The sequence below is a fragment of the Schistocerca serialis genome, chromosome 10, assembly GCF_023864345.2.
Source record: "Schistocerca serialis cubense isolate TAMUIC-IGC-003099 chromosome 10, iqSchSeri2.2, whole genome shotgun sequence".
In the NCBI taxonomy this organism is placed as follows: Eukaryota; Metazoa; Arthropoda; class Insecta; order Orthoptera; family Acrididae; genus Schistocerca; species Schistocerca serialis.
In genome coordinates, this window is record NC_064647.1 from 177,795,819 (window position 1) to 177,917,714 (window position 121,896).

At 44.7% G+C, this 121,896-nt stretch overlaps 1 long non-coding RNA gene across 1 annotated transcript; it reads left to right on the forward strand.

Moving 5' to 3' along the window:
* Window positions 1-31,182: 31,182 nt before the first annotated feature.
* On the forward strand, window positions 31,183-120,907 carry LOC126425271 (uncharacterized). Its single transcript, XR_007576275.1, has 3 exons — window positions 31,183-31,282; window positions 95,517-95,613; window positions 120,797-120,907. It is a non-coding gene; the product is annotated as an uncharacterized LOC126425271 (long non-coding RNA).
* The last annotated feature ends 989 nt before the right edge of the window (window positions 120,908-121,896 follow it).

A 121,896-nucleotide genomic window follows, 5' to 3' on the forward strand; every position in this document is an offset into this window, starting at 1 on the left:
TGTAACACATTTCAGGTTTACTTAGCAGTTAATTGAAAGGTAGTCGGTGAGTGGAAAGTTAGGTGTACTGTCAGTTCCTTTATGCAAAACTACACCAAGTCCATGCTAAAATTAAGTTACAATTTCGACACTTAAATGCAATCACAGTCACTCGTACTAGCCAGCTTATGGCACATAACCGCACGTATTACCGCAAAGATTATGAAACGAATTGTCCTGTGGGATGGAGTGGGGGCGCTAGTGATCGATTTTCTGAAAAATTCTTTGAATAAATAAATGGAAAACTGCATTAATCCACCCTATCTTCAAGAAAGGGGATAAGACCGATGCAAATAACTACAGAGGGATATCTTTACTTCCGGTAACGTATAAAATTCTATCTAAGGCCCTACAAAACAGATTGGAGAAACAACTTGATCAAGAAATTGGTGAGTACCAAGCAGGCTTTAGGAAGGGAAGATCTTGTGTGGAGCAAATTTTAAACTTGAAGTTAATTATTAAATATAGACGATTAAGAGGAAAAGACATCTTTATCACGTTTGTTGACTTCAAGAAGGCGTACGACTCCGTTGACAGAACAACCTTGGTTAACATCCTTAGGGAGTTTGGAGCAGACAAGAAAACAGTCGCAATCGTCAAAGAAACGCTTACGGATACCTATGCAAAAGTAAAGTTCCGTGGTGAGGTATCCAGACCATTCAAAATCAGAACAGGATTAAGACAAGGAGATGGGTTGTCACCTACCCTATTCAACTGTGTGTTAGAAAAAGTTATTAGAGAGTGGAGGAAGAAAACGACTGAAGAAGGAATACAAAAAATCAGATTAGGAAGAATAAAGGATGGATTAGAAGTAGATTGCCTCGCTTTTGCGGATGACTTAGCGATTCTGGCAGGAAGTTTGGAAGAAGCAGTCAAACAGATCAATATTCTGAATGAAACAGCAGAAAAAGCAGGACTGAAAATCTCCTTTGAAAAGACAGAGTACCTAACCAATGTAAAAGAGGCACCGAACAATATGATTACAAAGTATGGCCAGATAAAGAAGGTTTCTAATTTCAAATATTTAGGGGAAATCATCCAGCCCAATGCTTCAGATAAAGAAGGAAATAAAACAAGAACAAGAAAAATGGAAATGGCATTCCAGCTAACAAAGAATGTGTACAACAAGAAGTCAGTATCAATTAACGCAAAAATAAGGCACTACAACACTGTGATTAAGCCAGAGTGTCTGTATGCATCTGAATGTTTAGCAATGAACACTAACAAGGAAATGGAAGCTATAGCAAAAAAGGAGCGAAAAATCATTAGAAGAGTACTTGGGCCAAGGTTTGAGAATGGGACTTGGAAGCTTAGAAGTAATAGAGAAGTGTATGACAAAATTGAGAAAGTGGGAGATACTATGAGGAAGAGAAGAGTAAGCTTTTACGCCCATTTGAAAAGAATGAATGATGAAAGGCTGACAAAGAAAATATTCATGTTTTTTGACAAGAACCCCAGAACCCAAATTACCTGGTTCAAAGAAGTCAAAGCAGAATTAGAGGAGATGGGTATAGGAGAAGATGATATAACCAACAGAGACTTAATGAGAGACAAAATTCAACATTTTGAAGGATTTGAAGTGAAGAAGAGAAGAACTGGAGGAACAGTGTGGACAGAAGACCGAAGGGAGCAGCACAGAGAGAGGATGAAGACATATTGGCAGAAGAGAAAAGAGGAGGAGCGCAATAGGAGAAATGTACATTGAAAAATAGTTGTTTAACGCGGTCCCTAGACGGCCAAAATCGGAATTAAAAAAAAAACTATACTTTATACACTGCCTTGAATCCCCTAAACTGTTTAAATAAACAATATTCCACACATTGTTTAAATTATTTAAACAATATTCAATGTAAAGCAATCGATTTACAGACAAATTCCTTAACTAAATAAATAAACTATATTCGAGACACTGCCATAAAAAGCTAATCAATAAACTATACATTGTCTAATCTGTTTAAACAATATTTCATACACTACAATCGAATTCCCTCCAAATGACCCAGGCGCTAAAGGCTACACTGTTGAGTGCCCATAACACCATATCCATCCATCCATCCAAATGACCGATCGATGGAGTCTTTTTCCTGCCAATAACCGGGAGGGAGGGTGGGAGGAGAGAGAGTTTACCAGAGGGCGAGAGGTTAATTAATTGAGCAATTTAATTAAGTGGTCAATCAAATTGATAGGAGTGAGAGGGGCTGTCCAACAATTCAGACCTGAAAGTGTACCTTTAGCAGCGAGGGGGGCAGATTTCCTGAGTGGGGGGTGAGTGGGGGTGTGGGGTGAGGGCAATAGGTTAAGTGCCTGTCAATCAAAAGGATGGATCCTTTTAGCAGAACAATAGGTTTAGGACCTCTCAATCAAAAGAGAACTATAGATTGACATGTCAATCAAAGGAGAACAATATTTTTGCCCCTAAGTGCATGCCTGCCCCTGATGTAGGCAAGTCGCACTAACAAAATGTGCTGGCGTCCTTGTTGCCCTACTACTCACGTACTCAAGCAGTCCAACATCGGGCCATTGTCACATCTGAATACCTCATACGTCTGGATATTGCACGATTCGACCAGCTGACCAAATGAGGACCCACAATGAACCACCATTCAAATTTTGTCATGTTCTGATAACGCTATCACACACGCGGCGTCTCTGTGTCACTCTACTTCTGACGATGTTCTCCCCTCCTGGTAACAACAATAAACATTAGCGACAGTAATGGACTATTGTGGCTGTTATACACGCCGCAGAAAATTGTAACTCTAAACATGTACCAAACCGCCAGTCGTGCATATGTGTATGAAACTACATTGACACTGACCATGTGTTCTGGGGGCTTCACTGGGGCGACAAAAGTCATTGGGTAGCTTTATCCACATTTACAGATGGCGGTAGTAACGCGTACTCAATGTCCAAAAGGGCAGCGCATTCGCAAAGCTGTCATTTCCACTGAAGCGGTTCATGTGGAAAAGTTGCCAACGTGGTTACGGCACCATGAGGGGAATTAACAAACTGTCAACGCGGAGTGGTAATTGGAGCTAGACGCATGGAGGATTCCATTTCGGACATCATTACGAAATTCAATATTCCGAGATCCACAGTGTCAAGTGTGTGCCGAGAACACTAAATTTAAGGCATTACCTCTCACCATGGGGAACGCAGTGGCCGACGGCCTTCACTTAACGACCGAGAGCAGCGGCGTTTGCGTAGTTGTGTCCTAAAGTCAGGCAAGAACGCGTGAAATAACCGCACAAATCAATGTGGTATGTACGACGAACGGATCCGTTAGGATAGTGCGGCACCCTTCTGCGTTAATGGACTGTGTCAGCAGACGACCGACGCGAGTGCCTTTTCTCACAGCACCACATCACCCGTAGCGCGTCTCCTGTGCGATCGGTTGGATCTTAGACGTCTGGAAAACCTTGGTCTGATCAGATGAGTCCCGAAGTCAGTTGGTAAGCGCTGATGGTAGGGTTCGAGTGCGGCTCAGACCCCACGAAGCTGTGGACACAAACTATCAACAAGGCACTCTGCAAGCTGGTGGTGGCTCCTTAATGCTGAGAATGTGTTTACGTGGAATGGACTGGGTCTTCTGGTATAGTTGAACCCGTCATCGACTGGAAATGGTTACGTTCGACTGATGGAGAACATATGTAGCTATTCGTGCACTTCAGGTTCCAAACAACGTTGGCATTTTTACGGATGACAATGCACCATGTCGCTGGGCCACAATCGTTCGCGAGTGGACTGAAGGACATTCTGTACAATTTGAGCGAACGATGTGGCCTCCCAGATCACCCGACATGAATCCCATCGAACATTTATGCAGTATAATCAAGATATCAGTTCATAAGAAATCCTGCACTGGCAACATTTTCGCAATAATGGGCGGCGAAAGAGACTGCATGACTCAGTATCTCCGCATGGGACATCCAGCGACGTCTCGAGTCCCTTCTATGTCGAGTTGCTGCGCTAGGCCGGGGAAAATTAGGTCCGACTCGATATTAGCAGGTGTTTCATAACTTTTGTCAAATGGTTCAAATGGCTCTGAGCACTATGGGACTTAACATCTGTGGTCATCAGTCCCCTAGAACTTAGAACTACTTAAACCTAACTAACCTAACGACATCACACACATCCATGCCCGAGGCAGGATTCGAACCTGCGACCGTAGCAGTCACGCGGTTCCGGACTGACCGCCTAGAACCGCGAGACCACCGCGGCCGGCCTAACTTTTTTGTCACCTCAGTATGTATCTGCAACTCTGTACTCCTCTTCATCTAGCAGAGATAAAATTGCTTGGTTTCAAAGAAATAAAATAAATGAAAAATTGATGATCAGTCTTTCCGTTTACTCCACACATGATCACTTGGTACACATTAATCAGTATTTTAGAAAGCAAAGTGCATCCTGGAAATCTAGTCGCGACTCAAATGCAGCACAGCATTTATATGGAACGAAAGTCGTTTGTGGGAGATGAATTCCACCAAAGACCTCTCACTTCCGAATGAATATTGCAATGTTTATCGTACTATCCGCAAGCGGTGTTGGGAACTGAGTTTGTGGAAAAATTCCAATTGTGAGTCAACGCTAACTTAATGAAGATGACAGAGGAAAGGCCAAAAAATCGACCTGAGTTCTCTGAAAATATGGGCTGTAGATGACCGTAACGCAATTCCTCGTTTCATGCGTCGAGCCAGCGTTGCAACGACAGATATTGAGATGAGCCAAGTGACAAAGGTAAGTCGACTGCAGATAAGTGAGGTGACTGAAAAAAGTGGTGAAATTTTGCTATTTCTGCAGCAAAACAAGAGACAATGGAAGACGTTAAGAAGATATAAAATGTAGCAACGAAAGCCCAAAAAGTTTTGAGGCTGGTGTAATAAAAAAGATTAGTAAAGTTAAGATGGTGAACTTTTCATATGTTCTACGTAGTCTCTACCCAACTGAGTTGAACGCACAGAGCGTTCACATAGCCATGTGAAATAGCCAAAAATATACTTCTTTGGGATGTTGTTCAACTGACGCGTCACACTGGCGATGAAGGGTTGACCCTTCATGTGCATTTCTGCACTTTGTCGTCTGCGGTTGATTCCTAATGATAACATCAAGCCTCGTCGCTCTTAATGATTTTTTCCGGAAAAGAACTGACCGCAATCACTTCGCGACACGTGTCGAAAATTCGGTGTTTGTATGTGGGAGTCGAGTTGTGCGGGACAATCGTTGCACACACTTTTCTTCTCTCCAAAAAATTGTGGAGAATGTTTGGAACGCAAAAGTTTGGGATGCTGCTTCATTGCTATTTGTGATACAACAACGTGGACACGCTACGGACGCACATCTAGAATAGGGGATGGAAAAAGTGAAACATGAAGTCCGAGTGATGTGATGACAATGACATTTATTCCACTGTTTAGGGATATGACATTACACCTCTACATGCACTGTGACTGTGGAAATGTACGCAGTAGCGCCACCATGTGGTGCAACCAGAGCCACAGAATGTTGTGGCGTGGAATCAAGGATCGTCTGAATGTGGCGCTGGGGAATACTCTGACACGCCGATTGCAGGCGCGTCCACAAAGCATCAAGTGTGGCTACAGGATGACGTAAACGAACCAGTTGCCGACCGACCATAACCCAGAAATATTCGTTGGACGAAACGTCAGGTGAACGGACACACCAGGGAAGCAGCGGCATCTGTCGTTCTTCTAAAAAAGCTCGCACATTCGTCGCCACTTGCAGCCGGGCGTTGTCCTATTGAAATATGACATGTGGAAAGGCATGCAGGAGGGGCAGCGCCTCGCGCAGTAAGACCTCCCTGATGCAAAAGGAGTTGTCCAGATTGCCCTCAAGACGTAGGAGGCGAAATCACGTGTTATACGCAATGGTGTCCATGACACTGGGCGTTCGTCCGCTATGCCGCTCAGCAGCAGAGTCCGCCCGACTGCGTTCACGACGGCGGCGTCGAACGCTCATGCGACCTCAAGCGGGACTCGTCCTAAAACACTACATTTTTCCACTCAGCACTTCACTGTCGACGTTCACGTGCCCATTGCAGTCTGCGACGTTTGTGGGTAGCGGTCAATGGCAGCCGACGAAATGGTGTGTATGCTTGCCACCAGTCCAGCCAACAGAAGACGGTGTCAAATCGACGACGCAGACGTGTCCACACCCGTTTCAGTGCCCCAACGTCGCGTTAACACTCTGGAAGAAGCTAGTCTGTCTATTATGCCAAGTGGACAAGATGAGTGTCATCTCGCGCTTTGATCACGTTGTGTCGTCCAGTACCCTGTCAGCGCTCAGTACTGCCCTATTCTGTCCACAGGCTCCACATGCGCCTCACTGTTGAAGTATCATGCCTCGCGCAAGCCGCAATGGCACGGAACGGCAGACTGCGTCCTGGAGTCCAATCATTCTGACGTGCCGATGCCACACGCCGTTATGATAGCGAGACATAGTGCCACTTTGTTACACGTAGCCGCTTCGTATGACAGCACCGCACTTACTGAGCGTTGGTTAAAACTGACCTGTCCGGTCACACAAAATAGGACACTGTTGGGACCACGTGCACGCCATTTAAATCACTTATTATGGTTCCGCTGTTCTGCGTGTCTTCTTATTGTGGCGCGTCGCAGACCATTGCTTCTGAGTCTACTTAACACTGCCCGCTCACGACTGTACACCTGTTGTTTACAGTTGTTAGCCCAAGCTGCCGCCCTAGTTACTGTGGTGATATCACTTACATGCCGAGACATATTGATGACGCTATGAGTGGTAGAATACTAGGGCGACTGGAGGCTGGTCAAACACAGCAGGTCGTAGCACGGGCCCTCCGTGTGCCACAAAGTGTGATCTCAAGATTATGGCAACGATTCCAGCAGACAGGAAACGTGTCCAGGCGCTACAGTACGGGACGTCCACAGTGTACAACACCACAAGAAGACCGATATCTCACCATCAGTGCCCGCAGACGGCCACGGAGTACTGCAGGTAGCCTTGCTCGGGACCTTACCGCAGCCACTGGAACAGTTGTCTCCAGACACACAGTCCACAGACGACTGAACAGACATGGCTTATTCGTCCAGAGACAAGCAAGGTGCATTCCACTGACCCCTTGTCACAGGAGAGCCCGTAAAGTCCGGTGTCAAGAACGCAGTACATGGTCATTGGAACAGTGGTCTCAAGTTGTTTTCACGAATGAGTCCAGGTATAGTCTGAACAGCGATTCTCGTCGGGTTTTCATCTGGCATGAACCAGGAACAACATATCGACCTCTTAATGTCCTTGAAAGGGACCTGTATGGAGGTTGTGGTTTGATGGTATGGGTTGGGATTATGATTGGTGCACGTACACCCCTGCATGTCTTTGACAGAGGAACTGTAACAGGTCGGGTGTATCGTGACGTCATTTTGCACCAACACGTCCGCCTTTTCAGGGGTGCAGTGGGTCCCACCTTCCCCCTGATGGATGATAACGTACGGCCCCACCGAGCTGCCATCGTGGAGGAGTACCTTGAAACAGGAGATATCAGGTGAATGGAGTGCCGTGCCTGTTCTCCAGACCTAAACTCCATCGAGCACGGCTGGAATACTCTAGGTCGACGTATCGTTGCACGTATTCAAACCGCTACTACACTTCAGGAGCTCCGACAGGCACTGGTGCAAGAATGGGAGGCTATACCCCAGCAGCTGCTCGACCACCTGATTCAGAGTATGCCAACAGGTTGTGCGGCCTGTGTACGTGTGTATGGTGATCATATCCCAAATTGATGTCGGGGTACATGCGCAGGAAACAGTGGCGTTTTGTAGCACATGTGTTTCGGGATTTATCACCAGTACCGTGGACATCTGTGTTGTGCGTGTTCCCTATGTGCCTCTGCTATTGGCGCCAGTTTTGTGTAGTGCCACGTTGTGTGGCACCACATTCTGCAATTATCCCTAATTTATGAGCATGAGTGTATTTATCTCAAATGAAGCATCACGTGCGACTGAAACGTGAGGGATAAAAAGTTCAGACAAGAAGCGACTAGGCACTTTTCAAATGGCCTACTAGAGAAAGATGTTGAAGGTTAGCTGGGTAGATGGTATAATTAATGAACAGGTATTGAGTAAATAATAGCTTCATGACACACGTTAACTATAAGAAGTGATAGGCGCACAGAAGCATCGTGAGGCGTCAAGCGATAGTTTATTTTCGATCTTCCCGGCAGATTAAAACTGTGTGCCAGACCAGGAGTCGAACCCAGGATGTTTGCCCTTTGCGGGTAAGTGTTCTACCGACTGAGCAACCCCTACACGATTCGCGATCCGTCCTCACTGTTTTACCTCTGCCAGTACCTCATCTCCTACCATCCACAGTAGTTGCAGTGGGTTCTTACAGAAGTGCTAGTCCTACAAGTTAGGAAGGAGAGCTCCTGTGAAGTTTCGAAGGTACGAGACGAAGTACTGGCGGAAATAAAGCTGTGAGGACGGGTCGCGGGTCTTGCTCGGGTAGCCCATTTGGTAGAGCACTTGCCTGTGGAGAACAAAGGTTTTGGCTTCGTGACCCACTCCGGCACAAAGTTTTAATTTGCCAGGATGCTTTTCATATCAGCGTACAGTCTGTCGCAGAGTGAACATTTCGTTCTGCAACAGTTTATTCTGTTATGTAGGGATTTGTTTGGGGTAGATACTGTAGGGGGAAATCACGGTTCAAAATCAGCCGTGTAGTTGCTCAGTGATCGTCCTTGCGGGAAAAAAGTGCCATAACCTCTATACACAGGGCGTTTCCGTAAGAGCGTGCAAAAATGTAGCAGGACATAGAGAATGCTCCACTTAACAATCTGAAGTAGGGAACCTGAGGTCGGAGAAGCCAGCTTGACGAGATATGGAAGTAAACTCGCCTACCTCTTTATATAGCTTTACCAGTCCGCCGCGATAGCTGAAAGGTCAGCGTGACGGACTGCCGTCCTAAGGGGCAGGGGTTCGATTCCCAGCTGGGTCGGGGATTTTCTCTCAGGGACTGGGTGTTGTCTTCATAATCATTTCATCCCCATCCGACGCGCAGGTCGCCGAATGTGGCGTCGAGTGTAATAAGACCTGCACCAAGGTGGCCGGACATGCCCGTAAGAGGCCTCCCGGCCAACGACGCCAAACGCTGATTTCCATTTTTCCATCGCTTTACTGACTTCCAGCTCATTTACAACTAACATGCGTACAAGTTTACACATACAGCGCTGTTTACTTACATATACATTCTTTATTTCCTGTTAGGAATCGAGAACGAGCCTGATTGTAGGAAGTATTTCCTGGTCGCTGGACTGGAAGGGGAGGTCCTATTTCATGACCTGCGATGTCACCTGACGTGAATCCCCTTTATTATTTCTTATAAAGATATCTAAAGTCACTGGTGCATGAGACCTCAGTGGATACGGATATGGAATTAGTTGCAGAATTGTAGCTGCCTGTGATAAGATTCGAGAGACACCAGCGATAATCGTTATGGTGCGTCAGAATCTTGTTCACCGATGTCATGCTTAGGTTTAGGTTGACGACCGTTAGTTTCGAAATATTTTGTTAGATACAGTACAAATAGTACGTTAATTGTGTCTGTGATTGTATTTACAGTTATCTGTAACTAATTCAAATGGCTCTGAGCACTATAGGACTTAACATCTGAGGTCATCAGTGCTCTAGACTTAGAACTACTTAAACCTAACTAACCTTATGACACCACACTCATCCATGCCCGAGGCAGGATTCGAACCTGCGACAGTAGCAGTTGCGCGGTTCCGGACTGAAGCACCTGGAACCTCTCGGCCACAACTACCGGCTAACTGTAACTAATGTTAATAAAAAAAGTACACATTAATGTGACTTTATACCATTTATCTCTTTGAGCTGGCTTCTCCGCCCCCAGGTTCCCTACCTCAAACTGTTCAATTGAGCATCGTGTATGTCCTGCTAAATTTTTGCACGCTCTTACGCAGACAGCCTGTATACAGTAATCAGGTAGGAGTAGTTGTGGAGATATCAAAATACTTGCACAATATCGACGAACGCAAAAAACTGACTACAACCGTAACATTTTAATACAGACAAATTTTCTGTAAGATATGGTTCAATAATCAATATGAAATTAAGTTTCGGAACATCCCCCAGGCTGTGGCTAAGTCATGTCTCCGCAACATCCTTTCTTCCTGGATTGCTAGTACTACAAGGTTTCGCAGAAGAGATTCTGCCAAGTTTGGAAGGTAGTAGACGAGGTACTGTCAGAATTGAAGCGGTGAGGACGGGTCGTGAGTCGAGTTTGGGTAGCTCAGTTTGTAGAGCACTTGGCCGCGAAAGGCAAAGGTCTCCGGTTCGAGTCTCGGTCCAACACGCAGCTAGTATTAAACGAGACCTACACATGTCATATATGGGTACGTGATAAAGCACATAATTACTCCACGTAATTACTCAGAAAACGGCCAGCTGTGTAAAGCTATCGCGGTACAATTGAGATTGTGAGAGTCTTTGTGGTGTGGACACTTTCGTTTTGTCGCTTCAGCGGTTTATGCGCTCTCACAAAGGCCAAAGTCACGACCGCCGTATCCGCCCGCACTGCGGAACAATGCGGACCGCCTCCCAATGGTGTATGACGCGATGTGAGAGTATTGTCAGCGAGCGCGGTGCTTCGGTAACGGGCCACGTGGGCAGATAACACGGCCGTCACCGCCTGCTGTCGCACGGACCGTAACCTGCCGCCGGGGGCTGTAAAATCCGGCACTGCCGCCAAAATCGCAGACAAAGAGGCTGGCGTGACTCACAGCCGCTTTCTTCTAGCGAAACTGCGGGGTTAACTGCATCTTAACTCCCAAACGCAAAAACGAGTGGTACAAAGAATGAAAAAAAACTGCTCGAACACTGTGCTATAGTTAGACTAACGAAACTGGAAAGCTTTGCGCCATGAACACTGTGAGAGAAAGCTACCGAACCGATATTCCATTTTTTACGAGGGGCGTTCAGTAAGTACATCTGCATCTACATCTACATCTACATGGATGCTCTGCAACTCACGTTTAAGTGCCTGGCAGAGGGTTCACCGAACCACGTTCACAGTTCTCTATTATTGCAATCTCGTATAGCGCGCGGAAAGAATGAACACCTATATCTTCCCGTACGAGCTCTTATTTCCCTTATTTTATCTTGGTAATCATTCCTCCCTATGTAGGTCGGTCCCAACAAAATACACTCCTGGAAATGGAAAAAAGAACACATTGATACCGGTGTGTCAGACCCACCATACTTGCTCCGGACACTGCGAGAGGGCTGTACAAGCAATGATCACACGCACGGCACAGCGGACACACCAGGAACCGCGGTGTTGGCCGTCGAATGGCGCTAGCTGCGCAGCATTTGTGCACCGCCGCCGTCAGTGTCAGCCAGTTTGCCGTGGCATACGGAGCTCCATCGCAGTCTTTAACACTGGTAGCATGCCGCGACAGCGTGGACGTGAACCGTATGTGCAGTTGACGGACTTTGAGCGAGGGCGTATAGTGGACATGCGGGAGGCCGGGTGGACGTACCGCCGAATTGCTCAACACGTGGGGCGTGAGGTCTCCACAGTACATCGATGTTGTCGCCAGTGGTCGGCGGAAGGTGCACGTGCCCGTCGACCTGGGACCGGACCGCAGCGACGCACGGATGCACGCCAAGACCGTAGGATCCTACGCAGTGCCATAGGGGACCGCACCGCCACTTCCCAGCAAATTAGGGACACTGTTGCTCCTGGGGTATCGGCGAGGACCATTCGCAACCGTCTCCATGAAGCTGGGCTACGGTCCCGCACACCGTTAGGCCGTCTTCCGCTCACGCCCCAACATCGTGCAGCCCGCCTCCAGTGGTGTCGCGACAGGCGTGAATGGAGGGACGAATGGAGACGTGTCGTCTTCAGCGATGAGAGTCGCTTCTGCCTTGGTGCCAATGATGGTCGTATGCGTGTTTGGCGCCGTGCAGGTGAGCGCCACAATCAGGACTGCATACGACCGAGGCACACAGGGCCAACACCCGGCATCATGGTGTGGGGAGCGATCTCCTACACTGGCCGTACACCACTGGTGATCGTCGAGGGGACACTGAATAGTGCACGGTACATCCAAACCGTCATCGAACCCATCGTTCTACCATTCCTAGACCGGCAAGGAAACTTGCTGTTCCAACAGGACAATGCACGTCCGCATGTATCCCGTGCCACCCAACGTGCTCTAGAAGGTGTAGGTCAACTACCCTGGCCAGCAAGATCTCCGGATCTGTCCCCCATTGAGCATGTTTGGGACTGGATGAAGCGTCGTCTCACGCAGTCTGCACGTCCAGCACGAACGCTGGTCCAACTGAAGCGCCAGGTGGAAATGGCATGGCAAGCCGTTCCGCAGGACTACATCCAGCATCTCTACGATCGTCTCCATGGGAGAATAGCAGCCTGCATTGCTGCGAAAGGTGGATATACACTGTACTAGTGCCGACATTGTGCATGCTCTGTTGCCTGTGTCTATGTGCCTGTGGTTCTGTCAGTGTGATCATGTGATGTATCTGACCCCAGGAATGTGTCAATAAAGTTTCCCCTTCGTGGGACAATGAATTCACGGTGTTCTTATTTCAATTTCCAGGAGTGTATTTTCGCATTCGGAGGAGGAAGCTGGTGATTGGAATTTCGTGAGAAGATTCCGTCGCAACGAAAAGCGCCTTTCTTTCAATAATGTCCAGCCCAAACCCTGTACCATTTCTGTTACACTCTCTCCCATATTTCGCGATAATACAAAACGTGCTGCCTTTTTTTGAACTTTTTCGATGTACTCCGTCAGTCCTATGTGGTAAGGATCCCACACCGCGCAGCAATATTCTAAAAGAGGACGGACAAGCGTAGATGTGTTACGTTTTCTAAGTGTCCTGCCAATCAAACGCAGTCTTGGGTTAGCTTTCCCCACAACATTTTCTGTGTATTCCTTCCAATTTAAGTTGTTCGTAATTGTAATACCTAGGTATTTAGTTGAATTTCCGGCTTTTAGATTAGACTGATTTATCGTGTAACCGAAGTTTAACGAGTTCCTTTCAGAACTCATGTAGATGACCTCACACTTTTCGTTATTTAGGGTCAACTTCCACTTTTCGCACCATTCAGATATTTTTTCTAAATCATTTTTCAGTTTCTTTTGGTCTTCTGATGACTTTATTAGTCGATAAACGAGAGCGTCATCTGCGAGCAACCTAAGACGGCTGCTCAGATTCTCTCCAAAACCGTTTATACAGATAAGGAAAAGCAAAGGGCCTATAACACTACCTTGGGGAACGCCTGAAATCACTTCTGCTGTACTCGATCACTTTCCGTCAGTTACTACGAACTGTGACCCCTCTGACAGGAAATCACAAATCCAGTAACATTACTGAGATGATATTCCGTAATCACGCAATATCACTACGAGCCGCTTGTGTGGTACAGTGCCAAAAGCCTTCCGGAAATCCAGAAATACGGAATCGATCTGAAATCTCTTGTCAATAGCACTCAACTATTCATGTGAGTAAAGCGCTCGCTGTGTTTCACAGGAACGGTGTTTTCTAAACCCATGTTGACCCATGTTGACTGTGTGTAAATAGACCGTTTCCTTCGAGGTAATTCATACTGTTCGAACACAATATATGTTCTAAAATTCTGCTGCATATCTACGTTAACGATATGGGCCTGTAATTTAGTGGATTACTCCTACTACCTTTCTTGAATATTGGTGTGACCTGTGAGACTTTCCAGTCTTTGGTTACGGATCTGTCGTTGAGCGAACGGTTGTATATGATTGATAAGTACGGAGCTAATGCATGAGCATACTCGGAAAGGAACCTAATTGGTATACATTCTGGACCAGAAGACTTGCTTTTATTAAGTGATTTGAGTTGTTTCACTACGCCGAGGATATTTACTTCCACGTTACTCATGTTGGCAGCTGTTCTCGATCCGAATTCTGGAATATTTAGTTCGTCTTCCTTTGTGAGGGCATTTCGGAAGGCTCTGTTTAGTAACTCTGCTTTGGCAGCACTGTCTTCGATAGTATCTCCATTGCTATCGTGCAGAGAAGGCATTGATTTTTTCTTGCCGCTAACATAGTTCACATACGAGCAGAATCTCTTTGGATTTTCTGCCAGGTTTCGAGACAGACTTTCGTTGTAGTAACTGTTATAGGCATCTCGCATTGAAGTCCGCGCTAAATTTCGAGCTTCTGTAAAAGATCGCCAATCTTGGGGATTTGGCGTCTGTTTAAATTTGGCATTTTTGTTTCGTTATTTCTGCAACAGTATTGTAACCCGTTTTGTGTACCAAGGAGGATCAGCTCCGTCGTTTGTTATTTTATTTGGTATAAATCTGTCAATTGTTGCCGATACTATTTCTTTCAATTCAAGCCACATCTGATCTACACTTATATTATTAATTTGGAAGGAGTGAAGATTGTCTCTCAGGAAGGCGTCAAGTGAATTATTATATGTTTTTTTGAATATGTATATTATTCGTTTATTTTTGGAGGATTTGTGAGTTACAATATTCAGTCTCGCTACGACAGCCCTGTGTTCACGAATCCCTGTATCCGTCTTGATGCTCGTTATTAACTCAGGATTATTTGTTACTAAGAGGTCAAGTGTGTTTTCACAATGATTTACAATTCGCGTGGGCTCATGAACTAACTGCTCGAAACAATTTTCAGAGAATGCGTTTAGCACAATTTCGGATGATATTTTGTGCGTACTTCCGGAATTAAACATGTATTTTCGCCAACATATCGAAGTTAAACTAAAGTCAGCAGCAACTATTATAGTATGAGTCGGGTACCTGTTTGAAATCAAATTCAAGTTTTCTTTGAACCTTTCAGCAACTGTATCATCTGAATTGGGAGGTCGGTAAAAGGATCCAATTATTATTTTATTCCGGTTGCCAACAATGACCTCTGCCCATACTAACTCACAGGAAGTATGTACTTCAATTTCGCGACGAGTTAAACTACTTCTGACAGCAACAAACACGCCACCGCCAACCGTGTTTAGCCTATCCTTTCGGAACACCGTTAGGTTCTTCGCAAAAGTTTTGGCTGAGCTTATATCCGGCTTTAGCCAGCTTTCAGTGGCTATAACGATGTGAGCGTAAGTGCTTTCTAATGCAACATATACTTTTTTTCTCTGCCAGTTTCGATTGCAAAAATGCGAAATTGGTTGTGGTACGTGGTGGAATATTCCAGCTTGAGCCCCTGCGGTTTGATGAATTTCCGGTAGGTGGCAGCTTCATAATAGCATCTGTAATGGAGGTGCTTTCCAAACAGAGAGCTATCACTGAGTTTCTTTCTGCGAAAAAATCAGAGCACCGTAGAATGTCTATGGAGACCTGGCAGTGAACGAAAGCACGGTGAGCCTTTGGTCGAGGCGTTTGTCGACATCGCAACAAAGTCGCGCAGACCTGGTCGATCTCCAGCGTGCCGGCCGACCGCACACAGCTGTGACGCCTCCAACGTTGGAACGTGCGGCCACTCTCATTCGAGGTGATCGACGGATCACAACCAGACACCTCGCTGCTCAACTGGATGTCGCTGTTAGGGCTGCAGACACACTCGTCCACCAATGCCCGCTGCGTTCCTCGCTACCTAACAGAATACCATAAAGACCAACCAAGGACCATCTGTGCGGAATTGCTTGCGCATTACGAGGTCGATCGTGACAATTTTTGTCGAAGATCGTCACAAGCGACGAAAAGTGGATCCTTCACTTCGAACCGGAAACAAAACGGCCATCCACGCAGTGGCGACACATGACCTCTCCTCGGAAGAAAAAGTTCAAAGCCGCACCCTCCGTCGGTAAAGTCATGAGGACAATCTTCTGCTGCAACGAAATCCACTCTGAAATGTACTGTGCTAAATACGGGATACTGAAGAAACGACTTCAGCGTGTTCGTCGTCACAAAAGTGCAAACCGAAGTGTTCCATCTCCATGACAGCGCAAAGCGTAACAAGAGAGGAGCTCACAAAACTTCATTGGACTTTTGTTCCTCAGCCACACTACAGCCTGGACTCGTGCCTACCGACTTCCATCTGTTCGGTACAGTGGTATGCACTGTGGGAAGCACTACGTGGATGATGGGCGGGGGGGGGGGGGGGGGGTTATTAATGTACCAAGACGTTGGCTCCGACGGGCAAAAGTGGAGTGGTACCATGCGGGCACGAAGGCCTCGCCAGTAAGGTGGCGTAAGGCCGTGCCACTGGACGGAGATTATGTTGAAAAATAGGGTCAAAAGTGGGCAATAACATGGAGTATAGGAATCCTCAATAAAACCAATCTGCTTTCACAAAAAATGTGATTCATCACTCATCAAATGTTTTTTATTCTAGTCTTTCATCACAATATCATTTCTTTTGACGATGACCGGTTTCAGTCAGTAGTGACCATCCTCAGAACTTTTCTACACCATGTCCGAAAGTGATAAGGCCGTAATGGCATCGTCAAAACATATAAATGTATTCAGCACAGAATCGTCACATAGATCTAAAATAAGGTGTAGAATATGCCACATCGTCCACACAGTATAGTCCACAGTTGCGACGTGGTCAGCCCACTGCCATTTCAAGGAACCTACTGTCTCTAAGATGTCGTTAACCTTCGTCACAGACCGGGTGTCATCTGCCCTTTTCCTACCCTTTCTTGTGTAGCCCAGCATTGATCTCTCCATGGCTCTCTGTGCTGTCCTAAGTTTCCCTTTTGTAAATGAGTTGAGTGTCCATGTCTCACAGCCATACGTCATCACAGGAAGAATGCATTGATCAAATACTGCTTTCTTCAGATTTACTGGCATTTTTGATCTGAATACTGTTGAATTCCTTCCAAATGCTTGCCAGCCAAACTTTATGCGTCGATAGATTTCTGGCCTTATGTCTCCCTTCATATTTATAATATGACCAAGATAGACATATTCACTGACCTAATAGACTGTCCTTGACTTTCACGTCTCCAGATGGGACCCTTTTGTTGGACATTACTTTTGTTTTTGAAAGGTTCATGTTCAAGCCAACCAGCTGACATTCCGATGCAATATCTGTAACTAAGTTTTGGAGCTCTGCGAAGTCTTTGGCCAGTAAGGCAATATCGTCAGCGGATCTCAAGTTGGTAAGCCTTCTTCCATTAATTCTAATCCCCTTACCTTCACAACTCAGCTCTGACATAGCCATTTTCGATACAGCTTGTGCACGCATTAGTTTGTAACTAATGTACCTTTCTTTCATATAGTTCAACAATTGTTACCATGTAAATGTTCTGCATAACGTAACTTCCGTGTCACGGAAGATTATAAAAGAATAGAGCATAAGATATTCTCTTAGGGAAGCAGAGACTGGAGTTCAGAGAGTAGCTCGATCTACGCAAGTGCTTCAGCATTATCTCGTTGCAAAGTGCTGTGTTTATATTGCAAGACTTGTTCAGGACACTTTCATAATGTGGTATACAGGATCTCCCATTTATCTTGACTACCGCAAACAACTTTTTGTCCAGAAGGAAAATAAAACATTGTATCAAGGAAGAAGGTAACTCCTGCGCCTTACAGATAAGTCGGACAACATGCTCCAGAAAAACTTTACACCGACGGAAAAAGAAGACGTTCACCAAGAAGTATCTGTCCGATATTTATTAAACTCGTGGAGATGTTCGTCACGCGTATAACACGATATAATATTCTTTCCAACCGAAACTGACGTCCCTCACGATCACACTCTTTTATTCGTTGTGACAAGAAAGTTAACAGCCGCAAAATGTCATCTTCAGGAACTGTTTGCTCTGCATGAAACACGTGCTTTGTCAGTTCATGAAAACTGCTGGATGGAAGCTCGTATGAAAGTATGCGTCTTCCCATCGCGTCCCATACATGCTGTATTGGTGACACTCGAGGATGCGTACATTCACCAGGACGATTGTAGTGCTAACCAAAGTGTAAGCCATTTCGTACCTTGGGTCATAACGGGTTGTTCACCGCTCTTTGTACCGCAAAGGCTCCAGTAAAGTTAGATGCAATAGTAATCATCGCGTGCTGACACCATCTGCAGGAACTGCTTCTCTCTCTTCTGAAAGTAAGGAATATAAAACCGCATAAGGATAAAATTTTATTCGTCATGTCCCAGAAGCATATACGGGGGGTATTCAGTAAGTAATGAATCACCAGCTGCGACATAGTGGCGTATATGAACAGTGATCCAATACTGTCAAATGTTTTTTATTCCAGTCTTTGATCACAATATTAATTCTTTTGACGATGGCCGGTTTCAGTCAGTAATGACCATTCTCAGATCTTTCCTACACCATGTCCGAAAGTGATAAGGCTGTAATGGCATCGTCAAAACATATAAATACACTCCTGGAAATTGAAATAAGAACACCGTGAATTCATTGTCCCAGGAAGGGGAAACTTTATTGACACATTCCTGGGGTCAGATACATCACATGATCACACTGACAGACCCACAGGCACATAGACACAGGCAACAGAGCATGCACAATGTCGGCACTAGTACAGTGTATATCCACCTTTCGCAGCAATGCAGGCTGCTATTCTCCCATGGAGACGATCGTAGAGATGCTGGATGTAGTCCTGTGGAACGGCTTGCCATGCCATTTCCACCTGGCGCCTCAGTTGGACCAGCGTTCGTGCTGGACGTACAGACCGCGTGAGACGACGCTTCATCCAGTCCCAAACATGCTCAATGGGGGACAGATCCGGAGATCTTGCTGGCCAGGGTAGTTGACTTACACCTTCTAGAGCACGTTGGGTGACACGGGATACATGCGGACGTGCATTGTCCTGTTGGAACAGCAAGTTCCCTTGCCGGTCTAGGAATGGTAGAACGATGGGTTCGATGACGGTTTGGATGTACCGTGCACTATTCAGTGTCCCCTCGACGATCACCAGTGGTGTACGGCCAGTGTAGGAGATCGCTCCCCACACCATGATGCCGGGTGTTGGCCCTGTGTGCCTCGGTCGTATGCAGTCCTGATTGTGGCGCTCACCTGCACGGCGCCAAACACGCATACGACCATCATTGGCACCAAGGCAGAAGCGACTCTCATCGCTGAAGACGACACGTCTCCATTCGTCCCTCCATTCACGCCTGTCGCGACACCACTGGAGGCGGGCTGCACGATGTTGGGGCGTGAGCGGAAGACGGCCTAACGGTGTGCGGGACCGTAGCCCAGCTTCATGGAGACGGTTGCGAATGGTCCTCGCCGATACCCCAGGAGCAACAGTGTCCCTAATTTGCTGGGAAGTGGCGGTGCGGTCCCCTACGGCACTGCGTAGGATCCTACGGTCTTGGCGTGCATCCGTGCGTCGCTGCGGTCCGGTCCCAGGTCGACGGGCACGTGCACCTTCCGCCGACCACTGGCGACAACATCGATGTACTGTGGAGACCTCACGCCCCACGTGTTGAGCAATTCGGCGGTACGTCCACCCGGCCTTCCGCATGCCCACTATACGCCCTCGCTCAAAGTCCGTCAGCTGCACATACGGTTCACGTCCACGCTGTCGCGGCATGCTACCAGTGTTAAAGACTGCGATGGAGCTCCGTATGCCACGGCAAACTGGCTGACACTGACGGCGGCGGTGCACAAATGCTGCGCAGCTAGCGCCATTCGACGGCCAACACTGCGGTTCCTGGTGTGTCCGCTATGCCGTGCGTGTGATCATTGCTTGTACAGCCCTCTCGCAGTGTCCGGAGCAAGTATGGTGGGTCTGACACACCGGTGTCAATGTGTTCTTTTTTCCATTTCCAGGAGTGTATTTATATGTTTTGACGATGCCATTACGGCCTTATCACTTTCGGACATGGTGTAGGAAAGATCTGAGAATGGTCATTACTGACTGAAACCGGTCATCGTCAAAAGAAATGATATTGTGATGAAACACTAGAATAAAAAACATTTGATGAGTGATGAATCACATTTTTTGTGAAAGCAGATTGGTTTTATTGAGGATTCCTATACTCTATGTTATTGCCAACTTTTGACCCCATTTTTCAACATAACCTCCGTTCAGTGGCACCTTACTGGCGAGGCCTTCGTGCCCGCATGGTACCACTCCACTTTCCCCCGTCGGAGCCAACGTGTTCGTACATCAATAACCTCCGCATCATCCACGTAGTGCTTCCCACAGTGCATACCATTGTACCGAACAGATGGAAGTCGGAAGGCGCGAGTCCAGGCTGTAGTGTGACTGAGGAACAGCAGTCCAGTGAAGTTTTGTGATCTCCTCTCTTGTTAGGCTTTGCGCTGTCATGGAGATGGAACACTTCGGTTTGCGCTTTTGTGACCACGAACACGCTGAAGTCGTTTCTTCAGTATCCCGTATTTAGCACAGTACATTTCAGAGTTGATTTCGTTGCACCAGAAGATTGTGAAACACAACTAGCTCTTGCGTTTCACGAAGTAATGACAGCTATCGACAGGGATGTCAACTTGATTCCACAATTTTTATATTTCCAGAAGGCTTTTGACACAATTTCTCACAAGAGGCTTCCATTCAAGTTACATGCCTGTGGAGTATCGTCTAAGTTGCGTGACTGGATTCTTGATATCCTATTAGAAAGGCCACAGTTCTTAATAACTGACGGAAAGTCATCGAATAAAACAGAAATAATATGTAGCGTTCCCCAAGGAAGTGTTATAGGACCTCTGCTGTTCCTGATCTACATGAAAAGATTTAGGAGACAGTCTAAGCTCACCTCTTTGATTGTTTGCAGATGAAGCTGTCATTTTTTTTTTTTTTTTTTTTTTGTGTCATCAGCCTCCTGACTGGTTTGATGCGACCCGCCACGAGTTCCTCTCCTGTACCAACCACTTCATCTCAGAGTAGCACTTGCAACCTACATCATCAACTATTTGCTTTATGTATTCCAATCTCTGTCTTCCTCTACAGTTTTTGACCTCAATATCTCCCTCCAGTACGATGGATGTCAGCACGTGATGTCTTAACATATGTCTTATCGCCCTGTCCCTTCCCCTTGAAAGTGTTTTCGACATATTTCTTTTCAATTCTGTACATAATCTCCTCTTTCCTTACCTTACCAAACCATCTAATTTTCAACATTCGCCTGTAGCACCACATTTCAAATGCTTCGATTCTCTGCTGTTCCGGTTTTCCCACAGTCCATTTTTCATACCATACAAAGCTGTACTCCAGACGTACATTCTCAGAAATTTCTTCCTCAAATGAAGGCCGATATTTGATATTAGTAGACGTCTCATTACCAGGAATTATCTTTTTGCCATTGCTAATCTGGTTTTGATGTCCTCCTTGCTCCGTCCGTGATTGGTTATTTTACGGCCTAGCTAGCAAAATTCCTTAACTTCCTCTACTTCGTGCCCATCAATCCTGATGTTAAGTTTATGGCTGTTCGCATTTCAGCTACTTCTCATTACTTTCCTGTTTCTCCGATTTACTCTCAATCTGTATTCTATACTCACTAGACAGTTCGTTCCACTCAGCAACTTATGTAATTCCCCTTTAACCCAGGATAGCAATGTCATCAGCGAAGACGGCCGGAGTGGCCGTGCGGTTCTAGGCGCTACAGTCTGGAGCCGAGCGACCGCTACGGTCGCAGGTTCGAATCCTGCCTCGGGCATGGATGTGTGTGATGTCCTTAGGTTAGTTAGGTTTAATTAGTTCTAAGTTCTAGGCGACTGATGACCTCAGAAGTTAAGTCGCATAGTGCTCAGACCCATTTTCTTCATCAGCGAATCGTATCGTTGATATCCTTTCACCTTGAATTTTAATCCCACTCCTCAACATTTCTTTTATTTCCATCATCGCTTCTTCGATGTACAGATTGAACAGAATGGTCGAAAGACTGCATCCCTGTCTTACATCCTTTTTAATCCGAGCACTTCGTTCTTGGTCGTCACTCTAATTATTCCCTCTTGGCTCTTGTACGCATTGTATATGACTGTCTCTCCCTATAGCTTACCCCTATTTTTCTCAGAATTTCGAATATCTTACTTCATTTGACACTGTCGAACGCATTTTTCCGGGCGACAAATGCTAGAACGTGTTTTCTTTAGTCTAGCTTCCATTATCAACCGCAACGTCAGAATTGCCTCTTTGGTGCCTTTACCTTTTATAGAGCCAAACTGATCGTCATCTGACACATCGTCTTTTCCCTGAAGCTGTCATTTACCGTCTTGTAAAGATTGTCAACTCAACTAAATACTTAATGATTATAGTTACGAAAAACTTAAACTGGAACGATCACATAGATAATGTTGTGGGGAAAGCAAATCAAAGACTACCATTTATTGGCAGACTATTTAGAAAAAGCAACAGGTATACTAAAGAGACTGAATACGCTACACTTGTCCACCCACTTCTGCAGTGCGGGATCCGCTTCAGATGGGACTGAGCGATGCGTAGGGGATTGTAATATATTCCTAGGATCATTTACCCCTATGGTATATAGTCACTGTAATGAAACTTCTAAAGAAATAGGGACTAGTGCATAATATCTATAAAACAAAGCATGTGGCTATAGACAGAGAGATGCTGAATGAAACGCGTTTGGCTGTGAAGAGAGTAGTGTGTGACACCTTCAAGGACTGCCGTTGCACAATATTGTCAAATGACATTTCACGGAACCCAAAGAAATTCTGGTGGTGTGTAAAGGCTGTTAGTGGCTCGAAAGTAAGTGTCCAGTCCCTAGAGAATGGGACAGGAACTGAAATTGCGGGTAGCACAGCAAAAGCTGAAACGCTTAACTTCATTTGCGAACGTTCGTTTACAAAGGAAAACCCAGGAGAACAGCCCCAGTTTAATCCTCGTACCACTGAAAAGATTAATAAACAACACTTAACTGTGAATTGTAGAGTAATTATTTAGATGTAGATGTAGATATAAAAGCTTGCTGCAGAATTAGGCCTAGACGTAGGGACTGAAATCAGTGTTACGAAAGCGAAATCGGAAATGCTGAACTTCACTTAGAGGTGTCCTTGTACAAAGAAAAATCCATGGATATTATAGCAGTTAAATTCTCATGGCTCTCTGAAGATGAGAGTTGTAGATACCAGTTTGTTACGCTGAAGAATGGGGGGGAATTGCTGAAGCTGAACAAATCTTCAAGACCCAATGGAATCCCTATAAGATTGCATACAGGATTTCCATCTGACTTCTCATATACCAAAGATCACTAGAGTAAAACAAAAATGTGTGACCTTTGTTTGGAAGAAGCACACGTCGCAGCACACGTCACACAAATCTACAAAGAGGGTAACGGAAGTGTGTTTGACATCCACTTGTTGCAGAGTTTTGGAACGTATTGTGAGCTCAAACATACCTAGATATCTCTAACAGATGACTTTCCCCATGTTAACGGGCACGAATTCCGAGAACATCGATCATGGGAAACCCAAGTGATAATTTTCTCACATGACACTCTGAAAGGCAGTTGTCAGTGCAGTTAGGCAGACACAGTATTTCTTTACCTCAGACTCAGTACTACGGCAGTGCTTATTAACAAAAGTAAAATCAAACGAAACCTGTGACTCGATCAAGGATGTCTTTATATGCCCTCTTGGATGGAGAGACAAAGGCACATGCAGAAATAACTTCAGGTGTGCCCCAGCGAAGTTTGTTTTGATTCTTGCTGTTTATGTTTTGTACTAGCTGGAGGCCTGGCATTGCCTGGGTTATCTCCTCTCTCTCTCTGTCCATGTCCTCCTTACCCCTCTCACTGTCCATTACTCCCTTCCTCCACCATCATCCACTGCTCCCTCTGTCTATTCACATCCTCCTTCCTCTCATCTCTCCATCTTCTCCTTCCCCTCTCTGACCATATCCTCCCTCACTCTCTTTCCATGTCTTCGTATATCTCCACCCTCTGTCTACTCCTGCACCATGTCTGTCCGTCCATTTCCGACGCCCCCATGTTCCTCTTCCACCTTTTCCCTGTCTTCCAGAAAGGCACTGTTTTCCAACGCTGTTTTAGTTACTAAGTTCCAATCATGTCACATCACCGAAGTCATCTCTGAAGGATCTTTCCAACGCGATAGCAAATGTGTATAGCTCCATTTTAAATTAAAGTCATTGTCATGACTCGATAGCTATTGACGATAAAAATTATCGTGTAGCTCAAAACAGTTCGCCACGTCTGCTACAACTTACAGAAAATGTTCAACAAAAAAGTGAAGCGCTCGGGAAGGGGGAAGGAAACGAACTGAAACTTTACAGGTTGCGATTTTATGTGATGTTGTTTCATTGATTACAAAATAGAGTAACAGTATGAGCCCAATTATCAACATGACGTTGTACCCCGTCTTATTTGTACGCATGCATTGGGACTGCGTCACGAATCCGTTATATCTCCACATGCAACTGTCGTAACCGGTCTTTAATATTCTGGATACCCACCATGGGATAGAGTTGACGTCCAGGGTGGGTCGAAAGATGTCCTACCTGGGAAAGATTTGTGGTTATTGCTGGCTATGAGAGTACCTCAGCATCACGCAGACAGTTGACAGAGGCACGTCAAATGCGTAGGCGAGCACTGTCTTGTCGAAAAATGCCATCACTATACTGTCAAATGAGACGTAACAGACGAGGATGCAGAACGTCCGTGGCGAGCCGTTGTGCTGCCAGAGTCCCCTGAAACACTACCAGCCATGAGCTGAAGTCATGTCCGGTGGCTTCTCACAACACAATGCCAAGAGTAACCACAAGGTGATTGGAAGAACGGGACCTCTCACCAGGTCGCCGCCTACTCGCTGACAGTCGTCATCTGGGACGGTGCAGCAGCGCGGTTCATCGCTGAACGTAATCTGGGACCAGTGATCAGTAATCCTTGCTTCGTGGTCACACACTGCTCCAAACACAACAGTACGTAGGATTTCACGGCAGGTGCGTGATATTGCTGATATTTGTCTTACGTGCATAAGGTTGTGGCCCAAGCTTTCTGAGTCATTAAAGCCTCTGATGAACTCTCCAGACCCGGAAGACGAAGCGTTAGGCAGAGAATTATGCCCATAAATCAAATATCAAGAATACATCCATACGTGTTGCGGCTTTAACGGCCGCCTACACCTGGGGTGGTAATTAACAAGTTCGACTATGGCTATGGTGCGAGATAATACAGAACGTTTCAGGGAGTCCATTACTCGTTGTTGGATGCCAGATGCAGTTGTGACAGGGTTAGAATGCACTTAGCGGACAAGACGGCGGTCCTTAAACTACTGGTGGTAAGACATGCTTGACCTTCACTTTTGAACCACGATGAGTATGTCTGCCCTAACTTTCCCATGCAGTCCAACAACGTGCCACTGTCACATACGAAAGCCCCACGAATGTAGTGTTGCGACGCAGCTGCATTTGACTCGGGGTGTCCGAGTTAATATGAGACATCGTCACGACTTGACGTAAGAAGCGTCAGGCAAGCAGGGTCGCCAAACCGTTCAGTGTCAAGAATGGCCAGATCTGATGTAGGAAATATCGCTGCTCAGGCCATACAATATACGGACATCACATCTAGGTCTCACCACTGCTGGCAGGGCCGTGTATCGGAGACAAATCAGAAACACCGATAGGGGCTGGACTAAAGCCAACTGGGTGTACCAAAGGGACTACCCTGGCACAGATCCCACCCAATCTCTTATGTGAAAGCCGGTGGAGGTGGCCAAGCGATTCTAGGCGCTTCAGTCCGGAACTGTGCGACTACTACGGTCGCAGGTACGAATCCTGCCTCGGGCATGGATGTGTGTGATGTCCTTAGGTTAGTTAGGTTTACATAGTTCTAAGTCTAGGGGACTGATGTCCTCAGATGTTAAGACCCATAGTGCTCAGAGCCATTTGAACCACTTTTTTCTTATGTGAAAAGGATTACTAACCTGTCAAACCACTGTGGGTCAAGCCCCCATGAAAACTACCCATTTTAGCTAAGCAGTATCAGATACTTCCTGCAGCCAGACACGAGATAAAGTCTGCAACAGTCTTCGTCCTGAAATGCGCCATCTGCGAGCAGCTGCTCCTGCTAGACATTGTCTTAAGTATGCTACAGGACTGGGCGTCTCCAGACAGGTATTCAACCTGAAAACTGACTGACTGAGTAGAACTGTCTTGGTCCCGCTTCCAGGTGAGGCCTGATGATCACTGAAGACTGTCTGTAGCCAGCCTAGACAGTGGTGGGACATCAGCCTGAATATCGCCCACCATACAGCCCAACAACCAGGAATGATGGTCTGGGGTGTAATTTCTTTTACATAGCAGCACCCCTTTGGTTGTTATCTACGGCACCGTTACACCACAGTGTTGTGCCGACAATATTCTACCCCCATTTTGTTCCCTTTCATGTCAAGCCATCCTCGGCTTACATTTGAGCAAGATTATAACCGCCCGCACACGGCGAGAGTTTCTGCTGCTTGTCTTCGCGATTGGCAACCCTACCTTGGCCAGAAATATCGCCGGATCTGTTCCAACTGAGAACGTCTGGAGCGCTATGGGCAGGACCCACCAACCACCTCAGGATTTTATCTACTGCGCCAACCGGACAGAATTTCGCATGATTCTTCAGGAAGACATCCAGTAGCTCTACCCATCAATGCCAAGCCGAATAACTGCTTACGTAAGGGCCAGAGATGGACCGACGAGTTACTGCCTTGCTCAATTTGTGAAGCTCTTTCACTTGAGTAAATCAGCCAATTTTTCTGAAATTATAAAGAATGTAGCAACCAGTCGAGTCGCTGAAACACAATTTATTTATCTTGTTGCAAATCGATTTCGACTGATATGAGTCATCAACGATACATGCCACAAGTAGAAGTACTGTCCTTCGCGGATTCCTATCGTGATAGGGAACGTGTGCCTTCTCTTTTCTTTCTTTTCTATTTATGCGGTCTGAGCTACTGCAAAGCCTGGCCACGTACAGCTAGTACCTCATATTAATGTCCACTAATAGGAGTTGAGATACTTTTGGACAGAAAAAAATGGTTCAAATGGCTCTGAGCACTATGGGACTTAACATCTGAGGTCATCAGTCCCCTAGAACTTAGAACTACTTAAACCTAACTAACGTAAGGACATCACACACATCCATGCCCGAGGCAGGATTCGAACCTGCGACCGTAGCAGCCGCGTGGTTCCGGATTGAAGCGCCTAGAGCCGCTCGGCCGCAACCTCCGGCTTTGAGCAGACAAGTGCCCTGTAACACTTCCTCGGGGTACATCTAACATGGGAGACTCTCCATCGTATGCCCCTCAGAATTAGTGGTAAGAGAGCCCATTGTACAGCACTTCAAAAACTAAACACAGATGAAGCCTGACAGCAAGAAGAAGGTTTACTGAACTGTGAAGAAAAGCAATATAGAAACAGTGAACAGTCCAAGGACAATAAGTTCAATATGGAGCAGTTGGAAGAAGCGAAGGTATCGTGGTTAAGTCCAGTCAGCGGGTTAGCTGCCCTCTGTAATAAAATAAAAAAAAAAACTGAGTCAATGGATCAGCGATGAACGGGTGTCATGGCATGTTTGCCCCGAAGAAATGCGACGAACAAAATGAGACCAACAAAAAAAAAGAAAAAAAGAAGTGGTTACTGTGCAGGACTGCCTAGAGGGCGAGCCCTGTTCAAACCTCCCTCGTAACAATTCTTTTTTCCTCTGTTCGCTTTATTCAAATTTGTGTCTGTGTCGTGGTGTAACGTTCGTTTGCAACAACGAGGTGTAAGGTATAAGGACAGTTGATTTTGCACATTACTCTATTAGCAGCCGAAAGGAAGTGGCTTTCGAATGGGAACCGAAAACCTTTGATGACAAGGCGACAAGTGAACCGAATTCTTCGCCAAAAACAGGTTGGGTGTGTCATACACCGCATTAGCCGGCCGGAGTGACCGAGCGGCTAAAGGCGCTACAGTCTGGAACCGCACGACCGCTACGGTCGGAGGTTCGAATCCTGCCTCGGGCATTGATGTGTGTGATGTTCTTAGGTTAGTTAGGTTTAAGTAGTTTTAAGTTCTAGGGGACTTATGACCACAGCAGTTGAGTCCCATAGTGCTCAGAGGCATTTGAACCATTTTGAACACCGCGTTAGTGACAGTATGTGTGTCATATGATAGGAATCTCTTATCGACGCACCTAATTTGTACGACTGGTGAGTGACAAATGCCTCCTCACCCGATTTCGGTGTTCGTATGGATATGAATGTGATCACCCTCAAGGAAATGATGAAAATGTAAATAGTTTGTCACATAAGCTGCAACAAAACACTTTGTCCGCCCGGTTAGCCGTGCGGTCTAACGCACAGCTTTCCGGATTGGGAAGGAGCGCCTGGTCCCCGACACGAATCCGCCCGGCGGACTTGCGTCGAGGACCGGTAAGCCGGCGAGTCTGTGGACGGTTTTTAGGCGGTTTTCCATCTGCCTCGGCGAATGCAGGCAGGTTCCACTTTCTCCGCCTCAGCTACACTATGTCGGCGACTGCTGCGCAAACAAGTTCACCACGTACGCGTGCAGCACCATTACTCCACCACGCAAACGTAGAGGTTACACTCGTCTCGTGTGAGACGTTCCCTGCGGGGGGGGGGGGGGGGGGGAGGGGAGGGGATCGACTGGGGATCGAACCGCACAATAACCCTGAAACAGTGGTAGGGTGTGGGGCGGCGGAGGGGTGAAGTGGACCGCAGTGGTCGTCGTGGGGTTGTGGACCACTGCGGCAGCAGCGGGGACGGAGCCTCTCCGTCGTTTCTAGGCCTCCGGCTAACATACAATACAACAGTTTCATTATCACGCAGTTTCTCTGTGCTCTGTCAAAACATATGTTTTTAACGTTTTTGAAGCTTAGTTCCTTTTTGGAACACTTAACTAGCGAATTTCTTTGTTGTAACATGTAATCAAAAGTATCCAGACACCCCCAAAAACATATGTTTTTCATATTAGGTGCATTGTACTGCCACCTACTGCCAGGTATTCCATATCAGCGACCTCAGTAGTCATTAGACATCGTGAGAGAGCAGAATGGGGCGCTCCCCGAAACTCACGGACTCTGAACGTGGTCAGGTGATTGGGTTTCACTTGTGTGATACGTCTGCACGCGGAATTTCCACAGTCCTAAACATCCCGAGGTCCACTGTTTTCCGATGTGATAGTGAAGTGGAAACGTGAAGGAACACGTACAGCACAAAAGCGTACAGGCCGGCGTCGTCTGTTGACAGACAGAGCCGCACAGGATTAGCCGAGCGGTCTTAGGCGCTGCAGTCGTGGACTGTGCGGTTGGTCCCGGCGAAGGTTCGAGTCCTCCCTCGGGCATGGGTGTGTGTGTTTGTCCTTAGGATAATTTAGGTTAAGTAGTGTGTAAGCTTAGGGACTGATGACCTTAGCAGTTAAGATTTCACACACATTTGAACATTTGACAGACAGAGACCTCCGACAATTGAAGAGGGTCATAATGTGTAATAGGCAGACATCTATCCTGACCATCCAAACTGCATCAGGATCCACTGCAAGTACTCTGGAATGTTCAAATGTGTGTGAAATCTTATGGGACTTAACTGCTAAGGTCATCAGTCCCTAAGCTTATACACTACTTAACCTAAATTATCCTAAGGACAAACACACACACCCATGCTGGAGGGATGACTCGAACCTCCGCCGGAATCAGCCGCACAGTCCATGACTGCAGCGCCTAAGACCGCTCGGCTAATCCCGTGCGGCACAAGTACTCTGACAGTTTGTCGGGAGGTGAGAAAACTTGGATTTTACGGTCGAGCGGCTGCTCGTAAGCCACACAACACGCCGGCAAGTGCCAAACGCCGCTTCGCTCGGTATAAGGATCGTAAACTTTGAGCGACTGAACAGTCGAAAAACGTTGTGTAGAGTGACGAATCAAAGTATACAATGTGGCGATCCGATGGCAGAGTGTAGGTATGGCAATCGTCCGGTGGACGTCATCTGCCAGCGTGTGTAGCGTCAACAGTAAAATTCGGAGACGGTGGTGTTATGGTGTGGTCGTGTTTTCCACGGAGGGGGTTTGCACCCCTTGTTGTTTGGGTCGCACTATCACAGCGCAGGCCTCCGCTGCTTCACACTGTTGAAGAGCAATTCGGGGATGGCGATTGTATCTTTCAACACGATCGAGCACCTGTTAATAATTCATGGCCTATAGGGGAGTGGTTACACGACAATGATATCCCTCTAATGGACTGGCCTGCGCAGAGTCCTGACCTGAATCCTATAGAACACCTTCGGGATGTTTTGAAACGCCGACTTCGTGCCAGGCCTCATGGACCGACATCGCTACCTCTCCTGAGTGCAGCACTCCGTGACGAATGGGCTGCCATTCCCGAAGAAACCTTCCAGCACCTGATTGAAAGTATGCCTCCGAGAGTGGAAGCTGTAATCAAGGCTAAGGGTGGGCCAATACCGTACTGAATTCCAGCATTACCGATGGAGGGTGCCACGAACTTGTCATTTTCAGCGAGATGTCCGGATGCTTTTGATCACATAGTGTGGTTCACACCAGTTCATTTGTTGTTTTCACCTGTTTGAGGTGTCTATATGGTATCTCGACTGCTCTCACTATTCACCGCATTTACGGTACTTGCGACGGTACCATATGACTCATATTCTGAAGTCAGTGTAAAGAACTGACAAGACTACAGATAGAGAACAAACATTTCAGTGACTGCACGGACAGTTCATAATGTTGTGAAAAACAGAATAAAAAGATTAATGGTACGTGGAAACTCTGGACACCGTTCACCCGCATGTCAGTCCAACACCATGACCCCTTACCCATGACGCTGTTCCAGGCTGCTCTTTATTGCATTTACTGTGCTTGGATCGTTCCCTGCTTCTATTTTGCTTTTTTTTTCGCAGTTCAGTACACTTTCTTCCTGTTTTGATGCTTGATCTGTGTTCAGTTTTTGACGGGCTACCCACTGGGGCAACTTACCACTAACTCTGAGTTGGGTGACTCAAGTCTCCTCTGTTTTTTGGAGGGCCACACAGGTCGCCTTGCAGAACCTGACAGCCACATTAAGACTGGTGGTGACGGAAGGGTTCCACGTGCAGTCGCCGGCCGCAAGACGTGCGCAGTGGCGATAAGTAGAGGCGGCGGTGGCGCTGGCTGTGGCGGCGACAGCCAATGGCGAGGTCCGTCCTTGCCTGGGCCGGCTGCAAGCTGCTGGCTGCTAGCAGGGCTCCAGACTACCTGTCAGTGGGTGGCGGGCAGCGAGCGCGGGTGCACCACACACACTGCCGGGTGAGTACTCGAGTACCTGCACTAGTTGCACCGCCATGACTAGCGATGGCAGGTTGGTTACACCCTGGAGTAGTTTTCCTTTTGAAATTTATCGTCATCTCTTAGGTTACCATGCTTTAGGTTAAAGTTTGGTTTGGGGAAAGATAGTTGAACTTTTCCAGTATTAAAATTCACGCATTTAGCATAGCATTATAAGTGAGGTCGCCACAGACGTGTGAAACAGACGCCTGTTGCAGCCGCGCGCTGTGCCAGCAGACGCCACGGTCTTTTGCTTTTATCCAGTTGCCTGCCTCTTCCGCCACTTCTGCCGCTCCCTTGATCTTCATCTCCGCCTTCACTGACGTTGAGGTCTTCACCGTCGTCCTGGCAGGAAACCCTTACAAGGTACTGCCACCCAGGTCAGGTTAACCGAGGTTTTCTGACGAGGTCTTACTCCACGCCCTCCTCCTTTTTCGAGTCACTACATGGAAACGTTTTTATTTTTTATTTCCAGTTTTTACGTTACCGGCACTGCAAATAAACATAAATAATGCTCAATATACCGCTTTTTCATAAAAGGCATGAAAAGGAAGCTCAAAGGAGAATTTAGGAGATCACATAAATATCCAGGAAAGAATTGTACGAACGGCGTCGACGAGAGCTCTGACAAGAACTACCCGGGGAGGTATTGTAATTAAAGAGAACAGGAATTTTTACACCTACAAGAGAGTACTGGCTGTTTCGGACCGAGGATACAAAAAAACGTGTATCACTACGCTGAAAATGTAGATATACATGAAATGTATTCCCAGTTGCGATATGGACAGCCATCAGCCGTATAATAGGAGGACGACAGTCAAAATTTGTGCCAGACAGAGACGAGAACTCTGATTTCCCACTTATAGGGAATGGATGCCGTACCACTGGGCTATCATAGCACGATCCGAGGCCGGACGCAAACTTCCATATGTTGTCGACAACGTGTCTACAACCTGTGCTCGTACATCCATTATGTATGTTCCCGTGCAGTGGAGACATTTTTATTTGGAAGTCGCTTACCCGCTTTGCGCAGACACAGACGATACTGCAGTGCCCGTCTTGTTCAGAAATACGATGTGCAGTTCCTGCATGTCCGAAGAAGGATTTCCATCATACGGGATTTGATTCCCCCGTGATCGTCAGATAAATAATATATCCTCAGATAAATAATTTGATCAAGACAGCTCTTATCTCATCGACATAGAAAAAGAAATCGCGTCCCTAGAAGTCTGCCACCACCCATTCTCGTCAATATTTGACTAAAATGTGCGGTACGCCTGGCTTGCGGCAAACTGTGCTACAAAACAGAAGCTTCTATGAGTGTAAGGCAAGTATGCTCTCCTACAAAAAATGTAAAGCAACCACATAACAGTAAAAGTGGGCGGTCATGAGATCTCCAGAAAATTACAGCTATTCCCTCATTTTACAATCAATATCACCCGAGCATGTGTGAATCGTGCATGGTAAAATAATAAAAGTATCTAATTTTGTATTCGAAGTTCACCTGTACGCAGTACAATGCCTTCCTGGAAATTTATCCGCAGTCTCAAATTTGCCTTTCCTTTCCATACCTTTAATGAAAATGTTAGTAAGTACAATATATTGAGCATTATTTCGATTAATTTGTAATGTTTGTAACATAAAAATCTGAAAATTAAAAAAAATGTTTTTGCGTACGGGCTCGATCCTACGACCCTCGGAGTATCGTTCTGTACTCCTTCCACTGACCTAGCCACCGTCTGAAAACTGTACCGCCCTACAGTAATGTCCATTATATACCGGGATATAAATTGCTTTTTTGTGAAATAATCTTCCTTTGTTTATAAAAATTGAGAATCAAATCGGTGTACATATCGCCCGTCATCCATACTTTTCTGTTTACCGTGCATTCGACGGGTAATATTTTTAAGACACGGCGATTTTAATTTATTCATGAGAATAATTTAATTTATTCATGAGAAATAAGCTGAATTTATTACGCAAAGGTCGCGGCTAATTATTACCAAAATTCTCATTATAGTTTCTGGAATATTAACTGCGAAATTCAGATGTGACGGTAATCCACAAACAATTTTCTTATATCAACGCTTGTTATGAGTCTACCGACCATCAAGAAAAACTGTAAAAAATACGTCAGCAAAATACGCGTTCATCTTGCCTCCATTTGGTAACAGAGACCTTGTCTATTTCGTTAGAATTTTTGTACCTTTTTCATGCAACTCATTCGGAATGTAACTAGTATTTGTAGATTATGATGGATTTTTTTTGGGGGGGGGGGGGGGGGGTAGGTGGGGTTACTGTCTCATATGAAGATGGCAGGTAATGGTAATGTGAATGTTTATAAGAATCAATGACGATATTGATGGAATAAACTATTGTCTGATTATTAAGATATCTTATATCCAGTTTGACAACAGCGTCAAAAGAACGGTATGTTTTTTTTCCAAATCCATCGGAATTTCATCTTAGCAGAACAGTAACCATTTCGTCGGGGGCCTCACCACTTTCCTCGCTCCCGCTAAACAGTGACTTAGGACGTAATTGCGCTAACACAGATCTATTGCCGGCCGGGGTGGCCGAGCGGTTCTAGACGCTTCAGTCTGGAACCGCACGACCGCTACGGTCGCAGGTTCGAATCCTGCCTCGGGTATCGATGTGTGTGATGTCCTTAGGTTAGTTAGGTTTAAGTAGTTCTAAGTTCTAGGGAACTGATGACCTCAGATGTTAAGCCCCATAGTGCTCAGAGCCATTTGAACCAATTGTTGAACCGATCTTTTGTTATTTTCTAGATCTACATCTTCATCTGCATCGCCATTTCACAATTCACACTTCAGTCCTTGGCAGAGAGTGCATCGAACCATTTCGGGCTACTTCTCTACCGTTCCACTCTCGACTAGCGAGTGTGAAATACTTTACATGCTGAGAAGAATGTTGGTGACTGAAATTTCGTGAAAAGGTCTCACCGGAATGACAGACGCCTTTGTTCCAATGGCTGACACCCGAACTTGCGTATCATCTCTCCATTTTACGACAGCAGAAAACGAGCTGCTCTTCTTTGAACTTTTTAGATTTTCTCCGTCAGCTGTATTTGGTTAGGAGCCCATACTACCTGTAATGTAGACAGTCTACTTAGTAGAAATGTTTCACCTTCTTTCTACCAATGAAACACAGTCTTTGGTTCACTTTCTCCACAGCATTCTCTATGTGATGATTCGAGTTTGTCGTTCATAATTGCAATCCCTACGTATTTTGTTCAATCCACAGCCTTTAAAGTTTTGTAATTAGGGTGTGACCGAAATTTAACGGCTTTTTTTGGTGCTCATGTAGAGGAAAACAGACTTTTTATTTTTTTTTAGAGTCAATCAGCAACCACCCACCACGATGCTTTAAACAGTGGAAGTCCCGCGTACAGAAACCCCTTCAAACGTCTAATTACTTTACAAATGAGTTAATATGTTAAATATTTGATGTTAAGCGTGAAAGCAAGAAAAAGTTTAGAAGGGGTTCGAAATTACGTTTCAGGTCTGTTGGAAGTCACTAAGTGTTCTCACTATGAAACACTGGGTCAATATTGTCTGGGTTATTCGCTCTCCGTTGTAAGCAAAAGCTCGGTGGTTTTGACGTCATATCTCCTGAACTGTGTGTAGGAAAAAAATAGCATTTTCCCTGTACAATTCAGAGGTCTATGCGGTTACTGTCTGGCAATATGTTTTGCGTGAAGAGTTAGTAATAAAGAAGTAATAAATCAAAACACCATGCGTAAGTTTAACTGCATGAACAACGAAAACGTAGTAAATGCCAAAATACTTCCAATTACTGTTTTGTGGCTGGGTGTGAACGAGAAGAAGTTCCGTGAGGGTTTTACATTTTGTGTAATGTTTGTTGAAAGCTGCTATCATTCTCATGCAAGGTTGAATATAGTCTCGATAATTTGCGCGCCGCGAGTTAGGCTGTCTGAAGAGATACACACGACTGCAAACTGTAATATTTATCCCATTTTGTTAAACGTTTAACATAAGGCTATACACCTTAATCAGTAGATTGTGATAGCATTTTAAATTTCCAAATTAGATCAATAATTGCGATATAGCAGTGCCTGTGTTATTCCGAATTACGATGCAACGTACCTTCGGACATGCATACATATGGAAGATCGGGTGTGGTCGTGAGGAGTGATCGGATAGCCTAATGGCAAAGTTGGCACGGTAGCTCAGCTTGTTCCGTCAGAGGATTAGCTGCCCTCTGTAACAAAAAAAAAAACTGAGTGAATGGATCAACGAAGAACTTGATCGGGTGTCACGGGACGTCCACTCTGAAAAAACTCAACGATCAATAATGAATAAAATGACATGGTAAGGTAGCCGCTCGCGATAAGCGGGAATTCCAGGTTCGAGTCCCTGTCAGACAAAAATTTTCATTGTCGTCATTCCGTTATACAGATGATGGTTGTCCATATTGGCAACTGCGAATACATTTCATGTAGGTCAATAATTATACGAAATATCACAATGACTGTACTAAACGACAGCGTCGTCTGCAAACCATGTACAAGGGCTGACGAGATTGCCTCGTAAATCGGTTATACAGGTTAGGAACAGCAGACGGCATACAGCACTTTCTTGGGGAACACCAGATACTTCCGATTCATTCGATGAGTTTTCATCAGTACTAATATTTACCTCTTACACGCCAGAAAAAATTGAAGAAATAAAAGTCCATGATGATATCGGGTCACTATTTAACTAGTTGGGTTTAATAGCATGTTTGTATCTGCGCGGCCCCAAGAATCGCACTCTCTTTTCCGGCAGAACCAGAACAATCAGGATAGGAGCTTAAGTGTACACTGAAAACATATATTCTGTGCTGAAATCAAGACATTTGAAGAAACTGCGTTTTCTGTTCATTTACTGTTAGCGGTTATGAGCGCCAGAACAGTCGAATATCTGGACAGCACCTTTGTGGCCGCGCAAGCAAAATATATCGAGACATGAACTGTGCGCTATATTTCTAGCGAGTAATCGTCTTCACTCACACGAACACCCTGACAGAAGTACATACCAAGACTCAGCTGCCAAATATTTGTTTAGGACATTTTACCTGGAGATTGGTTTGAGTGTCATGTGTGTGTGTGTGTATTGTGTATTGCCGGCCGGGGTGACCGAGCGGTTCTAGGCGCTACAGTCTGGAACCGCGCGACCGCTACGGTCGCCGCAGGTTAGAATCCTGCCTCGGGCATGAGTGTGTGTCATGTCCTTAGGTTAATTAGGTTTAAGTAGTTCTAAGTTCTAGGGAACTGATGACCTCAGAAGTTAAGTCCCATAGTGCTCAGAGCCATTTGAGCCATTTTGTATTGTGTATTGAACCGGGGACCTATAAACGAGGAAGAGGCTTCGTTCCGCTGTAGCCCTCAGTGGTTCACAACCTCACAACAGGCCACAGCAGTCCACCCGCCCCATCGCCGCCCCACACCGAACCCAGGCCCAGGATTATTGGGCGGTTCGGCCTTCGGCCCCAGCGGACAACCCCCTGACCCCTCCTCCCTCCCGCGGGAATGTCTCATACCAGACGAGTGTAACCCCTATGTTTGCGTGGTACAGTAACTATGGTATACGCGTACGTGGAGACAGTGTTTGCGCAGCAATCGCCGACATAGTGTAACTGAGGCGGAATAAGGGGAACCAGCACGTATTCGCCGAGGCAGATGGAAAACTGCCTTAAAAACCATCCACAGACTGGCCGGCGCACCGGACCTCGACACTGCTCCGCCGGGCGGTAAGCAGCGCTTAGGCAGCGTGGCAAGCCAGGCGGGCCTAGCCACACAGTACTAGGCACGATTCTGTTGGAGGTGCAATGCCCTTGAATTCCAGCGATCTCCGAATTCACAAATGCAGCCGGTTATAGCGCGCAGTTTCGTTTGCACGTCGGTTCACAGCCTCGATATATTATTCAAATGAAAACATTGTCCACAATTTTCTTCTTTAGGGCCAGCAGCGTAATATATGCCTGATAACGACATGATCATTATAGTAGACAGAGCAAATAGCTGCTTATAATACGTAATACTTATTTACGATAAAGTGTTTCGGCTTAATCGGCATTTTCAGGTACGTGCAATTACAATTTTGGTGAGAACAGGTATGGATGCCAATATCATTCATATTAAAGTATCTGTCTTGTACTCACGTCTAGATTGATGCCACGTCCATATTTCGTCGTAAGTGGGCTCTTTGTAACTATCACTGCTTTAATAACATCGTAAATGATGTCAAGATGTTGAAAATCAACTGTTAATCACGACATGACAGCAGTTTGACAGTTCCACTCTTACGATTCTAAATGTTTACAAAGATTTTGCAGATGATCAGTGATATTATTTTATTTACTAAAATTTGTTGCGATTATCTTTGGTTGTTGCGTATGTCACTTCCGATTTATCCATATTCGTGTTCTAGAAGTTCAATAGTTTTTAAGGTAATACTTGTGTCTACAACCTGTATGTTCGTTAAATATTTTCAGTGTACATACAAATTTCTAATTCCAGAAAGATGTTCATTGCAAAACATTTTGGTAGGCCTATTCTATGCAGAATCTGTAGTGAATTTTCGACCGTATCAGCAGTGTGATTTTGATTTTTCAAGTGTAGATAGAAGATCGACTGATTATATTAGCTCTTTCTAATGAGTTCTTTATACGTTAAAATTTCTTCCTGTTTGGCCAATTTAGAAGCTATTACAGCCCCCCCCCACCCCACCCATGTGATTCTATACGTGCCAGTGGTGTATTTCGATGTCCTAGTGGTGGCGGAACGTAATTTTATTGAAAGGTTGCTATTGGTTCGAAAGGCTAGTTGAATATTCGTGGCTTTAAAAAATCCATTAATTCTGTTGGAGATTCCACAAAGGTATTCTGCTACGTATCTTATTTTCTGTGTCAGTGATGTTTCTGGAGGTAGGTATATCTCGCTGTGTATTGTGTTCCGCTTTGGTATTTTACATTTGTAATATAACTTTGTGGTTATGTTTGGATCAAAATCATTTATGTAGGCTATATAACCAACGAACGAATTTTTGGATTTTATAATGGGAGGTTATTTAATCTATTAATCAATGAATGGAAAAATGATAGTTTATGAGCCATTAGATGACAGCAATTGGCGCGTGTAATATTGTCAGTAGTGATGTTCTTTCTAAAGACATCAAATGCGTGGCGATTATTATTTTTGCCAACTGTGAGGTCTAGATAGTTAATGGTATTGTCTTTCTCAGTTTCCTTGGTCAATTTAATTCTAGGGTGCAGTTGGTTGAGTTTGTGGTGGATATTTTCAATATCTGCGTGGCTGCGATCTACCAACACGAGGGTATCATCTACAAACCTAAAATAGTATACAATTTGGTTGAGAGTAGGCCAATCTGAGTTAAAGAATTTCTCTTGCAGAGAATTTAGAAAAATATCGGTTAATGTGCCTGCTACATTATCAGCCGTGGGTACTCCATCTACTTGGGTATACATTTTGTTGTTACATTCAAAATAATATTGTGCAAATACTATTTCCAAAAGATTTATAAATTCAAGACTTCCAGTCATGGATATTTCCCTATGTTTTGACAGGCTATACGTTATTATTTGGATTGTTTCCTGTACTGGCACATTGGTGTATAGATTAGAGACATCAAATGAAGTTAATTTACCATTAGGTGGTATGTCTTTTATCTATCTTGCCAGAGTATGCGAATTTTTGATTATATACTTTTTGTTGAAAGTATAAAGTATTGTTATTAGTGTGTTTAGTTTTTTGCTTATCAAAATGATGGGCTATTTATGCATTTAATTATGGGCCGAATCGGAACCGTCCGTTTATGTGTCTTTGGATAGGCTCGTAATTTTGGTGTAGTTGAATTCATTACCGTGTATGTTCTTTTTTCATGTTAAGTGAGAATGGTATTACAGTTTTTAATGGCTTTGTTTATTTTAGCTGCAAACTTATTGGTAGGGTTGTGTGGCAATTCTGTGATATTGTACACGAGAAAATACAAAAAATATTAAACGAACATACAGAATTTAGACACAAGTACTACCTTAAAAACTTTATTGAACTTTTAGAACACGAAAATGGATAAATCGGAAGTAACATACGCAACAACCAAAGATAATCGTAACAAATTTTGGTTAATAAAATAATATCGCTGTTCAGATGCACAATCTTTGTAAACATATAGCGTCGTAAGAGTGGAACTGTCAAACTGCTGTCACGTCGTAATTAACATCTTATTTTCAACATCTTGACATCATTTACGATCTTCTTACAGCAGTGACAATTACAAAACAGTCCACTAACGACGCAGTATGGACATCAATCTAGGCGTGAGTACAAGACAGCTACTTTAAAATGAATGACATTGGCATCCACACCTGTTCTCACCAAAATCTTAATTGCAGGTACTTGAAAATGGCGATAAAGCCGAAAGAGTCTGTCATAAATAAAGATTACTTATTATTAGCAGCTGTTTGGTGTATATACTCTCACAAAACATTATCCCTTATGAGCTATATAGTTTCGAGATTTATTTCGAAACATGTAAAATAAACTTAGAAAGTGTGCAACAAAATTATCTGGACAGCCCTGTGTAATACGGTACTGATCGATGGATATCACGAGAGGCGGTCCCTCCAGTATAAAAGGTGGTGGAGAGTGTTGTGTTGTTAGTAGATGAACGGTAACAAGAGCGGGTACTTGAGGAGAGCTCAGTGAATTTGAAAGTGAGTGGGTGTCATCTGAGTGACAAATCCATCAGCGACATTTCAATACTTCTAAAACTGCCCAAGTCGGCTGTTGATGATGGGACTGTGAAATACAAACGTGACGGCACTACCGAAAATGAACAAAAACCAGAGAGATCTCATATACCAACGGAAAGGGACCGTCGAGCATTGCAGCGGGTGGTCGTACAAAATTGCACGAAATCGCCGAAAGGAACCACTCGTGATTTCCAAAGTGCTAGCAGCAGTCCAGCTAACATGGTGATTGTGTGTAGAGAGTTAAAAATAATGGAATACAGTGGCCGATCTGCTTCTCATGAGCCACGCATTCCTGTGGTCGGTGTTAAGCGACGCTTGAGGTGGAGTACAGAGTGACGTCACTGAACAGTGGGTACCGGAGACGAGTTCCAATCTGATGGAAGGGTTGCGTTAGGCTGAACGTTGCCTGCCATCTTGGGTAGTGTCAACAGTGAAGTTTGGACGAGGAGGTGTTTTTCCTTGTAAGGATGTGGTCCCCTCACTGACTAATGGAAACGCTAAATTCGAAAGGATACGAACGCACAGGGTGATTTTTTCCACAGTGTACATACTCCAGGCACTGATCGACGAGAGGATACGGAATAAAAAAGGTCTAGTGAACTTAAGTCCGTAAATGCATGGTTTCCATGCTAGAGACCATTTATTCAGACATTCATACAGAGACTGTGGTCTAATACGCGCTGTACCATGCTGCTAGAGTTAATGTATGGTTTCCATGTGCCTCAAAGCATGGGGGTATGCACCGTAGCGTGTTCTGTCTCACTCATTCACGTCGGCCAGGCCGCATCCAGTGTCAAAGGCAGCATGAATATGCCGTTCCAGTGTCTCAACATCTGGAATGGGCTCTGCATACACGATACTTTCGAGATGGTCCCATAACAGAAATGCCACGGATTGAGAGCCGGTGAACGAGCAGGCCACGAATTTGGACACCCTCGTCCGACCCGACAAGGGAAGACACGATTCAGATGAGTGCGGGCGTTAACGGCGAAGTGGGCCGGAACACCATCGTGTAACAGCCACATAATCCTTCGAATCGTCAATGGCACTTCTTCCAGCACGGGAGCCAAAGTCACCTGCAAGAAACGCAGATGGTTCGAGCCTGTTTGGCGACGTTGAAGGAAGATTGGTCTCAAAATACTGCCAACAATTATCCCGGCCCACACATTCCGGCTGCAACGACGCTCACGATTCGCTGTCACCATACCATGGGGGTTCTGCACACTATCCCACATGTGACGGTTATGTAAGCTGACGATACCACTTCGCTTAAAGATGACCTCATCTGTGAATGGGATGGATGACACGAATTCCGGAACCGTGGTTGCCTGATGAAGAAATCAGTGGCAAAACAGTTCATGATGTGGAAAGTCTGTCGCTAGTAAGCCCTGCGACGCTGTAAGTGATAAGGATAATAGCAACTGTTATGGAGAATGTTCCACACGGTCGTCTCGCTTATACTGTACACGGGCCAACTGCTTGGGCCGCGCGACGTAGCCGTGCGGTCTACGGCGCCTTGACACGGTTCGTGCGGCTGCCGCCGTCGGAGGTTCGAGTCCTCCCTCGGACATGGGCGCGTGTGTTGTCCTTAGCGTAAATTAGTTTAACTTAGATTAAGTAGGGGCTTAGGGACCGATGTCCTTAGCAGCTTGGTCCCATAGGAACTAACCACAAATTTCAAAAAAAAAAAAAATCTCTCGATACTGACACAGTATTAATCACATTTTCCTGCAAGTAGGGTGTCCGAACATTTCGGGTACGTCCTTAATGATATCCTGCTTCCTGAAACGACCCTGTACGGCATGATGTATGAGGAACACTACCACCCTGTAGCAGGTAATCACGCATACTGTAACTGTGGCTGCATGGTACAGCGCGTATCAAACCGCACTCTCTGTAACAAAGTATGACTGAATGAATGGTCTCTAGCATGGAAACCATACATTTCGGAACATAAGTTCATTAGACATTTCCTTTTTTGTTCCCTGGAGTTTTTACACGGTGGAAAAAATCACCCTGTATATTACAGCTTCGTGTACTGCGGACTGTAGAGGAACTGTTCGCAGCTGATGATTTTCATGTCATTGCGCCCCGTCATATCGCAGCAACTATGGGGCAATGATCTGTGGACAATATCATTCCTGAAATGAGCCGACCTGTACCTGATGGACGACGTTTGGAGTGAGTTACAACGTCGACTCCGTTACAGACCCCGACGTCCAACATCGCTACCTTCCCTAGTTTCAGCTCTTGAGGAAGGATGGGCTACATTCCCTACACAGACATTCAGACGGTCCTTTCGAAGTGTTCCTAGCAGCGTTCAGGCCAGTCATAAAGGTGAAGGGTTGATGCACCCAGCGTTAATACCCACTAATAGGTGTTCGGATCAGATAGTGTGCAATCCCTAACACACCATGTTTTCCTATTAGGAGGACCTACAGTTTGGAATGGTAACAAGTCACGGTATTACACCGCTTTTCAGCATTTCTTCAAATACGTGATTAGTATCGGTTGAAAATCCTAGCACTGACCTGAGGATCGAACCCCATACCGTTGCATACGTACGCTGGCAGTGAACCACGCGAGACCAACTATAAATATTTGCAATCACTTGATTCGTGCCGAAGTTTTCGGGAAACAACCTCTGGTTGTAAAGTAAGTGTCGGAACATGAAACTGTCGAGAATCCCTTTGTGACACTCGCAACTCATAGACTTTGACCTGAAAACTACCGAGCCACGGGCCCGCTATCAAATGATAAATGAAAGGGTAAGCAACCAACAGCAACTAGCGGGCAGCGCACAATTAACTGACGACATCTAGGGTGCCTGCAGAAGCTGCAGCCGTGTTTTGAATGCGAGAAACTACGGCACGGAAAAGTTTCACGTCGTGAGCCTCGCCATGTGTAAACACGGTCCACACTGCGAAACGTACGGCGCGAAGCAGTTTTCGTCATTCAGTAGGTTTTCGGGCGCCCATCAAAGAATTTTGCTTCTCTAGTTTCAGGAAGTTGACAGGTCGCAATTTGTTGAGCAGAGCACCTGTATGTAGCATTCAAAATTACGCTCGTGAAACGGGCTTCGGGTCGAGAATTCTTGTGTGATCTATTTCAACCTAGCACTCACCATAGCTCCTAGTAGTGACTGCACAAGGCACATTGCTCAGAAAAGGCCTTAGTACATGTTTGAGGTAGATACACAGGGTCCATCAAAGAGACCTGCCGCATTTCATAAAATATTTACAAACAGACAAACAAGATAAAGAGAAAATACTTTTACTTGTGAACAAAAAATAGTATGACATTTTGCTGGTTTTAAAAAGGATTCCCGGTAAATGGCGTCATCCATTGTTGGCACACTGATGGAAGTGTTTCCGGAAGTTGTCCATAGTTCTTCACGCCATTTCTGTGGAACGCAGCAGCCACATCTTGGAAGAGAAACTTGAAGTGTCCCCAGAGGAAGAGGTGATAAATCGGGTGACTTTTGGCGCAAGACAATGAGTCCACGTGAAGAGAGAAGACGTCATGGAAACAACTCTCTCAAAATTCCTAGGGAACGCCGAGAAATGAAAGCTGTGGATCTCTCTTGTTGGAAACAAACTTCTCCCTCTTCATGTTCGATAACAAATTGATTTAACTTAGGTCAGCAGAAGCTATCCATCATGAGACAGTAACGATTTGAATTAACCATTATAGTTACGCCATCTTCTTCGAAAAAGGTCTTCGGAACTGTGCACAAAATTTAACAATGGTGCACGTAACTTTCGCATGGCTGTGAAGTGTTCGTTGGTGAAGTTTCTGAGGATTTTCTGCTGCCCAGTAGCGGAAATTTTGTTTATTTGCGGTGACTGACGGATAGAAGTGAGCCTCATCAAAAGAAATTTAAAAAAAGCGCAGGGAAACGGTTCTGAAGAATTTCGTCAAACACAGCTCTGCGAGTTTCAAAATCTCTCTCACTTAATTCTTGGGTAACAACACTTAATATGATGCATGTGAAGATGTCTGTGCAAGAGTCTTCTCACAATCCCAGGGCAGTTTCACGTTTGAGTCTGAATACTTTGGAGATTGCTGGACCGACTCTTCCAGTTTCCTGCAGAACCTGACGAGGTAAAGTTTGATACCCCAGCTCGAATAGTTTTTCTATCAGGAAGAGAATCATGCAGACCAAGTTCGAAGCGAATTCGAAATGCACGCCGAGTAATAATCAAAGAGCCAAAATTAAGAATATACTCCTGCGCAACTAACGCACGATCGTCATCTAGTCAAGTCATCGCTCCTACTGAAAGCGGCAGGTATACCGCTATCGATCGATACATGCTTCCCACCACAGTTCACTGACGTCTCCAAATACTGGATGTCTTATACGACCTGAGACTTCCCCGGCGTATATGACGTTTCCAAGTTTCTCGGGTGTACTGCCGGATGCAATCGTCGAAGGTCCACGATATTTCGGTGAACAACTGTTCAGGTGCACTAACGGATCTATCAGTACCTCCTGATGATGGTGGAACGGTTGCTCGCCGAAATGTGGACCTTCGACCATTGCATCCCGCAGTACACCCGAGAACGAAATTCTTTCTTGAAATATGGCAGAAAATCCGAAGAGATTCTGGCCATACATAAAGCACACCAGTGGGAAGACGCAATCAGTACCTTCACTGCGTGATAACAACGATGAAGTCACTGATGACAGTGCCACTAAAGCAGAGTTATTAAACACGGTTTCCCGAAACTTCTTCACCAAAGAAGACGAAATAAATACTCCTGAATACCAATCAAGAACAACTGCCAAGATGAAAAACGTAGAAGTAGATATCAAAAAAATGGTTCAAATAGATCTGAGCACTATGGGACTTAATTGCTAAGGTCATCAGTCCCCTATAACTTAGAACTACTTAAACCTAACTAACCTAAGGACATCACACACATCCATGCCCGAGGCAGGATTCGAACCTGCGACTGTAGCGCCTAAAACCGCACGGCCACTCCGGCCGGCAAGTAGATATCCTCAGTGTAACAAAGCAGTTTAAATCACTTAATAAAGGCAAGGCCTCCGGTCCAGATGGTATAATAGTCAGATTCCTCTCAGAGTATGCTGACAAAATAGCTCCATATTTATCAGTTATTTACAACCACTCGCTCGCAGAGAGATCCGTACTCAAAGACTGGAAAATTGCTCAAGTCACACCAATACCCAAAAAGGGAGGTAGGAGTAATCCACTGAATTACAGGCCTATAACACTAACGACGATTTGCAGTAGGGTTTTGGAACATATACTGTATTCGAACATTATGAAGTACCTCGAAGAAAACGATTTATTGACACAGTCAGCACGGATTAAAAAAATATCGTTCTTGTGAAACACAACTAGCGCTTTATACTCATGAAGTAATGAGTGCTATCGATAGGGGATGTCAAATTGATACCATATGTTTAGATTTCCAGAAGGTTTTCGACACCGTTCCTCACAAGCGTCTTCTAACCAAACTGCGTGCCTGCTGAGTATCGCCTCAGCTGTGCGACTGGATTCGTGATTTCCTGTCAGAAAGGTCATAGTTCGTTGTAATAGACGGAAAGTCATCGAGTAAACCAGAAGTAATACCCGGCGTTCCCCAAGGAAGTGTTATAGGCCCTCTATTGTTCATGATCTATATTAACGACACAGGAGACAATCTGAGTGGCCGTCTTAGATTGTTTGCAGATGATGCTGTCATTTAGCATCTTGTAAAGTCATCAGATGATCAAAACGACTTGTAAAATGATTTAGATAAGATATCTGTATGGTGCGAAAAGTGTCAATTGACCCTAAATAAAGAAAAAATGGTTCAAATGGTTATGAGCACTATGGGACTTAACTTCTGAGGTCATCAGTCCCCTAGAACTTAGTACTTAAACGTAACTAACCTATGGATATCACATACATCCATGCCCGAGGCCGGATTCGAACCTGCGACCGTAGCGGTCGCGTGGTTCCAGACCCCCAGAACCGCTCGCCCACCGCGGCCGGCTAAATAAAGAAAAGTGTGAAGTTATTCACATGAGTACTGAAAGAAATCTGCTAAATTTCGATTGCGCGATAAGTCACACAAATCTGAAGGCTGTGAATTCAGCTAAATACTTAGGGATTACAATTACAAATAACATAAATTGGAAGGATCACATAGATAATATTGTGGGTAGAGCAAACCAAAGACTGCGATTGATTGGCAGAACACTTGGAAGGTGCAACATGTCTACTAAAGAGACTGCTTACACCACGCTTGTCCGCCGTACTCTGGAGTACTGCTGTCGCCCGCATCTCGTGGTCGTGTGGTAGCGTTCTCGCTTCCCACGCCCGGGTTCCCGGGTTCGATTCCCGGCGGGGTCAGGGATTTTCTCTGCCTCGTGATGGCTGGGTGTTGTGTGCTGTCCTTAGGTTAGTCAGGTTTAAGTAGTTCTAAGTTCTAGGGGACTGATGACCGTAGATGTTAAGTCCCATAGTGCTCAGAGCCATTTGAACCATTTAGTACTGCTGTGCGGTGTGGGATCCGTATCAGGTGGGACTGACGGATGAGATCGAAAAAGAATAAAGAAGTGCAGCTCGTTTCGTACTATCGCGGAATAGGGGAGATTGTGCCACGGAAATGATACGCTATTTGGAGTGGCAATCATTAAACTAAGGGCGTTTTTCGTAGCGACGGGATCTTCTCATGAAATTTCAATCACGTTTTCTCCTCCGATCGCGAAAACATTCTGTTGTCACTTACCTACATAGGGAAAAATGATCACGATAAAATAAGAGAAATCAGGGCTCACGCAGAAAAATTTAAGTGCTCGTTTTTCCCGCGTGCCGTTCGAGAGTGGAACGGCAGAGAGACAGGTTGAAGATGGTTTATTGAACGCTCTACCAGGCACTTTATTGTGAATAGCAGAGTAATCACGTAGATGTAGATGTAGAGGACCTTGCAAATGGAAGGTCATTTTTCCGTAAACTGTATTTTTTCGAACATGACAGAATTGTTTGTTCTCGTTAGTTACTGTAAAGAAGTTTTTAAAAATTTTAACTTACTATTTTTATTCAGCTTCCATTTATTTGAAAAAATTTCCTTTTTGTTTTAACCAGATACAATTATGTCTTCTCTCTTTATGTGATACAGGCAGTGAAGGTCCTGCGGGTAGAGGACATTGCAGGCTCTGGAGGCTCCAGATTCAAAGCGAGGTAGGAGTGGATAATTCTCTCGTTCCAGTGCGCAGGTCCACTCAACATGCTGCCAAACTGGGTACTGGGGGTCTTTCCTGGGGGTAAGAAACACACAGGGCGCTGGAGTCGCCGAATACCTCTTCCCCTCCCCATCCAAGCGACGCTGCGATCGAAAGGCTCCTCTCTGCCAGCTGTAAGGCCTGAAGCACGGTCACGGGCGCTGCGCCACAGATATTACCTTCCTTTTTTTTCCTTTGCGTGGGATACACTGTCTCCAAAGACCGTGGATGAGTCACTGGATACGACGTGTCGGTCGTTGCTACTAAAGGCTACGCGGTGCATTTGCCTCCGTTCAGTCCTAGTAGAGACGGCTTCCAGAAGGCCCACGTTGAACGCAGCGGTCTGTCCCGCAGTCGACCGCCGGCCGCACAAGTGGAACGCGGAAGAAAATGCCCAGCGGCGGTAGGCACAGCCTTGAACCATACATGTGCTTGCTGAGTATGTGCAGTGAAAGGTCAAGCAAACTGGTACACCTGCCTAATATCATTCAGGTCTCCCGTGAGCACGCAGAAATGCCGCAATACGACATGGGATGGACTCGACTGATGTCTGAAGTAGTGCTGGAGGGAACTGACACCATGACTCCTCCAGGGCTGTCCACAGATCAATAAGAGTAGGACGGGGTGGAGACCTTTTCTGAACAGCACGTAGCTGGTCTACAGTCGGAGCCATCGGGGAGTTTGGGGTGGAATCTGGAGAGGGAGCTGGAAGTAGGCAGGCCGTGTTTGGAGGCGGTTGGCATGGGGCAAGCCTGGCTGCTCGACAAACGGTCACCTGAGTGGACCGGCAGGGGTTTTGGTGGATGGTCGCGGGCAGGCTGTGAGACCGCCCTGTCGTGGTCGCCAAAGCAGTCAATTGCTGTCGGAGCAGAATGCAAGAGCAGGCAGATGCAGCGTACGCCCGAACTGGAGTTCGCGACATGTATATCGCGGAAATGCTATCGGCGTGGTCCATGTGAGCTGCCGCCTCGCTTGAATTTGGTTTGCCGACCTGCTGGCTGCCACTGTTTACTGTTGTCTGCTCAACTCCAACCTTACTGGTTCATTAGTGATTACCGTTCAAGTTCCCATGCCGGCAGCGTACTGTATTCTTCCGTATGACGTCTGTGTATTTGTTACTTGGTTTGGATTCGCTGTGTCCAGGTCCTTCAGTCCCCTCCAGCGTGTTACGTTCTACGGGACGTCTTGTTTATTCAGGGTTGGCATCAGTACTTCAAAAACTTGTGCCCCTCAGTTGATGGCGATTGTTTCGAGAATTTTTATTCACATATTAAACGTAGCGCAGTATAATTTTTTCCTATTGTAAACATCTGATTTAAAGTTGAGATTTAAACTTTACTTTGCAGCTCTTTGTAGCGATTGTTTTATATACCGTCGTTGCCTGCTGAGGGGCTGAGTTGTCACTGTTGTTACGATAGGCTGAGTATGTGAGCTCGTGAAACGGCTTCTGGTGCAGTGCACCGGTAAGACAATTTCTCCGTGCTACTATTTCACAGCTGCGTCCCAGCTTAGGTAACAAAATATCAGAACGAAGGTTCTACAACACCACAACTAATTAGTAACAAAGTGACGCTGATGCGTTAAAAAGTGTTAGATATCTCTACGACTTGTCGAATAATGTAATCTGCAACACTGCATGTAATACACTCCTGGAAATGGAAAAAAGAACACATTGACACCGGTGTGTCAGACCCACCATACTTGCTCCGGACACTGAGAGAGGGCTGTACAAGCAATGATCACACGCACGGCACAGCGGACACACCAGGAACCGCGGTGCTAGCCGTCGAATGGCGCTAGCTGCGCAGCATTTGTGCACCGCCGCCGTCAGTGTCAGCCAGTTTGCCGTGGCATACGGAGCTCCATCGCAGTCTTTAACACTGGTAGCATGCCGCGACAGCGTGGACGTGAACCGTATGTGCAGTTGACGGACTTTGAGCGAGGGCGTATAGTGGGCATGCGGGAGGCCGGGTGGACGTACCGCCGAATTTCGCAACACGTGGGGCGTGAGGTCTCCACAGTACATCGATGTTGTCGCCAGTGGTCGGCGGAAGGTGCACGTGCCCGTCGACCTGGGACCGGACCGCAGCGACGCACGGATGCACGCCAAGACCGTAGGATCCTACGCAGTGCCGTAGGGGACCGCACCGCCACTTCCCAGCAAATTAGGGACACTGTTGCTCCTGGGGTATCGGCGAGGACCATTCGCAACCGTCTCCATGAAGCTGGGCTACGGTCCCGCACACCGTTAGGCCGTCTTCCGCTCACGCCCCAACATCGTGCAGCCCGCCTCCAGTGGTGTCGCGACAGGCGTGAATGGAGGGACGAATGGAGACGTGTCGTCTTCAGCGATGAGAGTCGCTTCTGCCTTGGTGCCAATGATGGTCGTATGCGTGTTTGGCGCCGTGCAGGTGAGCGCCACAATCAGGATTGCATACGACCGAGGCACACAGGGCCAACACCCGGCATCATGGTGTGGGGAGCGATCTCCTACACTGGCCGTACACCACTGGTGATCGTCGAGGGGACACTGAATAGTGCACGGTACATCCAAACCGTCATCGAACCCATCGTTCTACCATTCCTAGACCGGCAAGGGAACTTGCTGTTCCAACAGGACAATGCACGTCCGCATGTATCCCGTGCCACCCAACGTGCTCTAGAAGGTGTAAGTCAACTACCCTGGCCAGCAAGATCTCCGGATCTGTCCCCCATTGAGCATGTTTGGGACTTGATGAAGCGTCGTCTCACGCGGTCTGCACGTCCAGCACGAACGCTGGTCCAACTGAGGCGCCAGGTGGAAATGGCATGGCAAGCCGTTCCACAGGACTACATCCAGCATCTCTACGATCGTCTCCATGGGAGAATAGCAGCCTGCATTGCTGCGAAAGGTGGATATACACTGTACTAGTGCCGACATTGTGCATGCTCTGTTGCCTGTGTCTATGTGCCTGTGGTTCTGTCAGTGTGATCATGTGATGTATCTGACCCCAGGAATGTGTCAATAAAGTTTCCCCTTCCTGGGACAATGAATTCACGGTGTTCTTATTTCAATTTCCAGGAGTGTATAACACAAAAAGGCCCCCAATGGCTAAGGGCAAATAATCGTAGGTAAACTTCACAGTACATAGCAAATGCAATTAACAATAGCTGTCTGTTCACTAAACGACGTTCGCTAAGTCAGCAGTGGACAATGATATGTAGCCAAGTGGGCGAGAGCTGCTCCCCTATCTTCCGAGTAGACCTGTGTCCGTTTTCGTCCGGTGATTGGCGGCTTGCACTCGGCCGGCAACTGGCCGAGGCGAAGTTGATATCTTCATCCTCAGCTCGCATCTTTGCGCTTTGGTGCTTTCGCCCTGGCTGTGTCTTGTTCGGACGACACAGCAGACTGTGTTAAAATTACGCACAACGATTTGCTCGGCAGAGCGTCTACTTAAGTTTAAAATATAAGGTCTGATCTGTACTTCCCTTTAAGCTTAAAGTGTCAAATCTCAAGTTATTTTGCTCTAAAGAGCTGTAGGCTCAGGTCAAGTTCAAACTCTGACTACTTAGTTCACACTAAACTTGTTGGTTGACGGTAAAGGTACAAGTAAGAAGATAATGTATAATCTAATTTGGCATGTTTGCGTTAGTTTAATCTCTTTCTGAAATATTATATTGTCACGTGTCCAGACCCATTAAGAAGCTCTGCGTCGGATGGCAATGTTACGCATTGTTCCTGAGGCGTCAGTCTTTAATACTGTACGGAAATTTCATTTCATCTAATCGTTAAATCATTCCACGGCAGGTCGAGTCGCGTGTCTTACGAAAGATTAGTTTTGGAAAAAAAGTGGGGGTGAGGAGGCGCAGGTTTCATAGCTTAAAGTAAATTTGTTGATCTCGTGTGCAGGTACATTTTTAAGTATCAAATTTCTTTTGAAAGTTTTCATTAGACTGGAAAATTTTGCCATTTTAGAATTTAAGTCGAGTCGATTTTGGTTTTTATTAAAATCTGCCTAAGCATTTATTCTGGTTCTGTGCATATTTTTAAACGATGCCTGATGGTTGTTTATCTGGTAGTGACTTAGATTATTGAGTTTGTTCTGTACGACGTTTCTAACTTAATAGTTGTGTGCATGCTACCAGTACATGTTGTTCGGAATATTTTGACAAAAATGATAATTATAGCTTTTCTGTATCCTCTGCTTGGGTTCAGCCCCTCCATACCCACAGCCCGTCCCCTACCAGCAGTCCTATATATACGCAGTTCTCCTGCACGACTTAAAATACTTTCCTAGAAATTTATTTCCAATCCCAGATTTTCTTCGACTTTTCTTTTCATGCCCTTTATGAGCATGACAATTAAGACAGTATATGTAACACCACTTCGGTTTATCTGCAGTGCAAGCAACGTAAAAACTGAAGATAAGAAAAAGGTTTCTTCATACGGACTCGAGCCGATGACCCGCGATTTACCGTTTTGCACTCCTTCCGCTGCCGCCAACCGCTACGTGGGAACTACGCTACGGTAAATGGCTGATGCCTCGTCCGACCCGCACCAAAAATGCTATGTTTTCCTAATCGCTATGGCATCTGGAGCACCCACTTTCATCGCTTTCATTTTTGGCCAAGCTCTGCGTATACCATAAATTTCGGCGCTGTCGGTGATGACAAGTAGGCGGGGTCGCCTTGTAAGAAACGGAAGTGCGGGAGCGCCGTGCTGTGCATGGCAATTGGTTGCGAACTGTGCATTGTCTGCACATTCCAACGACCGTGCTGTCACATACATCCGATTTACGACAGTTAAGATCCTAGGTTACCGTGAAACGTCATTGGAAAAACGAATGCTTTCGTAAAGACACATTAATCAGTCAATACGTATCTTATTTTTATACACAGCTTTTATACGAGATAGTCTTTTTGTCAGATTATATCACAGCAGAATTAATTTGAAGTTGAAGTCTTTTTGCCCTGAAACACGTACTGTTGTTGCATGTGTAATCTTCTTAACTTTTAGTCGTAAAACTGCGGCACGAACCAAATGTTCTTAAGCGTGTTGAACAATACGCTTGTAGCCGCTAAGAGCAGAATCAAAAATTTCAGCTCTCGTCAAGACTTCAAAGAGAGCGTAGTTTCCTTGCTCAGTAACAAACAAAAGCACTTACAGAGACAGTGATACTTTATATGTTCTTAATTTTAATTGACGTTGACCAGCTCGGCCGTGAACTATGTGAATGGCGCTTATATCGGAGTACAGGGTGCAGCGCTTAAATCTGGTTAAATTTCGATTTGAATTTACCGCTATATCATAGTTCTGCCGGAGATCGCGATTGGCATTCTTGAAAACTACAGTCATCTAGTAAACAGTCAAAGCCCGAAAATGGCCGAGATGTTACGGACAAGAGCGGAGTGCAACCCAAGTCCAATATTGTGCCATCTGGATATTGCTACCCATACTGTTATTTTTCTGATCCTGCAATGAAGAAATTTCAAGCACTGCACAAGAATTCTCCGCTGACCATTTTCATGTGTTTTGTATTATAACATGACCAGAGACGGGGAACTAGGCTTCTATATGCAAGGTGACATCAAGAATATCGATGGTATTGCCCTCAACAAAAGATGTGACCCTTTTGCAGTGACGGATTCGCTTTCAGTCATCCGCGCCTTTCAGTTCTTGCACTGCTGTCGCTTTATACCAGAACACTTTCAATGTTTGCCTAATCGCTGTATGCGCAGTTGCAAGCCCATTATCTTTTTATTGCGCCAGTTTGTGGAATGATTTTGGATCTGCTGCATAGAGCAATAAATATCCAACAATTTCTGTTCGTTTAGCTTACATGCTCTGCAGTTCGTTCGGCATCGAACGTCCAGCATGCCTCTCGAAATTTCTCAATAAGTCGACGAATCGCATTACTATGTGGTACAGCTGTTTCCGGTAATTTATCAGGAAGTACCATCTCCACTTTATCCGTGTTTTATCGTCTTCTCGAGCACATGTTCAACAAGAAAAATAAGTTCCTCAGTGAAAAGCAACATAATTTTTCAAAACAAAATCAATATCTAAATATAACACAACACATTCAACAGCTTTCATCAACTGAACGAAACAGATGAATATTACACAACAGTAGAACAAATTAAAAAACAGTCGTATAGCTATGAAAAAACAATTCTGATGATTTGATTTGTGTTCTGCAACTTTGGTTCGAACTTGCAACGTGATCTACATCCGTAGTGCGCCGTCCATTGCACAGCGACTTTGTCAACGCAGAGTATCTGTTTACAAAAGAATTGAACAGTTTTCGGAACTCACTTCATTATTATCCAGATTTTCAAAATACTGCCGAGTTTCACGTTTGGTAGACCGCATTCTAGTTGTTAATTCGGTAATACTATTTTAAACAACAATACAACAACAAGCAAGTAAGACGAATCGTGAAAACAAGCGGATTCCGAGTGAAGGACCAGCGAACATAACGTCGCCAAGGCTGGAAAAGTGTCGCGGGTGTTTTCGTACTCTGCTCCTTCGGTGGTTGTTCTGTTAGCGCTCGCGCGTTCATCTGTTGAAACTGATGCAACTGAATCGCGCGGCCAATATTTTGGATAGGCAATATAAATGCAATAAATTATTGCAAGGACCGTTCGATACGATACTTGCTTTGAAACGCCAGTAGGAGTAAAAGAAGTCCTTTGGAAAGGGTCGAGAATTGGTATCGCTAAGGAAGTAGTCGATAACAGGACGCTCACTTTTTCCGTGTTCCTACATGCATTTATAATGCCAAATCAGCATTTTTTTATCAAAAAAGTTGACTGGTTTTGAGATTTTGCAGGTCTGAATTCATAGAGGGCACTTGCACTCTTCCAAACGTCAAAATTAGAAGATGTTCGTTCGCACGGTCATGTTTCGCAGCAGCTGTTACACATCAGCTATCACCGCATTTTCTGTCCTAAGCCTAATATTCATAAAACATCTTCAGTGGAAATGGAGCGTGTATAATATGTCCCTACATTTAGGTATTTATAGATTGAAAACAGTATTTCTTTGTAAAACTAGTGTACAATTTATGTATAGTAACATGCCTGTTGTTCACATGTTCTGAAGTTCACTGCCTTTCCTTCGTTTTTAGCAGATGTAGAAGTCGAAAGAAACTTTATTGCTCATTCACCTTTCGCCATTTTTTCGCTTTTCCTTACTCTGCATTTGTTTTTTCTCTACTTCGCCTCACTTTTGTATACTTCACACCAGAAAAACAGCTGTAGTTTCATGTGCTGTAGTTGTACGTGTTCGGTACTGAGCACAGTCTTAATTTTTTATTTTTTTCTGTCCTCTCCCTCAACCAAATCCACAGGATTACGTTGACATTCGATGGCGGTCTCTCCTTACCTTCAAACAACAGCTGGTTGTGTTTGGCCACTGTAGACAACGTCACAGTGAAACAATAGCTTAGGTAACGAACAAGTTATAGAAGTTATTTATGGGTCTCCTAACTGTAGAAAAGTTGTAGGACAATCAAGGGTGCTTGAAATCAAAGTTAAGACCGAGTACAACAAATTTTTATTTGCACTTTACGATACTCATAATACACAAAATGATGTTAACACTGTGTGTGTGTGTGTGTGTGTGTGTGTGTGTGTGTGTGTGTGTGTGTGTGTGTATGGTGGGGATGGAGATGGGAAGGGGGTACCAAATTGTATGCAAAACTGTGTGGGGAAACCGTACCAAGAGGTTCTCATTTGGGTAGCTCACGAATTCAAAGTTAACAAAACGAAAGAGACCAAAAATTCTAACCAGATAGCTACCACAAGTTATATGGGAAAACAAGTAAGATATGAACTGCGCAGCATATGCACTGCACTACCGAAATTGCATCACTTACATTTCCCGACAAATCAGGTAGTTGCGACAATCAGCACCTGGCGGCGACGAATAGCGCAGCAATTTCCTTCTCCACCCTCAACTCCCAACTTTCAAAAAGAACTCCACATGAAGAGAATGACTCAGTGGTGTCGCCAATTTGATGAACCAGAATATCACTTATTTCATGAAGAAACAGCGGAACACAACATGAATTTCCCATTCTTGGCATACAGAACCCACATCAACAAACAGGAGGCAGGTACTGGCTTGGAAACCATGTCCCAATGATTGGTCGACCTTTTCATATACTGGCTTGGAACTATGTGCCATTGACTGATCAACCTCTCCGTATACTGGCTTGGAACCATATACCACTGATTACTCAACCTCTTTGCATACGGCCTCGGAATCATGTCCCACCGATTGATCAACCTTTTTGCCTACTGTCTTGGGACCATGTCCGTCTGATTATCCTCTTCATATACTGGCTCAGAGCCATGTCCTGTTGATTGATCAACCTCTTCAGATACTGGCTTGGAACCATGTCTCACTGACTGATCAGCCTCTTCATGTACTGGGTTGGAACCATATCTCACAGATTACTCAAACTCTATGCATACTGGCTTGGAACCATGTCCCACTGGTTGATCAACCTCTTTACATACTGTCTTGGAGTGACTGATCAACTTCTTCATGTAATGGCTCAGAGCCATGACCTGTTGATTAATCAACCTCTGTGCATACTGGCTTGGAAGCACGTCCCACTGATTGACGAACCTCTTCGCTCCAAGTATGGTGGCAAGGACGACTCATTCGATTGGTTACCCCAACCGAGATTTTATACTGTTCAAGGGGCACCACATATTTCTGTGATGTCCATACAGGAAAGACAAAAATGTCGTGCTCAATTATTCTCTGGCGACAGCTGTAGCAACATGGCGGTCTCTGCTCTCAGTGGGGAGAGGCGCTGGCTCTTACCAACAAAAGCACGGAGTGGGCTGTGGCCGAACTTTCACGAAACGGCTCAACTCCCCAGGGATGCTCGCCTGTCCTAATGAGAGCCACTGAGCGCGTTCTGCCGGAAACAGGAACTTGAGGCCACAGTGGGGGTGCACCTTACCAGTGAGAAAAACGCAAATCTATCCTCCCAAGCAAACGTGCCCAGTACTCTGAAGAAAATAACAACGAAATAGCGACAGGAAAATGAAAAAAATATGATATATCGATGCGTGAATTCACGTTACAAGGTAATTAGTAGAGGAACATCTCCCTCCCATTCACCACCGCTCTCGACTCACAAACTTCCATGGCACTTGTAAGATCATGCACACTGAGGCACAATCGAGAGCTGCTCATAAGTAATACTGCCTCACATCTGTATACCTCTCACATCAATTCCATTTCGGAAGAGCCTCTTTCTCTGCTTCTCTCTCTCTCTCTGACTTTCTTTCTACTGCCACGTTGTTGTTTCCTTTTTATGATCATTTTCGAGGCAGTGCTCTGCGACAGTTGATTTTCTTGGTTGTTAAAATGGAAACAACAATTCGACAGAACACCTGGAAACATACCGTCGTACATGGTGAACCAGAACTCCACCGACAACCTTTCAGAGGTAGTAGCAGAGACGAAAACAAGAAAATAATTTCTAGTAAACATTGGCTCTAAAATGCATACTTTTAAGCACTTTTTGTGTAGAAGGGCTTTCTTTCGGAATAGCGAAGATGAATAAGTGTTGATGACTCTTAAAGTATGCACTTTAAAGTCCATGTTTGTTGGTTTCGTTCTGACAGTCTGTCGGTGGAGTCGCACACTTGTATTCCGCAAGCTGTCTTGCGGTCTGTGTCGGAGGGTACATCCAGTACCACACTATATGACCCCTGCTTTCCTATTCTATTGGGGAATGGCGCTTGGGAAGAATGATTGTCGGTAAACATTCGCTTTACCTCTAATTTCTCCCCATTTTTCCTTTGCGATCATTCCGCCTAACATTTGTATCTCTCTCTTCCTGACACGTACTCTCCCGGCATTACAATAGTAATCCTCTCCATGATATACAACGCCTCTCTTGTGCTTCTACCAATGGAGTTTGTTGAAAATTTCTGTAACGCTCTCACCCCGACTAAATGATACGCTGACGAAACGCGGCGCTCATCCTTGGATCTTGTCCACGTCTTCCATCAGTTCTACCTGGTAAGGGTAAGTTTTAGTATGGGTGCTACCTTTCTTGCTATTTGTTTTATGTGTTCGTTCAGTTAAGGTTACTCTTGGATACTTTATGATACTGTTTCCAGAAAGTTGACTCCAACAATGTAACAGCACAGTAGTGGTTTTCTACTGCTATATATGCGCAATACATTACACGTGTTTACCTTCAGGGTCAACAGCCAGTTCCTGCGTCACTGATGTCTCTTTGCTGTTTGCTACAGTTTTCTGACGTTGGTACGTTCTTACACACAGCTGCAAACAGCCTGAAGGAACTTCCGACGTTGCCTACCACATAACTTGTATGTATTGTAAACAGTAACGGACTTATCACACTTCTTTCGGGAATTCCTGAAATTGCTTTTACATCTGCCGATTTTGTTTCCTTAAGAGAGATATGTTTAATTCTATCTTCAACAAAGTCTTTAATCTCGCCTCAAGTGTGACCCGATTCTTGGTGAGCTACTTTTTTGTTTTTTTGTTGTTTTTTTTTTTCCTCACTAAACAGTGGTGCCGAATTGTATCAGTTGCCTTCCTGAAGTCAACAAACACGGCATCAACCCGAGAACCGATGTCTACAGCAATGGGCATCTCATCCGGGGAAAAAAGCGATCTGAGTTTCACAGTATCTCCATTTGCGGAACTCTTTCGACTTTTTGTTTTTGTTATTTATTTACACGTCAAGTTCCAGAGGACCAAATTGAGGAGCAAATCTCCAAGGTCATGGAACGGACCAGTACATTAAATTACAACATACAAGTAATAACAGATAAAAATAAAATGTTTATGAACCCAAAAAACGTCAAGCCGTAAGTTTAAGTAAACGCAATCAGCAATACAACATGATAATAAGCTTAATTTTTCGAGGAACTCCTCAACAGAATGAAAGGAGTGATCCATGAGGAAACTCTTCAGTTTCGATTTGAAAGCGCGTGGATTACTACTAAGATTTTTGAATCCTTGTGGTATCTTATTGAAAATGGATGCAGCAGTATACCGCTCACGTTTCTGCACAAGAGGTAAGGAAGTCCGATCCAGATGCAGGTTGGATTCCTGCCGAGTATTAAATGAGTGAAAGCTGCTTATTCTTGGGAATAAGCTGATATTGTTAACGAGAAAAGACAGTAAAGAATGTATGTATTGAGACGCCAATGTCAAAATACGCAGATTAGTGAACAGGGGTAAAGCAGATTTTCGTTCTCCAAAAACGTCATAACACTGGAGCATAAAATATGTTCGGCAATTCTACAGCACCGAGCGAGGCGGTGCAGTGATTAGCACAGTAGACTCGCATTCGGGAGGACTACGGTTCAATCCCACGTCCGGCCATCTGGATTTAAGTTTTCCGTGGTTTTCCTAAATCGCTTCAGGCAAATGCTCGTATGGTTCCTTTGAAAGGCCGGGCCTTCTCCATCGTTCCCTAACGTGGTGATGGGACCTATGATCTCGCTGTTTGGTCCACTCCCCCCCACCCCCCCCCCCCCCACCCCCAAATCAGCCAACGAGTCTACAAATGGTCTGAGCACTATGGGACTTAACTGCTGAGGTCATCAGTCCGCTACAACTTAGAACTACTTAAACCTAACTAACCTAAGGACATCACACACATCCATACCCGAGGCAGGATTCGAACCTGCGACCATGGCAGCAACGCGGTTCCGGACTGAAGCGCATAGAACGGCTCGGTTACAGCGGCCGGCAACTAGTCTACAGCAGATTGACATCAACGATTCCATACGTACTAGAAAAAACCACTGGTCCGATTCCAACTAAACCTGGTGCACATATCACATACTGTCAGGCACCAATCGCTGTGGGCGTGAGAACCTACCATAGCTCACTACATATGACGTTCTAAACAAGGAGATGCATGACAAACTGCCGCATTTTGAATGACTTTTAAATTTATTACTTCTTTGCTACTTACTCTATTAGCAACATATTTCGCTGACATTATCCACATACGTCGCTGAATGTACCTTCACAATTATGTCATTGTGCGACCTTCTGTTCAGGAGATATGACGTCATAAACACTGTGAAAGATGGAAAAAATGCCGCATCATGCATGATGTTTCAATACACTTATTATTTACTTCTAAGAGACTCCTGCAGTCGAATCAAATTAAGGAAATCCCTGACACCTGGCAGGGATTTTGACAGTTTTCTGCTGCGAAGTACAAACGGTTGTAGGCGAAAACAATAGTGGTCTATACAGCTATGAAGAGCCGTTGCCAAAGAGACATTTACAAAATCACATTGCAGAGGCACGAAGCAGCTGCACTTATACATTTGTATATTATGCGTATTGTCTTGCACGACAGTTTCATAATTTCAAGGATGTTTTCACGAATACATGGAAATCAATTTTTACGATATTACACTACAAACACAATTCATTTTTTTCACTTTGTAATAGAAAATTGGCAAAATAAATGTCCAATCACTGCCGTGTTTGCCAGCTAGAAGCCGTATATTTATGTGCATCTGTCCTACGAAGCTTCTAGAAAACGGGAATGACCTGCGCTTTTTCGTAGTCGTTAGTTTTGTTTCCTTGCTCCAGTAACTTACGATAAACTGCTGCTAGAAAAGGAGAAAGTTCTTTCGCAAGATCTTTCTTTATGAATACCGGGTGAAATGGGGTGCGCTGGGTCGCAAAGAGTAAAGCGGAGCAACTCATGTTAGTGTACTAAATCATAGCCATCTGGGTGACAGGAGAGATTAACACAACAACTGAGACGTATTTAGAAAGCGGTGACCCGCATGTTTCTCATCATTGTCATAAACAACACGAGAAATAAAAATTGTGACAATCGTTAGCAACAATTACTATAAAAAATGGTTCAAATGGCTCTGAGCACTACGGGACTTAACACCTGAGGTCATCAGTCCCCTAGAAGTTAGAACTACTTAAACCTAACTAACCTAAGGACATCACACACATCCATGCCCGAGGCAGGATTCGAACAATTACTATCAAGGGTGTCTTTATAGATTTGTGATTTCAACGACAACAAACTGTTTCGGCACCGGCAGGTGAAAAGCTAAATCTACTTTTCATATGAACTGTATCAAAGGAGTACAGTAGTTGTAGTGTATGTGGAACTCACGTTTTAGTATAGTTTTCCTTTTCATTATTGTACCAAACATGGCTTTTTTGCAATTTCAGAGGAAAAGCTGATCATGCCTCGGAGATACATAAAAAAGCTTGGAGTAGAGGAAAGATGATATTAGAATAAATGTTATTTGCGCGAAGCAATGAGGAAAGCAAAGAGCAATGGAATGCTTTGTGAAAAGCTTATGAAATACATTATGACAAATGACACCATGTCCTCGTTTTCTTAAATACTAACTAATGGGAAGGAGGTTGTGTACAAAAAATTATGGTGGCATATAAAGACACTGATCTGATTAATTTTTTAAGGAGAAACTATCACAAGACGCGCATTTTGTGCGTCCCGATGTTGCCGACATTCAAACAGTTTCCATATAAAACATTATTTGTGATGTGTTGCTAGAAGAGCCAACACCGTGTAGCTAGAGGAGGCCGAAATGCACGCGTTTAAGCTCACGCAGACTGGCGTGAGGTCTGGAACAGGACAATGTAATTAATATAGCCAATAAGGTACGTTGCTGCTGGAATACTTAACTTTAATCCATAATTGGTGTACATCGCTCTTGACGGTACATGTTTTACAATCTCAATATAAACTGGTAATGGCGCCTTGCTAGGTCGTAGCAAATGACGTAGCTGAAGGCTATGCTAACTATCGTCTCGGCAAATGAGAGCGAATTTGTCAGTGAACCCTTCCTAGCAAAGTCTGCTGTACAACTGGGGCGAGTGCTAGGAAGTCTCTCTAGACTTGTCGTGTGGCGGCGCTCGGTCTGCAATCACTGACAGTGCGACACGCGGGTCCGACGTATACTAGCGGACCGCGGCCGATTTAAAGGCTACCACCTAGCAAGTGTGGTGTCTGGCGGTGACACCACAATTTGTTCAAAAATGGTTCAAATGGCTCTGAGCACTATGCGAGTTAACTTCTGAGGTCATCAGTCGCCTAGAACTTAGAACTAATTAAACCTAACTAAGGACATCACACACATCCATGCCCGATCCAGGATTCGAACCTACGACCATAGCGGTCGCTTGGCTCCTGACTGTAGCACCCAGAACCGCACGGCCACTCCGGCTGGCACATTATTTGTAAGGTAAAAGTGAAAGAAATGATAATTAAATCGACACCCTCGCTGCAAACAGGCGTTGATGTACATCATTGGGGACATGTTTGTTTGCCCCGACCGGGACTCGAATCTGGGATCTCCTGCTAACATGGCAGACGCTCTACCCATCCTTCTTTTTTTTTATCGTTGTGTTTGGTCGTTGCGGACGTCACATGACATCCGTTCAAGTTCATTGCTGATCCTTTCACTCAGTTTTCTATTAGAGAGGCCTACCAGTTTTCTGACCGAACACGCTGAGCTGCCGCGCCGGCATCCGTCTGAGCCACCGCGGGCACAGAGGATAGTGCGCCTGCATGGACTTATCCCTTACACACTCCGCGTGAGACCCACATTCCCAACATGTCCACACCACTACATTCTTAGGGCGCCTAATAGATGTTTGCCCACCACACTCATTACTCGTGGCAGATTACCAAGTCCCGTACGAGTTGGGGTATAGCGTGTGCGAACGCAGTAGGTCAGTGGCCCGGTAACCATATTTTAACTATATATGAAGGTAGTATCTGTCCCCGCAAGAGCAGATACCATTGATGACCGTGCAGCCGGGTTCGAGTCCCGGTCGGGGCACTCATTTAAACATGTCCCCCATGATGTACATCAACGCCTGTTTGCAGTTAGGTATCGATGTACTTATCATTTCATTCTAGAGAAGCTGCACGGTCATCAATGGTATCTCTTCTTTCGGGAACAGATACTACCTTCATATATAGTTAAAAGTGAAAGATTTGAGGAGGGACCGATATGACGTCGCAGACATTAATATCAAAATGTGGAGTACATAGCATTGGCATATGTGACATTAGTATGTTGTTGGTTTTGCGTTAAAGCTCCTAACGATATTGGCCGTTTAACTGTATTTTCAATTGTAATTTTTATGTTAAATGTATTTTATGTAAAAATGTATCATTATTGCTTCTAAAAACGTCAGTGATCCATTTTCCACCTTAAACGAGGTACAGTGGTTTAAATACGAAAATATGTAGATCATCGGCTTTACTCCAAGCAGTAGGATAAAGTGGATCAGAGTTTTAAAATTTTTGTGTTGGTAACCGTGTCCTCTGAAAATGTTAGCGGCACCTGGAAGATCATAAATTTAAAATACTAGGTAGTTCTTTTTATTTTTTTTATTTTTTTAATTTATTTTGCATCCACTTTACCCTAGTTTAGAGTAAGAGAGAAATATGTCTGATGTAAAACACTCTTCACCTACAGTAAGCTTAAGACGGACAAAAATTCAGTGATAATTGAAACTACAAACAGCTCTCCTGCTGGTTGGGGAGAGACGAGGGACCTCTCACTCGGCCGCAGCCGCCCTGTGCGGTCGGCGCCCTGCTGAGGTAATAGGGCGGTCGCGAGCCGCCTAGGCAGGCAGCTGATGCCCGCACCGGCTGGGATGAGCCGGGGTTAATGTGTTTTGCCGTCTCGCCTGGGCGCGTTATGCAGACGGTTACGTGTCCCCAGCTGGCTGTGCCTGCCCTGTCGCTATGCTGCAGCCGGACCAAAGCCATCGACCTCGCCACGTTGGCTGCACCGCTTCTCGGCCGATCGCCAGTGTTAAGCAGCGTCGGGCTCTGCTGGTATTTGGATGGGTGACCGACTGGTGTTGCTGGCTCAGGGACATGCAAGTTGCAAGAGACCGTTGCGCCATACGACAGCGTCATTATTATTCAGTCACACCCAATACTACAGAAAAGTTAATTAATTATTACAGGGTGTCTGGGCTGTGTACACCGTGAAACGCTTATAACGAAATAACTCGACATATTATGTCGCTGGGCAAATACGCGCTCTCCAAGGTGTGTAATCCTCACCATTTCATGGACGGCACTGACGAGGGGAACAAGGCAATTGCTATAACCCGAATACCCAGAAACTTCGCTTAATGGAAGAGGGATCAAAATAAGGAAACACATATATCGGCTTATCCATTGATACTCGACCGCTTCTAACAGTTTCTTTCAGAGGAAATTCCACATATGAGCTGCGTATGCAGAGATAAATCGGTGGATTAATGTACCAACATTTCTACACATAATGCGATCTTCGGCTGACTAATCTGTATTTTGTGGAGTTTCTCATTGGTCGTTAACTTGTCTTTGTCCATGATATACTGTTTAGAATTCACGGCCGACGTGAGGTGAACGATGCGTACATGTCCCCTTCTGTCGAAGAGCCAGACTACATCTACATTTATACTCCGCAAGCCACCCAACGGTGTGTAACGGAGGGCACTTTACGTGCCACTGTCATTACCTCCCTTTCCTGTTCCGGTCGTGTATGGTTCGGGGGAAGAACGACTGCCGGAAAGCCTCCGTGCGCGCTCGAATCTCTCTAATTTTACATTCGTGATCTCTTAGGGAGGTATAAGTAGGGGCAAGCGATATATTCGATACCTCATCCACAAACGCACCCTCTCGAAATCTGGACAGCAAGCTACACCGCGATGCAGAGCGCCTCTCTTGCAGAGTCTGCCACTTGAGTTTGCTAAACGTCTCCGTAACGCTATCACGCTTACCAAAGAACCCTGTGACGAAACGCGCCGAACTTCTTTGGATCTTCTCTATCTCTTCTGTCAACCCGACCTGGTACAGATCCCACACTGATGAGCAATTCTCAAGTAGAAGTTGAACGAGTGTTTTGTAAGCCACCTCCTTTGTTGATGGAATACATTTTCTAAGGACGCTCCCAATGAATCTCAACCTGGCACCCGCCTTACCAACAATTTATATGATCATTCCACTTCAAATCGTTCCGTACGCATACTTCCAGATATTTTACAGAAGTAACTGCTACCAGTGTTTGTTCCCCGCCATCATATAATCACACAATAAAGGATCCTTCTTTCTATGTATTCGTAATACATTACATTTGTCGATGTTGAGGGTCAGTTGCCACTCCCTGCACCAAGTGCCTATCCACTGCAGATCTTCCTGCATTTCGCTGCAACTTTCTAATGCTGCAACTTATCTGTATACTACAGCATCATCCGCGAAAAGCCGCATGGAACTTCCGACACTATCTACTAGGTTATTTACATATATTGTGAAAAGCAATGGTCCCTTAACACTCCCCTGTGGCACGCCAGAGGTTTCTTTAACGTCTGTAGACGTCTCTCCATTGAGAACAACATGCTGTGTTCTCTTTGCTAAAAACTCTTCAATCCAGCCACACAGCTGGTCTGATATTCCGTAGGCTTTTACTTTGTTTATCAGGCGACAGTGCGCAATGCCTTCCGGAAGTCAAGGAAAATGGCATCTATCTGCGAGCCTGTATCTAATATTTTCTGCGTCTCATGAACAAATAAAGCGAGTTGGGTCTCACACGATGGCTGTTTCCGGAATCCATGTTGATTCCTACAGAGTAGATTTTGGGTTTCCAGAAATGACATGATACCCGAGCAAAAAACATGTTCTAAAATTCTACAACAGATCGATGTCATATAAGTCTGCAGGCTTTCGTGGCCGTTGTCACTGAAGTTAAAATCTTCTGGGTTATTAGGCCACGTCATGTTTCTTCTAAAATGATCGACGTTATAAGAGGACGCGACAGTTGTCTCTGACAGTGTTCTAGCAGTAGTGGACACCAGAAGATCCTAAGGAAGATGCCAGCAGAGGGGTCGAAACGTCGATCATTTCAGAAGAGACATGACGCGGCCTAATAACCCAGAAGATTTTTAACTTCAGATAGATATACTGGTTCTTAACATCCTAGTGCAGAGTATATACATTCTAAGACAATAAAGTGACGCACCACAAGGCAATTAGCCGAATGGAACGAAAACAGGTAGATCAGATTTACATGTAGAGACGAACAAATGACTATAATTTCAGAAAAACTGAATTATTTATTCAAGAGAAAGAGCTTCACAAACTGAGCAAGTCAGTAACGTGTTGGTCCACTCTGGCACCTATGCTATCAGTTTTTCAGTCTGGGATTGATTGATAGAATTGTTGGATGTCCTCTTTAAAGGATCTCATGCAAAATTCTGCCCAATTGGAAAGTCAGATCGTCAAAATCCAGAGCTGCTTGGAGGGTCCTGTCCACAATGCTCCAAACGTTCTCGATTCGGAATCCTCAGCCGGCTTCGATGGCCGAGCGGTTCTAGGCGCTTCAGTCCGGAACCGCGCGACTGCTACGGTCGCAGGTTCCAATCCTGCCTCGGGCATGGATATGTGTGATGTCATTAGGTTTAAGTAGTTCTAAGTCTAGGGGACTGATGACCTCAGATGCTACGTCCCTTAGTGCTTAGAGCCATTTGAACCGGAAACCTCGCTGGCCAAGGTACGGTTTAGCAAGTACAAAGACAAGCGGTAGAAACGTACGTCGTATGTGGGCGGACATTTATCCTGCTGAAATGTAAGCCCAGGATGGCTTGCCATGAAAGGCAACAAAACGAGGCGTGGAATATCGTCGACATACCGCTGTACTGGAAGGGTGCTGCAGAATACAAACAAAGGGCTCTTCCTGTGAAACGAAACAGCATCAAAGGCCATCACTCTGTCGGACTTAGTGGTGGATGACAGTCATGTTGATATCCCATGGCTGTCCCCAGTGTCGCCAGACGTGTATTCACTGGCCATTAGGACCTGGAATCTCGTTGACTGGAGTAGAATGGTCTTCATTTCATTGCAGGACTCCTTTGGTTGTCATCTGCGGCATCCTTACAGCACAGGGGTACTTCGACGGTATTCTAATCCTCATACTTACAGGGTGTCCCACTCAAACCTCCCTAATTTCAAAGAGCCAGAGCAAGAAACCACAGTAGATACAACAATGAAAAATGCACCACACTATACAGCATCTCAAAGAATTTATTTATTTATCATCAGTACACCTCTACTAATGAGCCATTTGTAGCACGAAGAATATCGAGTCTATGTGGCAATGTAGGAACATCGTCCACTTTGGTCGCATACACGTGGTCCTCTACGAAACCCCACATGAAGAAATCAAGCGGCGTAGCGTCGGGTGAACGTGGTGGCCAGCCAATGGCTCCTCCGCATCCGATCCGACGGTTGGGAAATTTCCTATCATGAAACTTGCGAACAGCCGTTTACCAATGTGGCGGAGCTCTATCTTATTGAAAAGTGATGTTGGGTTGCAAGTCTCGAGGGTACACAAACTGCTCCAACATGTCCAGGTACACTGACCCATTCGCTGTTTGTTCCGCAAAGAAAAACGGCCCAACAATCCTGTCGTGCATTAGCCCGCACCAGACGTTTAGATTAGAGCTACCACGAACATGTTCAATGACAACGAGCGGATTTTGTGAACCCCAAATCCGAGCATTATGCCTATTAACCCTTCCTGATAGATGAAAGGTTGCCTCATCTGAGACTAAACATTTTTCCAGGAAGCTGTCATCCATATAAATACGCTGCAGCATATCCGCAGCAAATTGTTGCCGGCGTGGTTTGTCGTTCGGCGTCAGATGTTGGAGAATTTGCACTTTGCAAGCACACATACGAAGACGCTGGTGAACTACACGATGCAGTGTTGATCGAGGTACATCAAGCTGCCTAGATGCTTGACGAATTGACTAACGTAGGCTCCTGAGAAACGTTTGCCTGATGTCCTCCAGTGTCTCTTGTGAAACTCGGTAACTTGCACCGGCAGTATGTTTCAGAACACTTCCTGTTGCCAGAAACTTCCTATACCACTTCTTAATTGTTTTGACATCAGGTGGATCACGTTCATACAGACGAGGATAATTTCTTTCCACAGTAATCGGTGACTTTGTTTCTGCAAACCACACTAGTGCTTGCGCGCACTGACGTGGAGTCGCCATTTTCACTTCATGCGACCACGCTGCACTCTGGCGACGATACTTGGCACTTCTGAAACGGGAATATAAATTCTTTGAGATGCTCTACAATTTTGTGACGTGTGCTTTTCAGCAAGATAGTGCCCGCTTGCTGACGGTGAGAGTTTGTACTGCTTGTCTTCGCGCTTTTCCAGCTGACAACATTTGGGTCATCGAGGGCAGGACCCTACCAGCAGCTCGGGATCTTGACGATGCGACTCGCAAACTGGACGGAAATTGGCTCTGTATCCCTCAGGAGGATATCCGACAATTCTGTCAATGAATCCCAAGCCGAATAACTGCTTCCATGAGGGCCAGAGGTGGACCAACATGTTACTTGAAAGAATCATCCCTTTTCTGAAAAAGTAATCATTTGCTTGTCTGTACACCACATCTACCGAATTCCGTCTCATTCGGATAATTCCTTCCCTTTGTTTGGTGTATTTGCTGCCCATGTACTCAGATTCACTCTTGTTTCTTCCTTCTTAGCTGTGATGGCAATGTACTGGTGGTATGTCAGAGATTTTGGCAATGTAACCGTAAGAGATTTTTACTTATCATTCTCTTCTACTATGCCAAGAGGACCGAACAGTGGCGTGATCTTTGCTAATGCTGGACAATTAGAGCTCTGTAAAAGACATACTTCTGGTTTAGAAAGTTAAGGTCTAAGTCACTTTGACTCAAAATATTGGCAAATTTCAATGGGTCTGTTTGTCAGGCGATCTTCACATTGTTACAAGGTCTGCAATCACAGACGGTTGATCCGTGTGCCACATGTAGCGTGTATACGCTCTGGGTCGCACATCGAACTGCCTATGTTGTGGGGGAAAACCAACCGTTAGCAGTTGAAATGCTTGTGCCTCTAATTGTATTGTCGTACGAGGTGCTGTGACGTGCTGGAGCTCGGTATCGGAGGCTGCAATCTCTCTACCACACCTAAACGTGCTCAACACGCAAACGATATGCAATCTAGTGTTAGCCATGTATCTCATTTCCCACAAAACTGTTAATTAAAGTAATTGGAAATTTTCTGTGATTTCAAAATTAAGTTGAATGCAAATGAGAGTAATTCTTATTAATCATTTTTGACGAAAATTAATTATATTTCCTACCACATAGGTACCTGAATGAAGTTCTGTGCAGGAGCTCCTGCTTTTCAACGTAACGCCTCCACAGTGAGAGCACATATCAGAAGAAATCGATATATTTTATGAAGGTCGCCTGAACTGATTCCGTCGTAAATGAGACAAAGGAAAGCAAATCAACAGATTTTAATCTCTGACTTTATTTTCTCTTGTAATTAATACAAGTGCTTGTCCGAGAAAGTCTAACAAATTATATACCACAATGAAATGCACGTTGAAGTACTCAAAAGTACGTTCACTCACTGTTCTGCTGACAAATGGTGGATACCTCCAATTGAACATGGTGGATACCTCCAATTGAACAGAAGATTTCCATGGAACCGGGATCGGCTTTCCAAAACCAGTGTAGGTCGCTGACATAAGCTAAAAACGGGTCAAGGATATAAATAATAAGAACACTGGAAAAGTAACACAAGTGGTGTAAGTGACCTCGCAAATTCTTATCCGCTCTGAGTACAGGCAGTGCTGATGCTCAGGACTATGCAAAGCTGCGCGAGATTACGACGAGACACCTCTCCACATCGTCTTCCATCGCCTGCACTTCCAGAAGCCCGCGCCTCGGAGGGGAGGATCCACAGCTTTCGCCACAGTGACGACAAGAATTACTCTGAACACGCTGAAACGCAGGTGAAGACTGCCAAAACTTCTCCACTATCGCTTTATGCCCGTCCATTAACTGGCGAGAAGTTGGTGCACTATATACGCTGTGCGGCCACTCATTGGTTCAGATATGCACGCCACAGCGCCTACCTATCTTTATGATCAGCCTCATGGGTCGAGAACGTCTGAACGGTTAGATTATAGAATTTTCCTACGCTGTAAATGGCGAAATGTATCTGCCGCCTTTAGGCGGGGCGGGTTAGTCTCTTACTATCCTTTCCACAATCAGTCCACCTACCTGGATACGCTTCAGGTTGTGTGGTGCTTCACTCAGCGACAGTAGATACACCCTAGAATTACCATTGATGTCTCTCATCAGTTCATATGACCACAATGAACTGTTGGCTGTGGTATCTTTGAAAATATATATGGTTCGCACAACAGACGCATAAAATTTCTCTTGCGGTTTTCTCGAAATTGCCTGGGCAGTGCACATTACTATTTTCACATTTGTTGTTTTAATGGACTAATAAAGGCGAACAAAGTTCGATGTAAATCCGTGATACCAACGTCGTGACTTCGCCTTGTGAGGTGTGGGGGTGTTACTTCTACTGTCCCGTTCCCCAATGTTTGCAGTCGTGACTCTGCACTTGGGCCGGCCGTATACCCTAGTTTCCGACCTTTACGACTAATGAAATCGCCGGCGTCGACATGCATACGTACGGACCAGTCACGATGATTCAGTGTTTGATACACACTTTATCAGAGACAGTGGCAAACAAGATACCGACCCACGTCCGTGTGTGGACCCCGGTTTATTTAGACTGACCGAGGACACGCATATGGTGACACACACTGCGGAACCACGTCAGCCCCTCACCACCTCCAGGCTGGTGTGTGTCGCTGTACGTCAGCAGGGTCTACGTCTGCACCTGCAGCTGCAGATACCCGTACTGCGTCCGCCTGCCTAGCTGGGTGGTAACGTGCTCGCCTCCCATGCAAGCGGGCCCAGGTTCGATTCTCGGCCGGGTTTAAGGTTTCCTGCGCTCGCCGACTGGGTGTTGTGTTGTCCCTCTCACCGGCGCGCAAGTCTCAAAATGGTTCAAATGGCTCTGAGCACTATGGGACTCAACATCTGAGGTCATCAGTCCCCTAGAGTTACAACTACTTAAACCTAACTACCCTAAGGACATCACACACATCCATGCCCGAGGAGGGATTCAAACCTGCGACCGTAGCAATCGCGCGGTTCCACACTGAAGCGCCTAGACCGCTCGGCCACAGCGGCCGGCTGCGCAAGTCTCCCAATGTGGCGTCGAATGAAATAAGACTTGCACTTGGCGGCCGAGGTTCCTTGAGTATGTGCCTCCCGGCCAACGACGCCGTACGCTCATCTCCATTTCCCGTACCGCGAGAGTCGCGCAAAGGAGGAACGGAGCTGTGTTTCTCGTTACAGAGCTCGGGTGCCTCCCCTGAACCATTTAGAGAGGACGGAACGACGGTTCCACTGACAAGGCCACGAAAGATTTCCTCCATCTTTCTACAGCAGAACTTAACGCTCCGCCCCCTTTACATTGACTGTCTTCTATCGTTATGAATTAAGCGGGCGCTAGCTTAGTGTCGTGGCCAAAAATATCCGTTTTTTTATTTGCGTATTTGAATAAAGCAAAGATTATACTGGTCGGGAATAAAAGAAGTTGATAAAAAACTCTACAGTATGAAATGATTTGTCTAAAAGAAAAAAGTAAAATAGAGAAACATTTGATGCGTCCTTGAATTATGCTCTAAGTCACGTACAGTATAAGGTACTGCACGGTCTACATAAACAAATAAAAATCGTCAGGCATTCTTTAAAATTCTAAGATTAGAAGTTAAACATTGACCTCTAAATACTCAACCGAATTTCATGGTTTCGAGCACCATACAGGTTCAAATGGTTCAAATCGCTCTGACCACTGTGGGACTTAACTTCTGAGGTCATCAGTCCCCTAGATCTTAGAACTACTTAAACCTAACTACCCTAAGGACATCACACACATCCGTGGCCAAGGCAGGATTCCAACCTGCGTAGTCGCGCTGTTACAGACTGTAGCGCCTAGAACCGCTCGTCCACTCCGACCGGCACCATACAGGTGCTTCAGATGGTTGTCTAATCAACAGTATATGATCAAAAGTATCAGGACACCTGTCTGAAAATGACTTAAAAGTTCGTGGCGCCCTCCGTCGGTAATGCTGGAATTCAGTTTGGTGTTGGCCCACCCTTAGCCTTGATGACAGCTTCCACTCTCGCAGGCATACGTTCAATCAGGTGGTGGAAGGTTTCTTGTGGAACGGCAGCCCATTCTTCACGGAGTGCTGCACTGAGGACAGGTACCGATGTAGGTGTTCTACAGGATTCAGGACAGAACTCTGTACAGGCCAGTCCATTTCAGGGCTTATCGTCGTGTAACCACTCCACCACAGGCCTTGCATTATGAAGAGGTGCTCTATCGTGTTGAGAGATGCAATCGCATTCAACAGTGGGAAGCAAAAAGGTGCTTAAAACATCAATGCCGGCCGCTGTGGCCGATCGGTTCTATGCTCTTCAATCCGGAACCGCGCGACTGCTACTGTCGCAAGTTCGAATCCTGCCTCTGGCATGGATGTGTGTACTGTCGTTAGGTTAGTTAGGTTTAAGTAATTCTAAGTTCTAGGGGACTGATGACCTCAAGATGTTGAATCCCACAGTACTCAGAGCCTTTTGAACCATTTTGTCTGTCTCTCTGACTGTTAAAACCCATTTTTCTCAGGCGTTGTAGCGGTATCAATTTGAAAATAATGTCACATAATAATATCTACGGTCACTTTCAGGTGTTAAACATTGATTTACGCCATATATTATGATACTCGCAAATTCACTCAGCAGAACTTGTAGGGTACTTCCTGCTGACCTGAAAGGGTTCACTCTACAGATAAAGAAACAATCCGTAAATTGTGAATTTGTAATAAAACCACACGAAAAAATTTATTTTGTCATTTGGTATGCCTGTCTGTCAAGACCAGTTTTTCTCGGGAACGGGTAGACGAATCAGGTTGAGATGTAGGTTACAGACTAATGTCAATAGTCCCTTGGTGGTGTAATAAATGTAAGCTTCTATGTCATTGCTGTCAAAAGATTCGTCCATTTGTGTAGTAATTTTTTCATAATCTGGGCCCACATTAACATATTTCTTTAACGTCAGTACCGCCATTAGACTGTTTTTTTTTTTAATTTTATTTGCAATGCACACGATCATGACTTCGGCTATAAGTTGCCATTATCAAGTGTTTTAATGTTATACAGTGCCTAAGATGGCATACTGTCGTATTTAAAGTACACTATTAGACACATTGTCTACGGGTCAATATTTCTTGTAAAAGTCTACTGCTTTCTTTTATCACTGAGTATATTGACCCTTAGACAAAGTGTCTAGTAGTGTATTTTAATTACAACAGTATGCCATCTTAGGCACTGTATCACATCAAAACACTTGATAATGGCAACTTAAAGCCGCAATCATGATCGTGTAAATATAACACTGCAAATAAAATAAAAATAAAAACAGTCTAATGGCAGTACTGACTTTAAAGAAATCCATTTATGTGTCACATTTTTACACTCCCAAACTCACGTTTAAGAACCTGTAGGATACTTTTCATTGACATAGAATCATAAAATTTGGCAACAAGCAAGGTTTATCAGGAGAAGTAAAGGGGGAAAAAAATAATATCACGTGAAAACTAATTCTTTTTCCATTTATTATCCGACTTCAGAATTGAAATTACAACATTCTTGAAAATCTTGGAAACCCGGGACCGATATCTTGCCGTTATGAATGTCAATAAAGTGCAAAAATTGTCGAGATTCTCGATTCCTTGAGTGGATGATCTATCTGTTCCTGAATACGTTTGTTCGGAACCACCTAAGTGCAAGTTCTACTCGCTCCTGGGCAACTTCTTTTATTCTCAGTTATATATCAGTCCATTCTAGCTTCCTGTCTACAAACCATCTAGGCCTTGATGAGTGGGCTTTTTGACTCCGTTAACACAACTACCAGCAGTTTCTCGTGAAATATTTCAATTTTCCCTCGAATCACTAATAAGACTTTTCTTAGTCAAAATATCCACGGGTGTGCTGCCGGTCTACAGTGTCCAACGGGCACAATATTTCGGCGATCATACATGTCGCCATCATCAGGTGAACTGACGGACTGAGCTCCTGTGAACGTGCCGGCACGGAGATCCGTACGCTATGGCTGCTCAGAGGGAACTGGGTTCGGTCGCGGCGGCGGCTGATTTAAATACCCTCCGCCCGCGGCGCGCTCCCTCCGCCGTCCGCGCCCCGCGCCACGGTCGCGCGGTGGAACAGATTGCGACGGCGTCTGAGATGACGTCGGAGTGATGGCTCTGTCCGCCGTGGTCGTCACAACTATACGTTTGCTCGATTTACTCTTGATTAACCCGATCGCTGGTTCCCAAGCCTTGCTAAGATTATAGCCACAGTCACGGTTTATGAGGTCGTCATTGGTGCGAATTTCGATGGCCTCTCTAACAACGCTGTCCCAATATCTCGACGTCTGTACCAGAATCCTCGTGCGGTCATATTCCATGGCGTGATTTTCCGACAAACAATGTTCAGCGACCGCCGACTTGCTCGGATACATCAGTCGAGTGTGCCTCTGGTGTTCACGGCATCGATCCTCGACGGTACGCATCGTTTCAAGCAAATATCTTCTATAGCTTTAGGGTTATCACTTGTTACATTTTGATTTTCGAGAAGGCGTGGCTCAAAAAAACTCTCTTCATCTTTCTCTTGATTCACAGAGTGAAGGTTGCTCAGTTTCCAGATTGAATGCCGGATCTTTGATTCTCCACATATTATTTCTGGATTCACGCACCGAATTATGGTCACTTCAGAATACAAATGAATGTCTCAGTGCCGTTATATGAGAAAACTATGCATCTGAATCTATATCCTATACTCTGCAAAGCACTGGCAGAGGTTGCATAACAGAGAGTACTTCCCATTACATAATTTTTTTCCTTGTAATAGACCTTATAGGAATCTGATATTGGTACTTCATGAATTATATTCTGTCATGTTATTTGTGTAAAGGAGGTAGATAAAAATGACCATTTGTGCCAAAACAGTAGCGTTTATTTGGCGTGTTCTAGAACTGCTGCAATATTATAAAGGCCTATTTCGGTTTATCTGGCGGACGGCGACAAAATAGACGTAATCAAATCGAGACACCACACCACTCTTGGGTACTATTCGTATTAACAGCTTTTTCAGTATTAGACAACGATATTTTGATTTTTTTTGTAGAAAAACGTTTGACGAACTTAGGTGGAGTAATAGAATCTTTCGCAGAAAGGAAAGCACGCCGTGTAAAGCTGTAGCCAGATTACAGAGAAAAAAATGCTGGGACAGTAGGATTGAAGCAGTGTGTACTGTCTTGCTTATCTCTTTGTCTTTACTGGTTTTATGTTTGCTGTATTTACTTTTATGTCACAGAAAAGAAAGAGTAATTAACTAACTGGCAATAAAGAGTGCAAATTTGCTGAAGAGTTCTTATATTCCCGTTCACAAGTAAACCCACCGCGTATTAACTTACTGTGAGTTTTTTCCAAGGGGGATAGGATGACAAACCGGCCGATTGGGAGTAGGAGAGGCACCACAGGACGTTTTAGTTTCCTCTGTCCTGAATAGGTTTGATGTCTTCCATTACAAAATAAACACATTTTAATTCCACATAGCTAAATAAAGCGACGTGCGGTAGAAGAATACTGTGCGAAGATGCGTGACACTGCACTTGCCGGCACGGTAGCTCAGCGTGTTCGGTCAGAGTGCTGGTTGGCCTCTGTAATAAAAAAACTGAGTGGAAGGATCAACAAAACGAACTTTAACGGATGTCAAATGACGTCCGCAACCACCAAACACAACGAGCAACAACGAACAAAATACAAAAAAAAAAAAAAAAAAGGTAACTGAACGGTCAGTGCGACAGAATGTCAATCCTAAGGGCCCGGGTTCGATTTCCGGCTGGGTCGGAGATTTTCTCCGCTCAGAAACTGGGTGTTGTGGTGTCCTAATCATCATCATTTCATCCCCATCAACGTGCAAGTCCCCGAAGTGGCGTCAAATCGAAAGACTTGCTCCCAGCGAACAGTCTACCCGACGGGAGACCCTAGTCACACAATATTTACATTTTACATTTCCTCGGACATATATGTTTTATACATCAAACTCTTCAGAAAGATGTGCGCTACAAAATGAACATATCTTTGAAAAATGCGTTTTTTTTAAATTTTTGACGTCCTACCTCAAACGCTCGAGTGGGTGGAGGTTGGGCGCCACTTATACATTTTTGGTCCGGTTCAGAAATATCGTACATCCGGGTCTGAGTTGGCAGTGTCACTGAAGCTTGTACTGTTGCCGTTACGTGCCGCTTATCTAACAAGGGATGACTTGCAGCAAGTAAGGCAGAGAGACCTCTGTCCCCTTTGACCGAATGAGTCACCTTAGCACCCCCTGCCTTGCGCGGTCATCGCCTAACACGGCGACGCAAACAGGTCCCAAGACGCTGTTATCAGGGGCTAAGCGACTTCATTGAAAAACTAACGTCACGGGGCAGCCTTGGCACAGTAGAACCAGTTCTTGTATTGCCATCAAGGGGTGACACTAGTTCAGCAGTAGGAGACATGCGATGATCCTGCAAATACAGTGAAGTAGTTTCCACCGGAGGGGTTAGAAAAAGAATGATCGCTCAATGGAACGAAACGGTATTAGTGACTCAGAAATCGAGAATAATCTCAAATTTTCGCCATAATTGCGATCTCTCTTTATTACGTTCCGAAACAGGGGAGCGGCCATGTAAGTAAAAATCAGTATTTCATTTGAGTCCATAGACGTATCACTGCACTGTGCAGGGGCAGTTGAATTTAGTGAAACTAAACTTCTAATTGTTGTTGTTTATAGGTCCCATAACTCTGACTTCAGAGAATTTATGCTCAAGCTACAGAGAGCTCTTGATTCACTTTATAGGAAGTTCCAGAAATTAGTTACATGTGGTGACTTCAATATTAATTTTGTATATGATGGTACAAGATAGAGGATGTCGGTAGATCTGCTAAATTCATATGACCTGATGCAGACTGTATTTTTTCCAACTAGGATGCAGGGGAACAGTAGCACAGCCATAGACAATATTCTTATTCATTCTTCATTACTAGATGGGCATTCTGTTAGCAAACGGGAGAATGGCCTTTCAGACCATTATGAACAAATTTTAACACTAAAAAAGTCATATATCCTTACAAACTATATAGGAAAGTTAATCCATCGGCAATAAGGAGTTTTTTAAAACTCATTAAGAAACAAGAATGGCACTATGTTTATACTGACGATAACATAGATGTTACATACACTAAGCAGATTCAGAAGGATGTAGGTTGCAGTAGGTACTGGCAAATGAAGAAGCTTGCACAGGATAGAGTAGCATGGAGAGCTGCATCAAACCAGTCTCAGGACTGAAGACCACAACAACGACATAGATGACAAATATAATGCTTTCTTTAACACATTTCTCATGCTCTTTGAGGGCTGCTTTTCTTTAGAACGTTCTAAACCGGTTACCAGCAGTAATAGGCAGCCTGGATGGCTGACTAGTTGTTGTTGTTGTTGTGGTCTTCAGTCCTGAGACTGGTTTGATGCAGCTCTCCATGCTACTCTATCCTGTGCAAGCTTCTTCATCTCCCAGTACTTACTGCAACCCACATCCTTCTGAATCTGCTTAGTGTATTCATCTCTTGGTCTCCCTCTACGATTTTTAATCCTGCACGCTGCCCTCCAATACTAAATTGGTGATCCCTTGATGGCTCAGAACATGTCCCACCAACCGATCCCTTTTCCTGGTCAAGTTGTGCCACAAACTTCTCTTCTCTCCAATCCTATTCAATACTTCCTCATTAGTTATGTGATCGACCCATCTAATCTCCAGCATTCTTCTGTAGCACCACATTTCGAAAGCTTCTATTCTCTTCTTGTCTAAACTATTTATCGTCCATGTTTCACTTCCATACATGGCTACACTCCATACAAATACTTTCAGAAATGACTTCCTGACACTTAAATCTATACTCGATGTAAACAAATTTCTCTTCTTCAGAAACGCTTTCCTTGCCATTTCCAGTCTACATTTTATATCCTCTGTACTTCGACCATCATCAGTTATTTTGCTCCCCAAATAGCAAAACTCCTTTACTACTTTAAGTGTCTCATTTCCTAAACTAATTCCCTCAGCATCACCCGACTTAATTCGACTACATTCCATTATCCTCGTTTTGCTTTTGTTGATGTTCATCTTATATCCTCCTTTCAAGACACTGTTCATTCCATTCAACTGCTCTTCCAAGTCCTTTGCGGTCTCTGACAGAATTACAATGTCATCGGCGAACCTCAAAGTTTTCATTTCTCCTCCATGGATTTTAATACCTACTCCGAATTTTTCTTTTGTTTCCTTTACTGCTTGCTAAATATACAGATTGAACAACATCGGGGAGAGGCTACAACCCTGTCTTACTCCTTCCCCAACCACTGCTACCCTTTCATGTCCCTCGACTCTTATAGCTGCCATCTGGTTTCTGTACAAATTGTAAATAGCCTTTCGCTCCCTGTATTTTACCCCTGCCACCTTTAGAATTTGAAAGAGAGTATTCCAGTCAACATTGTCAAAAGCTTTCTCTAAGTCTACAAATGCTAGAAACGTAGGTTTGCCTTTCCTTAATCTAGCTTCTAAGATAAGTCGTAGGGTCAGTATTGCCTCATGTGTTCCAGTATTTCTACGGAATCCAAACTGATCTTCCCCGAGGCCGGCTTCTACTAGTTTTTCCATTCGTCTGTAAAGAATTCGTGTTAGTATTTTGCTGCTGTGGCTCGTTAAACTGATTGTTCGGTAATTTTCACATCTGTCAACACCTGCTTTCAAATGGTTCAAATGGCTCTGAGCACTATGGGACTCAACTGCTGAGGTCATTAGTCCCCTAGAACTTAGAACTACTTAAACCTAACTAACCTAAGGACATCACAAACATCCATGCCCGAGGCAGGATTCGAACCTGCGACCGTAGCGGTCGTGCGGTTCCAGACTGTAGCGCCTTTAACCGCTCGGCCACTCCGGCCGGCTACACCTGCTTTCTTTGGGATTGGAATTATTATATTCTTCTAGAAGTCTGAGGGTATTTCGCCTGTTTCATACATCTTGCTCACCAGATGGTAGAGTTTTGTCAGGACTGGCTCTCCCAAGGCCGTCAGTAGTTCCAATGGAATGTTGTCTACTCCGGGGGCCTTGTTTCGACTCAGGTCTTTCAGTGCTCTGTCAAACTCTTCACGCAGTATCGTATCTCCCATTTCATCTTCATCTACATCCTCTTCCATTTCCATAATATTGTCCTCAAGTACATCGCCCTTGTATAGACCTCTAGTGGGATGAGGATATCATGCAGAGCAAAGTGGGAATTATATCAAAATGTTAGAAGTAGTCACAATCAAGCTACAGTAGCCCATTACAGACAGTATTATAAGGTACTTAAAAATGTTATTTGGAAGGCAAAGAGTATGTGGTACGCAAATAGTGTAGCTTAGTTCTCAGGACAAAATTAAAACCACATGATCAGTTATGAAGGAAGTGTCTGGTCAGCAGCAAAAGGTCGGCGATATAAAGTCAGTTCGTAATAAAAATATTTCTGTTACTGATAAATCAGATATATGTACAGTATTTAACAATGATTTTCTGAGCATTGCTGGTGAATTAAATAAAAATCTAGTTTCCGTAGGGAATCACATAAGTCTTTTGGCAAATGCCATTCTGAGATTGATGACTTAAATACTCCTCTGCTATACAGACAAGGGGAAGATTGACTAAATAATTAAATCACTCAAAACTATCGTGGATATGATGGAGTGCCTAGCAGAATATTAAAGTACTATGCTATACATATTAGCCCTGTACTTACCTATATTTGTAATTTTTCCTTTAGGAATGGTCAGTTTCCTGAACGATTAAAGTACTCAGTAGTAAAACCGCTTTATAAAAAGGGAGGAAGGGATAATGTAACACTTTTAGACCTATTTCTATGCCATCAGTGTTTGCTGAAGTTATTGAAAAGGCTGTACGTGTAAGGATAATTGATCATTTTATATCACATGATTTGCTATCAAATGTACTTTCGGATTTAGAAGAAGTTTAACAACTGAAAATGCTATATTCTGTTTTCTCTGTGAGGTGTTGGATGGGTCAAACAAAACCTTTCGAACCCTAAGCATAGTTTTTGATTTAACTAAGGCGTTTTACTGTGCCGATCACAAAATATTTTTCCAGAAGCTAGACCATTACAGAGTACAGGGAGTAGTTCACAATTGGTTAACCTCTTACTTTAACAACAGACAGCAAAAGGTCATTATTCACTGTGTTGAGAATGGCTGTGGTGCGGGGTCTGAGTGGGGTACGTTCAAATGGGGGGTGCCCCAGGGATCAGTGTTGGGGCCACTCCTGTTCCTTATATAATATAAATGATATGCCCTCTGTTACTATGGGTAACTCTAAAATATCTGTTTGCTGGTGACACTAGCTTGATAATAAAGGATGCTGTGGGTAACTATGGCTCAGTTTCAAGTAGTGCAGTTCCTGACATATGTTCATAGCTCGTAGAAAATAAACTAACCTTAAATCACAATAAGACTCAGTTTTTACAGTCTCTTACACACAATTCAACAAAAGCCGACGTAGTAATTTCACGGAATGGACATATGATTAGTGAAACTGAACAGTTCAAATTTCTAGCTTTCAGATAGATAGTAAACGGTCGTGGAAAGCCCACATTCCGGATATTGTTCGAAGGCTTAATGGTGCTATTTTTACTATTAGAACGGTATCTGAAGTACGTGATCGTTCGACACGAAAGTTAGTCTACTTTGCTTATTTTCCTTCGCTTTTGTCTTATGGTATTATATTTTGGGATAACTTGTCCCATCCTAAAAGGATATTTTTGGCTCAGAAACGGCCGGTTCGGGCAATAAGCGGTGTAAGGTCGTGAACCTCTTGTCGACCCCCGTTCACCAGTCTGCGTATTTTGACATTAGCCTCACAGTATGTATATTCTTTACTGCCGTTTCTTGTTAATAATATCAGCTTATTTCCAAGAATTAGCAGCTTTCAGATAGTTAATACTCTTCAGAAAATTCAACCTGCGTTTGGATCGCACTTCCTTAAATCTTGTGCAGAAAGGTGTGCAGTGTACTGCTGCATCCATTTTTAATAAGCTACCACAAGTATTCAAAAATCTTAGTAATCCACGCGCTTTTAAATCGAAACTGAAGAGTCACACCTTCTGTTCTGTTGAGGTGTTTCTTGAAAAATTAAGCTGATTCTTATGTTATATTGCTGACTGCGTGTACTTAAACTTATTCCTTGATTTTTTTGGGTTCATAAACATTTTATTTTTATCTGTTTGTTGTTACTTTTATGTTGTAATTTCGTTAATTCCGAGTTTCCATCTGGTAGTTTGTATCTGGGACATAACAGAAGGTGGTGGACACACCTCATACGAATGAATGTCCAGTTATACGTGTCCGGGTACTTTTGATCAGATAGCGTACTTGACGGAGAAAAACGTGAAACTAAAGCCTGATTCACCTTAGTCACTTGATTTATCTCCTAACGACTTTTTTAAATTGGCTTCACACAAAGCCCATCGACAGTTATGAGACATAAGAGTGCAAACAGAAAAATCGTCTGACTTCATTACAAAACATGACACACCTCGCACTAAAAAAATTAAAAAAAGTAAAGACAGGGAGAAGGAACAAATACTTGAGATAATTAGTTAAAAAATTACCTTTGTTTGAGTGCACCAGTAGAATAACAGACTTCAGATTTTAACATAAAATCTAATTACAAGTAATGAAATATAAGAAAAGATCTTCTAATTTTAAGGTTCTCTTTTACAAAGAAGGATGTAATGGAAAATACATTTGGGAACTGACTGACCTATCCATGAAGCTCTGAGCTTCTCTAAAAGAAAAATAATCCGCAATTTTTAAAATGAAGTACATTTTAATTGTTCTTGGATGCTGAAAGCTGCTGACAACTCTACCATTCTTACTGAAAGTCAGGACATCTTAAATCGTTGGAAAGAGCACTTCAGCTCACTGTTAAACAGCCCTTCTACTGCCGCTGGAGATTTTCTCAAAAATGTCCCACAGCACCCTCCAAAACCCTGGCTGGCTGATCCTCCAACTTTTCAAGAATTTTGCAAGGCACTCAAGAGTGTGAAACCTGGGAAGGCTCCTGGACCTGACAGCATCCCGATGGAGCTTATTGAGGGTGGCGGCTTGCCTCTAAAAACTAGACTCTTCTCACTTATTATATTAATGTGGGAAACCCGCAAGGTACCAGCTGACTTGAAGAACTCCACAATTGTCACCATCTTCAAAAAGGGCGACAGAAGCATCTGTGGTAACTACCGGGGAATATCTCTACTCTCTGTCACTGGAAAAATTTTTTCAAGAATCCTTTTAAATCGCCTCCAGACACTTTCAGAGACTATACTACCTGAGTCTCAATACGGGTTTCGACCTTCAAGAGGGACAATTGACATGATCTTCTGTGCACGACAACTACAGGAGAAGTGCAGAGAACAGCAAAAGCCTTTACTACTTGTTTTCTACGATCTAGAAAAGGCCTTTGATACAGTTCCCAGAGAAGCCATGTGGATGGTCTTAAAACGCTTCGGCTGCCCTGAACATTTTGTTGACCTGATTGAAGCTCTCCACGTTGATATGACTGGACAGGTCCTCTGCCAGAATAAAATGACTGGTGAATTCCCAATAACAAGTGGGCTTAAACAAGGATGCGTTCTTGCACCTACATTGTTTGCATTGTATCTGGCAGCTATGCTTTGCGAGACAACCGTAAACAATGCAGGAATAGAACTAAAGTACAGGTTTGATGGAGGATTATTCAACCAGTCCAGACTCCATTCAAAAAGGTTCACCAGTACCACTCGTGTGACAGAGCTGCAGTATGCTGATGACAATGCCTCTCCAGCTCATTCACCTGCAGAGCTGCAGCTGTCAGTTGATTCCTTCAGCAGGGCGTACGAACGATTTGGTCTCTCCATCAATATTCCAAAGACAAAGGTGATGGCGCAGCCAACTCCTGGCTCCTCCGTTCCTGACTTCAGCATATCCATCTATGATACACTCCTGGAACAAGTGGACCATTTCCTCTACCTGGAAGGATACTGTCATCCAACTGCTCATCTGGAAAAGATGTGGAGAATAGATTACGTGCTGCACATGTAGCATTTGGTCGTCTTACAAAGCGTGTCTTCCTGAATAAAGACCTAACACTATACACCAAACTGATGGTGTACAAAGCTGTAGTCATTTCCACCCTGCTATATGGTTGCGAAACCTGGACGTTATATCGCTGTGATCTGAAGAACTAGAACGCTTCAACCAACAGAAGCTAAGATATATCATGAACCTGAAATGGGATGACTTCATATCCAACACGGCTGTTCTTGAGAAAGCAAAAATGTATAGCATGGAAGCTCTTATCATTGGGCATCAACTCAGATGGGTCGGACATGTCCAGCGGATGAAAAATGACAGACTTCCACGCCAAATGCTGTACAGCGAAGTGAGCACAGGTAAAAGGCCACGAGGTGCCCCTCTCAAACGTTATAAGGATCAATACAAGAAAAATCTGAAAAACTTGAACATCGATCCGAGTAACTGGTCCACAATAGCAGAAGACCGAAGTCGCTGGCGCTCAGTTACCTCAAATGCTCTTCAAAACTTTGAGCTGGAACGTCGAAGAATGGAGAATGACAAACGCCAGAGACGTAAACTCCTCCAGGCTCAGCCACGTCCTCCACCTTCCATCAGCTGTAATGTCTGTGGCCGCCTGTTCCACGCTAGGATTGGATTGCTAAGCCATCAACGACACTTCCACGCCTGAACCGTGACAAAGGAAATCTCAGGAGAGAAATGAAAACTCGGATACGAGTATCAGCCGACGACGACGACGACGACGATGAGGATGATTTTATTTATCACGTTGTTTTAATACCAGCTATCTCCCGACTCCCTATTTCTTAAAATACCGAAGTCCCATGTATAAACCAGCATGAGAATGTCAGAATACTTGGAAAGTGGGTTACTGTGTTAGTAAAAATCAAAACTGGCAAACCAAAAAAATTGATAACTTATTTTTATGTTCACGTGATACCATCTTGGCAAATAGCGCGTAATTCAAATCGTTTATTTTAGGCTTCATTATAGAAAAAGTAAGGTATAAAAGCAAAGTGATTGAACTGCAATTTATTAAAATAATTTCGTGCAGTTACTACGGTTTCAGTTTTCCAGTTTTTTGATGTACATGAGATGCATGTTACAAAATAGTTTTTCACGGATTTCAATGTTTATGACGTCATATCTCCTTTTCTATGTGTCGTACAATCATATAATCTTGCAATTGTATTCAGTGGTATATGTCGACACTACCCAAAAATGTGTTGCGAAAAGAGTTAGTACTACATAAGTAAAGAATTAATACGTCATACCTATGCTGGAGTTTTACTTCATGAGCAGCCAAAATGTAGTAAGCAATAAACAATTTTTCCTTCATTATCTGGGGGGAGGGGGGAGGGGGAAGGGTGGATATCATCGACCAAACGTTTCGAAAAGCTTTGAAATCTGTGTAAACTCTTTTTGGAAGCCGTTAAGTGCTCTCGTTTTCAAATACTGGTGGAATATAATGCGAGTAATTTGCGCGTCACCTGTTACAGTGGCTCAACACTTGCAAAGTTTCTAGTTCTCGAACTGTGGTGTTAAATTTTAACGTAAGTTTTTACCTCTTAATGAGCAGATTATGGCAACATTTAAAATTTTTTAAATTCGATAGATAATTAAGTGAAAAATATTGGTACAAAAATTTTTGTTACCCCTGGTAGCTGTTGGATAGTCGACTTGCAACTGGTGCTGGGTGTTTGCAGCCATCTAGTAATTACATATGTACAGTGACCTCCTCAGTAAGCCGGGAAATATAGCTAATTTTAACAAAAGTCTCGTTTTATTACTATTGATGTGGTCTGTAGTCAGTCTATTAATAATAACAATTTCTTTTGTCGCGAGCGCTGATTTGAGAAACCAAGATTGCCGTACGTAATGATCTACTTCTATTCTACTATGTCAAACAAAACTTGCGTTGACAGCGATTTTCGTCACATGCAAAAGGAGAGGAATCCTTCCTCAGAACGTATTTGAGTTATACCTGCACCAGTATGGAAACATCCTTTCTAAAGAACTGGTATGAAAACACCCAAAAATACTTACGTTTTAAAAGCAAATATTGTCAGACCAGAAATCGATGTGTGTCGAAAAAATGTCTTTCTTTCATTGTTATTGTAAAGTCTTAAAAGACGTCCCTCGCAATAATAGACATCTGTAAATCTGCGGTACATTGTATAAAATTTGGCGAAACAAGTTCCAGCTGTGTAAAGGTACTACTGTGCCTGCTTGCACCGAGAAGCCATTGACTTCTAGGATCATGAAAAAAGAAAAGAAAATTAACAAGAAATAAGAAAGCCTCCGATTAAGCAGATGGTGGATCCCTGTCTCTCAGAGAGTGCTGACCGCAAGTAGCACAATGGTCCTAGCACAATGGCGTCGCTGGTGTAGACCACCTCAGCTTCAGTCCAGCACGGGGCTGGAGCATTATTGCTTGAGGGTGCCTGCCACTCATGCTGGAGAAACGTCAGACTGTCAATCAATCGGGCATTGCCCAAAGTACCAGAATCAGCCGCCTCCGGGCAGCCGTTTGAGAAGTGGCTGCCACAGTGTCAATGAATGACGGCTGGTACGACATCGCCAAGCCTAGCGCTGACCCACGCGTCCAAGCAGCTGACATGCGGGAACGTTTGTTCTGTGAAACCTGCCTGAAGGCCCCACCGTCTCTCTGTTTGTCAGACTGTTTGCTCCAGCAGTGCTGTAGACTTTGGCGTCGTGTTTGGTCAGCTAGATACTTGGGCTGGCAGGCCTTGTATCTCTGCTCTGCTACAAAGCAGATAACGTCAGTGCCACCGATGTTTGTTCCTCCCCTGGTCACGTGGGACTTCCATAAGAGGACCGCGTCCACATGAAGGCAACGCACCAGTTGTTGGGCGGACCACCATCGGCGTATCGTGTCTTCACTAGTACTAGAAACCTCATCACGGACCGCCAGTGCAAGGTGGTAAGTCTTTCTCAGATTCACAAATCAGCGTTCCCTGTGTTAGTAGATGTAATTCATCCGACTTCGGCTATTTGCAAAGTTACTTGGAGGAAAGTCGTTTAGTAAACAAAGCATGTCTAATAATGTCATTTACGTTCTGTCCCTGCTGGCCCACACACTATACAAAAAAGGAACTTTCAGTATTTTCTTCAGTTGAAACTTCAGGGCTGAGAGGCCCTGGTCTATGTATAAAATTTCCACCTAACGTCTCGTCTCCATCTGCGGGAGACATCTTCTGAGGTAGTCCGACTACTGCCCGATGGAGACGAAACGTTAGGTGGAAATTTTATACATCGACCACGGCCTCTCAGCCCGGAAGTTTCAACTGAAGACAACACCGGCCGTGAAAGCCTACATTGTATGATTTCAGTATTTTCTTTTAGCTTTTCTTGTGCTCAAATTATTTCCAATACCTGATAACGGGTTACTTTCCTTTCCTCAGACTAAATAGTTCCGATCAACTTGACTGTTTTCTACCTACTCGTGTACTTTCTGTCCTTTAGATCTCGTCGTGTTATCCGTGTTTCTTTTAGGCACTTGTCTGTTGCCATCCATTTTATTATCTCAGTTTTACCTTTACTTCGAATTTAATATAATTCCTCAAAGGAACCCAGAACTTGGTTTTATTATTATAGCATTCGTAAAGTATTTTAGCCTTCGTTTCTTTACATCCGAATAAATATTGATATTCTTGTGAATTTCCTTATTAAACTCTAACGTTCCTTTTCGGTACGTTTTGGATCTAATGTTTTCCAGGGTACGTTTCATTCTCTCTTTTCGATTTTTTCAGTGCCTCTCTTTCTGTTTAATAAGAGTGTTCTAGCATTGTAAATACTTCTAGATTTGATTACCGTGCCATACTGTCCCTGTTTTCTGTATATTGATACGCATTTTTTTGTTGGAAATGTCTTTTGTACGTCTGAAAGCTGTTTCCATTTTGTGGCAACGACTTATAATCGCTTTCCTCTAAGGCAGTCGTTTGAAGGTTATCCCATAAATATTTGAAATCAGAAACTCTTTGATTTTCCCGTTTTCAGTCTCAGAATTTTGACTGACAAATTCTGGTTAGACATGTACTTTTTCCGTGAGATCTGGAGACCTACTCTTCCCACTTTATGTCTAAGAATTTCCGTGTGTGTTTATGATGTTCGAATGTCGTGACAGAGAATCACCTTCCCCTCCCCCCGGAGGTTCGAGTCCTCGCTCGGGCATGGGTGTGTGTGTTGCTCTTAGAATAAGTTAGTTTAAGTATTGTGTAAGTCTAGAGACCGATGACCTAAGCAGTTTGGTCCCCTAGGAATTCACACACATTTGAACAGAATCACCTCATCGTCTATAGAAGATAAGCAGTCTCTCCTAATATTAAAAGTTCAAAGCTTGATTGGTTGGTGTGTTTCATCATCCACTCTTGGATTACTAAGAAGCAACTGAAAGATAGTGGACAGTATCTTACTTCTGTCTCAATACTGTTTTAATCTGAAAGCGTTCCGATATTTCTACGCTCAACACAGTTCAGATTTTTATATTATTTGTCATGTTTCTGGCAACTGCAGTGTTTCGGAGTTTCGCTTCTTGTCTCAACTAAAGTTGAAGGAGAGACTTAAACACATTTTCACAAAACCAACTTTGTAATTCTAAGTACAATGGAAACACGTTACTATTTTATCCACCACGTTAACAACGAAAAATTGTCCTGGGGCGAGTAGGCATCGAGCTCTTACGGCTCGTAACAAACTTAACCATGTATGTAGACATTTAACCCATTCCAGCAATACATAAACTCCACAATTTTTGCCTGTCATCGACATTGACACTAGCAACATATCGACCCCGGAGATTCACAGAATTTCGAGAATGTTTTAAATTTCAAGTCTGTGAAGTCGGATAACAAATGCAAAAGAAATATGTCTTTCGTGTGACATAATTACAAACTGACAATTTTTCTGATTTTTTACCCTAATTTGTACTATGAAACCTTTCTTCTTTCCACATGTTATGATTCTAGGCCCACAGGACGTATCCTATAGGTTTTGTCGAATGAGTTTGCGAGTATCAAAATGTGTGATATAAATAGCGGTATCTTTTGATTACATTGACTTATAAGTTTACATACATTACACCGCCAAGCAACCACAGACCTTAGTATGTGACATAAATTTCAACTTGATACATCTAATCGTTCCTGAGAAATGATGCTTTTGACAGTCGGACAAAAAAGTGATCCTATAAGGGCTTCGTTCTTACCGATTGAGACACGGAACCATAAAAAAATCTAAGCTCAGTCGCTGTGGCCAGAGGCAGGCTAATGAGAACCGACCGACCGCCGTGTCCTCCTCAGACAGTGGCGTCATTTATACGCGGTATGAAGGAGCGTGCACTCAGCGCACCACCCTCGCGGCCGTTGTCGGTTTTGCAGACATAGCGGCAGCTACCTCTCATTACCATTTAGCAGCGCCTCAGTTGGCACCACGAGACTGACTGAATCCCGCACCAGTCCTGCCAGCGAGGAAAATTCCCTGGCAGTACCGGGAACTGAATCCGGGTCCTCGGTTTGGCAGTCACCCCCGCTGACCAATCAGCTGCGGAAGAGGACACCTCTGAACAGTCATACACCAATAACAAGCTTAACGCTCTCTGCTTCACTCGCGTGGATTGTGCGGCCTGCAAACTTTTTTGTGTTTTTATTGAATAGAAATTTTATGTTGTTCTCAAATTGCAACACCTGCTAAACTTTCCACATTAATTAAGGTTTATAACCATGGTCTTTCCCGAATGTTCATCTGTCGAAAAAGCGATTCTGATAGCTCGAGACCAAAGATTTTATTAATCACGCCTTTGCGTTCTTGTAGAGATATTTCGAGAGCAACTTTCATCCTCTAACAAATATTTCTTTATATCTAACCGAGGAGTGAAATAACAATTTTCATAAATTTAGCTTTAAAATTTTTTAATGTAACGAAATAATTTATTAAAAATTTTCATACCCTGTTGCACTCCCTTAGGTGTTAAATTTCCAGGAACACTGAAACACGTTTTTTTATTTTTTTATTTTGTTTATTTCTAACCAAGAAGTCAGATACTAATTGTCATATATATAACCTTAAATTCCTTAGTAAATCTATAGTAATTGTTTATTTTCAAAAAATCTTTCACCCGCTATTTTAAATCCTTAATGGTAAATTTTCCAAAAATGTTGAAACACGTATTGTTTATTTTCTGACTGACAAACCAAATACCAGTTTTCGTATTTTTAGCTTCAAAGTTTCCTTAATAGCGATATACATTCAAAAAGCCTTTCTGCCCCTATTTCGCCCCCCTAGGAGTGTAATTTCGTACAATCTCGTCTTAAACCATGCCTACAGTATAAGACTCACACACTTTCCAAACTTCAAGTTTCTATCCTTAGGGGTTTCGGCTGGGTGACGATGAGTTAGAGGATCAGTCTGACCCTATTTCACCCCGTTAGGGGTTGAAATTCCAAAAACAGTGAAACACGTAGTTTTTCATCTCTAGCCGTGATGCAGAACGTCAGTTTTCAAAGATCCAGCTTTCAAAATGATTTTGCAATGAAATGTTTTCATAAAATGTTTCACTCCTTATTTCACTCCCTTAGGGGTTGAATTTTCAAAAATAGAGATATGCGTATGTTTTATTTCTAACAGAGAAGTCAAACACAAATTTTCATAGCTCTAGTTTCAAAAAATATATGCACAATGAAATATTTCCATAAAAACTTCCAACCCCCGAGCCGGCCGGAGTGGTCGAGCGGTTAAAGGCGCTACAGTCTGGAACCGCACGACCGCTACGGTCGCAGGTTCGAATCCTGCCTCGGGCATGGATGTTTGTGATGTCCTTAGGTTAGTTAGGTTTAACTAGTTGTAAGTTGTAGGGGACTAATGACCTCAGCAGTTGAGTCCCATAGTGCTCAGAGCCATTTTTGAACAAACGTAGTAGTAGGAAAGAGATTATCTTAACATAACGTCTTAAGCCTAAATATACATAATTATAGCCAATTTCTAACCGATCGGATGCCTGTGTGGGCAGAAATCGTTAAGTATTGAGACTGATGGAAAGACAGAGTCAGTCACAAAATGCGTAATTTAATGCGGATCTGGGTTTCGAGTATATTGTATTCATCATCGGTGCATTACCAAAGCGTCATGTGTCTCAGTTTTGTGTCTGCCGCGTAAAGGCTAGTGGCATTTTGCCATATGTCATGGTCTGACACATCAGGGCCTACATGACCCTCTTTCAATGCACATGTGATGACCATGTTACAGTCGAAATTTAGATCTGCATTAAATTTTGCGACTTACTGTGGTCCTTCCTTCAATGCGTTGTTTTCGTTAACAACGAATATTTTACACTTTTCATTTAACTCTAGAGAGTCACTCTAGAGAGTCTACAATATGACTGTATAGATTGTCCCAAAGCAGACTTGTATATGGGAGAACGACAAGTTTTTGTAAATCTCATAAAATTTGTCTATGTAAAATATAAATCATCAAACCGGTAAAGCACGTCATGAAAATTAGAAAGTATACCGACCAACACTAAGCGGTGTAAAGCTGCTGAAAACACCGATAATCAGCGCTATGAAAATCTATAAAGAAAGTATCGATACCCAAGTTGCCATTATGTCAGACTGCTCATCATTACATGTTCAGGTATGGGCTTAATTTGACACGTACATCCTGCACTTCGACCGTTTCTGATATTTGGCTACAACGGAAGAGTGTCTAAGTAGTTGTTGGTGTATCAAATTCAGTTTTTCAGAAAATGGCTCTAAGCACTATGGGACTTAACATCTGAGGTCATCAGTCCCCTAGAACTTAGAGCTACTTAAACCTAACTAACCTAAGGACATCACACACATCCATTCCCGAGGCAGGATTCGAGCTTGCGGCCGTAGCAACCGCGTGGTTCCGGACCGAAGCGCCTAGAACCGCTCGGCCACAGCAGTCGGCGTGCTCGGGGGTCACAGCAGAAAGTTACAGCACCTGATGATGGGCACGTAAGAGCCCGAACCGGTCATGTTTTAACGACTGAAAAACAAAAAGAACCTTACAACTGAAGTGGTATTTTGAACATCTGCTACAATTCCCCGGTGCGAATGTTCCTCCGGTAGGATTGTTTGTAACACATGAGGATTACGTTTTATGTACTGGACTCTCCTCATATTTAATACCACTCATATTCAATGCCTGCCAAGAAGTGAAGCATGTACATGAGCTGTTCAGATGTCAGTGCAACTTCGTACCGATACACATCAACGGCAGGTATGTAAAAGTGATTAGAGTTGGAATTCTCTGCGACAGGTTCAGTGTTGGGAAAAGGTCTAGTAGGGTATGTAAGGGGTATGAACAGCGTCAGATGTGGGTGCTTACTGGGAAAGACACAGAGACGACGGTGAGATATCGTTATCAGCCCGTGACGGAATTTTAAAGGGTCCTCATTGTGATTCCATCTGGGCGGCTGGTCGAAATGCTTAGTACTCATATTATTGGGGCATTCGGATGTGACAGTGGCCCGGCTCGATGTTGGATAGTATGGGAACGTGAGGGTAGACGTTCTCGTCGTCAAGCTTCCGGTCAACCACGTCACATCACCACAAGAGAATACCGCCGTATTGTATTGTGCACCGACCACATCGTAACCCCTGCACGTCTGGCACCCGCCATCCGAGAGCAAGTAATGGACTCCCTTCAACATTCTATGTCATCCCAAACCACTGTGTGGTGCCTACCAGCAGCTAGGCTAGGATATTACAGTCCCATTTGTGGGCTGCCGTTAATATCTCATCAGAAGATGGCATGCTAACACACAATCACAACATCGGCGAGCCCCTGATCAGCAATATTGACCAGGTATGTCAGACACTGCCACAGCCGGCCAATAGGCCACAGCAGGGAAGCCGGCAAGCTCGCACACTAACGCACAGACAAACCAACACTACCCCACACTGTGAACCCGGTGTATGACCTGTCAGTCTAACTCATGTGATGAACCCAACTGCTCATGCTGGTCGAGAAGTGAACGCAGGTAGCCATCTGCAGCCGCCACACAACGTCAAAGGCCTCCCTGACACCCACCACTAACTTATCTAACCCTTCTACATCTACATCTACATCTACATTTATACTCCGCAAGCCACCCAACGGTGTGTGGTGGAGGGCACTTTACGTGCCACTGTCATTACCTTCCTATCCTGTTCCAATCGCGTATGGTTCGCGGGAAGAACGACTGTCTGAAAGCCTACGTGCGCGCTCTAATCTCTCTAATTTTACATTCGTGATCTCCTCGGGAGGTATAAGTAGGGGGAAGCAATATATTCGATACCTCATCCAGAAACGCACCTTCTCGAAACCTCGCGAGCAAGCTACACCGCGATGCAGAGCGCCTCTCTTGCAGAGTCTGCCACTTGAGTTCGTTAAACATCTCCGTAACGCTATCACGGTTACCAAATAACCCTGTGACGAAACGCGCCGCTCTTCTTTGGATCTTCTCTATCTCCTCCGTCAACCCGATCTGGTACGGATCCCACACTGATGAGCAATACTCAAGTATAGGTCGAACGAGTGTTTTGTAAGCCACCTCCTTTGTTGATGGACTACATTTTCTAAGGACTCTCCCAATTAATCTCAACCTGGTACCCGCCTTAGCAACAATTAATTTTATATGATCATTCCACTTCAAATCGTTCCGCACGCATACTCCCAGATATTTTACAGAGGTAACTGCTACCAATGTTTGTTCCGCTATCATATAATCAAACAATAAAGGATCCTTCTTTCTACGTATTCGCAATACATTACATTTGTCGATGTTAAGGGTCAGTTGCCACTCCCTGCACCAAGTGCCTATCCGCTGCAGATCTTCCTGCATTTCGCTACAATTTTCTAATGCTGCAACTTCTCTGTATACTACAGCATCATCCGCGAAAAGCCGCATGGGACTTCCGACACTATCTACTAGGTCATTTATATATATTGTGAAAAGCAATGGTCCCATAACACTCCCCTGTGGCACGCCAGAGGTTACTTTAACGTCTGTAGACGTCTCTCCATTGATAACAACATGCTGTGTTCTGTTTGCTAAAAACTCTTCAATCCAGCCACGCAGCTGGTCTGATATTCCGTAGGCTCTTACTTTGTTTATCAGGCGACAGTGCGGAACTGTATCGAACGCCTTCCGGAAGTCAAGAAAAATAGCATCTACCTGGGAGCCTGTATCTAATATTTTCTGGGTCTCATGAACAAATAAAGCGAGTTGGGTCTCACCCGATCGCTGTTTCCGGAATCCATGTTGATTCCTACATAGTAGATTATGGGTTTCCAAAAACGACATGATACTCGAGCAAAAAACATGATCTAAAATTCTACAACAGATCGACGTCAGAGATATAGGTCTATAGTTTTGCGCATCTGCTCGACGACCCTTCTTGAAGACTGGGACTACCTGTGCTCTTTTCCAATCATTTGGAACCTTCCGTTCCTCTAGAGACTTGCGGTACACGGCTGTTAGAAGGGGGGCAAGTTCTTTCGCGTACTCTGTGTAGAATCGAACTGGTATCCCGTCAGGTCTAGTGGACTTTCCTCTGTTGAGTGATTCCAGTTGGTTTTCTATTCCTTGGACACTTATTTCGATGTCAGCCATTTTTTCGTTTGTGTGAGGATTTAGAGAAGGAACTGCAGTGCGGTCTTCCTCTGTGAAACAGCTTTGGAGAAAGGTGTTTAGTATTTCAGCTTTACGCGTGTCATCCTCTGTTTCAATGCCATCATCATCCCGTAGTGTCTGGATATGCTGTTTGGAGCCACTTACTGATTTAACGTAAGACCAGAACTTCCTAGGATTTTCTGTCAAGTCGATACATAGAATTTTACTTTCGAATTCACTGAACGCTTCACGCATAGCCCTCCTTACGCTAACTTTGACATCGTTTAGCTTCTGTTTGTCTGAGAGGTTTTGGCTGCGTTTAAACTTGGAGTGGAGCTCTCTTTTCTTTCGCAGTAGTTTCCTAACTTTGTTGTTGTACCACGGTGGGTTTTTCCCGTCCCTCACAGTTTTACTCGGCACGTACCTGTCTAAAACGCATTTTACGATTGCCTTGAACTTTTTCCATAAACACTCAACATTGTCAGTGTCGGAACAGAAATTTTCGTTTTGATCTGTTAGGTAGTCTGGAATCTGCCTTCTATTACTCTTGCTAAACAGATAAACCTTCCTTCCTTTTTTTATATTCCTACTAACTTCCATATTCAGGGATGCTGCAACGGCCTTATGATCACTGATTCCCTGTTCTGTACCTACAGAGTCGAAAAGATCGGGTCTGTTTGTTATCAGTAGGTCCAAGATGTTATCTCCACGAGTCGGTTCTCTGTTTAATTGCTCGAGGTAATTTTCGGATACTGCACTCAGTATAATGTCACTCGATGCTCTGTCCCTACCACCCGTCCTAAACATCTGAGTGTCCCAGTCTATATCTGGTAAATTGAAGTCTCCACCTAAGACTATAACATGCTGAGAAAATTTATGTGAAATGTATTCCAAATTTTCTCTCAGTTGTTCTGCCACTAATGCTGCTGAGTCGGGAGGTCGGTAAAAGGAGCCAATTATTAACCTAGCTCGGTTGTTGAGTGTAACCTCCACCCATAATAATTCACAGGAACATGATCTGTCGCACATAGAAAGCAATCCACCACTGCTCTTAGTACCCGACACGACTATCTCAGAGATTTTTCCCCCCTTCGCTCTTTCCTTGGCACTTTTTTTCCCCTCTGCCCTTCAAACCGCTACAATTCGTTCAACTTTCGACCCAGTCTGTCGCCAGATGAGCGCATATTAAAGGTTAATCAGAATGAAATGTATGCAAACATCTCAATACCCACATCCTGCGAAGGCCTCACATAGTGAAAATTAACCACTATGCAAGGAAGAGACCTATTGTATCATGCCGATGTGGACTTGGAGGGGCTCCACCTTTAAAAAAATAAAAAATTAGAGTAAAATAAAAAAAAATCAAATCAAAAACACACGCACACAAGTCAGAAATGCCTGCGTCTGGAATGGTGTCTTGAACGCGAAGCATGGACAGACAGCTGATGAATGGCGTCGCATTGTGTTTATCGATGAGCCACGATTGTTCGCCGACCCGGACGACCTTTTTCGGCCATGTTGGGGACCCGGGAAAGAGGCTCCATTGTCCCAATTTTTTGGAGACGCACGGCGATGTCACAATTTTAGGTCACGGCTGATAGTGACTGATGGAAACCTCACAGCACGGTGCCACGTCACGGACCTTCTTCGTTCTCATGCATTGTCTCCCATGCGATAGTATCGTGGTGCCATTTTTCAGCAGAACAACGCTCGTGCACACATGATATGTGTCTCTATGATCTGTTTTCGTGATGTTGAAGTAATCCTGTAGCCAACAAGGTTCCCAGGTCGCTCCACTATATGGCATGTGTCAGACCAGCTCGGATTGAATTTGGTCTCAGTGCCAGTATCCGGTATGTCAAGGACCAGTTAGAACAGTTATGGGCCAGCTCGGCTCAGGGGAGGGCACAACGGCTTCACCACCGAATCAGTGCATGCGGGGGCCAGAGGGGGATGCAACGTCATACTGATAGGTGGGCTCGTACCGTCAAGTTCTTTGTAAACGCGACTCGATTTTGTATCACTGAAATAATATAACACACCCTCTCAACCTGCGGAATTTTATATCGTTTCCTCCTCTCCTATGAGTGCTTCACATGTTTCGTCAGGCAATGTATACTCACTGACTGCGGCGTATCTTCATTGGTGGGGCTGAACCGTAGCAGTTCTTTTATGGGGTGACGCAACACTGTTTATTTTAATTTTGGAATATCTTCATAACTTTTAAACTCCTTTTGTCTTTTACATGACCGATGTAGATCGAAAGCGGTCATTTCATTTTAAAGTATCGTGATTGTGCAGACAGTAAAATATTTTTATGATTCCATTCCATTCGCAGATGTAAGCCTTGAGTTGCGGAGCAGCCAAGCAGCAGTCGCTTCCTTGACGATGGTGTGCCATCTCTGAAACGACTGGGACGTCAGCAGAAGAAACGAGTGAGTACAGCCTGACTCTTCAGTCAAAACACTATTCTGTTGTTTCCTGGAGTCGTCTCCAGCACCTCTGTCTCATCATCAGCTGATCGATATCAACAGTTGGGTGTATACCTCCTCTAGACTTTTCCACCCACTGCAGCCCCTACCTACAAGCACCCGTTTTGCTGCTGTATGTCTTGACTTTCACTGGGGATAGCAATTTATTACCTCCTTACTCTTGACAGTATTCGTGACACATTTTAAGACTCTATTCGCATAGAACACTGAATGTGCCCCAGCTATATCAGAAGATAATAAGTCATACACACTGACATGCGTGAAAAACTGTCAGATCGTCCATGACGTTTAAATTTAGTGGTTATTTGCCACCATTTCTGTTCGCAATACATTTCACAGACAGCGCCAACACAGGTCGCTGAATGTATCTCCGAAATTATATCACTGTACGATTCATAGTTCAGGACTTATGACGTAATAAACATTGAGCTGCATGAAAACGAAACTGCAGGGTGAATTTCGATATAGCTACAGGCGAAATATGTGTACGGATACGTGTGAAATACACTCCTGGAAATTGAAATAAGAACACCGTGAATTCATTGTCCCGGGAAGGGGAAACTTTATTGACACATTCCTGGGGTCAGATACATCACATGATCACACTGACAGAACCCCAGGCACATAGACACAGGCAACAGAGCATGCACAATGTCGGCACTAGTACAGTGTATATCCACCTTTCGCAGCAATGCAGGCTGCTGTTCTCCCATGGAGACGATCGTAGAGATGCTGGATGTAGTCCTGTGGAACGGCTTGCCATGCCATTTCCACCTGGCGCCTCAGTTGGACCAGCGTTCGTGCTGGACGTGCAGACCGCGTGAGACGACGCTTCATCCAGTCCCAAACATGCTCGATGGGGGACAGATCCGGAGATCTAGCTGGCCAGGGTAGTTGACTTACACCTTCTAGAGCACGTTGGGTGGCACGGGATACATGTGGACGTGCATTGTCCTGTTGGAACAGCAAGTTCCCTTGCCGGTCTAGGAATGGTAGAACGATGGGTTCGATGACGGTTTGGATGTACCGTGCACTATTCAGTGTCCCCTCGACGATCACCAGTGGTGTACGGCCAGTGTAGGAGATCGCTCCCCACACCATGATGCCGGGTGTTGGCCCTGTGTGCCTCGGTCGTATGCAATCCTGATTGTGGCGCTCACCTGCACGGCGCCAAACACGCATACGACCATCATTGGCACCAAGGCAGAAGCGACTCTCATCGCTAAAGACGACACGTCTCCATTCGTCCCTCCATTCACGCCTGTCGCGACACCACTGGAGGCGGGCTGAACGATGTTGGGGCGTGAGCGGAAGACGGCCTAACGGTGTGCGGGACCGTAGCCCAGCTTCATGGAGACGGTTGCGAATGGTCCTCGCCGATACCCCAGGAGCAACAGTGTCCCTAATTTGCTGGGAAGTGGCGGTGCGGTCCCCTACGGCACTGCGTAGGATCCTACGGTCTTGGCGTGCATCCGTGCATCGCTGCGGTCCGGTCCCAGGTCGACGGGCACGTGCACCTTCCGCCGACCACTGGCGACAACATCGCTGTACTGTGGAGACCTCACGCCCCACGTGTTGAGCAATTCGGCGGTACGTCCACCCAGCCTCCCGCATGCCCACTATACGCCCTCGCTCAAAGTCCGTCAACTGCACATACGGTTCACGTCCACGCTGTCGCGGCATGCTATCAGTGTTAAAGACTGCGATGGAGCTCCGTATGCCACGGCAAACTGGCTGACACTGACGGCGGCGGTGCACAAATGCTGCGCAGCTAGCGCCATTCGACGGCCAACACCGCGGTTCCTGGTGTGTCCGCTGTGCCGTGCGTGTGATCATTGCTTGTACAGCCCTCTCGCAGTGTCCGGAGCAAGTATGGTGGGTCTGACACACCGGTGTCAATGTGTTCTTTTTTCCATTTCCAGGAGTGTATGTTAAACACATCTGAAATATATCTGACACATGCGTACGCAGGCAAAGCCATGGCTAAAAAGCACCTCTTACACTTCTGAATGTTCAACCAAGTGTAGTATAGATACGTATGACTTACTGTCTAGAAGGAAGTACTATGGGATAAGAACGAGCAACCGCCCCTGTTAGGCTAGGGGTGGCAACGTAGGGAGGGAAGCGGTGAAGGTAGAGATGGATAGACAGGGAAGGGGAAGGAGAACATAAACACGGACAAGAGGGAGTGGAAGACGGACAGAGAGACGGGGAAGGACAAGATGGGGTAATAGTTGGTGGAGGAGACCAAACAGCGAGATCGTCGCTCTCATCGGATTAGGGAAGGAACGCGGCCGTGCGCTTAGAAAGGAACCATCCCGGCATTTGCCTGAACTGATTTGGGGAAATAACGGAAAACCTAAATTAGGATGGCCGGACGCGGGATTCAACCGTCGTCCTCCCTAACGCGAGTCCGGTGGATAGGCTAATAGAGTTGAAATAAATACATACCCGGGGAACACTGGGCATTCAGGTAGAATATTCTCATATATGTGAGTGCCCGGAGACTCAGTTATAGAGCCTAGTCCTTGACGGCGATTGTTCATCAGAGACAAGGAAATTGTCAAGAGTGCCCCAGGATCGCTCTTTTCTCTATATACATAAACGAGCTGACGGATAAGGTGAACAGCAACCTGCTGCTGTTTGTTGATGGCACTGTACTGTGTCGGAGACGTCGTTGAGTCACCGCGGTAGGACACAGAATGACTCAGACATATTTTCATTCAAGGCAGCTTGCTATAATTGTAGAATAATGTAAGTGAAACCAGTAGCTGTTTTAGCGATATTTTCTATTTTGGTGTAAGGTGGTCTTTGATGGCTCGTTACAGAGTAATGACTTAATAACGAGTTGTAGAGAAAAACTGCCAAGCGTAAGGAAATACTGAGTTAATCGAAACCTCACAGGTTGCTCAGGGACATTTTCTGAATATTTTGGTGTAACAGATCTGCTACACATTGGGCCAGAATCTTGAAACCCTGGCCAAAATTTTGAAGTCCGTCCCAATATGGAGAAAATGGGTTTAAGAGGGTTTCTGACACTTCTGATTCCGAGTTTCATATCAGAAGCGAAAAATTCAAAATGGTGGATCCAATGAGCGACAGAAGGCGCACAATAACACCGAAAGTGCCCTGGTGTGCGGAAATAGCTCAGCACGGAACCGCTGCTGCACCACTCTCCCACTGCATTCAGTGAACCCATACGCGAACTGCACGCCCACCATCTCTTCACAAGTAAACCTACACGTATGTGCTTCGCATCACTGACAGCGGCTCACTAGAACCGCCGGCAGAAACTATGAGACAGGACCGAGAAGTGGTGGATGTAAGCTTGAGGTCGAAGAGTGAAGTGGTCGTTACTGCCGTCAACAAAAAAATAGTTCAAATGGCTCTGAGCACTATGGGACTTAACATCTGTGGTCATCAGTCCTCTAGAACTTAGAACTACTTAAAACTAACTAACCTAAGGACATCACACACATCCATGCCCGAAGCAGGATTCAAACCTGCGACCGTAGCAGTCGAACGGTTCCGGACTGAGCGCCTAGAACCGCGAGACCACCAAGGCCGGCTGCCGTCAACAAAAGGTGCCGTAGGTCAAGCTGCACTGTTGTGCGGATAATTTCAGTGGTATCTGATACAGAGATGAAAAATCAAATTAAATGTTATTACTCTGTAACGAGCCACTGGACACAGCACACTTGGGTCAGAATCCCGAAAAAGTGGCCAAAAAATGAAAAACAAACGAAGTTCCGTTTAATAGGTTGGCTAAAACATCAGTTTGGCCTTAAGTAAGACAAAGGCACCTAAGAGATAATTCTGACGTTGCGGTTGATAATGGTGGCAAGAGTAAAGAAAAATCAAGACTCGTTCATAGGATTTGTCGACCTGGAAAAGATTTTCGACAATGTAGAATGGTACAAGATGTTCGAAATTCTGCGAAAAATAGGGATAAGCTATAGGGAGAGACGGGTAATATACACTCCTGGAAATTGAAATAAGAACACCGTGAATTCATTGTCCCAGGAAGGGGAAACTTTATTGACACATTCCTGGGGTCAGATACATCACATGATCACACTGACAGAACCACAGGCACATAGACACAGGCAACAGAGCATGCACAATGTCGGCACTAGTACAGTGTATATCCACCTTTCGCAGCAATGCAGGCTGCTATTGTCCCATGGAGACGATCGTAGAGATGCTGGATGTAGTCCTGTGGAACGGCTTGCCATGCCATTTCCACCTGGCGCCTCAGTTGGACCAGCGTTCGTGCTGGACGTGCAGACCGCGTGAGACGACGCTTCATCCAGTCCCAAACATGCTCAATGGGGGACAGATCCGGAGATCTTGCTGGCCAGGGTAGTTGACTTACACCTTCTAGAGCACGTTGGGTGGCACGGGATACATGCGGACGTGCATTGTCCTGTTGGAACAGCAAGTTCCCTTTCCGGTCTAGGAATGGTAGAACGATGGGTTCGATGACGGTTTGGATGTACCGTGCACTATTCAGTGTCCCCTCGACGATCACCAGTGGTGTACGGCCAGTGTAGGAGATCGCTCCCCACACCATGATGCCGGGTGTTGGCCCTGTGTGCCTCGGTCGTATGCAGTCCTGATTGTGGCGCTCACCTGCACGGCGCCAAACACGCATACGACCATCATTGGCACCAAGGCAGAAGCGACTCTCATCGCTGAAGACGACACGTCTCCATTCGTCCCTCCATTCACGCCTGTCGCGACACCACTGGAGGCGGGCTGAACGATGTTGGGGCGTGAGCGGAAGACGGCCTAACGGTGTGCGGGGCCGTAGCCCAGCTTCATGGAGACGGTTGCGAATGGTCCTCGCCGATACCCCAGGAGCAACAGTGTCCCTAATTTGCTGGGAAGTGGCGGTGCGGTCCCCTACGGCACTGCGTAGGATCCTACGGTCTTGGCGTGCATCCGTGCATCGCTGCGGTCCGGTCCCAGGTCGACGGGCACGTGCGCCTTCCGCCGACCACTGGCGACAACATCGATGTACTGTGGAGACCTCATGCCCCACGTGTTGAGTAATTCGGCGGTACGTCCACCCGGCCTCCCGCAGGCCCACTATACGCCCTCGCTCAAAGTCCGTCAACTGCACATACGGTTCACGTCCACGCTGTCGCGGCATGCTACCAGTGTTAAAGACTGCGATGGAGCTCCGTATGCCACGGCAAACTGGCTGACACTGACGGCGGCGGTGCACAAATGCTGCGGAGCTAGCGCCATTCGACGGCCAACACCGCGGTTCCTGGTGTGTCCGCTGTGCCGTGCGTGTGATCATTGCTTGTACAGCCCTCTCTCAGTGTCCGGAGCAAGTATGATGGGTCTGACACACCGGTGTCAATGTGTTCTTTTTTCCATTTCCAGGAGTGTACAATATGTACATGAGCCAAGAGAGAATATGTAGTTCAAATGCCTCTGAGCACTATGGGACTTAACTTCTGAGGTCATCAATCCCCTAGAACTTAGAACTACTTAAACCTAACATCACACACATCCACGTCCGATGCAGGATTCGAACCTGCGACCGTAGCGGTCGCGCGGTTCCAGACTGAAGCGCTTAGAACCGCTCGGCCACTCCGGCCGGCAAGAGGGAATAATAAGAGAGAAGGACAAAGAACCAAGTTCTCGGATTGAAAAGTCTGTAAGACAAGCAATTATGCAAAAAAAAAAAGAAAGGTTAAGGAGTGGAATTAAAATTCAAGGTGAAAGTATATCAATAATATGATTCGCTACTGACATTCCTATCCTGAGTGAATGTGAAGAAGAATTACAGGAGCTGTTGAATGGAATGGTGTAATGAGTATAAAAATCGATGAAAGACGAAAGTACTGAGAAGTAGCAGAAATGAGAACAGCTTAACATCAGGATTGATAGCCACGAAGCAGATGAAGTTAAGGAATTCTACTGTCTAGGCAGCAAAACAGGCAATGATGGAAGAAGCAACGATGACATCAAAAGCAGACCAGCAAAGGCCAAAAGGGCATTCCTGCCCAAGAGACTGGAGCGCAGCATTGTATGGTAGTGAAACATGGACTGTGGGAAAACCTGAAAACAAGAGCCTCGAAGCATCTGATATATGGTCCTACAGACGAATGTTGAAAATTAGGTGGACTGATAAGGTGACGAATGAGGAGGTTCTGGGCAGAATCGGAAAGGAATGTGGAAAACAAAAGCAGGAGAGACAGGATGATAGGACATCTGTTAAGACATGAGGGAATGACTTCCATGGTACTAGAGGAAGCTGTAGAGGGCTAAAACTGTAGAGAATACAACCAGCAAATAACTGAGGATGTAGGTTGCGAGTGCTACTATGAGATGAAGAGGTTGGCAGGCCGCATCAAACTACAAATTAGTCAAAAGGTCGATGGCTCAAAAAAAATAAAAAATAAAAAAAAAGAAGAAGAAGAAGAAGCTTCCGCAATTTGAATTATAGGTCCAGCACCACATTCATTTCTCACCCGCGCGTTCAGCTATGCAGGCTGGAAAAGTACTGAGTTGTTCGGACGAAATATTTTTGTTCAGAGAAGCAGACCGAATTTTTCTTAAAGTGAAGGCTATTCCAGAATGTATGTACTTAATTAAGAACACTTATTTCATTATTTAATCATGAGCTAACAGTTACTTTTTGCTTATTAACTTCTTACCGGAATGTAAGCAAAAACTTTGTAAAACGTGTACGAAATAAAGAGATATGTTTTAGATTACATGACATTTCACCTTCTTTTTCATTCCGTCTATACGCATGTACTATTATCTTTGCGAATACGCCATAAAATCCAGCTAGTAGCCGCAACTCCGACTTTGACACATGTTTTAAACGACAGTTTCAAAATGCCGTTATTACACAGAGAAAATAGAAAATTTTACCGCACTGCAACAGCCAGGCATTACGTCAGAGTGCTCGCGGTACAATATGGCAAGAGGGGTACATTTTTACCTATCGGTCAGCTGTCGGAAAATGCGCAGAAATCAACAAACAAGTCGATAATGCAATACCGCCTAAGCTATGCCCGAAAGTCATCTCGTGTGAAAATATGGGGGATGTGTTCTGGAGACTTCTGCCAGCAACCCATGCCTACATTTCTTCTTTGCGGAAACCATTCACCGGGGAACTGAAAACTTTGTCGTCGGAAGCTACCGCCCGCTTGGAACCTGCTACAGAGGATAATGAAGAAGCAGTTGATCCGGATGTTGAAGAGGATCAAAATGTTGGTGAGGAAGATGAAGAAGAAGGAAATGAAGATGGAGAACAACAATCAGAAAAGGAAGCAGATTAGGAAAAATTATAAAACTTTCAATTTTTATTGCTAATATATATTTTCTGTAATACAGATAGTAATAGTACCAGTTGTGTGGTAAAGTTAACCATTAAAATTATAGTCACCGTAAACACTTTTTGTCCACTTCATTAATATTTTCCAGATTCTTGTCGCCATATTGGATCCACCATTTTGAATGATTCGATTCTGATATAAAAATCGTTATCAGAAGTGTCAGAAATCCTCTTCGCCATATTGGGATAGACTAAAATTTTGGCCAGGTTTTCAAGATTCTGGCCCAATGTGCGGCAGAACCATTATACCAAAATATTCAGAAAATGTCCCTGAGCAACCTGTGGGGTTTCGATTAACTCAATATTCCCTTACGCTTGGCGGTTTTTCCTTACATTAAGACTTTTGTGAAAGCTAATACTCGGCACAAGGTAGCGATCGCCGCCTGCGCTCTTCTCGACGATGCATTCCATTCCACAGTCGGCATACCTAGGTATCGCGCGTTGCGTCAGCTGTTTGCCCTCACGGGCGGGCAGACTCAGAGTAGCGCCTGACTGCTACTAACGATGTTTACCAGCCCCTCACCTCGTTCGCTACCCGATGTGGCCGTATCAGACGAAAACAAATACTTCCACTTGTCGGAAGGCGACTCGGTAGTCTGTTTAGCTGTCTGCGATCCCCACACCGAGGCGACGCAGCCTCAAGGATATTTCCAATGTTAATGGCTGGCAGCTGGAAGCGCCCGACCAAAACCAAATCTGCGCACTACGCACCGGTCTTGGTTTCGTCCTCTTCTACGGCTACATACAAGCTCAGCAAGCCACGATACGGTGCTCGTCGGAGGGTACCTTACACCACTAATAATATTACCTTCCCTGTTCCATTGGTTGGTTGGTTCTGAGCACTATGAGACTTAACTTCTGAGGTTATCAGTCCCTTAGAACTACTTTAACCTAAGTAGCCTAAGGACATCACACACATCCATGCCCGAGGCAGGATTCGAACCTGCGACCGTAGTGGCCACGCGGTTCCAAACTGAAGCGCTTAGAACCGCACGGCCACACCGGCCGGCCCCTGTTCCACTCTCTTCCGTACAAGTCCAGATTTCTGTTGTCTTTGCAATCATTACACTAGATGTACGGCAGGCTTTCAATAAGTAACGCAACACATTTTTTTTCTGAAAGCAGGTTGGCTTTTATTCGTTATTCGAGTGCACCATACTATTGCCACTCATTCGCCTACAAACCTTATTTTTCAACATAATTTCCGTTCAGTGGGACTGCGTTACGCCGCTTTACTGGGAGGGCCTGTATTCCCACATGGTACCACCCTACTGGTCAACATCGGAACTGACGTCTGGCTGCATGAACAGCCTCCCCATGATCCAAGTAATGCTTCCCACTGACTCCATCCAAACAGATGACAGGCGGAATGTGCAAGAGCCGGGCTGTAGGGTGGGTGACTTCTGTGACCTCCTATCAGGAGCGCAGAGTTATGTGAGGCCCGGCCCGGCGATGTCGCTCGCTGTTAACAGCCAACTGCCCAACACTACAATGGCAGACAACAACGCAAACTAGCCACAGACTGCACACAGCACAGCCAGTGATTTTCATACAGAGCGCTGCGTGGCGTTACCAATAAGAAAACATAAACAGCCTACTTACAATATTTCCACATTTACAGCAAGATGCCATTAATCACTCCGAACAGAAATTCTGTCTAACTCATCCTACTGCAACATTTCAGGTCGGGATTGATCTATGAGGTCTTGAATATCTTATTTGTATCTGTCAGTTGCTATGGAGAAACTGAGATTGGGGGAGATTTCTTTATATAGTTTTGCGTGATTAAGTCCCGACGCTATGCAAAGCTGTCATTTAGTTACGTGCGATTTGCGATGTGTTGTGTGTTACTTTCCGATAATAGATCATATTTTTTCTGATTACCGTTAAAATATAATGACGATAAATGTTTGAGATCATTTGGAATAAAATTTTAATGACTATGAAGATGACGTGACGTCATTCATTTACTCTTAGAATAAAAAAAAAAAAACAGTGTTAATTCTGCGTTATGGACGGTCAGTGTCGGGATCTGTGATTACGATACCAGAAATAATTGATTGGACGAAGTTCAATTGCACACAGTCGCGTGGGGCGAATTATGACCTTGAAATTGGTTGTACAAGGTGCATTCAAGTTCTAAGGCCTCCGATTTTTTTTCTCCAGACTGGAAAGAGATAGAGACATGCGCATTGTTTTAAAATGAGGCCACGTTCATTATCAGTACGTCCCAGAGATGGCAGCACCGTACGGCAGATGGAATTTTACCGCCAGCGGCGAGAATGAGAACTGTTTTAAATACTTAAAATGGCGACGTTTTTCTTACTTGAACAGCGTGTAATCATTCGTTTTCTGAATTTGCGTGGTGTGAAACCAATTGAAATTCATCGACAGTTGAAGGAGACATGTGGTGATGGAGTTATGGATGTGTCGAAAGTGCGTTCGTGGGTGCGACAGTTTAATGAAGGCAGAACACCATGTGACAACAAACCGAAACAACCTTGGGCTCGCACAAGCCGGTCTGACGACATGATCGAGAAAGTGGAGAGAATTGTTTTGGGGGGCCGCCGAATGACTGTTGAACAGATCGCCTCCAGAGTTGGCATTTCTGTGGGTTCTGTGCACACAATCCTGCATGACGATCTGAAAATGCGAAAAGTGTCATCCGGGTGGGTGCCACGAATGATGACGGACGACCACATGGCTGCCCGTGTGGCATGTTGCTGAGCAATGTTGACGAGCAACGACAGCATGAATGGGACTTTCTTTTCGTCGGTTATGACAATGGATGAGACGTGGATGCCATTTTTCAATCCAGAAACAAAGTGCCAGTCAGCTTAATGGAAGTACACGGATTCACCGCCACCAAAAAAATTTCGGGTAACCGACAGTGCTGAAAAAATGACGGTGTCCATGTTCTGGGACAGCGAGGGCGTAATCCTTACCCACTGCGTTCCAAAGGGCACTACGGTAACAGGTGCATCCTACGAAAATGTTTTGAAGAACAAATTCCTTCCTGCACTGCAACAAAAACGTCTGGGAAGGGCTGTGCGTGTGCTGTTTCACCAAGACAACGCACCCGCACATCGAGCTCACGTTACGCAACAGTTTCTTCGTGATAACAACTTTGAAGTGATTCCTCATGCTCCGTACTCACCTGACCTGGCTCCTAGTGACTTGTGGCTTTTTCCAACAATGAAAGACACTCTCCGTGGCCGCACATTCACCATCCGTGCTGCTATTGCCTCAGCGATTTTCCAGTGGTCAAAACAGACTCCTAAAGAAGACTTCGCTGCTGCCATGGAATCATGGCGTCAGCGTTGTGAAAAATGTGTACGTCTGCAGGGCGATTACGTCGAGAAGTAACGCCAGCTTCATCGATTTCGGGTGAGTAGTTAATTAGAAAAAAAAAATCAGAGGCCTTAGAAGTTGAATGCACCTCGTAGATGTATGCAGGTCAGTCAATTTCGTGACAGGCTGGTACGCATCACGAGTGTGTCGCGGTATCAAGACTGCTTTCGCGCCGCCGATGGTTTGCTTTAAACTCGCGAAAATACAATTTATGCGAATTCCTATCGCGAAAGGGTAGGATATTTGATGAGCCATTGTGGAGGACGTCAGTTTGGATAGAAATATCATTTTCAAAATCCAATATGAATCCTGTTGATCGAAGTAGCCTAGCAACCCAAAATCTTATACGTGGTTATCAGCAGAAACAGTGTACTACTTTTCATGCACACTTTTACACTCTACATCGAGACGTGGATGATTTGTGGGCGCGAAATAAACATCTGAAAGCATTTGATTAAATAAAAAGGAAAAATATAAAGAAGTTAATTCGTATATTTTGTTATTTCATGAACAGTGATACTTTCTTATAGTGGTGTAGAGCCTTACGTCTTATTAATATTGTGACAGACGCTACGGTCGCAGGTTCGAATCCTGCCTCGGGCATGGATGTGTGTGGTGTCCTTAGGTTAGTTAGGTTTAAGTAGTTCTATGTTCTAGGGGACTGATGACCTCAGATGTTGAGTCCCATAGCGCTCAGAGCCATTTGAACCATCTGAAGAAGAGACGACAACGACTACATACACGTATACATATGCAAACGGTATACGTGGCGCCTTACAATACAACGACACAACGGACGTCACGGTATACTCCATCCTTCTAACGTCACTCAACAACCGCACTTTCCCGTACATCATAACGTTACCAAAGAAACAGTTGCAGCTTCAAAGCGTTTATTTACGATTCTGTCGACAGTTGCCGTATTTGTATTAGCCTACTAGTTTACCTTACAGATTCATTTTCCATTCTGGTCTACTGAGGCTGCACTCACAGTACCCTATCATAATAATAAACATGACTAACGTAGAAGTAGACTTCCTCGGATTAGTGAAGCAACTTAAATCATTTCATAAAAGCGTGTCTTCCGGTCCAGACTGTATACCAATTAGGTTTCTCTCACAGTATGCTAATGCAGTTGCTCTATACTTAACAATCATATACAACCCCTCGTTCGACGAAAGATCCGTACCCAAAGACCGGAAAGTTGCACAGGTCACACCAATATTCAAAAAAGGCAATAGGAGTAATCCACTGAATTTCAGGCCCATGTCATTAACTTCGATGCATAGATTGAACAATATGGGCGAAAGACTACATCCCTATTTTGCACTCTTTCTAATCCGAGTGCTTCGTTCTTAGTCGTCCAGTGTTATTATTCCCTATTGGCTCTTGAACGTGTTGTATATTAACCGCCTCTACCTGTAGCGTCTCCTATTTTTCTCAGTACATCGAATATCTTGCACCACTCTACAGTGTTGAACGCTCGTTCCAGGACGACAGATGCTATGAACGTATCTGGTACTTGAATATTTCAAAAATTGGCTCTGAGCACTATAGGACTTAACTTCTGAGGTCATCAGTCCCCTAGAACTTGGAACTACTTAAACCTAACCAACCTAAGGACATCACACACACCAATGCCCGAGGCAGGATTCGAACCTGCGACCGTAGCGGTCGCGCGGTTCCAGACTGTAGCGCCTAGAACCATTTCATAAATGTAAGTAATTGATTGTGTTTTAGTTAAAGAATATGTCGGGAACGCAAGAATGAAGAGATGTGTGTCAGTGACCGCCCTATTACGATCACACAGCCTCGATCACAGCTGAAATTATGGCAAGGTTAACGGTTTCGAATCAAGTTTGCCACCATCGTATCTGTACTAAGAAGGAAAATTTCTGTAACTGATTACTTATCCTTACACAAATGAAGCTGTCATACAGAGCAACAGCTAAACAATTTGAAACCTTATTGCAGATCACTGATACAAAATTTAATCTGTAATTTATGCACAACTACCGTGTTGTTTCACTCTCAGAATCTTGCGGATGTCTCAGGAGTAGAATTGAAAGCTGTGACACAGCCGCGAATATAAACAGTGACCCAGGAAGTTTAAAATTTGTTCCTTTAATTTCGGTCTACTAATACAAGTGACTAACCAGATACGACTAATTGGCAATCCACATCTTGTAAAAAATAAATTATGAGATAGTGAAAAGCCGGCCGCTGTGGCAGAGCGGTTCTAGGCGCTTCTGTCCGGGATCGCGCTACTGCTACGGTCGCAGGTTCGAATCCTGCCTCGGGCATGGATGTGTATGATGTCCTTAGGTTAGTTAGGTTTAAGTAGTCTAGGTGACTGATGTTCTCAGATGTTAAGTCCCCAGTATCGAGACTGGTTTAATAAAAACTAGAGAAAAGTTAAGACTGTAGTTTTAATATTTCATATGTTCCACATAGTGTCCCGCCAGCCGAATACAACACATAAAACGTTCATGCAATAATGTGCAACAGACAGAAACGACCTTCTTTGGGATGGTGTTCATTTCGAGCGTCTCATTGACTCGAATGTCGGTTCTATCGTCAAAGCGTTGACGCTTCACGTAAACTTTGCACTTTGTCGTTTTGTGACATATTCGTATTAATAACCCCAAATTTCGTCACCCATGTTCATTTCTTCCAGAAAAGAATTACCCACATTTTGCATTTCAATCCAGTCACTACAGGCGTCGACATGTCATTTTTGTTGTTGTTCTGAAGTCAAAATTTTCGGAACAAACTTTGAGTACAACACTCTTTTCTCGTCTTCGAAACATTCTAAAAAAACAGTAGAACGGAAAACCAGTCCAAGTTCCAAATTTTTACTTTTGATTCGTTCGATGACTACTTTCTGACCGATACCTGTTTTCAAATGACCATGTCAAAGTCGAAAACGGCATAGCCGAAGATGTCAAACACGTGCAATGAACATTTACAGTGCATACAGACAACTGATGTTCACTGCACTTTCTTGACATCTCCGGAAATGCCATTTTCGACTTTGATATGATGATTTAAAAATGGGTCTCGGCCCGAAAGTAGTTATCGAATGAATAAAAAATAAAAATTTCAACTTGGACTGGTTCTTCGTTCTGCTGATTAACAGAAGTTGATAATCCAAGGTACTCCAACATGCTAGAATTTCGTAAATTGTAAAGAATGTATTGAAAAATTAGAGATGTTGCCACACTGCGATCTGTGACGAAACACCGTTGACACACTACAAACTCAGATCCGCATTTAACACTGTCTGCTGACAACTAGCTGGCCGAACCCACATCCTGTTGTTTACAGTTGCTGGCCCTAGCTGCCACTGTAGGTACTGCGCTGATATTATTTATGCGCCTGGAAAACGTCTGTCTCGGAACTTTTAGGATGTAAAATGTGTTCGGGAAATACAAAGCGTTACAGAAGAGTGCTGAAGATTAGGTGGGTAGACCACGTAACTGATGACGAGGTACTGACCAGAACTGGCGAGGAAAGAAATTTGTGACACAACCTAACTAGGAGAAGAGATCGGTCGATATGACACATTCTGTGACATCAACGGATCGCCAATTTAGTACTGGTGGGAATGTGACAGGTAAAAGTTGTAGAGGGAGACCAAGACATGAATAAAGTACGCAGATTCGAAAGTGTGTAAGTTGCAGTAATTATTCGGAGATGTAGAGGCTTGCTCTGGATAGAATAGCATGGAGAGCTGCATCAAACCAGTCTTCGGACCGAAAAACACAACAAAAGCAGAAGTTTTTATGGTAATAAAATGCAATACATTAAAATCACAAAAGATGTTAATTTCTTTAATTGCCAAAACGGAATTAAAATTAATACTCGATTCCACTCTCGCTTTATTACACTAGGACATCTTTTTAACTGGTATATTACGCCACATACGAGTATTTTGAAGCTCTTGTATTCTACATGTATGAAATTAGTATCTTTTCATTATTCCTAATTTATTGCTTACGAGATGAAAATTGTCCACAAACCGTATTTGGTTTCTCTTTTATCTGAAAAACTGAAGAAGGTCACTAAAGGCTGAAATCAATATTCTGACGACAAACTCTGTGATCACAGAGGGTTAAAATGGATCAAATGGCTCTGAGCACTATGGGACTTAACATCTGAGGTCATCAGTCCCTTAGAACTTAGAACTACTTAAACCTAACTAGCCTAAGGACATCACACACATCCATGTCCGAGGCAGGATTCGAACCTGCGACCGTAGCAGTCACGCGGTCCCGGAGTGAAGCGCCTAGAACCGCTCGGCCACTGCGGCCGGCTGTGATCACAGACTGGAATTAAAGAAACAAATTGGACGTGGACGTGGACTGTTTTAAAAGTTTTTCAATGGAAACAATCCTTTTTATGGTACTTGAGGAGCCCCATGTTTTTATCGTATCAGTCTGAAACAGTCCGTACTGAACAGTGCAACTGGTCTCATTTTTGTTGGTCAGTCACGAATGACGGATAACACGGGTCGAGAACGTGACGCTCGGCCGTGCCAGATCTGGAAATGGCAATCCAGGTGCTCTCTTACGCGTCGCTGGCTGCACTGTGTACTGCGCATCTGCGACCAGACATTTAGCCTTATCAGAGGGCACTGGCAGTTATAGCCTTAACGCCTCACGGATGACGCCTTTCATGGCCCCAGACCCTCCCTAACGCCCCATTAAATCCGTCGCGGTACTCCTGCGCAAATGTCACGAGCCGAAACTCACTATTCACACGAAAGAACTCTGGCCATGCCTAAAGAAAACACCGCAGACAGTCGTAATGGAAGTTTACCGAATGCTTTAAGGATATTGGACTTTACTTGCTGTTGTTAAAACTGCACTGCTATACCTAGGAGCAGAGTGGTTCGAAAATAAGAACAGGGGGCAGAAAATTAGACTCCCCCATAGGAGACGCCACACTAGCAGCGTCCGTCACCGCCTTGGTTATGGTATCTGACAGCCAGCTAAAGCCGTTCATTAAAGAAAGCCCCTAGCTACCTCACTGCGCGGATGCTGATTACTACACGGTCCACTCGCAGTAATGTCACCACCTGTGAAAAGCCTCAATAACTACTTTTGCAGCCCAAGACGTGCAGGAAGACAGTCGGTAGCGTCTGGATGGTACCGACCGAGATGTGGAGTCATGTCGGCTAAAGTACTATGGTCAGTTGCGCTGGGTTTTCTCGGTTGGGGATCATTGGTGCTAACAGCCCGATCGAGGTGGTCACACAGAGTCTCGATTGGGTGTAAATCTTGGGAGTTTGGTGGCCAGGAGAGCACGGTAAACTCAATTTGGTACTCTTCTAGGTACATGAAGATAGTAACTGTTCCGAAAGAACAAATACCAATGGTGACCATGCAGCTTCTGTAGAAAGAATAATTAATCGAAACCCTGCCAACAGGTGCCGTTGATATACCTCAATGGGGACAGCTGAAAATGTGTGGCTCGACCGGGACACGAACCCGGGATCTCCTGCTTACATGGCAGATGCTCTATCCATCTGAGCCACCTAGGGCACAGAGGATAGCGTGACTGCAGGGACTTATCCCTTGCACGCTTCCCGTGAGACCCACATTCTCAACTGTCTACAACCTACATTCGTAATGTTCCCGGTCGGGGCACACATTTTCAGCTGTCCCCATTGAGGTATGTCAACAACCCCTCAGCCGGCCGGAGTGGCCGTGCGGTTCTAGGCGCTACAGTCTGGAGCCGCGAGACCGCTACGGTCGCAGGTTCGAATCCTGCCTCGGGCGTGGATGTGTGTGATGTCGGTAGGTCAGTTAGGTTTACGTGGTTCTAAGTTCTAGGGGACTGATGACCACAGATGTTAAGTGCCATAGTGCTCAGAGCCATTTGAACCATTTGAACAACCCCTGATGGCAGCTGAGGGTTTCGACTAATTACCATTGTTTCTAGAGAAGCTGCATGGTCATCATTGGTATCTGTTCTTTCGGAACAGTTACTATCATCATATAGTTAAAGGCTATCCGGCCACTGACCTTTTTCTGTGCGAATTCTCACCCTTTGCTCGAACTCTTACGCGGATCGTCACCTTAGTTGGCGCGAGTAATGAGTGAATGGGCAAATATCCTTTAGGACATTCCGAATGTAGGTCGTCGACAGTTGGGAATGTGGGTCTCACGGGAAGCGTGCAGGGGATAAGTCCCTGCAGTCGCGCTATCCTCTGTGCCCTCGGTGGCTCAGATGGATAGAGCGTCTGTCATGTAAGCAGGAGATCCCGGTCGGGGCACACATTTTCAACTGTCCCCATTGAGGTATATCAACAACACCTGTTGGCAGCTGAGGGTTTCGATTAATTATCATCTAGGTACGCATGTACACTGCGAGCTGTGTGAGGCGTCGCGTTGTCCTGCTGGTAGACGCCATCGAGCCGACTAAAATACAGTGGGAAGCGGTGGACGTGATCCCCAATGATATATGCATACTTCTGTTGATCCATTGTGTTGTGACTTGGCAAGACAGCCAAGCCACTAGGAGGGAGCCGAAAGGCACGCGTTTAAGCTCACGCAGGCTGGCGTGAGGTCTGGAACAGGTAAAGTAATTATACTAGCAAAAAAGGTACGTAGCTTCTGGAATACTTAACTTTAATCCATAATTGGTGAACATCGGTCTGACGGTACATGCATCACAAGATAAATAGCAAATGATAATGGCGCCTTGCTAGGTCGTAGCAAATGACGTAGCTGAAGGCTATGCTAACTATCATCTCGGCAAATGAGAACGTAATTTGTCAGTGAACCATCGCTAGCAAAGTCGGCTGTACAACTGGGGCGAGTGCTAGGACGTCTCTCTAGACCTGCAGTGTGGCGGCGCTCGGTCTGCAATCACTGACAGTGGCGACACGCGGGTCCGACGTATACCAACGGACCGCGGCCGATTTAAAGGCTACCACCTAGCAAGTGTGGTGTCTGGCGGTGACACCACACATTGTACCTTACAAAATGGAGAGAACACCCATGGAAACATTACAGAGACCTTATTGCTCCCTTCCCGTTGCAGGGTGCTTGCTTTCCGAGAGCATACAACGTGATTCATGTGGTTGCGGTGCTGGAGCGAAAATTCCTGCCCTCGTCGCCGGTGAACAGCAGTCAGCGTGGGTGCATGACCGAGGCGCCTGCAACGTTCGCTGAACGCCCGTTCAGGAGTCCCTGTTGGTAGCAGTGCCGGATCTACTATATTTCCGAACGGGGACAAAAATTTGATAGTGGCGCCCATCCCCCTTCCCTCGAGCGCTTGAGATTGGACGTCATAAATTTAAAAAAATCCATTTTTCAAAAGTTGTTCATTTGGTAGCGCACATCCTTCTGAAGAAATGGTTCAAATGGCTCTGAGCACTGTGGGACTTAACATCTGAGGTCATCAGTCCCCTAGAACTTAGAACTACTTAAACCTAACTGACCTAAGGACATAACACAAATCCATGCCCGAGGCAGCATTCGAACCTGCGACCGTAGACTGAAGCGCCTAGAACCGCTCGCCCACACTGGCCGGCCCTTCTGAAGAGTTTGATGTATAATACATATATCTTCGAGTAAATGTAAGACTGTCATTCGGTATTAAGTGTGCCAAAGTGCAGTGGCATGCCTAACCACGCAATATTCTTCTATCGCACGTCGCTGTATTTCACTGTGTGGAATTCAAACGTCTATATTTTGTAATGGAAGCCATCAAACCTACATGCAGGACAGTGGAAATTAAAATGTCCTGTGGTGCCTTTCCTGCTCCCAGTCGACAGGTTTGACATTCTACCCTCGTTAAAAAAAACTCACAATTAATGCTAGGTGGGATTATTTGTGACCGGGAAAATAAGAACTCTTCAGAATATTTGCACTTTTCATTGCGTATTTCTCTTTTGTGTGACGTAAAATTAGGAAACATGAAACCAGTGAAGACAAGAGACAAGCAACACAGGTCCATTTCTTGAGTCCTTAGGTCCCAGCATTTTTTCTCTCTTATCTTGCTACACCTTTATACGACGTGCTATCCTTTGTGCGAAAGAATCTATTACCTCATCATAGTTTGTCAAACGTTTGGCTACATGAAAAATCAAGACGTCGCTTTCTAATACTGAAAAAGCTGTTAGTAAGAATAGTAGCCAACGCTGGTATAGTTTTTCGATCTGATTACGTCTATTTTGTGACTCTCTGTCAGATACAACGAAATAGCTCTATCTAAAATTGCAGCAGTTGTACGAGGATTGACTGAAAGTAAGGCCTCCATCTTCGTAACTCTTCAACAGTTGGTAGCATTGGTATGCGGCAGGTACTGGCTTGCTCCGTAGCCTCTTCTCTACAGCTCCAGTTTGCGGGAAGCCTTAGAACTGAGCGCGAATTAAGCAACGTGCAGTCATTGAATTCTTGACAGCAGAAGGTGTCACCCAAAAGGAGATTCATCAGAGGATGAAAGCTGTTTATGGTGATTGTGTTGATGTGAGTACTGTACGTCGTTGGGCGAGATGTTGATGAGGGAACATCTGACCTGTGTGACAAACAAAGACGTCCTCTGACAGCAACCACCGAGTTTCACAAGCAAAATGTTGACACATTGATTCACGACGATCTAGTATCACTCAGAGAGAAATGGCATTTCACATCAACGTGTGGGTCACGTTATTGCTTCGCTTGGCTGTCGGAAGATCTGTGCACGATGGGTACCCCAGATGCTGACTGCTGAAATGAAAGCACACCTGAAGGTAACGCCTTTCTCCATTCAGTTGTGACAGGAGACGAAACGTGGGTACACCATTACGACCCGGAGACGGAAGGTCAGCGTATGGAACATCGACACAAAGACTCCGTAACGGCTTCAGAAAACTCGTTCATCGTTGGCACAAATGTACCCAATTGGGTGGTGATTATGTGGATAAGTGAATATTGGTAATTAAAGATCACATTCTAAGGATTATTTCTGTATTTCTGCGTTTGATTTATTAAAATATTCTCATCCAAACCCAATTACCGAAGGTGGAGGATTTACTTTTCATTCAACCCTCGTAATACACGCCAAATAAGCGAGATTATTTCCAGAAATGCTCATTTTTCTCTACCTAATTTACATAAATAACGCGAGAGAATACAGGGATATTTCCAAAAATTCGTATGTATTCGTGGCCAATACCAATGAAAAGAGGAAATTTCAGAGTTTTTGGCGGGAGGACGGTGATGGTGTGAGAAGCGGCTAGTAGAGTTCGCGAGGCAATAGGGCCGTCATTCCGTTTCACAGTCAGTCGTGAGTGAGGTGGCGACTGTGGAGCACGAGGTTTACTGCGTTCTTGAGTTCGCGAAAAGTGAGTCGCAAATATCAGTGCAGCGGGCATTTCGTACCAAATTCGGTATTCAGCCACCAAGTCGCAAAATCATTAGCCGTTGGTTTAAGCACTTTAAACAGACTGAGAATTGTGCAAAGGAAACAGCACAGGACGACCGCGTGTGTCAGAGGATGATGTCCGACGGATTCAAGAAAGTTTTGTGCGGCGTTCCAGTAAGTCTACCAACAGAGCCAGTCTAGAGCTTGGAATACCCCTGCCAGCTGTATGGAAAGTTCTGAGACGGCGTTTGCTGTACAAGCCCCACCGATTACAACTTGTGCATGCTCTCAATCCCAGCGACAAAGAGAAGCGTCTCGCATTTTGTGATTATGTGCTAGCAAAGATTGAGGGTGACGCGTTTCTAAAGCGTGCAACTTTTAGCGATGAAGCGACGTTCCACCTTAGTGAAAAAGTGAACAGACACAATGTTCACATATGGAGTTTGGAAAATCCACATTCACCATTGCAAAGGATTATGGCTGTAACCGAGCGGTTCTAGGCGCTTCAGTCCGGACCCACGCGGCTGCTACGATCGCAGGTTCGAATCCTGTCTCGGGCATGGATGTGTGTGACGTCCTTAGGTTAGTCAGGTTTAACTAGCTCTAAGTCTTGGAGGCTGATGACCTCAGATGTTAAGTCCCATAGTGCCTAAGAGCCATTTGAACAAAGGTTTATGGATTATTTTTATTTGGGGAAAGAACTGTAACGGGAATCACGTACCTAGACATGTTGGAACAATGGCTGTTCCCTCAAGTTATGGAAGATTCCCACGACTTCACTTTCGTACAGGATGGAGCTCCGCACCATTGGCACCGTAATGTACGAGGCTTTTTGAATCACTCCCTTCCTCGGCGCTGGATCGGTCGCAGGATCAAATCAAATTAGCACTATAAGACTTTCTTTTAACATCTGAGGTAATCAGTCCTCTAGACTTAGACACCTGATGGAACAGTTTTGTGATGGCGAGTCTCCCAAATATTTTAAGCTTCTGAGGCAACGTAGTCCACTCCTGATGTTTTCACGTTCTGTGTTGCGGCGTGGATGACCAACACCTTGTCAGCCAATTTCCATAGATGCTTACGACAGCCGACCAGCTCCGCCGTTTCCAGTACGCTCGCTGTCATGCTCTGTTCTTCTCCAGAGTAGATTACTCCAGTGGATTTCCCAGTTTGGCGGCCATGGCTACAATGAATTCGCTTTGGTATCTGCTGCGCTTGTACAGGCTGGTCAGAAATGGTGTTGAGGGATAGGTTGTGCTGAGGAGTATCTGTTAAGAAAAAAAGTTCGATACGTTGCACCGTTTCCGAGTTAGTTAACACTGAAGTTAGCCAATCAGACCGTTGCGCGCATAATGCTTAATTCAGGGTTATGGCACGTAGTAAACAATCCGAGCCTTTCAAAAGTTGATGATGAATGCCTTCTCATCCATGCTTAATTCAGGAATATGGCGCACATTAAGCGATCCGAACCTTTCAAAAGTTGAAGTCGAGCTGCCTGCCAGATACAATTAACGTCAGTTGTTCTCATAGCGCAGATGATTGAGCACCAGCCTTTTCAACCTTTGTCTCGGATTCGGTCCTTACTACCGTCTCATGTCCAGTCTTTGTTCGGTTTTAAGAAGCAAAACGAAGAACGCCTTTGGCGACACAGTCTCTGGGGACTGCTTGAATAGCGCGCCCGACGGCCTGATTGGCGAACTTCAGTACTGATTAACTTGGAAACGGCGTAACGTATAGAATTTTTTCTTCACAATTATTTCTCGGCACAACCTACCCTACAGCACTCTTACGAGCATTTCAACCTGTTTCTGCCCACCCTGCGTACTTCCCTTACTGCGTCACGTACCCGGAACGCAGTAGGTGGGAGTCGACCTGTCGTGGCAGTTGCTCATAATACTTTTGGCTCATCATTGCATCACGGTTATGCATGCTTCAACAATTTTTCCATTTCTCCTCTAGCCATTTCCACTTTCGGTTTTGCACTTGAATCGCTGATTGCAGAAACAACACTTGTCCACTGTTTGGTTAAATTGAGTTAAGAGCTGATTTCCATGTTATGGCGCTCCCTCTATCGAATGAATGCAGAAACACCATTTGTCCATCATTCTTAATGGGACAAACAAGATCCCGACGTTATGAGTGAGAGGAGAAAGAACGCTTTTCCACGACTAGCGCTATTTCTGCAGCCCACGTTGGCTAGCCTGTTGTGTAATATCGTCTCTGTGTTCGCACGGTTTTTCTTTTGTCAAGCACAGCAATGTTGAACAGGGGAGATATGGATGTACATGATGGTGGTGAAAGTAGAAAGAGGAAAAAAGGTGTAAAGAATGTTGAGTATCAGCGTGAAATCATAAAAAGGTCTCGAATTAAAGGTTTAGGGCACAAAAACTACAGTAGAAAGTTAGTTTCGAAGAAAAGCATTGGTGTGGACTGCAGGTAAGTAATGTTCTAATGCGAGAGGTTATACGTCAGTAAAATAGTAAACTAATGATTTACTGCGTGACTGAAATATCTGTGTAATTTTGTAGATGTCGTAGAAACTGCTTTGGAAGAATTCCTGAACAGGAAAGAAATGAAGTATTTTCACTTTTCTACAACATGACATCAAAGGACGCACAAGATTCTTATCTCCAAGGGCTGATTACTGTAGGTAATATTTCCAGAAGACGAAGAAGAGTACCAGAAGGAGGCAACTGCAAACCAAAATGCAACAATTTTCAGTATTTTATTAATTCCAGCACTGGACTGTCAGAGTTACGCAAGAAAGCTTTCTTAAGTATCCATGGTGTCACAAAGCAAAGGGTAAGGAAGATAAGCAATCTGCTTGCTTGTGGAAAGTCGCCTAGTGACCAGAGGGATAAAAATGCGCCGGGAAATTAAATCGGTGGAGCAGAAATAAGTTTGATAATTGATCACGTAAATTCCTATCCCCAAAAAATTACTCACTATGGCACAAGAGAACAGCGTTATTTAAATAGCCAACTTAATGTCAAAATCATGCATGAACAGTTCAGATTACGACATCCCCAAGCAAGTGATATTAAGTACGAATTTTATTTAAAAATATTCAAACAATGTTTTTCACTTACATTTGGTTCAAATGGCTCTAAGCACTATTGGACTTAACATTTATGGTCATCAGTCCCCTAGAACTTAGAACTACTTAAACCTAACTTAACCTAAGGCCATCACACAACACCCAGTCATCACGAGGCAGAGAAAATCCCTTTCCCCGCCGGGAATCGAACCTGGGAACCCGGGCGCGGGAAGCGAGAACGCTACCGCACGACCACGAGCTGCGGACTTACATTTGGTCGACCACAAGTTGAAACATGTGGTACTTGTGAAGCGCTTCAAAATAAATTATGAAACAATACACTGAATGAAAAGGCTAAGAGGGTTGCCGCTGCAGAAATGATGGTTCATAAACGCAGGGCTGCAAAGTTTTCTGCTCGTATTGGTGAAGTACAAGTACTGTCTCAAAAAGACAAGGATGCTGCAGGTATTGCCATAGATTTTATGCAGAATGTGTCCCTTCCTACCATTCCAGTTCAGGAAATGTTCTACCTTCGGCAACTCAGTGTCAGTATATTCAATATCCACAGCCTGAAGACAGGATATGCAACATTCTACATTTATCACGAAGGTGTAGCAAAGAAGGGTCCCGATGAAGTCTGCACGTTTCTGCTGGATTACATACGAAACGAGTTGTCACCAAACATAAAATACCTGCATTTGTTTTCAGATGGATGCCCAGGGCAGAGTAAGGATAATGCTATGGTCAGGTTCCTCATGGCAGTTGCAGCATCCCAGCGTGTACTCAGAATTTATCATTATTTCCCGGTCACAGGCCATTCATTCTTACCCTGTGACAGGGATTTTGCAGTGATTAAGAGGAAAATTCGAGCTGTCGATAGGATTTATAGCATCATGCAGTTTGTAGAACTTATTGTTGCTGCAAGTACCTTTAACAAATACCAGATTAAAGTTGTTTCAACAGAGTTTGTACTGGCTTTCAAACAATGGTGGCCTAAATTTTACAAACGCAATGCCTTGTCCCTGGAAACAATGAACAGCAAAGTGCTCTCAAGGAATGAGAAACAATCATTCACCGTTTCAGTATTCATGGAATTTGAATACAACACTGAGTGTAGTGGCACGTCATTGCAAAACCATGCATTGGAAGTCTGGTGACGCACACTTTTCGTTTATTTCTTGATTTAAAAACAACAGTAACTCTACCGACGGCTACAGCATACGTAAAATGTGTACCACTAAGTGAGAAGAAAATAACTGACCTCAAGAAATTGGAGCCATATATCCCTGAAGAGACCCTATCCTTTTACAGAGCTCTCTACAACTGGCCTTCAGTAGACAGCAGAGGACCTGACAGTGAATGATAGACATGGGTACAAGCAATATTTCACTAAGCTTGCTTTTTACCTGATTGTTATTTGTAGTTAAAAGTAGTTGTTCAGAATCTGTTATGTACACATAAAATAAGAATTTTGGTAATGAGAAATAATATAGCTGATCTTCAGAAACTGTTATGTAGCCTAATAATAACAATTTTTATATTAACATAATAAATTTACAAATAAACTGCTGAATAACAGACTTACATTTCTGGCAACCAATTGATTTCAGAAACAGCACATGTCCACGAAATTTGCGTATTTAAATCATTATATAATCTAATAATTACATAATTGAAAATAGAGTCTGGACATCACCAGAAACTGTGCCGTTCAAAGTAAAATAGAGCTGTCAAAGAAAATAGAATTGTCAGGCCCACAAACTTATTTTTCCGTTTTTCTCAAAGTCAACATGCATGGACTAATGCTGTTTCTGCAATCAGTGATTCACTTTTTGTCAGTTTCATTTCTTATACGTCTTCATTTCCTAAATTCTTACAGGTATTTTCTGGTTTCGTCAGTTAAATTCAGTATCTTGTGAGTTATCTATAGATGTGTGCAGACGGCATGTGCCATTATCTGCAGGACCACAGCACAAGAGACCTCTTGGAGTGACGCCGTCTCGTCTTTCCGTTTTCAGGTGAGCTGCGATCAACCACGGAGTGCGACAAGACGGCTGCTGCCAGGTATCGAACGCGGACCCGTCGCCTTGCTGGAGATGTATGTGACGTGAAGCGGCCGCACCCTGTCCGCCTCCTCAGGTGACACAAAGGTGAGACCAGATGTACATAAAGTGTACACCGAGCCCCCGTTTAATTATTACAGCTGATGTGGATCCTGGACTGTAAGGATAGCCGTCAAGCATGGACCGTCCAAAATTGTTTTACCGGGATCTGCAATACACTACATTAAAAATAAAAGAAAATAAGCCTGCTAAATGTCACTCTTCAGAGATTACAGCATTATTTATTTGTTACGAATCGGATGAGCAGTAACCTGCCACTGTTCTTCAATAACGCAATCACTGAGTGACTGTAGGGATGACCTGAATAGAATTTACATGTGACGTAATAATTGACAGTTTGCTCTGGATGTGGAAAAATGTAATAATGCGAATACACTTCTTAATGCTCAAACACAGTAATGGTTGCCCGATGCAGGAACACTGAGCTGTGGAAAGTGGTGTGTTAGCATCCCACAATAAAATGCCTGGCAGAGGGTTCAATGAACCACCTTCCGGTGGCCGAGCGGTTCCAGGCGCTTCAGTCCGGAACCGCGCGACTGCTACGTTCGCAGGTTCGAATCCTGCCTCGGGCATGGATGTGTGTGATGTCCTTCGGTTAGTTAGTTAAGTAGCTCTAAGCTATAGGGGACTGATGACCTCAGATGTTAAGTCCCATAGTCCTCGAGGCCTTTTGAATCTTTTGTTTTTGAACCACCTTCGAGCTGTCTCTCTACCGTTCCCCTCTCGAACGGCGCGCGAGAAGAAAGAGGGCTTAATTTTTTCTGTGCGAATCCTGATTTCTCCTATTTTATCGTGATGGTCGTTTCTACGTATGTAGGGGGGTGCCAGCAGAATGTTTTCACAATCGGAGGAGAAAACTGGTGATTGAAATTTCATGAGAAGATCCCGTCGCAACGAAAAAACGACTTTGTTTTAATGATTGCCACTCCAATTCACACATCATGTCTATGACACTAATTCCCGTATAATACAAAACTAGCTGCCCTTCTTTGTAC